Raw genomic sequence first — 135,857 nt, forward strand, 5'->3', positions numbered from 1 at the left:
CTTTCCGTGGAGTGCAGTGCACTCTTCACTGGGTCAAACAGAGAAGTCGGAAGGTGCCAGATCCAAGCTGTAGGGTGGATGAAGAAGAACAGTCGAATAAAGTTTTGTTTGCTCCTCTCGGGAGCGCAGACTTGTGTGAGGCCTCGCGTTGTCATGGAGAAGGAGAATTTCGTTTGTATTTTTGTGGAGAAGAACACATGTCCGGAGTCACAGCTATTCGATTATGCGGCCGGCCGGCAAGCGGGAGATCGGACGTGTTTGAGAGGCCTTGTTGTGATGACGACAGACGTCTCACCCAACGACTCACCTTGATTTTGTTCACTGCCAGGTCTCCATAGACCTTGCACAACCGCCTCTGAATATCTGCGATGCACTGTTTTTCTACCAAAAGAAATTCACTGCGAGCTCTCTGCTTGAAACGCATCTCCGATACAGACATCATTTTGAAGGTTACGTACAGCACTGCCACCTACTGGAAGTTCATGCATCTATAGGGGCTGCAGCGGGAACATCCTGAGGTGTTACACAAATTGGCAGAAAGAATATGTATTGCATTTATTATTGAACGCTCCTCGAAAAAGGTGTCCAACGGGAAACGGAGGATTTTCAAATTAACGGCAAAATCTTGATGCTTAAGTTAGAAGATTTTAGTTACACAAAATCGAAGGTTAACATCTCCTATTTGATTTACATGGTCACTTACTGATATGCTAATATTGCAGCAGCCATAGGCTGAGGAATGGAAATCGTCTGTGGACTTGGACGTACAAATGCGATTAATCAGTCAGTACAACTTTATTATAAAACAAAACTGAGCTCTTCTTTATACTCAAGAAATACTATAAGGCAACAATAAAACTACAATAAAACAATAAACAAGAATAAAGGAACAACAATAAGCATAAAATAATAAGGTAACCACACGTGCTTAACTTCAGACACAGAAGAATTAAAAAAATAATAAAAGGAAGGACGTTTTAAGATATATGCTTCAGCTGTTGTATACACGTATTTACTTTATACAGTTTCGTACGATTGGTGACTCTTGGGCATGCAGGCGAATCTCAAAAGCTATAGATGCCAACATGTCCGACTATTTATTAGCAGACCTGGCAGTTACGAAATGTTCGTTAAATGTGGTAATGATCATTGTTGAAACTACTGTCAAGTTCTTGGGCACTTACATACTTAAGAAACAAAATTTCATTTGACACATAGAAATAAAGCCGTTTCGGATAACATGCTCGACATTGTGGGGGAGTGAAGATGAAATACAGAGAGACACGAGTGCAATTTATTTAAGTATAAGGAGGTGCAATTAATGTAGAAGTATAGAAAGGCTTACTCATGCTAAAATGGTTCACCCCTTCTGCAGCTGAATTTAGACATTGATATTGCAACAAAGTAGGTAACAGAAATGCTTAGAACAGTGACAAAATAAAACAGTTTTCTAAGATAACGTTGAGGTGGCAGTAATACAGGTCAGAAGAAAATATAATTGACGAGTAAAGTGTTATATCATCAGATAAGAAAGAAAAAGTAACGCAAATGTTCTTGACAGGATAAGATGTGAAAAACAGAATGTGATAAAAATGAAACTGGGACAGACAGGTTAAACACAAGATCTGCAAACGTGAAATCGTTCATGTAACTTGTAAGCCAGACAGTGCCAGATAATTCCTGTAAAGTAATCATCCACAGTAAGGTGCCTAAACTGAAAGGACCTGCTTCATAAATAGAACTTTATTTATTTCAATACTTTTCTTTGAATTAAAGAAAAGTTTAATTATTACATTTTAACCACAGTAATCAAGGATAAAAAGAACATCATTATGTTTTGAAAAGAAGAGCAAAGGGATAATGTTTCATAGAACGCCAAATACGTTAGTATTGAGTACGAGAATAGTCATTGATGTGAAACTGCGAATATAGAATTAAGAGTCATCCTAAAATGAAAGTACGGATTATAACAATGAAGCTGAGGAAGTCAGGAAGGAAATCAATATTGCAACAAGTAGGCGCTCACTTACACATTGATCACCCTACTGAATACGTGTTTTGTACAATTCATAGAAAAACTCTCTGTTGGACTTCCATATTTATCTGTAGTCAAAGAAAATAGTGTAATTTTATAATTCTAGAGATACTTTGATTTATTGAATTTTACATCCAGATACATGCTTTGCAAGGTCGTAAAATAAATATTTGTTCTTCTAGTCCACATCGTAAAAACACACTGAATAGACAGACTGATTTGGGTAAAAGCTTTATTTCCATATTTTAAATTTTACAGAACTTCCAAAACTCTACAAGTATCTATTATTTACGTGATCATCAAGCCATATAACCTCGAACCTTATGTACCATCGTAGGTACTGAGAAATTGGTGTTGTTATTGTCCGTGAGTAGTTATACAGAGATGGAGAGTGGAATACGATTAAATATCAAATTATCACATGTCAAACTATAACTCGTTAAATTAACATAGTGTTTATAACTTCACTTCATAATGAGATTTCATTAATATTCTGACAAATCTGCAATAATCTTTTGTACACATGATTCCTCTCCAGTTTAAAGAGAGATACCGTCGTTATCCGTGTAGTTCCTCTTCATGGCTAACTGAAGTCTGGAATCATCTCTTTCGGCGGCACCAATGCACGACGCCCTCAATTAGCCAAGACATCATGGCTACGAGCATCAACACAGTCAGTAGGTGAATACACAGTGGGTAGTCTCCTGTTTCGTCACGGACGTAACCTGAAAAATGGAAGAGGGGTAAAGAATACAATCACGACTCCACTTTCCTTAAACCAGTCACATCAGTGGGGAAAAAAGCTAACCATAAAGCCCAGCTATATAATTTTCACAATACGTTTACAGCGCAGCGAATTTATTTGATACCCGCCAAAACTTTACTGATGATTCTATCTTCATTTGAATGAAAATCTATTCTTTTTTTTCACAGAAAAAGTCGAAAAGTTAAAAAAATACATTAGTTACACATTTTTATGAACTTAAAATAAAAGCAAAGGAGAACTGGGGCTGACTGGTTGGATCTCTTCACATACGCAACTACCATCTTATCCAACATGCCCGATTTATACAGCTTTCAACAAATTCACCATTGGACACACAGCATCCCAACTTTCTTCAACTCTGACCTTATCGAAAGAAATATCTTGGATGTACAAACTGAAATTTGATTCCCCTCGCTCGCATCATTCGTGCAACGTTCGATGTTTGAAAATTTTTTTCGGTTCACGCCATACCCAGTTACTAATGTCCAAAGAGTGGGTGCGCCTATAGATAAGCTGCTTAGAGTTCCTCAATTGCTTCTAAATTTTTATGGCCGAAAACGATGTAGAACTATACGGGCTTTGTCTCATTTGCCAATATATACTACTACACTAATATATTTGTTCCAGAAGTGCATCGTTCGTCTAGTACACAGTGGTTGTGCATTCACAAGGTGCGTGCAATAGATCCCTTGCTAGCGGTAGGACATTGTTTCGGAAATCAGTTAATACGAATGCCGGTCTGTGAACACTGAATAAATGAAGTTTGGTTGTATTATATGAACTTACCTGCAACACTAACAAGTAACTTACAAGTGTTAGGGTAATGAGTTTGTAAGACTTTAGAAACTTTTATGGTTTTATCTCCCAAAAATCGCACTATCGCACTGCATGTCATAGTTGTTTGCTTATTTAAGAAGCAGGCTCGGTTTCTGAATTAATATAGGTTTCTTCACATGATCGTGACTTCTGACTCAAGTTTAACTGTTGCGAGTTATGGTGATCGCATTTTTACACTCACGGACAGTGAAAATTGGCAACGTATCACACGATGAACAATAATGATGCTCTATATGCAATAATTACTCTGCCACAACACAGGTAACGAATGGTCAGTCATATATGCTGGTACAAAAGGAACAAAGGTTAGACACTTTCAGCCACACTCAACAGCGGCAAATTGGCTCTCACAAAACAACAATATTGGTGTCACAGGAAACGATTGATTTTTCTCCTCATTCAGCAACACTATTTAGTCTCGGGCTTATGGTCACAAGTTTTTAATATTTACTAAAATATTTAAAAGTATCACAGAAGTTAAAAGTGTCACCAAGGAATGCTCACAAGTTTCATAGTATCATAACGGCCAGGTAATGCTTTCGGAAGTTACATCAGCAGTTACTAAGTTATTTCCGTCAGACTTACGACGTTTTACAGGTTTTAGTGACAGATTAGTTTTTGTTTTCCTTTGTCCTAACGTGGCGGACTGTGCTCTAAATTCAGCAAAATCAAGTGACATTCGAGACAATCAGACCACATATTAATAGAAATTTCCAACCTCTCTGTTGCTTTCATTTTTAAATATGTCGTCTATAACAAACAACAGTTAAGAAAATGACACTGCAGATCATCATGTTAAGTATGACACGGCGTTAACATAATTCGCTAAATCATTCTACGCAAATGCTTATAAGCAATTGCTTAGGGTGTAGGCCACCCTCAAACTGTTTCCCACAACTAGCTTTCTCCTGAGACTTACAGTCGTATGTCGTAGTTAGTCATTAGATAACGTTAAATTTGGCTCTATAGTTCTTACGACATTGGAATAATGGGTGGAGTATGTTACTGAAATCATCAAAAGTAACGTACAAGTATTTGTTTTGGGAGTGGAAACATACCATGCTATTTGCTACACGTAATTTAGCAAAAGGTAATATTTTATTGATACCAATCTCGAATCCTGTTGAGTCACAAAGTTTCATCTCCAACCGACAACTGGTAGGCGGGCTTTACGGAGGAGAAGAAGATTAGGTTTGACATCCCGTCGACAACGAGGTCATTAGAGACAGAGCACATGTTGGGATTAGGGAAGGCTGGAGAAGGAATGCGACCGTGCCCTTCAGAAGGAATCAACACGGCATTTGTTTTCAGCGATAGAGGGAGATCGCGGATAACCGAAAGCAGGATGTCGGGCGCGAGTTTGAACCATCATCCTCCCGAAAGGAAGTCCAGTGTGCTAACCAGTGCGTTACCCGCTCGTTGCGATCTTTACGGCTGAAGCTACAAAATAAAAAATAGCATACATGTCGATTAATCTCCAGCATTTCCATTTTTTTCTAAAAGAAACTTATTGGAAGAAACAGCATCAATAGTTAATATTTTTTTAAATAACATTTTTTTAAAATTTGTCGTTAAAAATGCACACATTTTCTGTAAAAGAGAAGCGTTTGTACTGACCAGAACTGAAACGAGACATGATGTTAGCGAACATTATTTTCTCCTCGTAAGGACTTTGGCAGTATTGTGTAATATCTACACTTTTCATCCTTGACGTACTGAAGTGATTGTTTCTCAGTTCATCTTTTGTGGGAATGCCCTAATCTTCTATTTCTGCATATCACAACCGTCTTCCAAATCTTACCACTTTCGTGATGAGAATCTTCGTTTCGTATTGAACTTTCTTTGTTGAGGAATTCGCCGTTGATGAAATACCTCCTGAAGAAATTTTTCTACCAAAAGTTACAAAAGACGAGAATTTGAGTTTATAAAAGAAGACTATCACTTTGAATCAGACTGTACCTCTTCGACTGTTTTTTATTCTCCTTCATGTTCATCTTCTTCTGCTCCTATAATACTGCCATCATATTTGTCTTATCTACTGCTGCAACATCATGACAATACAAGCTTAGCATAAATGATTCATCGTGATTCAAAGCACTGCATATTTACAGTATTCGATGAACGAATACGGACGATAAATGAAAAGAAGTTTCTGGTACATTCTACCAATTTTAGATGTGCGCACCCTTGGTCACCCGGCACACATCCGAACGCTGATACAGTCCCTTTCATACGTTCACAAACAGTTTTATTCTAGAACAGCAGTTGTCTTCATGGGGGTACATAAACTTTGCTTTTAATATAACCCCACAGGAAGAAAGCACATGGCGTGATATCCGCCGACCTGTGAAACATGGCAAAACAGAAGAACATCACCTCAGAACAGAGCGCCGCATCCATCGATGCGGCAGTTGCCAGCTAAGGAAGGCGCGAAAAATTGTGCTCTTGTGAGATGGAGCCCCATCCTGCTGCAAGATGAAAATCAGGCAGTGAGAAATCAGTTCTGGCAACACCCACACCTGCAATATGTCCACCGAGCGAGGTAGCGCAGTGGTTAGCGCACTGGACTCGCATTCGAGAGGACGACTCTTCAATGCCGCGTCCGGCCATGATGATTTAGGTTTTGCGTGATTTCCCTAAATCGCTCCAGACAAATGCCGTGATGGTTCGTTTGAAAGGGCACGGCCGACTTCCTCTCCATCCTTCCCTAATCCGATGAGAACGATGACTTTGCTGTTAGCTTTCCTCCCCCAAACAACCCAACGCCAACCCTGCAACATGTCCTGCTACACAGAGCCTGTCGTCGTCTGCTCGACGAAGTAAAGAGGCCATAAGCCTTTTTCTTGGATATGTCGTAGCGTGGCAAGAGGCTCAGTTGGCAGGTGAGTCAGTATTATCCCTATAGGACCACATACGTTGATTAGCATTAGTGTTAAATATTTTTGTTGTAAGTAACACATTTAAACTGTACACTCGATGCTCTGTTTCTATTCTGTTTCAAAACGAGGAAACTCACTATAACTTGCAGTCCGCAACATCTTCGATGTCGCCGTCAATGACCGTGAGCTGGCCGCTGTTGCCCTTCGCGCAAAGTCCATCATATATGAAAAGATCCTATCGTCGCCTGTTATCGCTTTTCGACTGATATCAAATGAATGAATGAAAATAATCGTTCAAATGTTTTGTAATACGGGAGAGCTATGTTGGAAATACAAAAACACGATGTTGAAATCAGATCTTGTTTGAACTTGATAATAAGTATATCTGTGTTAGTATATGAATTCTGATGTGCAAATATACACTACTGGCCATTAAAATTGCTACACAAAGAAGAAATGCAGAAGATAAACGGGTATTCATTAAACAAATATATTATACTAGAACTGACATGTGATTACATTTTCAAGCAATTTGGGTGCATAGATCCTGAGAAATCAGTACCCAGAACAACCGCCACTGGCCGTAATAACGGCTTTGATACGCCTGGGCATTGAGTCAATCAGAGCTTGGATGGCGTGTACAGATACAGCTGCCCATGCAGCTTCAACACAATGCCACTGTTTATCAAGAGTAGTGACTGGCGTGTTGTGACGAGCTAGTTGTTCGGCCACCATTGATCAGACGTTTTCAATTGGTGAGAGATCTAAGGAATGTGCTGGCCAGGGCAGCAGTCGAACATTTTCTGTCTCCAAGTCGTGCATTATCCTGCTGAAATGTAGGGTTTCGCAGGGATCGAATGAAGGGTAGAGCCACGGGTCGTAACACATCTGAAATATAACGTGCCGTCAATGCGAACAAGAGGTGACCGAGAAGTGTAACCAATGGCATCCCATACCATCACGCCGGGTGATACGCCAGGATGGCGATGACGGATACACGTTTCCAATGTGCGTTCACCGCGGTGTCGCCAAACACGGATGCGACCACCATGATGTTGTAAACAGAAACTGGATTCATCCGAAAAAAAATGCCGTTTTGCCATTCGAGCACCCAGGTTCGTCGTTGAGTGCACCATCGCAGGCGCTCCTGTTTGTGACGCAGTGTCAAGGGTAACCGCAGCCATGGGCTCCGAGCTGATAGTCCACGCTGCGGCAAGCGTCGTCGAACTATTCGTGCCGATGGTTGTTGTCTTGCAACGTCCCCATCTGTTTACTCAAGGATTGAGTAGTGGCTGAACGATCCGTTACAGCCATGCGGATAAGACGCCTGTCATCTCGACTGCTAGTGATACGAGGCCGCTGTTTCCGGCACGGCGTTCCGTATTACCCTCCAGAACTCACCGATTCCATATTCTGCTAACAGTCATTGGATCTCTACCAATGCGAGCAACAATGTTGCGATACGATAAACTGCAATCGCGACAGGCTACAATCCGGCCTTTATCAAAGTCGGAACCGTGAAGTTACTCATTTGTCCTTAGGATAATTTAGGTTAAGTAGTGTGTAAACGAAGGGACTGATGACCCTATCAGTCAATTCCCATAAGATTTCACATACATTTGAACATTTTGAACAACGTGTCACCAGGCAATTCCGGTCAACTGCTGCTTTTGTATGAGAAATCGGTTGGAAACTTTCCTCATGTTCTAAACATTCATGGTGGTGTCTCTTTGTTCTATGTCGTGTCTCCCTACCACTTTCGCGCACCGACGCTCTGAGCGTGTTTTTTAGGGAATTGGCTAGTTTGAACCTGGGACCTGTTGCTGGTAAGGAGACCCCAGACCACACATGACATGTAGAATTCAGAAGAGTTCAGTAAGACTAGCGATGATATAACCAAATACTAAATGATCTCAGCGTCACCTCCACTGCACTCCGTGTAAAAGGATCTTAATACTCACTAAAATTAGTGGAAGGGGTTCAAGGCTTTCATATTTTTAGTTAGCTGGTAAAATAACGTCGAAAAAGCAGTTAAGTTTACCATTGGAAATTTTATTCTAATCACAAAACATCGTTTATAAATTGCACTATTGATAAAAGGAAATGTTTTAATACAGGATGTTAAAAACCAACTGCGTTCAACAAAAATGTGAACCGAATATTCCCTAATGGGTTTCCAAGTTCTACAATTGATCGAAGGATGACCTATGGCCATATCACATCTATAATCTAGGTTTAATTTAAGTTTCACAAAAGAGAATACTATCAAAATGTTCTACAGTGACCCTCAATTATCTTTAATTACTTATCTAACTTGTCGTAAATTACAGTGGCTGATATGGCTTCTCAATAACTATATAAAAGAGAAATCTTCGCGTTTCAGATCTGTTCTTCAAGTGGCAAATGTGAACACCATGAGTTTTAATTAACGATCGTCACTAGTATTACTCAAAAAAGGGGGTGTAACAGATGAGACTGTTGCAGTTCTGAGTGAAGCCTTATGCACTCAAAAATGCGGCATCGCGTGCGTTCATTACCTTGTCGGTGTTTAGGCAGCGTCAGGGAAGCGGCGAGGAGCACAGCTCCGCTCACCTCACCATCTCGGAAGCAACTCTTCTAACATCTCCTTACTACAATTTACCGAAGTTGGTTTAAAAAAACTATCTGGCTGTGTTTTCATCTGACCAATCAGGGTCTCAATGTTAACCTTAAGCTCCGCCTAGAAAAGTTCTGTCTATCCAATGAGAAACGTTATACTTTTCGTGGTGGGGCAATGTTTTTAAAGTTTGCAACGTAACAGAGACGTGAAGAAGTCTCACGCTAAAACCTGCAGCTGGTGTCGTCCTTTTAGCGTTATCGTGAGATCTATAGTGTTTTTCTGGAGGGCTCTAGCTTTTAACATGAGCTGAGGGGTGGTCCTTGACGTAACGGAGACGCGAAAAAGTCTCATGCTAAAAGGTGCGGGTGGTGAGCCCTAGTGGTTAGCTGGCGACGTGGGTGTCCAGTCCGTCCTTTATCGTAGGGCCTTCTAGCTTAACACAGTTCTGCTCTCGGCTTCTGTTCTCCTTTCTCCCCTCGGAACTGCGTCGGTCTCACGATGGGAAGGTACAACATGCATTTAGGCATTCTTGTGTTAGTCTGTGGTATTCCATTTGCTCACTTGTTACTCGTATTACTTTGGTTAATTTAATGTCACGATTTATTCGGAGGTCTGTGACATACTAATGAATTTGCTTATCATGTCAGTGTTTTCATGGAAGGTGTTGGATTTGCCTGACACCTTACAATGTCAGCAAGTTGTACGTGTCGCCACCAGCGCCAACCTTGTGTGAATGCTCTGAAAAGCTAATCATTTGCATATCGCAGCACCTTCTTCCTGTAGTTTAAATTTCGCGTCTGTAGCACGTCATCTTTGTGGTGTAACAATTTTAATGGCCAGTAATGTACCTCGTTAACTGTGAAAGTTGACGTGTTTCTCGGTCAAGAATGCTGATATATTGGAGTAAGATAGTGTACGAACGTTTTTAGTCTGTCGTCATCATGTGATTATTGATTTGAGGATCGAATTTTATTGATGATTTTTGGAGGATCATTCAATATTAAAGTGAGGTATCGATCGATATACTGGGAGTTACCGGCAGAGATGTTATGCAATTGCTGCAATTTGGGGAAAGCGAAGGAGTTTTATAAATGTTTGATAAGCCAATAACTGGATCTTCGTCTCTCTCAACATCCGAACTTGTAGAAACTTAATGTAAGCACTCCTTTGACTTAATTCAATTTTCGTTGTGGCAACCCACTGGAAAAAAAGAGCCTGGTAAGGTAAAAATTTAGTACTTCCCACACGTAATCGAAAGTGTTGATTACTGTAGCACATATAGGTGTCATAACCTATTTAAAAAGGAGCGTGGCGCCACAATGTAACAGAACACATTCACTTTTGGCGAATCCCTTTCCAACTCCACACGGACATCCGGCACTTCAGTGTACCACACTCTCAGACTGTGACGATTCACGTTTTCCGTCGAATGGAAAGTCGCCTCGACGATGAATATCGATGTTCTTGAAAAGTCATGAACATCTTCCTTAGCTCGCTGCATTCGGGTACAAAACCCAATCCATGTGATTCTTAATCTTGGTGAGTGTGTCTGTCTCCTCATGTATTACCCGTGTTTGTTCGATGTATACGTGTCAATAAACATTGCTTACAAACCCGATAAATCATTTAGGCTACCGGTAACCCTGTGTAACGATAGTGACACACTCAGGAAGAGCTACAGACGATTAGAAATAATTTCATGTAAGCCTTACAGTTTTCAGTACTAGGGCTCAGAAAATTTATCCCTTGACTCATGACCACGAAATCATGGTTGGGTGTATTAATTTCATATGATGAGACAAACCAGGCTTGTTGCTACATTCTGGTAAGAAAAACACCTTTACCTCTTAAGGAGTTCTTCTCCCACTGAGATAACTGAAACTGAACTTGAAGGAGAGGCGTATGATGAACGTGGAGACTGCGTTTGATATCCATCTAATTTGACTTACAGCTACTGGCATCCGAAACGATTCCCTGTTCTTCAGAATGCCGCTCCAAAATGCTCCATTGCTCTCTCTCTTTTGTTATGATGTGGAGAGTTGGTGTTCCACCAATCTTTGTGGTAGAACGGGAGACATCCGGCTCTTCCTGACGAATTCTGTCCATTTTTCCTGTAAATTACGTGGCAGTAAGGGGAGCGGGGGGGGGGGGGGGGCATACAACAGATCACAGATCAGGACTAAACAATTTTTATTAATTTGTGCAGGGGCCATTTAGTCTGTCTGTACTCTATATCGATTCCTATCACAAGTAAATACTTGAATTTTGTCCGTTATGCTCTACTTATTCAGTTTTCCTCTTCTTTTGAAGACACTGAGGTTTCAAGGAGGGACAGAAGTTGTGCAGAAATATTTAAAAGAAATTTTCGCCGTTTGACTGTGGATCTGTATTCACATTTATTTCACGCAATAAATATAGCTATTCTCAAGGGCGATGTGGAATTTCAGTAGATGTTATTCCGACTATAAAATTAAAAAGTAAGTACCATCCTATTGGTCACATGACAAACGTGTTGTAGATTACCAACAACGAAGAGCATGTGTACTGTTTCATAAGGCACGAGTCCGCCGCGGTAGTTGAGTGGTCAGCGTGACGGATTGCCGTCCTCCGGGACCGGGTTCGATTTTCTCCGCTCAGGGACTGGGTGTTGTGCTGTCTTCATCATCATTTCATCCCCATCCAGCGCGCAGGTCGCCCAATGTGGCATCGAATGTAGTAAGACCTGCACCAAGGCGGTCGTACCTACCCCGCAAGGGGCTCCCGGCCAGTGACGCCCAACGCTCATTTCTTTTCCGTAAGACAGGAGAAAAGTATTCGTAAAATATCTAAAGCAGCATAGTCACAGTGAAACCCATGTCCATTTCACTACTCCTCAAGTCTTGAGCATCAAGTAGGAATTATGTAATATGACTATTATCTAAAATACAACGCATAATGTCAGAACTGACTAAGCCTGCATCCGGTGCGCTCGCACACACCACACATAATGATCGTGATCAGGTCAAATATCTCACGAAATAAGCGTCAAACGAAAAAACTACAACGAATGAAACTTGTCTAGCGTCAAGGGCAATACCTGATTGTGCTATGGTTGGCCCACTAGATGGCGCTATAATAGGTCAAATGGAACCTCCATTCTTTATTACATGTTCGTGTAGTACGTAAAGAAATATGAATGTTTTAGTTGGGCCACTTTTTTCGCAGTGTGTGCCTGTGTGGGTGTGTGTGTGTGTGTGTGTGTGTGTGTGTGTGTGTGTGTGTGTGTGTGTATGTGTGTATGTGTGTGCGTGCGTGCGTGTGTGTGTACGTGAATATGTGCATGTGGCTGCACGCATTCGTGTGTGTGATGATGATTTCCTTACCTATGGCAGGTCCGACAGTGAGTAGCAGGATGCCGCAGGAGACCATGTTGAAGCCTATTCCGGCCGGCAGTTTGTGCTCGGGGCACACCTCGGCCACGCACAGGTTTGTGTTGATCATGGCGGCGCCTCGGGAGAAACCAGACAGAACGTTCCATATGCACAGAGCCACCATGCCAGAAGACGTGGCTATCACTGCGGGAAAGGAGAGTAGCCAATAACAAAGAGAAGTCAATGGCAGTAGTGCATGAAAGCGACGTTCCACCTGGTACAGTAGCAGAAGTTGTGTATTAAAGTACCACCTGGCCCGCATTATAAGATCACATGTGTCGGTTGCCAAAATACAGTTGCAGGGCAATGAAATAGACGATTGACTAAAAAAAAAAAAAAGTGATGTCAGAAAATTCGGAAAACCTAGATTGCGGGATCAGCTGAGTTTTGCTTTGCAACCCCCCTCCAATGCAACAATGCAAGGTAGCACTTGTGTTACCAGCACTTAAATTGAAGCAGCCAGTCAGTATGAACCTCAGAATTACCATCTCGTCCACCTATGTCAAAAGGCATCCGACTGACCTGGGTTGTGTAAAGCAGCTTGATGTCCAGCAGTATCCAAACAATGTGAATTGCATAGATTAGTGTCGCGTTGATAATTATGCGAACTACCGGAACTATATTCCGATGTATCCTGCAAACCGAATGGTATAATTTGCTGCCACGTTCAAAAGTATCCAAGTGACCGAAATTAATAATTTACCGCCATGTTGAAAACCATTACTTGGCCCCAAGTTCAAAACTGTATGAACATCTTGAACTGCGTAAATTTGTACCAGGACCAAAAGTATCAAAATCTGAATAGCGTAAACTAACACAGTCTTCAGAACTATCCACCTGAATAACTTTTGTAAACTGGCGCCGTGTTCAGAAATATGTAAATGACCTAAAACATGTATATCAGTACATGTTTCAGTGGTATCCGAATTAACTAAATTGCATAAACGAAATAGTCAATCGACATCTTTGGAATGATAATTATCACTTTATGTTGGTTGCAGTATTTTTCTGAAATTACAAAAATTTCTCCAGAAAAGAAAGATTCTTCAAAACATGGTGAACTGATTCAAAGTACACCCTTATCATGTATCTAGGCACAAATATTCTATTTAAATTCTTGCAACCAAGAAAATCTAGTCAATTCAGCAATTAACACTCTTTATATTACATTACTACTCTACTACACAACAAAAATCAGTAAGTGAAATATAATTAAAAGGAAATACTATGGACAAGTAATGCAAATTTCCATTTTGAAGGCAGGGAAAATATTAACGGAATAAAAAAATCTCAGTTCGTTTGCAAATATTACATGTTCCGTGATAGATGACCTGCTTGTATTTCAAGGAAGAATATGGTGTATGATGAATGAAGTGCAGCTTACCTGTTTTATGTAACTGGTTCTAGGAAAATACAGAACTGAATCGCCAAAAAACTGTGTAATTAGAGAATTAACAGTATCTTCCAAATAGGTTTCATACATTATACACCCCTTAAATACGTAGAACTCGTAAATTTGTAAATGCTTCACGGAACATAACCTACGTCTCACACTAAGTAAAACAGTAGAAGCTGACAGAAACTGCTTAAATCAGTTTCAAGTGCACTTTACTCCGCGTGATTCTAAAATCAGTCACTAGAGTGAAACAACATCGAGGATATGTAACGTGACCGTAGGTACACTTTCCTCCAGGTACAACATTCATCCCTATAATTATTTTGTTGCCTTTATCTTACGATGAAGTATGAAAGAAGGTACTGAAATAAAAAATTCAAAGTAGACGGCATGCATTATGTATCTATATGTGCCGAAGGAAACATCATATCATCATCATCGCCATCATCATCATTATCATGGGCGATATTGTATACTACAGTATACAGACACTAAAGAAATCTGCCTCAAACAAAATACTTCCTACTGTGGTGTCACTTCCCATTTTTGCCCTTTTCTATCATATTCATGTTGTTTCCCTAGATATGGACATATACCTATAACCCTCGCAACCTTACAACCTTCGCTCTTTCCCTCTGTATTCTTCTAAAAAAAATCTGAGGTCTCTCATTTCTTTGTTATCCTTAAACTCTTTTTATTTATCTCTATCAATACATCAAGATACCTAATAGCTTTGAAATCGACTCTATGACTTTCCTTCATTGTCCATATTTCTGTAGGATAAGACTAACTGACGTGTGACACTTTTGACTTTTAGGTACCTTCTGTATTCCAGATTTGGCTTCTTAGGCTTTTAATAATTGTACCGGTTTTCTACTTCTACTACCATCTTTTTGTTGCTGTCACCTTCCTCAGTCACACTGCCTACCTACTTGAACCTCTTTATATTCTCCTAGTGCCTCTCCAATGCAACATTGTCTTACCAGGCAAAAAACCAAGTCATTCTGATTAGTTACCTGGCCAAAGTGTCAAAGGTGGTCCCATTTGTGCTATCCCTACAAGAAAGGTACATTATTCGACAGAAACGACTATTCTTGCTGGTTACTTCGCTTGAATTAAGAGTTAAAGAGAGACGAGAGATAAAAAAATTCAAAAAAATTACATGCACCTCAAACCACTATCATTTGCCGAAAATCTCTTTCTGCCGTTCTTCATTCACGAAATAAATGTGGTCCCACTTATAGATGATCTTCCCAGAATACGAGCACACACACAAGACACCTTCAGTAATATGACAATGTTGCCGAAATTTCGCTGCTTACGGTCGGAATTGTTTAGCACGATATACCTTTAGGACTCAGTAGTTACTCTCGGTTCCATGACACTATCTTGATCTCACAAGATACAATGTTTGATTTCGTCAGATATTTCTGTGAAAGAAATCTTAGTAGAATTTCAAAAGTAATGTACATTTGTTGTTAATGTTTTTAGCAAAGCCTGGGTCGCTGACCTGAGCGGGTGAGGCTACAGAAGACAGTACCAATGAAGAACGTGAGGCGTGGCTTGACTTTGAGGCGGTCAGTGAAGGAAGGCAGGGTGAGCCTGGCGACGAGGTCGCCGGCAGCCATCATGGTGAGGCAGAGCGCCGTGTCGGACATGGAGAGGCGCAGGTGGCGCTGCAGGTACAAGGGCAGCAGCAGCGAGAAGTTGATGGCCGCCGTGATGGTGCACGCCGAGCCGAACATCACGTTCAGGTACACATGGTTGCGCAGCAGGTCCAGGTCCATGAAGGCGATCACCCGACGCCACACTGGTTCGGGCTCTGAGAAGTCGAAGACCAAATTTGACTTAAGATTCGATATTATTCTACCACAAAATCGCAAGCATTGTTTCAAAATGCTAAAAGTTTAGTTCAGTATTCGTAAGAGTTTAAGATGAATTGGTGCCAGGACTACGAGGAAAAGAAGGTCAATGAAAACACCAGAAGAAATGAGTGAATTGGGTACTGGTAGGGCGTTTAGGTTAAAAATAGAGAAATTGGAAAGTATCTGCCATTATCTGGCTGACTCATTTGCTGTAGATTAATTTTTTCCAACGCTTAAGATTAATTTCGCCAGCTGATTCGGTATCAGAACGAGAATACATAAAATATAACTCAAAGAACTGCAATCCAACAAGTAGCTAACACATTATCCTGCGCCTTCCTTGCTTCCTTCTTGTGAAGAATGGGGCGGAGGAGGTTCGCTTGCTTCGGATTAGTTGATTGATCATTACAATGCCAAATGCATGTTACTAACACCACTGCATGAGAGATTACTTCCCCATTATCACAGTATGTTCAGTAGAACTGTATCTGCTGTTTCTGTGGGTGATTCCTGGATACAATATTCTTCTCTTCGAGTCCTCAGTACCTTGCAGACCACTCGTATGTGCCTCGGAATACAGATGCTGGCTACAGCGAAGCTGAACTAAGTGAGGGGGAGGATATATAATTTGAAGTCCCACGCCACGCTTTCCTGTCTGTATGTGCAGCAAATATCAAGAACTGCTGTAGGAATTTTTATATGGTTTTCAGTAACAATGGACTTATACATTGGAAGGTTTGTATATTTGATTCATTTGTTGCTGTATGAGACAAATTGTCCCGCTGTATATACTTACATGGGAAGTGTGTAATCCGACATGTAGAAACTTGAGCTCAATTTTTTTTATACAAGAAGTAACACCGAAAGAAACCCAGTGTCAAAATTTTAGTTGCTAAGACTCACTGCAAATATTTTTTTTTTTTAAAGTTGAGAATTGGCAAATATGTAGCTTACGAGGCGTTTGCAGCAATGTACACCCCTGCTATAGCTGAGTTCAAAAGAGCGTAGCCTTGGTTGACGGCAGAATTCTAAACAGATAACAAGGAACAACGCGATCGTAACATCTGACAGTTTCTCTGCCATAATATTTTAGCAGTTACTACACTACTGGCCATTAAAAGTGCTACACCAACAAGAAATGCACATGACAAACGGGTATTCATTGGACAAATATACCTTGTACTAGAACTAACATATGATTACATTTCCACGTAATTTAGGTGCATAGATCTTGAGAAATCAGTACACAGAACAACCACCTCTGGATGCAATAACGGCCTTGATACACCTGGGCATTGAGTCAAACACAGCTTGGGTGGCGTGTACAGGTATAGCTGCCCAACCAGCTTCAACACGATACCACAGTTCATCAAGAGTAGTGACTGACATATTGTGACGAGCTAGTTGCTAGGCCACCATTGACCAGACGGTTTCAATTGGTGAGAGATCTGGAGAATGTGCTGGCCAGGGCAGCAGTCGAACATTTACTGTATCCGGAAACGCCTGTACAGGACCTGCAACATCCGGTCATGCATTATCCTGCTGAAATGCAGGGTTTCGCAGGGATCGAGAGAAGGGTAGAGCCACGGGACATAACACATCTGAAATGTAACTTCCACGGTTCAAAGTGCCATCTATGCGAACAAGAGGTGACCGAGACGTGTAACCAATGGCACCCCATACCATCACGCCCAGTGATACGCCAGTATGACGATGACGAATACAAGCTTCCAATGTGTGTTCACCGTGGTGTCGCCAAACACAGATGTGACCGTCATGATGCTGTAAAGAGAACCTGGATTCATCCGAAAAAATGACGTTTTGCCATTCGTGCACCCAGGTTCGTCGTTGCGTACACCATTTCAGGCGCTCCTGTCTGTGATGCAGTGTCAAAGGTAACCACAGCCATCATTTCTGAGCTGATAGTCCATGCTGCTGCAAACGTTGTCGAACTGTTAGTGCAGATGGTTGTTGTCTTGCAACGTGCCCATCTGTTGACTCAAGGATCGAGTAGTAGCTGAACGATCCGTTACAGCCATGCGGATAAGATGCCTGTCATCTCGACTGCTAGTGATACGAGGCCGCTGTATCCGGCATGGCGTTCCGTATTGCCCTCCTGAACCCACCGATTCCACATTTTGCTAACAGTCATTGGATCTCGAGCAGCAATGTCGCGATACGATAAACCGGAATCGCGATAGACTACAATCCGACCTTTATCAAAGTCGGAAACGTGATGGTACGCATTTCTCCTCCTTACACGTGGCATCACAACAACGTTTCCCAGGCAACGCCGGTCAACTGCTGTTTGTGTATGAGAAAGCGGTTGGAAACTTTCCTCATGTCAGCACGTTGTAGGTGGCGCCATCGGCGGCAACCTTGTTTGAATGCTCTGAAAAACTAATCAATTGCATATCACTGCATCTTCTACCTTGTAACTTCCCCACAGAATAAAATAAATATAAATAATATTCACATTTAGTGTAACCTCCCAACAGTAAAAGTTCCAAATCCTTCCAACAGATTATTATTCCGTAGCCTAGGAATAATAAAAATTTGGTTCACTGATAACCATTTAATAATTGACTGTGAATTTGAACTGGTAAATTTTGGACGTCAGCAGTGATGCGTCATGGTCCTGAAAAATCATACTGAATAAAATGAAAAATCTTACCTCAATGAAGTCACCGGATAACGCATATATATCTGCTCCTATAATAAATATTTTTGACACAGCCGAGTGCAATGCTGGCCGATTGATTTGTCAAGTATAAAAGGAAACAACTGATTTTTCTTTTCAATAATCAGGATGACCAAGGATTGCAGAAATCAGTAATTTCTTTAAATTGAAATGAATGATTGTCAAAAGTTACTTTTTATCAGAAAGATTATTATTAAGAGTTTCTTTAGACACATTTACATGGGACTTGATATAAGAATACTACATATGCGCGACGTTGCTTTTACCTTATACTACAACTCTCAGGCTCCGCCATCGCTCCACCACGATCGGCCCCGCCAACACGAAACTCCAGACAGCTAGCTACAACTACTATATCTGCTACACATTTCCTACTGCATACAACACTGCTCTATGGGCTGAGATTCTCTTGCAGCTTACATATCGCAGGCAGCGCGTGAGCAACCCACCGAAATTACATTCCTCGAGGGCGCTAGCAACAAATTCTTTAATCATGGACCTCTTACAACCAGTCGGTAAAATTTCGTGTCTGTAGCACGTCATCTTCGTGGTGTAGCAATTTTACTGGCCAGTAGTGTATTCACTTGAATTTGCATCTCATTTAACTGATACAATAATTAACATTTGCTTTAGCGGTATCACTAGGTGATAACAAAAGAGATAAAACTGAATTAATTTTCTTAGTGTATTTTCATATATGCTGGTTAACAGCATTTGTCTTTAGGCAGATTTAAGAGTTTCACAACCATGTAAAATCCAGTTAGCTTTCAACCTTGTGAATGCATACACTGATCAGGCATAACATAATGACCATCGAACCACCATCGATATGAACCCATCCAGGCGATAGCAGCGTTACATGGCGTGGAGTGACTGTTAGTCAGACACAAGCACAGTGCATTTAGTATCGGTGAGAGTGCTGTCGCCGGCCAGTGTGACGAGTGGATCTAGGCGCTACAGTCTGGAACCTCGCGACCGCTACGGTCGCAGGTTCGAATCCTGCCTCGGGAATGGATGTGTGTCATGTCCTTAGGTTAGTTAGGTTTAAGTAGTTCTACGTTTTAGAGGACTGATGACCTCAGAAGTTAAGTTCCATAGAGCTCAGAGCCATTTGAACCATTTGAAGAGTGCTGCCCGTGTGTAGAATGGGGAAGGCACGCGACCTACCTGAGTCTGGACGAGGGCTGATTCTGACGGCCCAGAGGTTCGGCAGTAGCATTTCAGAAACTGCACCACTTGTCAGGTATTCGAGAAGTGCTGTGGTGTATTCAACACGCGGCGAAACCAAGGTGAAACCAGATCCAGATATCGTGTGCTGGACGGCCACGCCTCATTAAAATTGTCACACGTCTAGGCTAGGCAGCCTGGTAAAACAGGACTGGCGGTGAACTGTGGCGGAACTAATATCAGACTTTAATGTTGAGCATAGTAGGAGTGTGTCTGAACAAGCAAGTACATCGAACGCTCCTAAGCAGGCATCCGCAATCGACGACACATTGTAAGTAGGCTGTTTAGGATTTTATGTTGGTAACGCCATGTAGCGCTCTGTATGAAAATCACTGACTGTGCTGTGTGCAGTCTGTGGCTGGTTTGCATTGTTGAAGTATTTGCTATTGTAGTGTTGGGCAGTTGGATGTGAGCAGCGCGTAGCGTTGCGCAGATGGAGGTGAGCCGCCAGCAGTGGTGATTGTGGGGAGAGAGATGGCGAAGTTTTGAGAGCGTATGATCTGGACGTGTGTCCATCAGAAAGAGTAAATTTGTAATACTGTATATCATGAACTGACATATATATGATGACTCTTGAATATTATTAAGGTAAATATATTGTTTGTTCTCTATGAAAATATTTCATTTATGAAATTTCCCCTTAGAAAAATTAATGAATAACTGTGCTGGTAAACCCCCTTACGTTATTTGATTTTCAAACGGCTGAGCAAAACTGAACGTACTCAGACATTTATCTCTTTACTTATTCTGATCATCACTAAACTGACACAGAATATTTTTGCGCTACGCAGTCTGACTTTCAATAATCCCTACAAAAGAATGGCCGTGAGTAACAATAACCTATACCTTTCATGCATCACTTACCTCACAAAAATCTTCGTTATTCGAACTACTGCAATACAGCGATCGCCACTACTGCCAGCTAAATAAAAGATTCAAACTACTGAAGTCACTAACTACTGTTAGGCCTAGTTCGCAAATGAAAGATTTTGATAGAGAACATACAACGTATTTACCTTGTCGTTTATCGACTAACAAAGTCATCAGAAGACCAAAACAAGCTGAAAAACGATTTAGAAAAGATATTCGAATGGTGCGAAAAGTGGCAGTTGACCCTAAATAACGAAAAGTGTGAGGTCATCCACATGAGTACTAGAAGGAACTCATTAATCTTCGGTTACACGATAAATCAATCTAATCTAATAGCCGTAAATTCAACTAAATACCTAGGTATTTCAATTACGAACAACTTAAATTGGGAAGAATACATAGGAAATGTAATGGGGAAGGCTAACCAAAGGCTGCCTTTTATTGGCGGGACACGTAGAAAATGTAACAGATCTACTAAGAAGACTGTTTACACTACGCTTTTGGAATACTGCTGCGCGGTGTGGCATCTTTACTAAGTAGGACTGACGAAGTACATCGAAAAAGTTCAAAGAAAGGCAGCACGTTTTTCATTATCTGGAAATTTGAGAGAGAGTGTCACAGAAATGATACGGGATTTGGTCTGGAAATCATTAGAAGAAAGGCGTTTCTCGTTGCGACGGAATCTTCTCACGAAATTCCAATCACCAACTTTCTCCTCCGAATGCGAAAATATTTTGTTGACACGGACCTACATAGGGCGGAACGATCACCACGATAAAATAAGCAGCGCCGGATTAGCCGAGCGGTCTATTGCTGCAGTCATGGACTGGGCGGCTAATCCTGGCGGAGGTTCGAGTCCTCCCTCGGGCATGGGTGTGTGTGTTTCTCCTTAGGATAATTAGGTTAAGTAGAGTGTAAGCTTAGGGACTGATGAATTTAGCAGTTAAGTCCCATAAGACTTCACACACATTTGAACTTTTTTTATAAATAAAATAAGGGAAATCAGAGCTCGTACGGAAATATATAGGTGTTCATTCTTTACGCACGCTATACGAGATTGGAATAATAGAGAATTGTGAAGGTAGTTCAATGAACCCTCTGCCAGGAACTTAAATGTGATTTGCAGAGTATCCATGTAGATGTAGATGTACTGTTCCCAGAATGGCTGCAGCTGACAAGATGTTCTCTGCGACAGCTCATGGAACTGCAATGACCGAATGAGACTGGATGCTCAAGAAAGTTCTAGTAATTCGCAGGAATCTGTTCGTCGGTACTCACTCTGTCGAACTGAACTCGTGTCCTCTTCGCTAGTTGTGGGCCGACGCTTGCTGTAATGGACAGGCACGGCTTCGTTCACGTCTCCCAGTTCGGAGTTGGCTAGCGACGTCACGGAGGTGAAATGCCTCGGCTGCCGGAGCTTAGTGCGATCCACATCCACTGTAGCGCAGTCCGTGGATCCGTCCGGCTCGCCCTTGAGAGGCTTGAACTCGCTGGCGACGGGTCGGCGCTCGGCGTGCCACTCCAGCGGGTGGAAGAGGAGGCTGCCCGCGGGTCCGTGCATGGCCGCGGCTCCCAGAACCATCATGGTGCCGGTGAAGCCGTAGTTCTCCAGCAGGAAACGCACCACGTGCGGCATCGCCATCTGGCCCATATTTCCACCCGACATGTACATGCCGACGGCACGACCTCGTGCCTTCAAGAAGTACGTTTTCACTGCTATGAAGCCGGAGGGAGCGACCAGCCCAAAGCCGAGACCTGTCCAAAGTGAGCTGAACGTAAGTACGTTTCCTGAACCCTTTAGTCCCTCCAGTATCAAAAAGGAACATAATTTAGAAAATGTTTATATAATTAACGCTCATTATCGTAGTAAGCAAAGCATACAAGAAGTCAGTAGTAAAACTCTCAATTATTTTAAGTTGGTCGTTTCACTTTGGAATATAATTTTAAAATTTATTTCTCAAAACTAATATTATCATAGCAAGCAAAGACTGTGAGATGAAATTTTCACAAAGTAAACAATCAGTATGTTTCAAGGGGGTGGTTTCACTTTAGAACCTCTAGGATAGACAGTTCTGAACTACCCATCATTTCATGTTACACATTTGAAAGCCTATTCTTCTTTTGCACAGACATAATTCCACATCTGGAAGGTACCGTGAACATATAATGCTTAAAAACGTTATAGTCCAAAATAACAAGCAAAAGTTGTTCTAAATTTTAAATAAATTGTGTGCCAAAACTATATATTGCCCCAGTGGTTTCATATCGAAACTACTCATAAGACCAGTAGTCCATAATTAATATTACAATAGCTTTAGACATACTTGGCAACGGCCTTATCACAGTGGACACACCGGTTCCCGTCAGACCACCGAAATTAAGCGCTGTCGGTTGGGTGACCATCCGGGCCGCCATGCGCTGTTGGCATTTTTCGGGGTAGGAGTCAGCCCCGTGATGCCGACTGGGGAGCTATTCGACTGAATAGCGGCGGCTCCGGTCAAAGAAAACCATCATAACGACCGGGAGGACGGTGTGCTGACCACATGCTCCTCCTATCCGCATCCTCAGCCTAGGATGACACGGCAGTCGGATGGTCCCGATTGGCCACTTGTGGCCTGAAGACGGAGTGATTTTTTTTTTTAGACATCATCTCCTAAAATCATGTGGCACATTCTCTGCGCCGACCCTATAAATATCTGCCACAATGCATTACATTCGTAGAAGTACATCAGCGTACCACTAGATGTCTTTCTACTGCAACAGCGTCGGTGATTTCATGTTAAAGGTACCGGTACTTCAACAAAAAACGAAATGGAAGTTTCAAGTGAAAACCACTGGTACACAAAGGGTAAACAATATAGCTGCATCAGGAGATGGAACTAACTAATATTGATTCATTCTGCTTGCCATAAAAGATTTCATGAAAGCCTGCAAATACAAAATCAGACATGTTCAGCATAAACAATTCAGTTGTTGGAAAAGAGCAAGAATTATATAAGAGGCAGACTAGTACAGAAAAAGATGGCATTCATCGGTAAAAGTAGTCTATCGTCTGTAAATAAGGGCTTCAGTTTATATTAACAATAAAATTATAAAACCATCGTATCTGTCTGTTTGTGTATTTGGATACGCTGATCCAAAAATTAATTGATGAATTTTTGTGGGTCTTTTGCACGTACTGTGAGAGCAATTTGGAACAGCGCATATGCTTTATTTCATCAAAACTGGGTTGCGAAACCAGATATCGTGGTTGAAAATTTTATCTAAAACCATGATGTCTGTCTATTTGTCTGTTTGAACACGCCAATTTCCAAGAGTACTACTCGAATTTTCATGGTGTTTTCACAGTTAACGGGAGCTTAGCTTGAGCCAACATACAGGCTTTACTTAATCAAAATCGGATTACGCAAAGAACATATGGTAATTTATTGTTTTATATACGTGAATGTGTGTTTGTCTGTGCATTTTCGCGCCTAGCGGCTGAAACGATTTTGATAAAATTTATTATGGATGTAACTTGAACACCGAGGAAGAACATAGGCTACTTAAGAAAGCAGTATAACGTATTTATTGATTTGTAGAATATTACTCGAATTAGGGAAATACAGTTAACCTTTGGAAAAGCTATTTGTTCTTCCGCTTTTGAACTTCATCATATTTGTGAAAATGCTTTTGTTGATTGGTATGCTCTACACAGTACGTTCCAACATAATGTATACAATGCTTATATGTCCTCAATATGTTTTACCCATACTTCCATTCTATAATGTAATATGCGCGGAAAGTGAATAGTTAAAAGTGTGAAGTAGAAGACAAAACACTGAACATAAATTACATTAAAAATTATTAAATTTTTTACGTATTGTAACGTTGTACAATGCATAGCTACTTCACTGGCACACTATATAGATGCGCGTACCTGGTAAGACCCCTTCACATATATTGATCGGCAGCAACATGGTATACATACCATGTCATCATGTTTGCCGGTAGTGCTAAGCTTACTTGAAAATACAGACATGCGAGAGCAGCTGACGTTATTGCACGTACAATAGCTTACTTGCTTACCATCACTCGTCCTAAGAGAACTACTCATATGGAAGCATAGCTGCGAGTATTAGATAGACACAGATAATTTCAAACCGTTAGGAAACCCTCCTACATTTTCGCTATTCAGCTGCAAAGCTTCAGCATCGGAAATGATTATTTAATTTAACTTAATTTATTATTTCTTTACTACAAACTCCATTCGCAACACATTTTGGCCCAGTGACATGGTGCATTGTTATCCATAAAAATTCCACCTTGTCCAGGAACAGCAAGTCCATGAATGGCCATAAATGGTCTCCAAATTGACCGCATGTAACCATTTCCAGTCAATGAACGATTCACTTGGGCCAGAGGACAGAGGCTATGCAACAACAACTCACACCATTATGGAGCCACCACCAGCTTGCTCAGTGCCTTGTTGACAACTTGGGTCCGTGGGTTCGTAGCGTCTGCACCACACATGAACCTTACCATCAGCTCTCACCAACCGAAATCGGAGTTCATCTGACGAGGACACGGTTTTCCAGTCGTCTTGTGTCAAACCGACCTGGTTACGAGCCCAAGAGAGGCGCGGCAGGCGATGTCGTGCTGTTAGCATAGCCACTGGCGCAGCTTGTCTGCTGCTATAGCGAATTAACGCCGAACGTCGCCTCACTGTACTAACGGATACTTCTGTGGTACGTCCCACATTGATTTTTGTGGTTGTTTCACGCTATGTTGACTGAAAACTCTAAACAGACGACGCTGCACTCGGTCGTTAAGTGAAGGCCGTCGGCCACAGCCACCGCGTAGTCCGTGGTGAGAGGCAATGCTTGAAATTTGGTGCTCTCGGCACACTTTTGACACTTGGAATACTGAACTCCCTAAAGACTTCAGAAATGGAATGTACCGTGCGTCTGGCTGCAACTACCATTCCGCGTGCAACTTCGTTAATTAGTCGTGCGGCTGCAATCACTTCGGAAACAATTTTACATGAGTCACCTAAGTATAAATCACAGCTCCGCCAATGCACTGCCGTTTTGCACCTTGTCTTCGCTGTAACACAGCCATATTTACACTTTTCATATTACGCATATGGTCATGTTTATAGCGTAACGAGGCGTTTTCCCTACATAGAGCGCTTATAGAAGAGTCCGAAAGGAGCAAAATAAACTGAGAAGGCGTTTAATGGAGGTTTGCAGTTGGTTGCAAAAACTGACGTGAGTTATTCACAGAGGAATGGAAGGACTATTCCACTGTGATCATTGTACACTACTGGCCATTAAAATTGCTAAACCACGAAACTGACGTGCCCCAGACGCGAAATTTAACCGACAGGAAGAAGATGCTGTGATATGAAAATGATTAGTTTTTCAGAGTACTCACACAAGGCTGGCGCCGGTGGCGACACCTACAACGTGCTGACATGAGGAAAGTTTCCAACCGATTTCTCATACACAAACAGCAGTTGACCGGCGTTGCCTAGTGAAACGTTGTTGTGATGCCTCGTGTAAGAAGGAGAGATGCGTACCATCACGTTTCCGATTTTGATAAAGGTCGGATTGTAGCCTATCGCGATTGCGGTTTATCTTATCGCGACATTGCTGCTTGCGTTAGTCGAGATCCAATGACTGTTAGCAGAAGATGGAATCGGTAGGTTCAGGAGGGTAATACGGAACGCCGTGCTGGATCCCAACGGCCTCGTATCACTAGCAGTCGAGATGACAGGAATATTATCCGCATGGCTGTAACGGATCGTGCAGCCACGTCTCGATCCATGAGTCAACAGATGGTGACGTTTGCAAGACAACAACGATCTGCACGAAAACTTCGACGACGTTTGCTGCAGCATGGACTATCAGCTCGGAGACCATGGTCCCGGTTACCCTTAACGTTGCATCACAGACAGGAGTGCCTGCGATGATGTACTCAACGACGAACCTGGGTGCACGAATTTTGTCGCATGAATCCAGTTTTTGTTTACAGCATCATGATTGTTGCATCCGTGTTTGGCGACACCGCCGTGAACGCACATTGGAAGCGTGCATTCGTCACCACCATACTGGCGTATCACCCAGCGTGATGGTATGGGGTGCCATTGGTTACGGGTCTCGGTCACCTTTTGTTGGCATTGGTTGCACTTCGAACAGTGGACGTTAGATTTCAAATGTGTTGCGACCCGTGGCTCTACCCTTCATTCGATCCCTGCGGAACCCTACATTTCAGCAGGATAATGCACGACCACGTATTGCAGGTCCTTCACGGGCCTTTCTGGATACAGAAAGTGTTCGACTGTTGCCCTTGCCTGCACATTCTCCAGATCTTTCACCAATTGATAATGTCTGGTCAATAGTGGCCGAGCAACTGGCTCGTCACAATACGCCAGTCACTACTCTTGATGAACTGTGGCATCGTGTTGAAATTTCATGGACAGCTGTGCTCTGTACACACCATCCAAGTTCTGTTTGACTCAATGCCCAGGCATATCAAGGTCGTTATTACGGCCAAATGTGGTTGTTTTGGGCACAGGTTTCTCAGGATCTATGTATCCAAATTGCGTGAAATCGTAATCACATCTCAGTTCTAGTAAAATATAATTGTCCAATGAATACCCGTTTATCATCTGCATTTCTTCTTGGTGTAGCAATTTTAATGGTCAATAGTGTAATTAGAAATGTTGTGGTATAATGAGGATTAGATGAGTAGATTTAGTAACTGACATGTTGTTACCGAGCAGAATTGAGGAAAAAGAAATTTATGATATGTTGTATAGTACACCTGAGGCAAGGTATAGAAGTAAATTTGGTACAGGAGCAAAGTTCAAAAAAATGTGAAATCTTATGGGACTTAACTGCTAAGGTCATCAGTCCCTAAGCTTACACACTACTTAATCTAAGTTATGCTAAGGACCCATGCCCGAGGGAGGGCTCGAACCTCCGCCGGGACCAGCCGCACAGCCCATGACTGCAACGCCTGAGACCGCTCGGCAAGGAGCGAAGTGTGTGGGTTAAAAATTGTAGAAAAAGGTCGAGACTCGATTGCAGTGTGCAGGTTCTATTGGACGAATGTATCAGTAGTTATGCACAGATGAAGACTTGTACAGGATATACTAACCTGGAAAGCAGCATCAAACCAGCTGAAAGTAACATACTCACTTCACTGTCAATCCAAGACGGAATAGAACATCGCTTAGACTTGAGCCAAAAGATCTCACTTCTGAGAAAGATCATCGATCTAATAAATACGCATGTAATACTCAAAGCCCCTTATCGCTCTTATAATACTCTGTAAGCTTCGAATCTTAAAAATCTGCAAACTAATGCCAGTCTCAGAATGTCACATTGCTACCAAGAACGCATTAATAAAAGGAAATGGTACCGAGGACATGAAGCTTAGGCCAGTAACAATCGGAAAACACTAATGTGGCCCATTGAGTCATCGTTCAACCTGTTTCCAATAACAGATAGGTCACATATATCGCAGACTATAAAAATGAAAACTAAATTGGGACGTGGAAGTGTCTTGGTGACGGAACATGTCGGTCAAATTGCAGCAGGAATTTTGTAGAGACGTAATCATCCATAGGTATTCAGCTGCAGTACTCACGTCATGGCTTACGCAAATAAAAGATGTTATCATTTAGTTTAATTTATTAATTTGCTTGTCGTCTACTGAACATGTGGTTGAAGCTAAACATTGTCCCTTGCACTTTATTCACCAAATGCATCATCATCAATGACTATCAGTAGCTTTAGAGGGTAAATTCCACTGCATTCATTTAGAATCATCTTTAAGAAAACAGACTACTCTACTGTGTGACAAATTACATAAAACTGCTGTTACTAATACATCTCGCAAGTGTATTTCAAATTTTTGACGGAGAAATGTATTCCAGTTACATGTCAAAATAAATGTGGAGTAACATGTGAACGACTAATAGTGATCCAACACACTAAACCCTCGTAGATGATGGTTTTACTTTAATAGTCATACTTAACTGAGAGTAGTAAGATGAAAATCAAACATCTCTTTCGATATCAAATGAAGTGATTAACAGAAATTACAGGATAGAGCAGGCAAACAGGAGAATGCAAACCTCAAACAAACACACACACACACACACACACACACACACACACACACACACACACACCACTGACGGAGAGAGAGGAGGGGATGAGGGGAGGAGGAGAGAGGGAGAGAGAGAGAGAGAGAGAGAGAAAGAGAGAGAGAGAGAGAGAGAGAACAGAAAGAAGTAAAGAGAATGTTAAGTAAATAGAGAAAGAAAAGTTGCATTCAAAGATCAGCAACATAAGAAGGGATACAGAACTGATGATAATATTGACAGAAAATTTACCATTCTTCCTCACAGAGACTCTACAACAAACAGAAGGCACGGTAGGCCAATATGAAAGAGATATCGGACCAAATTGATCTTATCTACAACTCTCAGAGATTAAAAATTTCTAATAATGAAGCAGTTTGTACTGTTGTGGATTTTTTAAAAAAAGCCTATGATTCAGCTTGCCACAAATCTTTTTCCTAATTCTAAAAGAACGAAGCCTTTACTTGGAAACCACTGTATTTATCAGTGAAACACTACATGGCACAAAATGAAAGGTAAATTTCAGTGGGATTAATTTTGAAATTAAAAGAGGAGCAAGCAAAGGCAGACTCTCTCCATTATTTTTCAGCAGAATCTTAGAGAAAGTAGTCCAAGCGCTGGAGAAACTAAAATTAGAGATTAGAATCAACGAACGAATCGAATAATGAAATTATATTAACTCATAGACTGCTTGTCTTTTGAAAAAAGATGTGGAGATCCTACGTGAAGACATTCAATCAACACAAAACCAAATAGAAATTACTAAAGAAACAGCAAAAGAGTATGTCTCAGTTTATTATTACGAGGACTGAATAAAAAGTAATGTGAATATTTTAATAAATGAATCGCAGAAGTAATCCTTTGATTGTGATAACAAGAATAAGAAGAAGAAGAAGAAGAAGAAGAAAGAAAGAAGGAAAGGAGAGTGTGGCACGAAGGGATTAACGGGAAAAATCCAACTGCAAAGAACGAGAATAATCGTGGAAGAAGCATTTTGAAAAAGTTGGTAAGTCGAATCACTGACCTATGAAGATGCTGTAGGTGATAATGATGTGGATGAACGAATTGGCAAAACTGGTGAGAAGGAGCCCAGAGACTATTAGACAGCCCCCGCTGAAAGCCACTTGACGTATAGTGAATTTCTTCAGAAGCGGCCCCGTGAGAAGACCTGAAAAAGACGTACACAGTTACATTTAGAAATTTGTGGACAAGAAGCATTCATGATCTCTCATTAAGTGACGGCAGACGTAAACTTCGATGACTAATATCTTATTAACTTGTGGAAATAGTTTCGTTGATAACATTTGCTTAACGATTTTGCTGAGTTGCGACACAGCCATGCGTACGAACCTCGCCATCTATGCGGCAATAGACGGGGCCAACTGTCGGCTCGCAAGTGCATCGGGGGCCACACGGCAGTGGAGCGGCACTCGACTTTTATAGTCTAATATTCATGGTGGTGTCTGTTTGTTCTAAGTCGTGTCTCCCTACCACTTTCACGCAACGACGCTCTGAGCGTGTTTTTTAGGGAATTGACTAGTTTGAACCTGGCACATGTTGCTGCTAAGGAGACGCCAGACCACACATGACATGTAGAATTCAGAAGAGTTCAGTGAGACTAGCGATGATATAACCAAATACTTAATGATTTCAGCGTCAGCTCCACTGCACTCCCCGTAAAATAATCTTAATAGCCGGCCTCGGTGGTCTCGCGGTTCTAGGCGCTCAGTCCGGAACCGCGCGACTGCTACGGTCGCAGGTTCGAATCCTGCCTCGGGCATGGATGTGTGTGTGATGTCCTTAGGCTAGTTAGGTTTAATAGTTCTAAGTTCTAGGCGACTGATGACCACAGATGTTAAGTCGCATAGTGCTCAGAGCCATTTGAACCATTTTTAATCGTAATACTAACAAAATTTAGTGGAAGGGGTTAAAGGCTTTCCTATTTTTAGTTAGCTGGTAAAATAACGTCGAAAAAGCAGTTAAGTTTACCACTGGAAATTTTATTCTACTCACAAAACATTGTTTATAAATTGCACTATTGATGAAAGGAAATGTTTTAATACAGGATGGTAAAAAGCAACTGCGTTCAACAAAAATGTGAACGAATATTCCCTGAATGAGTTTCCAAGTTCTACAATCGATCGAAGGATGACCTATGCCATATCACATCTATAATCTAGGTATAATTTAAGTTTCACAAAAGAGAAAACTATCAAAATGTTCTACAGTGACCCTCAATTATCTTAAATTACTTATCTAACTTGTCGTAAATTACAGTGGCTGATGTGGCTTCTCAATAGCTATGTAGCAGAAAATTCATCGCGTTTCAGATTTTTACTTCAAGTGGCAAATGTGAACAAAAAATGGCTCTGAGCACTATGGGACTTAACATCTATGGTCATCAGTTCCATAGAACTTCTTAAACCTAATTAACCTAAGGACATCACACAACACCCATCCATCACGAGGCAGAGAAAATCCCTGACCCCGCCGGAAATCGAACGCGGGAACCCAGGTGTGGGAAGCGAGAACGCTACCGTACGACCAAATGTGAACACCATGAGCTTTAATTTACGATCGACATTAGTATTACGCTACAAGGGGGTGTAACAGATAAGACTTCTGCAGTTCTGACTTAATCCTTAAGCACTCAAAAATGCGACATCGCGTGCATTCATTACCTTGTTGGTGTTTAGGTAGCGTCAGGGTGGCAGCGGGCAGCACAGCTCCGCTCACCTCGCCATCTCGGAAGCAACTCCTAATAACTTCTCCTTACTACCATTTACCGAAGTTGGTTTTTCAAAAAAAACTCTCTGGCTGTGTTTTCATCTGACCAATCAGAGTCTCAGTGTTAACCTTCAGCTCCGCCTACAAAAATTCTGTCTATCCAGTGAGAAACGTTATACTTTTCGTGGTGGGGCAATGTTTTTAAAGTCTGCAATGTAACAGAGACGCGAAAAAGAGGCATGCTAAAACTTGCAGCTGGTGTGGTCCTTTTAGCGTTATTGTAAGATCTATACTGTTCTTCTGGAGGGCTCTATCTTTTAACATGGGATGGGAGGTGGTCCTTATGTAACAGAGACGTGAAAAAGTCTCACGCTAAAACTTGCAGGTGGTGTGGCCTTTTTTGTGTTATCGTAAGATCCATACTGTTTTTCTGCAGGGCTCTAGCTTTTAACATGGGCTGGGGGGTGGTCCTTGACGTAACAGAAATGCAAAAAAGTCTCTTGCAGCTGGCATTGTCCTAGTGGTTAGCTGGCACCGTGGGTGTCCAGTCCGTCCCTTATCGTAGGGCCTTCTAGCTTAACACGGTTCTGCTCTCGGGTTCTGTTCTCGTTTCTCCCCTCGGAACTGCATCTGTCTCACGGTGGGAAGGTATGACATGCATTTAGGCATTCTCGTGTTAGTGTGTCGTATTCCATTTGCTCACTCGTTACTCCTATTACTTTGGTTAATTTAATGTCACGATTTATTCGGAGGTATGTGACATACTACTGGATTTGCTTAACATGTCAGGGTTTTCACGGAAGATGTTCTATTTGCCTGACACCTTACAATAGGGATGGGCTAAGCTACAGGTTACAAATAACAACATAAAGAGTTCGAACTATGGGGTAGCCACAACTGTATAAGTCCATTTTTGTAAAATGAAAAAAAACCGCACAACAGTTCTTAAAGCCACAATCTTTTATTGTGCACACGACCAGCTTCGGAACACTTGAAGTTCCATCATTTGGTGTAAAAAGCAAAATCACTTAATCATGTAAGGTGATCGACACCCCACTGTTGTCATGGAACAAAGGTTCCGGGTCAAAAGGATAAAAGGGGTATAAAATCCATATAAACCGCTTCCTCGTGCTTCACGACCGGGAACACAAGCAGGACGCTGTGGGGTTTCTTCATTTTACAAAATGGAGTTATACAGTTGTGGCTGTAACATGTTACAGCGTTATAGTTAAACCAGGTAAAATGTTCCAGAAACCTGTTAATTATTTAAAAACTTTCTTGGAGGCTGTGAAGCATGCTGTAACCTGCGGAACACCAAAGCAGAAGTATTGATACCTAACAAAGACTCTCTTTGACCACAAATAACACAGACGGTACCAAAGTGAACACAAGCGAACGCGCAATAGCGAACGAGAATGCTCTCTGGTGAAAATGCTTGGAGCTTGGTGTTCGGCCGTGCGCGGGTCACATTCGAAAGCGTTCGCTTGTGATCCGCTGGTTGTAGATTTTAGAGCCAAGGTGGTTCGCATCTTCTCCGCTTCGGCACTACCTTCGACTATAGACATAGTGTACTCGCTTTGCTGCAGTGTGTCATTTTCCCGAGCAAAATATTGTTGGTTTTATTTGTTGTAAGTGTTCCTTGTGTTGGTTGGAAGCGTACTTCTGTTGATAGAAAAGTGTAGATTCCACAGGTGCTTGTAGGATTCTAAAGATCCACTGTATAAGATATTCAACAAAATATTTATGCTTGGCAAGATAATTCTGGTAGCATCAACAGGGGAAGTTATGGAGGAAATGAACTCATTGCTATCTTGTAGGCGTGATGGGGTAAACAACGTACAAAATCTGAAATGGGTGCATTTTAAAAATAAAAATGCAATTAGTTTGCCTTCAAACCTCTGTGGTATGATATACTCTTCCTCCACGTCCACATCTATGGATACTACAACATCTATGTCCATTTTCGTGTACCTCTTTGTTTCACATAATACCTATAAGAGAAATAAATGTCATCAAAATAAATAGATAACGTAGATCAATGTAAAATAAAAATGGAGGAAAGACCTGATCATTCTCGTGGCTTACATTCAACGTATCTGTCTTATCGTCACAGTTTAGCTACCTTCTTACGAAATTTAAATATTGGAACAGAATAAATGAAAATTGTTTTTCCTCCAATAAAGATGTGGCTGGACGTCGGTATATTTTTACCTTACATTACTCATTTACCTTCATAAATTCCTCAAGTGTTCCGCACATGACACTAATTATTTGGGAAGAGTTGCGATTGATATACGAAATAGATATTTGAGGCTACCTTATCACCTGTTGCTAAGAATCGTAGCGTTATTGTTATCCTCTCTACTGCTGGTATGGATCGTCTACAATTTGTATCTTGCTTTGAAATCTTCGGTTCACTTGCAGCTAGGAAAAGGCGAAAATAGTCCATCGAGATGCGGCTATAGTTCTAGAGTAAAGCAAGCCGTGATTGCAAAATGCAAATCACTAATCAGGGCAAACCTCCATGTCTTTCACGCCTGCACAAAAATTCAGACGCTCTCACTTTTCTGTGTTTACATTGTTTTGCTTCCATGACCAACAAACAGCGTGCCTCCTATTCAAAATAAATCATGTTGTATGTGTATTTTCTCCATTCCGCTGTGCTGAATATAAGTTCAGCAACTTAGTATCACGGCAACGTTTTTGCACCAAAAATCAAAGCACATTGTATACTTTCTCTTGCGTTCGCTCTAGTGTGAATGCTTATTCGCTGGTACGAATCAACGATGGCGCCAGAGAGTGAACCTCCTGCACAATGATTGCGAATCTGCATTCGCTTGTTTTCACTCGTGTTCGCTTCGACGTAAAGGGCGCTTACAAGTGATGAACGTTATCTGTCGGTGACAGTGCATTTCATAACATGTACCTCACAGTCGTTCTGAAACAAAATGTTTGATCACAGATATGGAGATGTTGAACAGTGCAAGTTTATCACATTCCTCTCTTACAGATAAATATGCAGAAAAGAACGCACAACACACTTTTTGCTATAACGTGTCACCGATTCCGCGTTGGAACAGTGGCACTGCTTGTCCAGTGGAAGCACTTCGCATTCGTCATTTACTATTACCTAGAGAACGAATGTATTCCAGCCACTAGCTGCATCCTCCCAGGGTGACGTATTAATGAATAACGCCAGGGGCGTGGAAAGGGTTGACAGAACGTTGAGAAGGAACGAATACGTTACAGGCACGCGAATAGCACCGTGACCGCACAGAGCTATCTGTGCATAAAAAGTTGCGAGATGGAACTCTAAAGCTATCTACTACAGCAACAACGTACCAATAGAATTATTTTTGTTTGAAATTACTGAAATTTTAGTAGCATGAAGAGAAACATTCTAGTAAAATGTAAATAATTTTCTCATTCTTATTCAGAAACAAGGTGAACATCGAAATTCGTTTTTCTTCAGATGAACCCCAAAATATTAAAAATTTACCATAAAATATTAAAAATTTAACAGGGTCCCGAGTGGAACGTATTAATTGATTAATAAGTGAGACTCACTAACGGTATTACTTTAACAGTTTCGTTAATAATTCCACACCCTACCATGTTCGCAGTTCATAAATCTCTTCGCACACCATTACTGCTAAACAAACTCGATCCTGCTCTTTAGTAGACTATGCGCAAACTGCTAATAAGGCTTTGTTACGGTGGCTGACTTTTGTTTTGTTATGGCTCTGGAAGTATTCATCTTAGATACTCACGCCTGACAATCTAGCGTAAAATGGAATTGCGCATGATCGCAAGGTAAGTGGCCCCACTTATTTAAGTGTAAACAGTTGGATACTACACTCTGACTCTGTGATTAACGCTCCATACTTGATTATAATTAGGTGAAACCATTACGCAGGGTAACGTATGGTGTCAAAACACACAAGTCAAACCATTTAGTTCGAAATCGGCGCACCTAATGTAAGAGAACGTACTGGACACTCATCACTCAGATGTAGAATCTGTGACAGTAGCGGAATGTAGACTTGCATCAGAATACCATTGCAGAAGTTTCAGATGTGGTATTTGTGGAAGGTTAAAGGAAAATAATGGCAGACAGACGTTCAAGGATATGGCAAATTGGTGCGACATACTTCTGTGAAGCATGCACTCTGTCCTACTTACGTCATCACAGTTCACAAAACAAAGGTATGTTAGGTAAATTGCTACAGTACAAGCACAAATAATGGATTGAGAACTAATGAATACTACGTGCAATTGACATACAGTGGCATGAGAAAAGTTCAATGGACATTCGGTAGCAAATACACTTGACTATCGCTCAAGAGGACTTACCTACAGGGACAAACATGTGACATCATCATACTCCTTCCCTCTCCCAAAATACACCTCCGATTCCATCCTCTTCACACCAGCCTTCTTGTGCCTCATATCGCCCTTTCACTTTACCTTCCCGTGACCTCTCCCACTGATGACGGCTCTTACTAGCAATTGCTTAATGTATGAAAAATTGTCGCTAATACAGGTATGGATCACAAGAAAAACACTGAGATATGCAGCTCAATATATTATGAAAGACTTTGAACATTGCCATAAAACAAAGAGTAAGAAAGAGAGAGAGAGAGGGATACTCGGCGGTATGGCGGGAACTGTAAATTGAAAACGTTCATTTAAGAATACTTTTACATTAAAGGAATTTTATGGCATTTTTTCCCAGTCGTATAATAGACGTTGACTTCTGGAGTCGCACTAGTACTTGGCTTTGAGCCGCACCACATGTTCTAAAGCCTACAAATCTATGGCGATATGGGCTGGCTCTTAAAATAGTAATCCTATAGCTGTTTGAAAATTCAAACATTCAGACGTTGCAAAAGGCTCCAAAGGAAAATGTGTTCAACAGTCAGTTAGTTCGTCTGACGTTAAGTATTGTTGTTTGTTTGCATCAAACCAAGTTAAATGTTAATCGGTAATATGCAATACAATATCATACTGCCCTACTGCTTAGCACTGAAACAAATATTTAATTGGTGTTTTACGTTATCGAGACACGTTATATCTAGAACAAGGCTATATCTGAAACAGAACTTCGATTGCAGTTGCAGTAGGTACTTTGACTTGTTACAAATTGGATATTATCTACATCTACATGGATACGCTGCAAATCACATTTGAGTGAATGGCAGAGGGTTCATCGAACAACCTTCACAATTCTCTATTATTTTAGTCTTGTATAGCGCGTATTTACTCGAATCTAAGCAAAACTCTTTACCCGGTTTTTGTAAACCAAAAAACCGCCTGTGGCTTAGAATCGAGTGCAAAGTAAGCGGAAGTTCTGAAAAACGTTGGTAGGAGCCGCCACAACTATCTTCTGCCGTTGAATATATGTAGCGCTACACAGGCATGCTTTGCAGGCACAAAGACAAATACTGGCGCCAAAACCTCTGCGTCAGTAAATAAATTAAAAGGAAAGGTAGAAGAATGTAAACATTGTGCCAAGTATTCTTTCGTGTTTGCTGCTATCTCATGTAAATCCTGGCTGCCTACTAAACTACTAAACTAGAGTGAGACAACAGCAAACGCGGAATAATATACATATCATGTCATATTTATATTCGTATTATTCTTATGATGAATAGTGATACAGGCTGAAATAAAGCTCGGGATCAGAATAGATTTTCAAACCTAAGATGACTAATTTATGTGCAGAATGTAATGTACTAAAGAGGCGTCTGCAAAGATTTTCAAACGGAGAAAAATTTTCGCTAAACTCTCTTTCAGAACATCTTCTATCATACGCAGTCTATTATTTGGTTCTTGTTGATCATTATCAAAGAAAGCAGCAGTGTAAGTAACAACAAACAGCAGTCTCTTGTCATTGTTTCGCTTATGAGAAAAATTCCTCTCTTTTATATATATATTGTAAGCGGCGGTTGCGCGCACAAAATCAAACCATGCCGCGAGGGGCGACAGGTCGTAAACACTCACTATCAGAATACGACAAACAATGCATGACACAGTACAATAATGCAGTTTCAGCTTAGAGTGACGTAAACACCTATGACCATAAGGACAGCACTTATCAGATCAAAGCAAAATAAGCAATCGATTCAAACCAGGCTAACCACGTGGAAAAGGAAGGGTACCCGTACAAATCAGGACAGAGCGCCTGACACATAGCAATGGCTACTTGGTAAAGCTTAACTGTTAAGCTTACGACTCGAACCAAACTACTGTAGCTTTATCTTCATCCATTCGTCCTAAGTTGTGTCTCATGTTACAATGGACCAACTTTGTTTCGATTTGGAGGTGCGGTCTAAAACTTTTCTCTCCCCTAGAATTTCGAGTCTCAAATTTGAGGTGCGGCTTAGATTCCGGAAATTTATTTTTCCTTGATTTCAAGTCTTATTCTTCAGGTGCGCCTTAGATTTAGAAAGCAGTGAGGGCCTTAGGTTGAGAAATTTAAGAACAATGTTGGACGGACTGATAGAATTAGCTGCTCCTTTACGTGATCTCTGAAAGAGGGAAACAAGTAAAAAGAGCTGTAGAGTATTTCAGTCATTGCAGAAAAATCTTGACCCTTACACTAAGGCTCTGTTTTATTTGATAAATTTCAAATCTGTGCCTCCGTTAAAACCCAATAAATACAAATCATTCCTACAGGGCAGTTTTAGACGAGTCTTTCCGCCAGTTTATAATCAAGATTGTTAGCTACTCAGTCTGCTTACCGTGAAATGAATCAAGATTTGCAAAACAGTAATATGTATAATAATCTCGTCTGTCACATAACAATTTTAAGTCCATATGAATGGTCTGAGAAGCTAGGTACGACGTAAGAAGAAGGGAGTATAATTCATCTCCGAGGAGCATCCCTTGCACTGGTACACTCTGGAGCAGAATACTGTGCACCAGTTTGGCTCCGAAGCGCCCACGTAGAGCAAGTAGACGTCCAAATGAACTCAGTTATGAGAGTAATTAGTGGTACAGTCCGGTCTGCACCTACTTGCTGGCTTTCAGTGCTTTCAAACATCTGTCCACCAGGCCACCGTTGAAAGACTGCTCTTTACAACCTCTGTCAGCAAGTTTCTGGCAACAACTTCATCCCTCTTCTAGACGATTTGCTCTCACAGCACAGGAAACACCTCAAATCTACAAGACCAGAATATGAAATGGGAGTCCAAATGCTATCCACAGGATTCGACCAGGACGGAAACGTGAATGGCAAGCTACAAGAACCCGAAACCACGAACTTGTAGGCAACCCAACAGTTCCAGTTCCAGACTTCCACCAACCATGGGAGGCGTGGGTGCAGTTAAACAGACATCGGACTGAAGAGGGTAGGTGCAAATACAGCAAGCACGAGTGCGGCTCTTCATGCTCCTCGTGTACTGCCTGCCAGCTTTCTCACAAGGTTCACTCGTGTTTGTGTCTTCTTGGCCAAGTTGGAAAGATGTCTTTTGTATGTTAAAGTTCAGTCCCGAGAGACTCCCAGGTATTTTGGCCTTTCGTTGTATCTAACAGTGCCAAGCGCCAACTGTGGACTGATCTTTGCTGATGAAAGGTGATTAGAGAGGTGGAACAGGCTTACCTTGGTTTTAGAAACATTTGGTCTCAGCCGCTATGTCTCAAAATACTCATAAGGTTTAGTAAGGCTGTTAATTCGGGAAATTGCTATATTAACAGCTAAGTGTGAACTCTCGTTTAGCTCCATAAATGAAACTATAATCCCTTTAAGAAATGCCTTTTGGTGGATCTTATGATTGATACGATTTTCATGAATGTAACGGCAACTATGCTTTTTCCACTCGACCCACTGCCGTAGGTGAAATCCTGGAAACATCACTTCGAGCCTTCTGGAAATATTGAAGGACAAGGTGAGTACCGCAAGTTTAATTTTGCATCTAAAGCACTGGTGGGAACACTGCAGTATGTGATTACTAATATAAAATGGCCTTACGGTTTTTATTACATGATGGATTTCGGAAATGCCTCCCCTATCTTCAGATGCACCTGAAGCACATATATAATCGATGTTAGGTATTATTTTCCCAATCACAATTACATGCCAATCGAAAGTAATCATGCAACATTCGCATACATGACGCCTCTTTGAAATGACACCTTACTGCTGGGCAACAGACAACCATAATGATAAATCACCGTGAGTTTCATAGACGTTTTGGATGTTCAAGGTTTTCTTCGGTAACGTAAGACGAGTCAAGAATCTGGTTAATCTGGTAGCCTCATGACATCAAAACAGTGCATCATTTCCGCAGGCAGAAATTTTAGTTGTAATCCCTTTCAATACAGTGCAGCAGGCACAGTACTCTCATACAGTCTGTGTAAATAGTGATCAATGTTCGCCTCTGACTTCACACTCACCAAATTGTAATTGTTCCATGTCCGTAATAAGTTGGAATTTTACATTACATTTACGGGTTGGATCCAGTTCGTAAGTTTTGAGACAGATTGCGCGAAAAATTTCAACGGCCTCGGCCAGTAATTCAAATTCTGTTATAACGGCTCTATCAATCGTCAAGTTTCTGAACGTTTCAGTTGACGGCGACTGTTCAGCCAACAAAACCGATTCTTCAGTAGCATACTCATCTGGAATCAAATCTTTCTTGTTGTTAAAATTAAACTGTTCTTTGGCGCGGAATTTTTTCTTGTTATTCTTAGTTCACACACTTTCCAAAAGAATACGGCATAAACTTCATGAAGTTACAAACCGAAGTTTTGTGTAGCAGTGATGTTAGACTGTGATACCTTGAGTAAACGAATTATACTTCTTCATGTTTGTCGCAATCACAGAAACATGGACTAGATTTATTTCGAACCTTCTGTTATGCTCAGTTTCTTTGACATATTCACGTAGTTTCGTAATTAGGAAATGAACATCGTAATTCCTTACATTATGAAACACAACAAGCATTGTAAAATTAGGTCCGTGATTTAACTTACAGTAAGAATGTGCAGTTCCTTGGAAACTTCCAGCAACATGTTAATGATCTCTCTGTTTAAAATTAGTTTGCTTCCAGCATTCCTTGCAGATACTGCTAAATTTCTGGTTTTCGTAACGCTACAGCCTCTTTGAGCCTAGTATTCACAACTTTGTTTCGTATCAAAAAAAAATTTATGCATTCGGCGACCGGATAAAGTTGTGTGTTAAACAACTTTCCAATTCAATTAGCACCCTGTTGTAAAGCCTAGTGGTCTAGCAGTAGGACATGTGCCAGGAAACAGGGAGGTTGAGGGATTGAATACCGATCGGCTCATTGGGATTTTCAGTCTGCTATTAATCTAGCTTCTGCCTCTCAACGATTTGAGGAGTGTCAAGAACGATACGTGCCTTTCCCCAGTTGGATAACCGCGTTGATTTAGGAATACACAACCTGCTGAAGTCATGTCCAATTGAAAGAATTGCACCTGGTCATCAAGCCATACGCTACTATTTACACCCAAAAACAAACAAAAAAATGGCTCAGAGCACTATGGGACTCAACCTCTGAGGTCATCAGTCCCCTAGAACTTAGAACTACTTAAGCCTAACTAACCTAAAAACATCACACACATCCATGCCCGAGGCAGGATTCGAGCCAGCGACCGTAGCGGTCGCGCGGTTCCAGACTGTAGCGCCTAGAACCGCACGGCCACTTCGGCCGGCCGCGCGGGATTAGCCGAGCGGTCTAGGGAGCTGCAATCATGGACTGTGCGGCTGGTCCGGCGGAGGTTCGAGTCCTCCCTCGGGCATGGGTGTGTGTGACTATAGTCACGATACTGTTTTCTAGTTTGACTTGCACAAAATCAAATAGATGTGCTCATAGTTCATTTGAAAGACGATGAGGAGTATTGTTACTACAAGGATGAGGAATATTGTTATTACAAGGAAGTCTTAGCTTTTATTTAAATGGATTAGATCAGAAGATTACCCAGGCCATTATTTGAAAACGAATAACTTGCTATTGGCCGATGTCTTTGAAAAATTCAGCATACTCTGTCCAAAACCGCTTGAACTGGATTTGACTTCAGCTGGTTTAGCGTGGAATGCTTTGCTAAAAATTATTAAACTGAAACTGCAGTATTTTGTGACGTAGAAAAATTACAGTTTGGTGAGTGTGGCATCAAAGGTGTTATGTTTTACTGTTTGCATAGGCATTCTGCTGAAAACAACAGAGCGCAGCTTAACAGCTACTATAATGAAAATAACAGCCGATCATATTTTATATACCTCGACATTAATAGTGTCTACAGCTAGACAATGAAGGAGCACATACTACTTTCTAATTCTGCGTGGCTGTCTGCAAAAAGGAGGTCAGTTTCGATGTAATGAGTATACACTCCTGGAAATAGAAAAAAGAACACATTGACACCGGTGTGTCAGACCCACCATACTTGCTCCGGACACTGCGAAAGGGCTGTACAAGCAATGATCACACGCACGGCACAGCGGACACACCAGGAACCGCGGTGTTGGCCATCGAATGGCGCTAGCTGCGCAGCATTTGTGCACCGCCGCCGTCAGTGTCAGCCAGTTTGCCGTGGCATTCGGAGCTCCATCGCAGTCTTTAACACTGGTAGCATGCCGCGACAGCGTGGACGTGAACCGTATGCACGCCAAGACCGTAGGATCCTACGCAGTGCCGTAGGGGACCGCACCGCCACTTCCCAGCAAATTAGGGACACTGTTGCTCCTGGGGTATCGGCGAGGACCATTCGCAACCGTCTCCATGAAGCTGGGCTACGGTCCCGCACACCGTTAGGCCGTCTTCCGCTCACGCCCCAACATCGTGCAGCCCGCCTCCAGTAGTGTCCCGACAGGCGTGAATGGAGGGAGGAATGGAGACGTGTCGTCTTCAGCGATGAGAGTCGCTTCTGCCTTGGTGCCAATGATGGTCGTATGCGTGTTTGGCGCCGTGCAGATGAGCGCCACAATCAGGACTGCATACGACCGAGGCACACAGGGCCAACACCCGGCATCATGGTGTGGGGAGCGATCTCCTACACTGGCCGTACACCTCTGATGATCGTCGAGGGGACACTGAATAGTGCACGGTACATCCAAACCGTCATCGAACCCATCGTTCTACCATTCCTAGACCGGCCATGGAACTTGCTGTTCCAACAGGACAATGCACGTCCGCATGCATCCCGTGCCACCCAACGTGCTCTAGAAGGTGTAAGTCAACTACCCTGGCCAGCAAGATCTCCGGATCTGTCCCCCATTGAGCATGTTTGGGACTGGATGAAGCTTCGTCTCACGCGGTCTGCACGTCCAGCACGAACGCTGGTCCAACTGAGGCGCCAGGTGGAAATGGCATGGCAAGCCGTTCCACAGGACTACATCCAGCATCTCTACGATCGTCTCCATGGAAGAATAGCAGCCTGCATTGCTGCGAAAAGTGGATATACACTGTACTAGTGCCGACATTGTGCATGCTCTGTTGCCTGTGTCTATGTGCCTGTAGTTCTGTCAGTGTGATCATGTGATGTATCTGACCCCAGGAATGTGTCAATAAAGTTTCCCCTTTCAGGGATAATGAATTCAAGGTGTTCTTATTTCAATTTCCAGGAGTGTATTAGGGATGACTCAGACGTAGATTACATTATAGAAGTATACCGCGAGTATCCTAAAAATTTCCATGAATTTCACTCTACCATTATGCCAAAAAGAAATCAGAGTGTTCATAGACTTTTGAGGACGGGCAAAAATATTGTGAGTTATATCCTTGACGTAAGGTCTGGATGTAGTCTTTGACTATGACGCAAATAAAAAACAGTGTTTCTACAGCGAAAAACACTGCAAGTTACGCCCTTTACATAAATTTTGGTATACTTTTGAGCAACACACAGAAAAAAATTAAGAGCAATTGGATACTTTTGAGCAACCCGTAAAGTACTATGGAAAACTGCAAGTTACCTCCTGCAGGTTATTTTTTAGATAAATACGTGTCCATGTATTTATGCCACCAATATACGTAGGTAAGTTGAAACTTATGTAAGTACGTGGGACGAAAACATGGGAGCATTCAAATACTTCTGAGCACTTTCAAGATGGCTACACTGTGACTGACTTTTCATTTTAATTACCTCTAAAATATTAAGCCGTGACTAGTTGATTTTAATAGTACGCTGTGATTCACCAGAGAGGAGAGGAGGGCAGGTAGGAAAGAGCACCGGATACATGGCACAACTAGTGTAGTTCTGCCACCTCAATTTTTAATTTTCCATTCGGTAGTGTACTTAGTTTTAATATTACACACTATGGCCGTCTCGAAATTTTTTCATTTGGTCACCATTTACATCCTTCATTTGGTAAATTGCCCACCATCTAGCATCTTGGATTTTTAAATCTCTCACGATCCACCATCTTTATGTCACGTATTCATTGCCTCTGATGACGTGATTGCTCTTGGATATAGGCAACAATTGTTTTTCTCTCGGGCACTAGACCTATCGGAAGAGGTCCCAATAGTTCATTGGATATACTATTCAATGACATCATCACAAAATATGGGGAAGTTGGACAACTTTTTCACCAAGAACTCACTATAACGCATTGACACCATGGAATACAATATTCACTAGCAAGAGTCATTTATCAAAATATTACCTTTATTTATGTAGATAGAGAGTTTATGAAATTATATGATCGGTTTCTAGTTTTTTAGCAATCATCTTCAGATCATAAAATATGGTTACAGAGTGTAACCTGTTACATGTTGTGCATCGCAGTAGTGACTTGATCTAACTACAAATTACTTGATTGTACAAGATAGGTCGGAGCATACCCTGTAAGAATATTTTATAATCTGAAGACGACTGCTAGAACAATCGAAATGGGTCATATCTTTTTATGAAAACACGATCTGTACAAATACAGATATCATCGAAAGTGAAGTTTGCTTTTCCACATTACTGACCATGTCCAACAACGTGGATTAGTCAAATACCTTTAGACTGAAATTTCACATTTTCTCTTTTCATATATCGCCGTAGTATCGTCAGTCATGAGACTCAGCGAAACAGCTTTCCAAAATAATTTCTACCACTAAGTAACACTTGCAGCAGTGTTTGAAGCTGGTTGCACACTCACCAGAGAACTGCATCACTGCCATCATCGTGTTCATGATTACGGCAGCGCTCGTTGTGTTGAATCCTAGAGACAGCATCTTGTCTCCAAACAGTATGCTGAATATAGCGACCAGGCACTGACCAGTCATCTGGAAGAAAACATGAAATATCATCTGCTTCTGTACATGACACCAGTGTAGATAGCCCGAGTTTCTCAGATAATGACTTACAACGTTACAACAAGTAAGGACTATAGAGATGTAAATAGCAAGGGTAACTATTTGTGTGGGACAGTATTTTTCACTAGTATGAAAGCACTGTCATTAAAGGAAATTCAGACGTGACTTATGACTTACCGACATGAATATTTATAACCATTTCCCATCAGTTCTGTGCGTTCGCTGTTCCTGTCCATTTTATACCTTAGTATGTATTCTGTTATATAACGTTGCAACCGAAAGAATTCCTATATACAGTGACAATCAGTGATAACTTCACTGTTCCCGAAGTTGTTATCTTAAATAATCGTGAATATCAATCTATCAAGAGAAATGTTATATGGGTTACGGGTAATTTGGTTCAAATGGCTCTGAGCACTATGGGACTTAACATCTGTGGTCATCAGTCCCCTAGAACTTAGAACTACTTAAACCTAACTAACCTAAGGACATCACACAACACCCAGTCATCACGAGGCAGAGAAAATGCCTGACACAACCGGGAATCAAACCCGGGAACCCGGGCCTGGGAAGCGAGAACGCTACCGCACGACCACGAGCTGCGGACACGGGTAATTTGCGGCGTGCATATGGAAGATAAGGAGATGGACAATATGTAAGTCTATACTCATCCTTAGCACGACAGTGTATGGGGCAAAGGTAATGGTATATACCGTAATAGCGTTTCAGGATAACATGCCCGACAATTTATGTTTTCTTTACGATTCTTGGATGGAACGTGGAAAGATAGGATTCAGCTGTGTGTAAATCTAAATGTAATTAATTTTAAATGTAACGTTCATTGAGCGAGACGAATTTAAAGAGGCTAATCAGTAGCGGAGTTCATAACTCTTCTTCGAACGTTCTCTGTGACTACCGTAAGCGCATTTTGGCAGGGATCACAGGCCGCCCAACAACACTCAATATGCTTCTCACCTACGGTACACTAAGCGAATCCGAACCAGAAACGAAACTCACAGCTCTACTTCCAATAATCTCGGTCACTTATTTAAATACAGTTTCGGAAACATCACAGACTGTCGAACAGTATTTAAAAATTTATCGGGCGATTATGTAAGTGTACTCTTTCGTCCATGAATTACATTTGATGAGGATGTTTCTAATAAATTTGGGGGCCATACTAATAGACCTATGCCACCATTCAACCTTAATATTAAATCGATAATTTGAAGAAGGGACCAGTGCCAAAAATTCAATATTTCTTCTTTATCACCAGACGTTTGATAGAATATAGAGCCACACTGGGCGCTAACAAAAGAGAACGAAAACCACGGTGGCTTAATCGGACTTGGCCGTTGTGACCGAGCGGTTCCAGGCACTTCAGTCGAGAACCGCGCTGCTGCTATGGTCGCAAGTTCGAATCCTGCCTCGGGCATTGATGTATGTGATGTCCATAGGTTAGTTAGGCTTAATTAGTTCTAAGTCCAGGGGACTGATAACCTCAGATGATAAGTCCCATAGTGCTTAGAGCCATTTGAACCATTTGATCTTGGCAATATGTAGTTAGTTTGAAGAGGCGAACGTATCCGTTCTGAGTTCGTCTTCCCTCGACGCTGTGGTCGTGCAAACAGCTGATGTTCGTATCTGCTGTTCAGTTGCTTTAAACCTCTTCTTTACAATGCGTCAGAGAATTGTTCTGAGTTTAATCTCTGACGTATGAGTTTCGATATTACTCATTAAAGGTAAACTGGTAATAGTCACTGATGTAGTAACTGTTCTGGATGTTTTAAGACCGTGTTAGTTGGCGTTTCTAATATAATGTGATGTTTTCTAATGTATGCCCACTTTTCAATTGTTTCGTATTTAGGTTAGTGCTACAATTTCATCCACCTTTGAAAGTGATACAGTATAACCTCGTTAGCACGAAGTCGCTTAAGATGAACACGCCGTTAATGTGAAAAAGATATTGCCCCCGCCAAGAATCTTATGTGGAGTTTTATCGTTAACACGAATTTCGGTTAAGACGAATTACGAACTCTTTTTCAGTCCCTAGCGTAATTAAATTTCATTATAACACAAACTTCTCAGGCTACATTGTTGTGTTTTTAAGTGTTATTTTTTCAGAAATGAACGCAAAAAAGTAACTACAAAGTTAACTACCCACTGTTGAATCGTTTCTAACATATTCTACTTCGGCAGCTGCGATTATTTTCTCAATGGTCAGCGTGTACGGCACATTTAAATAAATTTAATAATCTGTGCATTAACATTTAGTAACGTATTCGATGCCAGGTGTTCTTTTAATCGTAGCCTAAACGAGTTAGAATACAGTATAAAAATCAACAAAGGGTAACACGCGAAACATTGCAAACAGGAAACAGACAACTCTATATATACAGGTAAAGCTTAAGACTATAGATGAGGTAGATCGTGGTACAAACAAAACAGCAATTGAAAAATAATTTGGAAATCCTAAATCTGCTTTATCTGTGATGATTAAGAATCGAGGAAAAATCATTAATGCTGCTGCATCAGTTTCCGGAAACAAATGTAGACGATTTGGTAGCGCTAAGTTAGAAGACAACGAGAAGTTACTGCTGGAATGGTTCAATCAGTTGCGTGCACATAACTTACCTTTAAGTTGCCTTATGTGTCAGTCAAAAGCAAATGAGACTGTCAAAAACGTATGCATCAGAGTCTTTAATTGTTGTGCCAGATGACTGTAACTGTTTCAAAAGAGACATTCATTTTTATCTGCACAAATTTGTGGTGAAGTAAACAAAGTTGCTGAAGAAAGTGTGAGCAGTTGGTCGCGTGACTTCGGCTAAGTAAGGGAAAAGCATGTCTCGTACCTTGTGTTCAATATAGACAAAACTGGACTTTCCTACATACTTAAAAATATCGCACCCTGAGGATAAAAGATGATAAATGTCATGGTGGAGCACGCACTAAAAAACGTGTAACTGTCGGTCTCGTATATACTGCGGACAGCAGTGAGAAGTTTCGTCATTCGATTATCGGCGAGTCCGTGAAACTGCGTTGTTTTAAACATATAAATATGGTCACCTTATCTTGCATCTGTTCTCACTACAAGAAAGCTTGGATCGACGACACATCATTCCGCAAGTGGCTTCTTCGTTTCAGCAGTGGAATGGTTGTGTTCTTCTTACATTGTACAGAAGTATTGCCAATAACGCACAGGATCTCATACTAACGAACATAAGGGTTCAGTTTTCCCCACAAAAACCGCGACAGCCTCCTTCAGCCCTTGGATCAAGGCATCATAATGAAGAGAAGCGGCTTGTAAGAGCTGCAATTGGTGCTGCTCAAAAGAATACTGCAACCCCGACTTGAAATCTACTTCAAGCAATAAAAACCATTGCAGCCACCTCGAATTCCGTGACGCCACGTCACATACAGAAGCGCTTTAACAGAGCCTGGAGAAACAGCAGCACTGATGATGTCCACGAGTTAGACGAAGCCACTTCACAAAATCAATGGACACTCCTGCAAAGCGTTACTCCAGGATTGTTTTTGAGGAATTCATTAGTGCTGACGACGGTGTTGCCGCATGTGCTTTTGTGGAATGTGATGTGAGAAAAGCTGTGAGAGCTGTGAGGATCATCGGAAGAACGTGAGGAGGAGGGGGATACAGATACCATTTAATCTACCCATCAGAAGATGTTTACAATCTTGGAGACTTTAAATGGTTCAAATGGCTCTGAGCACTATGGGACTTAACATGTGAGGTCATTAGTCCCCTACAACTTTAAGAACTACTGAAACCTAACTAACCTAAGGATATCATACAAATCCATGCCTGAGGCTGGATTCGAACCTGCGACCGTAGCGGTCGCGCGGTTTCATACTGTAGCGCCTAGAACCACTCGGCCACGCTGGCCGGCAGGAGAGTTTAAAACGATTTGCTTTAACATCCTGCATCACTACTGAGTTTACGGACGCAGTACTTGCAGTTGGTTGTGAAATTACAAGGTATTTTGGTTCCTTGAGCTTCAGCGAACCATGATTGAAATTTTTTTAAATAAAGTACTGAAATATGTGAGTACTTGTACCTTTACAGTCACTTTCGGTGTTATAAGCCTAAAGTAATGTAAAATGATTGATAGTGTAGTGTATTAATCATTATTGTTGTACTGTACATGAATAAATATTAAAATCTGTATTTCTCACTTAATACAAATTATTTAACACAAACTCTTGATTTTTCGGTCCCTCAGGATTCGTTTTAACGAGGGTATGTTGTGTTAACTCTACTGCAGCAATGAAGAAGAACTGCATCGTCTTCCAGAAACATAAATAATACTTATGAAGTGCAGCAAAACAAACGAATTTGTAGTGACGAGTATTCGAGTATTAGGACAAGTGTAACAATACCGTCTATGACAAACAATAGTGATGTTCGTCCCTCAAAATATAGACGTACTGAAAGGTTAAGTGTAGATCAGAAGGCACTTTCCTTGAAAACTTTGCTTCGTGTACGTTCTAAAAATGATCAGGACACATACTTAATGCGGCTAATGGACCGAAAATCGTCATTATGGAGGCGAGCTCAAAGAAAAACACCACCTAAACGCGATAGCATTTTTGTTTATCATGTAATGAAAGGCAATGAAAGCATGACTCTGTTTAAAAATGTACTTAGTATTGTGTATTGCATAAAGAATAAAGGAAACTTTCGATTAACGTCATTAGTAACCGCAAACCAGGTTTTCGCGAATAACAGAGCGAGTGTGGACCTCGCGGTTATGCAATATCGTACAACATTTGCTCTTTTATAGATGAACACATAACCAATACCCTGTTAAAGAAACGCACTGCAGCAATCAGAATATAAAGTACAGGGCTATTCTAAATGATGGACCCATTTTCAAAACTTCCTATTTATTGAAGTACAAATCCGAAATGAGCAAACTTTATATCAATGTAAAGAGGAAGTTAGAAAGATTTTTTTCATAATGTTCGATATCAATTTAATAAATGTAATAATTTGTAACTTGATTCCCTTTACAGTTCCGTCCACAAAGATAAATGGTCCATAAACCGTTGTACGGGATACGGCACAGAACACGATGATCTGCGGTGAGTCTCTTTCGCATTTCAGTGGTGAATGTGGATTTTCCAAATCCCATTTGCGAAGATAGTGTCTCCTGACTTTTCCACTAAAGTGGAATGTCGCTCATTGCTAAAAATTACACGCTGTACAAATGCGTTAACCTCCATCCTTGCTACCACATAAACACAAAATGCGAGACGCTACTCTTTGTCATTTTGGTTGTCAGCCTGCACAAGTTGTAACCGGGAGGGATTGTACAGAAAACGGCATTTCAGAACCTTCCATACAGTTAGTTGGGGTCCAGAATGAGATTTTCACTCTGCAGCGGAGTGTTCGCTGATACGAAACTTCCTGGCAGATTAAAACTGTGTGTCGGACCGAGACTCGAACTCGGGACCTTTGTCTTTCGCGGGCAACTGCTCTACCAACTGAGCTACCTGAGCACGACTCACGCCCCGTCCTCACAGCTTTACTTCTGCCAGTAGCTCGTCTCCTACCTTTCCAACTTAACAGAAGCTCTCCTGCGAACCTTGTAGAACTAGCACTCCTGAAAGAAAGGATACTGCGGAGACATGGCTTAGCCATAGCCCAGGGGATGTTTACAGAATGAGATTTTGACTCTGCAGCGGAATGTGCGCTGATATGAAAAAGAAAGTTTCAGTTGGTAGAGCACTTGCCCGCGAAAGGCAAAGGTCCCGAATTCGAGTCTCGGTCCGGCACACAGTTTTAATCTGCCAGGAAGTTTCAGTTAGTTGGGGTATTCCAAGTTCTCATCTGGCTCTATTGGTAGAGTTACTGAGACTGCGCACAAAACTTTCTTGAATTTGTCGGACATCATCCACTCACTTACGCGGTCGGCCTGTGCTTTTTCCTTTGCACACACTCGCAGTCTGCTTAAATCCATTGAACCAGAAGGCTAATGTTTTGCGATTTGGTGGTTGAACATCGAATTTGATACGAAATGCCCGTTGCACTACAATTTGCGACTCACTTTTTGCGAACTCAAGAACGCAGAGAGCCTTGTACTCCACAGTCGCCATCTCACTCACAACTGACAGTGAAACGTAATGACGGCCCTTTTGCCGCGCGAACTCTACCGGCCGCTTCTGAAACCATCACCGCCCGCCCGCCGCCGCCCCCCAAAAACTTTGAGAAACTTCTTCTTTCTCTTGGTATAAAGCTGGTTCATTTTGGATTTGTACTTGAATACATACGAATTTCTGAAAGTGGGTCCATCATTTAGAATAACACTGTATTTGAATGCTGAACTAAACATCTTTTGTAAAGCCTCTTTTGCAAACAAAAATACACACTAAGGCAGTATAATGTGACTTTTTTAACATATTACGGCTATAGATTTTTACGTCCTAAAATCTATATCTTTAGTACTTGTGAAGAACTAATTACAAAGATAAAAGTCTGAACGACAGTGTAAAGCGAGCTTCTGTCACCGAAAAGATCACTCATGTTCGTCAAGCTCGCAAGTTTTATAACGGAAAGAATTACACTATTGTTTGGGAAAAGTGAATCAACAGAACCGAGAGCTGTGATCACAATGAAATTCACTCCGCCGATTAGGGACATGACACTACACTTCCGCTTATCGTGGCGTGTTGCTGGCTATTGCTTCTGACTGTTTCACTTTTTACAAACAGTTGTATAAAACTTCTTTCTACCAATGATCCAAAGGTTCGAGCACTTGTTTGACTTCAGGCAAAACCTCCTTTTACCAAAATTCCCTCTTCAGAAAATCTGTCTGAGGAAAGCCTGGCTATATGTATTCAGCATACACAACATGAAAAGAGATTCTTTCCATTTCTATGTTTATTCCGAAGGAGAAGCTAAACGTGGACCTGAAGAAGTATATAGCAAGCTGTGGTTAAAAAATAAACGACTTTTCAGTGACGCCTGTGGGGGTTAAAACCTTAACACTCTAGTGCGGTTTCTCCTTCAGTTTGTTGCTGGAAGACGATTTATAAAGATTTATTGGTACTTGCCATTGCGAGGGCACTCTTTTCATCAATTTTGAGACAACGAAAAGAAAAAATCACACGAACAGACGAAGTTTACACAACAGTACGCTGATTCCCATGAAAGACAGGATTCAATGTTGTACAAAGTTTTAATGCCTAACTGATAATCAGTTTGAAGAAGGGAACAAATCCTATGTTTTTAATATAGTGACGAGTCCTTGAAGCCAATGCAGTTCATCCCTCCAAGGTACTGAGACAGTAGTTGATGTAAGGAATCTCATTTATGTATTTGGTTAAAACAAACTTGATTAAAATCAGGGGAGAGTGAGTTCTTCAGGTCAATCCAATTCATCTTTCCAAGGTACTGAGATAGTAGGTTTATGTGATGAATTTCATATACAATTAACATGAAGCACATTAAAAAATTACAAGCTCTAGTGATGGACTTTTGGAGAAGATCGGCAAGAATCTCTAGGAAAGAAAAGATAAGGAACACCGAAGTAATAAGGAGAATGGAAATGAAAGAAAGAATATCTGACGTAATGGATAGGAAGAAATTACAGTGGTACGGACATGCACGACGAATGGAGAAAACCAGAATACCAAAATTGATACTGGAGTGGGAACCGGAGCGGAGAAGAAGAAGAGGACGACCTATGACCACCTGGCTCCAAAATGTACAGCACACAATGAGGAGAATGGGCGCAGAGGAAGAGGACACACAGGATCGAAACACCTGGAGGAATATTTTGAGAATATAGTTTAAGAACGTTTATTGTTTGTATTGTAATTTCCAAGTAAATTATTATGTTGGAGATGACCCTCTGTAATGAGGAAAATCTGAAATAAAAATGATAACAAATTGGTTAAAACGATCTTGAATAAAATCAAGAGAGTGTTTTTCGTATTTCCCCACAAAAGGAGGTTTTCTATTTCTTCCTTTCTTCTAAGTACCGATTCGATTACTCTCAGATACTTTGCGGTTATGGCTGAGCGCAGTTACTAATAACTGATTGTGTAGTCAAACGACATACAGATTTTTTTTCCTTTCCTTATTTGTAGGTATTACGTTATTCTGGACGGGCGTGTTTTGTTTACTAGACGACGATGCATAACTGCACAAAAAGCTTTCTGGATGTCAAGAAACGTATAGATCCCAATTTGAGCTTACCTATAAGGAAATAGGAGTCTCGAATGAAAGAGATTAGAGGTAACACGTGCACGTGAGAAATTTTGCTGGTAAACTTTAAAAACCATGTATCCATAGATGTTTAACACATTATAATGAAGTGGGTGACGTCGAGAACCCAGATCCATGGGAAATGCCATCCAGGGTCAAGTGCCCGTGGTCGTAGAGTAACTGTGATCGGAACTTTTTATGGAAGTGCACTATCATGACAAGTGCATTAACATTTAGAAACGTATTCAATGCCAGGTGTTCTTTTAATCGTAGCCTAGTCGAGTTAGACTAGTGTATAAAAATCTACAGAGGGTAACACGCGAAACACGGCGAACAGGAAAAACGCAATTCTAAATATATATGTAAAGCTTAAGAATATAGATGAGGTAGACCGTGCTACAAAGAAAACAGCAATTGAAAAGCAGTTTGGAATTACCAAATCGGCTTTATCTGTGATGATTAAGAATCGAGGAAAAATCATTAATGCTGGTGCATCAGTTTCCGGAAACAAATGTAGACGATTCGGTAGCGCTAAGTTAGAAGACAACGAGAAGTTACTGCTGGTATGGTTCAATCACATGCGTGCATCTAACATACCTCTAAGTGCTGAATACGTGCACCAAAAAATTACTCGAATATCTTGTCAGAGATCAAATTAAATAAGGTTTTTCTTTTAATTTACTGTCTAGAAAAATGTGAAGCAGTAAATACTAACTTAATATTTATATTAATAGCAGTATTCATGTTATATCTATAATTATTATTAGTTAGGGTGAGACAGTTAGAGTTTTACGAAATAATCATGAGAAAAATCCAAACGAAATGTATATGTTTGAGTTTTTAACAACTTGGTAAGCAAACATGGCAAAAATTTCTAATCGTACTACTTTGAAATTTGAAGGTAGCAATTTATGAACTAGAAGATGTTAATTACATATAACAGAATACATTGTGAGGCGTAAAAATATGCAACAACAGTGCGTACGTTGATTGGAAACTGGTAATTAATTTCAGTTTTTGTTAATTTTATGTTACTGTAAGGTAATAGTTAAGTATGTTTGAATTTCGTTCGAATGCAGCCAGAATAGGAAACCTTCTGCAGATTCTCCATTAGCTTTAATAGATATTATTAGGAAGGCACTAGCCACTGTGGATCATGGGTGGAGGACAATATCGACTTTGATCATATTTTTGTCTATGACGTCCCCTCCTCCGTTCTCTTCCCGCAAACCATGCCCTCCCTCATCATTTCTCTCTCAATCTCACGTCTCCCCTTCTGCTGCATCACTTCTTAAGTCCCTATTTTATTTCTTAGAAACAGGATTGCAGAACTTGCTATGGCATGGAAAGCTAGTTATGTAAGTGTAGATCAGATACGGCTCAAATTCAAAGATACAGTATCGACAGCAATTGACAGCTTCAAACCGCATAATAAGAGACGGGACTGATCCAACATGGTACACTAAACACGTCAGAACACTGTTGCAGAAGCAACGAAAAAAGCATGCCAAATTCAGAAGAACGTAAAATCCCTTAGACTGGCTAAGTTTCACGGCAGCTTGAAATTTGGTGAGGAAGTCAATGCGAGATGCTTTTATTAGTTTCCACAATAAAACATTGTCTCAAAATTTGGTGGAAAACCTAAAGAGATTCTGGTCGTAAGTAAAGTACACCAGTGGCAAAAAACAGTCAATACCGTCACTGCACGATAGCGATGGAAATGTTAACGATGATGCCGTTACTAAAGCGGAGTTACTAAATACACTTTTCCGTAATTCCTTCACGAAAGGATACGAAGAAAATATTCCTGAATTCGAAACCAGAGCAGCTGTAACATGAGTTATATAAAAGTAGATACCTTAGGTGTTGCGAAGAAACTTAAATCACTTAAGAAAGGCAAGTCTTCCGGTCCAGGTGGTATACTGATCAGGTTCCTCTCAGAGTATGCAGACACAATAGCGCATTACTTAGCAATCATATACAACCGCTCACCTGAAGATAGGTCTGTTCTTAAGGACTGGAGAGTAGCACAGGTCATAGCAACATTCAAGAAAGGAAATAGGAGTAACCCATTGAATTACAGACCCATATCACTGACCTCAATTTGCCGTAGGATTTTGGAGCATATACTGTACTCCAACATAATGAATCACCTTGAAGAAAATGATTTATTGATACACAACCAACACGGATTAAGCAAATATGGTTCTTCTACAACGCAGCTAGCTCTGTATTCCCATGAAGTAATGAGTGCTGTGGACAAGGAATTTCAGATCGATTCCATATTCCTAGATTTCCAGAAGGCTTTTGGTACCGTTCCTCACAAGCGACTGTTAATCAAATTGCTTGCATATGGAGTATCGTCTCAGTTGTGTGACTGGATTCGTGATTCCTCTCAGAGAGGTCACAGTTCGTAGTGATAGACAGTGCATCATCAAATAGAACAGAAGTGATATCTGGCGTTCCGCAAGGTAGTGTCATGGGCCATCTGCTGTTCCTGATTTACATTAATGATCTAGGTGATAATCCGAGCAGCCCCCTTAGATTGTTTGCAGATGACGCTGTGCTTTACCGTCTAGTAAAATCATCAGACGATCAATTCCATTTACAAAATGATCTAGAGAGAATTTCTGTATGGTGCGAAAAGTGGCAATTGGCGCTAAACAAAGATAAGTGCAAGGTCATCTATATGGGTACTAAAAGTAATCCGATAAATTTTGGGTATACGATAAATCGCACAAATCTAAGGGATGTTAGTTCGACTAAATACATAGGAATTACAATTATGAGCAACTTAAACTGTAAATACCATATAGATAGAGTTGTGGGAAAGGTAAAACAAAGATTGCTCTCTTAGCAGAACACTTAGAAGATGCGACAAACCCACTAAAGAGACAGCCTACATTACACTTGTCCGTCCTCTGCTGGACTATTGCTGCGCGGTGTTGGATCCTTACCAGGTAGGATTGACGGAGGACATCGAGAAAGTGCAAAGAAGGGCAGCTCGTTTCGTGGTATCGCGCAATAGGGTTGAGAGTGTCAATGATATGATACGCCAGTTGGGGTGGCAGTCACTGAACCAAAGGCGTTTTCCTTTGCGGCTAATGTCTATTTATGACATTTCAATCATCAACTTTCTATTCTGAATGCGAAAATATTTTGTTGACACCCTCCTACGTAGGGAGAAATGATCATCAAAATATAATAAGAGAAATCAAAGCTCAAACAGAAAGATTTAGGTGTCCCTTTCTCCCACGCGCCATTAGAGAGTGGAATGGTAGAGACGTAGTATGAAAATTGTTGGATGAACTCTCTGCCAGACACTTAAGTGTGAATTGCAGAGTAATCATGTAGATGATGTAGTTATAGATGTAGATGGTAACTCGTCCAACGAGTCATCGCCAACGTTAGTTCGTTTTTAGTACATGGGGGGAAGGGGGGAGGGGAGATACAGATGTAAAACATTTTACTACGAGCAATTCTGAGTGAATATAATTGGCTGTTCTGCTAGATTTTGTCCTTTCGATAAATCTGTTGTGAACAGTGTGTACCTAAGCATATGTATGTTGACAATGTGAGTGTCACAAACAGGTAGTAGGATTATTTCGTATTTTGACGTTCGGTGGAAAGTAGGTTTAGTATTTAGTCGTGTCGACAGCTAAACCGATATTCTATTTTATTGCTTGAAACTGGTGTTGTATCTGGAAGTGAATTTCAGATGTTTGTGAGAAAAATGTAAAACTGTTTATTTAATTAATATTTACTACAGCCAATATATAACAAGTAAAACAGGCTGAATTTTGATCATTGTGTTGTCTACGATGTAGGCAGCATATGTTGTTGCAAATACTGTTCATTAAACTGTGTGTACAGATGTTGATCTATGATCGTATGACATTTTTAGAAACGTTTCAGGATTGATACCACTGCATCGACCAACATTTCAGGTAGAAGATGGCAATGCGTAATGTTCTACGTCAGTAATGTAATAGGTGTTGTTGAATGGCTAATATAGCTTTTTATATCGCAGGAGAACTTTTGTGAAGTTTAGAAGGTTGGAGATGAGCTACTGGCGGAAGTAAATCTGTGGGCACAGATCGTGAGTCGTATTTCTCCCGTTCCGGCACACAATTTCAATCTGCCAGGAAGATACATATTTGCGCACACTCCACTGAAGAGCGAAAATTTCATTCTGGATATTTTTTGTTTGTTTCGGTCGTAGGTCTACTTGAGGTTAACATTTGTTCTTATATACCTGGTAAACATAATTAAAGTAGCGACAGAGGAACAATAGTTGCTTATACTACCAATAGTATTGCGGACGGTCACGCTTTTATCATCCCTGACCTAAACAAATGCAAGAAATAAATCATCCAGTTCTTTAGCACAAGAAACGTATTAAAATTAAACAACAGTGTTCTCAAGATCATGTAGCTCAATATCACTTTTTGTAACTATAACCTTTGTAACATTTCTCCAGAAGCACATAAAACTAGTTCAGAAGCACAGAGGTCTTGGTTAGGTAATGAAATTACGAAGCAGAATGCAAAAAATTTGAAGTAAGCAGAAAACTCTAGAATTTGCACTTGCAGATAGCAAAAAGGTTACAATCCAGTGGTGCACGTTAAATAAAACAGAACAGACAACTCAGAAAACAGAATAAAGAAAAAACAAAAGAAAAAACCAAATTCATTGTCCTCATGTGAAGTGTGCTGAAGGAGAACTATTTCATACACACATCCATATAGTCAAGACATATGACACACACATTTTACCCGGGAACAATCAATATCACTCACGCATTAATGTATGAAGTTGAAAAAAATAGAGCAGAATATTAAATATTGCATTAAGAAGAATAAATTAACAAATGCTGTGGGAGAGGAAAAGTAGATAATGTAGCACAAGAATGAAAATATAATTGAGATTTAACCAGGAAACTGACAGAAAACAAGTAAATGGCATCATCAAAAACAAGTAAACTCATAAAACAAAGAAAGATAGTAAGAAAGCACTTGCGCTTATGTCTTCACAGAAAGAAAAGTAAGAAGTTGAGGAATGGCTACAAACGAAAGTAATACTCTAATACTCATAAGCATACAGGGATATATGGATAAACCAACAGAGCTATTTAAAAAAATGTTGAAGTACATCCTCTCAGAATCACTCATAGTATAATGTTTCACCTTTTATCCAGCTCCCCCAGGGTATGGATAACGAACTAACATGGGGATGGCGTGATGACAATATCCGATGCCATGCAGATAATATGCAATTCCCAGTACCACTGGACGAGGATGATATTGTCTTCACCCATCCACGCCGTAAGAAGTTCTTCAATCCCGTTTCCAAGATATAAAATATCAAACGAATAATTTTTTTCAAACAGAAGTTTTCAATAATCTGTACGTTACGCCACAGAGATTCCGCGCACAAGCAGTGTGATCTTTGGTTGTCAGTATACTGTCGTTGCCTGTGCAGCATTCGCGAGTGATGAGTGACAGAGTCTGGTTTTGTTCGCGATCCTTAGCGGTCTGGGAATAACTTGCAGAAGAAGGAGATGCAATCATAGAGGATGTTGATTTTTGGAAATAAGTTTTAGTATAGACTGATTTCAGAAATGTGAAGATATTCAGGTAACGTTATCGCTGCATTGCTTGCTCCTGCTTCATTTATGATAAGTTTGAGATAGGTAAAGTTTCGGTGTGATTTTTCATTGTTGATTCAATACGGTTAGTTTTATTTTCGAGGCGGGATAATTGCTCACGAATTAGTTGCTCACATGGCTTGTACCACCCATAAGATATTTTAGAAGGGGGGAGGGGGAGGGCAAACCTATGGATATGAAGTAGTATGAAGTACTTTTAATATTTGAGAAGACAAATATCGACTTGTAAGTAACCATTAAAAAAACTCAGTTTGGACCCTGTTAAAAATTTTCGAAATACCAATTTTTAATTCATTTTCTTGAAAGAAAAAACACCTGATTGCAGTATATTTTCCTAATCCGTGAGAGCCAGGGGGCGGGGAAAGGAGGGGGTACACGGCCTCCATTGCCTCTGGGTACGGGTGAGTTTTAGATTCACCACTCCTACACCATTTCATTAACGAATTACATGACAGAGCTATCTTTTTACTAGAAATGAATTTTTTAACGATTGTTGCAAATGTTGAAAATCATTTTCATAATTTAGATTTGAAATGTTAGTCATTTTATACCATTCTGTAGGTTCAACTTTTCGCCATAAACTTACCAAATTTATTTTGTAATTCAGTGCCACGAAAGTTTATTAGGGCCACTTCAACATCACTGTTAGGACGCAATAAAATTATTTACCTTTAAGCATTGCATTATACCTCCTTTAGAATACAATTTTTGGTTTTATCATTATTTTTAATAGAAGTTAACTGGAAATAGTAACACAGTTTCATATAAATTTGGCTATTTTTTTCATACGATGAAATTTACGTAACCACGCCATTTGCATTATTCGGTTGAAAGAACGTTCACACTACAATACATACCCACATGAAAGTTAAGGATACAAAACGAACCAAAGAATCGTAAAATATTTCCTTTCGTCTTACTGTAGGTGCGTAAAGACTCATAGAAAATTATTTAAGTATTTGCTGCATCAAATCACTGCCAAAATTTGTCCCCGTGTGATACACGGAGTTATGAAGCATAGGATATGAGATGTAATAGAAGCAGCTATTACAGAGAGAACACGCTCTATGTTATAGATTCTGAACATCCTTCATAAAAACCCTATTAATTAGATAAATACGAAATGTCACAGCCATGATTGATGGGTTATTACATTCCCATTAAACGCTTGCTTATAAATTAATTGTCGCGGTTGGTTCAGATCCCTGCACACAAATACTTGCAGAATTTTAAATGGGTAACATTTGTTCGATTATTGTCAGTGAAGGGCAACATGCCTTAATGCAAGCAATTACATAACAGTAATCCTCGTCATGAGTGACGAGTCATGGTTTCACTTGTCTGGGTGCATAAATTGCCAAATCAACCGGTATTGGTAGACAGAAAATCCACACGCCATTCTTTGAGATGACAGCTAACTGTGACCTCTGTTTGAGAATCGTGGAGGGGTTTATTTTAATTTGATGGAATGTGAGTGTCAGTTATGTTAAGGGCCGGTTTGAAGTGCCACACCCTGTACGATAGCCCCTGCGCTGTCTGCGCCATGCACCGCACTGGACTGTTTTTAAGGAGATAATTATGCGTTAGAAATTTAGAACCGTAGCTAATAGTACTATTTAGTATGGTTGCGTACGAGAGTGTAATATTTTCAAATCATGTGAAGTAATAGGCCAACGAGATAACAGCAGTGTGTATTTTCGATAATTTTGAAGAAAAGATAATAATTCTAGTTTAAGCAACAGTTGGACCTCCAGACTATTTCTTTGACAATTATTCATTTCGAGCCGAATTTGTTTAGTGTCTGGATTAGTGCTGTGTTTGTGACCCTATTTTGCTTTGCTTTAAATAATTTTGAGATCTGCCGCAATCTGCCTTTACAGTGCGTTTGTCTACAATTCATTCAAAGCATTTCTGTAAACCATTCATTCGTGTTTCACCTCTTAACACTTTCAGATACTTCGGTGTGTTCAATCTCTCTCATTCCAAGTCGCAGTGTTTGCTTTCCAGTTTTCGATGGTAAGAACAATGTGCACTAGTGGCCATTAAAATTACTACACCAAGAATAAATGCAGATGATAAACGGGTATTCATTGCACAAATATATTATACTAGAACTGACATATGATTAGATTTTCACGCAATTTGGGTGCATAGATCCTGAGAAATCAGTACCCAGAACAACCACCCCTGACCGTAATAACGGCCCTGTATGCGCCTGGGTATTGAGTCAATCAGAGCTTGGATGGCGTGTACAGGTACAGCTGCCCATGCAGCTTCAACACGATACCACAGTTCATTAAGAGTACTGACTGGCGTACTGTGACGAGTTAGTTGCTCGGCTACCATTGACCAGACGTTTTTACTTAGTGAGAGATATGGAGAATGTGCTGGCCAGGACAGCAGTCGAACATTTGTTGTATCCAGAAAGGCCCGTACTGGACCTGCAACATGTGATTGTGCGCTATCCTGCTGAAATGTAGGGTTTCGCAGGGATCGAATTAAGGGTAGAGCCACGGGTCGTAACACATCTGAAAGGCAACGTCCACTGTTCAAAGTGCCGTCACTGTGAACAAGAGGTGACAGAGACGTGTAACCAATGGCACCCCATACCATCAAGTTGGGTGATACGCCAGTATGGCGATGACGAATACACGCTTCCAATGTGCGTTCACTACGATGTCGCCAAACACGGATGCGACCATCATGATGCTGTAAACAGAACCTGGATTCATCCGAAAAAATGACGTTTTGCCATTCGTGCACCCAGATTCGTAGTTGAAAACACCATCGCAGGCGCTCCTGTCTGTGATGCAGCGTCAAGGGTAATTGCAGCCATGGTCTCTGAGCTGAGAGTCCATGATGCTGCAAACGTCGTCGAACTGTTCGTGCAGATGTTTGTTGTCTTACAAACGTCCCCATCTGTTGACTCATGGATGGAGACGTGGCTGCACGATCCGTTACAGCCATGCGGATAAGATGTCTGTCATCTCGACTGGTAGTGATACGAGACCGTTGGGATCTAGCACGGCGTTCCGTATTACCCTCCTGAAAGCACCGATTCCATATTCTGATAGCAGTCATTGAATATCGACCAACGCGAGCAGCAATGTGGTGATTCTATAAACCGCAACCGCTATAGGCTACAGTCCGACCTTTATCAAAGTCGGAAACGTGATGGTACGCATTTCTCCTCCTTACACGAGGCATCAGAACAACGTTTCACCAGGCAATACCGGTCAACTGCTGTTTGTGTATGAGAAATCGGTTGGAAACTTTCCTCATGTCAGCACGTTGTAGGTGCCGCCACCGGCAATTTTAATGGCCAGTAGTGTAAATCAGTGACAGAGTCATACGGAACGTTTTGCGAAATTTTGCACACTCCAGAGATATAAACAAAATAAGTTTATAATAAAACAGAATTCGCTTTTCAACGTGAACTGTAACAGTTTACTGTAAGTTAAGAGACAAATAGTACAAGGCACCACGTGTGACATCAGAAGACTGTCGTTTGTGCCTGCCGATTATTCGAGCGATGTTAAAAACTTGTAACAGCAGCTACCTTTCTTGTGTGAGTGAGATAATGATTCAAAGGTGAAAGTATATAGCACCTGATACGGCTTAAATTAGTCAACTGACTTTTTGCAGGCATGTCATCCAACCGATCAGGTCTCGGAAGGTAAAAAGGTACAGCACGACCGCTATGTCATCCTCAGCCGATAGGCGTCTCGCGATGCGGTTACGTAGGGCATGTGGTCAACACACCACTCTCCCGACCATTGTCAGTTTTCGTTACCGGCGACGCTATTTCTCAGTCAAGTAGCTCCTCAATGGTCTTCACAAGGGCTGAGTGCTCACCACTTGCCAAGAGACCCAGACGGTCTCCATTTATACCATTTTTCGCTGCTGATGTATAACCCTGTACCTGTCTGACAGGATATCCGTGTCTTCATTACATTTCACTTCACTGACGTCCGCTGTATGTAGATGAAGCCTTAGCATTTCTTTTTCAGTTTTCCTGGTTTCCCTTCTGACATTCCATGCCCCGACTCCTAAAATGTTATCCTTTTGTTAGTTATTTGGTCTTTTTCTCATGATCACCTCCCCCATGGCAGTCCCCTCCCATGTATCCGAATGGGGGACTAGTCGGGAATCTTTTGCCAATGGAGAGATCATCATAACAATTTTTCAGCTACAGGCCACAAGTCCTTTAATACAGTGATTTCCATTGCCATCTGCGTCATCATGTCTTGGGTCATTGTTGATTCTTCCGCCTTTTAGGGGTCGTTTCCCTCTCTGACCGCTCCTCCGCCTTCTTTGACAAGGCTTTTGGCAGAGTGAGGGTGACTTCTTATGCCGAAAATCTTCGGCCGCCATTGCTGATGATTTGTATCCAGAATTTAAGCGTGGATGGGGAGAGAGAGAGAGGGCGGGGGGGGGGGGGAGGGGGGGACTCCGAACTCGTGACCGAAGCAGCCATTTTGATTACTAATAAAGGACGCTATTCTCTGACCATGGCACACGTGGCAGAAAAGCTTGCTGTGTGTGCTATAGTCTTGCTTAACGTCAAATGGAAAAGTAACTGAAACGGATAAAGGTAACACAATTGGGAATATCAGAACACTTAAACATTTCACTGCACTGTAACATCGGTAAATGTGGTTCCAGATATGGGCACATATTTCTTGACGGCTTTCTGATAAAATGCTTGTGGTAAAAGGATTGTAACTTTTTAAGTATCAGTTCAGTAATTTTAACGTTAACATATCGAAGTTGGTGTATTGCGCCTGAACTCACTCATACTTGGATGCATCGCCTAACGACACACATCACCTTCAGGTTTGCGAATGGAAATTTTTTACTACGTGGGAGGATAGAGGAGCAGCGAATTTCAGAGTCAAGTCACAATACCCCAGTGAGCTTTTCATGCGTGCTGTTGCAGTGATTGATCATTATGAAGGAAATAGGCAAAAACAAGAGACGGAAACTAACTCCCATTATCATATCCCATAATATAGTACAAGTTTAATCGATGCGTTAAGAGTAACGAAAATACTAAACAAATTTAAACTGTTATTAATTATGGTTTACTGAATAATAGCTTATAGCAGGAAAGTCAAACTTTTGGCCTTCCTTCAGAAGGAAGGGAGCCTTCCCTGTATGTTTGTGTGTGTGTGTCTGTGCCTGTGTGTGTGTGTGTGTGTGTGTGTGTGTGTGTGTGTGTGTGTGTAAATAAATTAGTGTTACTCCTTAATTATCAGAATTAAAGAATCTTTCATAGTTGTCCCTTACAGACCTTGCCATGCAGTCTTGAAGTAAATCTATTTACTTTGATAGATGTCCAGCAGGTACAGCACATTGAGTTAAAAACTTACGTTGGAGAGCGCTGCCCCTAAAACAATCATCCAGCCCCACCCTCCATCGGGTGGAACTAGTTCATATTCCACAGTCGCAATTCCCGTCATCGCTGCATCTAAAACAAAAGAAGAAAAATATTCATCAAACATTCCTAGGGGAGGAAATAGGTGGTTGAGCTCTGACTTGCTGAAATATCTGTTGCAATCATTTGCATCCATTCTTCGCTAATCATTATGAAGTGGTAGAGAGCGCTATTCATTACATCCTGTTTTAAAATCTGTTGTTGTTCCACTTGCGGATGTAGTATGACAACAGTTACTTATAGGTATGCTCTACAACATCAGTCAACTGCGCGTATTAAAACCAGTAGTCTTTGCACCAGAGCTACATCCTAAAGAGTTTTCAGATTTGCTGTTCAAGACCGATTGTGTACATGTTTTAGTCTTTCACTGGAAGGTAGTTATAGATTATTAAAAAGAGGTAAAGAATCTCTGATATCTGTAACAAAGCAATGACGTCTTTTAATAGGTGGAATAATATAATTTCATAGTTGATTATCGATTATTAGAGCAAAACCGATCGCGACCACTAGCAACAGAATCTTTGATGCTAAACTAATTTGACCATACGTAAACCCTATAGTTTTACACGTAAGACATGTTTATAACAATAGCACAGATGGCTACTTGATTCTGTAGACACCATATAATCCTTCTAAAATGGTATTTTAGGTTTTATGTGGAACTGAATTTATCGAAAGTTTAAACCTGGCGTGGGCGGATAAATAAGATAGTGCAATGTCTGAGTTGTTCAGAAGAAAGACGCACAATGGCCCTTCAGGCATGCATGCATGCATGTCAGAAGCAAGAATCGCTGCGGTGACTACAGCCGTTATGAAATACATTATATGTATTTGCGAATACGAACAACCACCAGCTATATAAGGGAATAACGACAATGGAAATTTGTACAGGGCTGGGACCCGAACCTTGATTTCCAGCTTTACATGCACGAATGTTCAAAGGAAAATTTCATCCATCTTTTTAACAACACAGGCACTGCAATATCGTACAAATCAAATTTGTTATTGCACTGAGCATTCTTTTCACTGGTGCTACTACACTCCTGGAAATTGAAATAAGAACACCGTGAATTCATTGTCCCAGGAAGGGGAAACTTTATTGACTCATTCCTGGGGTCAGATACATCATATGATCACACTGACAGAACCACAGGCACATAGACACAGGCAACAGAGCATGCACAATGTCGGCACTAGTACAGTGTATATCCACCTTTCCCAGCAATGCAGGCTGCTATTCTCCCATGGAGACGATCGTAGAGATGCTGGATGTAGTCCTGTGGAACGGCTTGCCATGCCATTTCCACCTGGCGCCTCAGTTGGACCAGCGTTCGTGCTGGACGTGCAGACCGCGTGAGACGACGCTTCATCCAGTCCCAAACATGCTCAATAGGGGACAGATCCGGAGATCTTGCTGGCCAGGGTAGTTGACTTACACCTTCTAGAGCACGTTGGGTGGCACGGGATACATGCGGACGTGCATTGTCCTGTTGGAACAGCAAGTTCCCTTGCCGGTCTAAGAATGGTAGAACGATGGGTTCGATGACGGTTTGGATGTACCGTGCACTATTCAGTGTCCCTTCGACGATCACCAGAGGTGTACGACCAGTGTAGGAGATCGCTCCCCACACCATGATGCCGGGTGTTGGCCCTGTGTGCCTCGGTCGTATGCAGTCCTGCACGGCGCCAAACACGCATACGACCATCATTGGCACCAAGGCAGAAGCGACTCTCATCGCTGAAGACGACACGTCTCCATTCGTCCCTCCGTTCACGCCTGTCGCGACACCACTGGAGGCGGGCTGCACGATTTTGGGGCGTGAGCGGAAGACGGCCTAACGGTGTGCGGGACCGTAGCCCAGCTTCATGGAGACGGTTGCGAATGGTCCTCGCCGATACCCCAGGAGCAACAGTGTCCCTAATTTGCTGGGAAGTGGCGATGCGGTCCCGTACGGCACTGCGTAGGATCCTACGGTCTTGGCGTGCATCCGTGCGTCGCTGCGGTCCGGTGCCAGGTCGACGGGCACGTGCACCTTCCGCCCACCACTGGCGACAACATCGATGTACTGTGGAGACCTCACGTCCCACGTGTTGAGCAATTCGGTGGTACGTCCACCCAGCCTCCCGCATGCCCACTATACGCCATCGCTCAAAGTCCGTCAACTGCACATACGGTTTACGTCCACGCTGTCGCGGCATGCTACCAGTGTCAAAGACTGCGATGGAGCTCCGTATGCCACGGCAAACTGGCTGACACTGACGGCGGCGGTGCACAAATTCTGCGCAGCTAGCGCCATTCGACGGCCAACACCGCGGTTCCTGGTGTGTCCGCTGTGCCGTGCGTGTGATCATTGCTTGTACAACCGTCTCGCAATGTCTGGAGCAAGTATGGTGGGTTTGACTCACCGGTGTCAATGTGTTCTTTTTTCCATTTCCAGGAGTGTATTTTAAGCATGAATTTTTTTAAAATGATGAGTGTTCAAAACCCATTTGTACTGACGACTCAACCCAGCCCTGTCATTTTCCTGTTCCACTATACTACCGAATATAAACATCAATGTTATGACTTCTTTTCGGAAGGTGTTTATATGAAGGGTACCGTTATACGGAAGTGAGACGTGGACGATAAACGGTTCGGACAAGAAGAGAATAGAAGATTTCCGAATGCGGATTGTTGAATATTAGGTTGTTAAATTGGACAATTAGCGAGGAGGCGCTGAATGGAATAGTTGACAAATGAAATATGTGGTCTAAAGGACTCATTCTGAGGCATGAGAGAATTTGGCATCTGTAACAAGTATCGATGGGCGGTGGGATTTAAATCCTAGACCAGAGGTCACCAAACTACGGCCCGCGGGGCAACACCGCGAACACCATCAAACCGGCCCGCGGTAATGGGCCAGACATGCGAGGTCTCCGGCCCGTCGTATTTTATTTTTTTATTACTTTCGAACCTTGCTTATCGAGCACATCCCATAACGAATGATGAACACAACGACCAAAAAAAAGAAAGAAACTAACCTGCTTAACGAACATTACTTCGCATAAAGAATCTGTTTAGTTCTATTTTTTCAGTCTTGAATAATCATTTAAAAAAAAACTTCCTGGCTTATACGTCTTGGAACATTGCTTAGGAACAACTGCAAATAACACAGGTTGGTGAAACATGTCATGTACATAAAAGCATTTAGGCAAATAAACGAATCAAAAGATTCCAAGTTAAACAGCAGATTTAAATTTAACATAATATAAAAAGTGGGGATATCATAGCATTTGTTAATGGTTGAGATACAATTACAGACATGAGTACACCGTGATATTGATGTATATGGCTGTAATCCTGGTGCAATAAATCTTATTTACATGTTATAGTAGTGACATCTTATTTATATGACGTAAAGATGACATAGTAATGTTAACAACTGAGTCAGCTACCACATATGAAAGCCATCTTAGGCAATTTATAGCACTGGTAAGTAAACATTACAAATATGGATTGTTATACGATTATATCACTTGTTATGTATTTCACTGTTATTGTCTAACCTGCTTTCAGAAAACACTTCATAATGTCACTTTGAAGCCTAAATCATGATTGTGTAAGTGTAAATGTAACACTGTAAATAAACATCAGCCTAATGGCGGTACTTACTTTAAAGAAATATATTATGACTGTGTCCCGCATTATGAGAAATTATATATTATTTACTTGTACCAATGTAACTGAAATGAATTAAGCCCACAGCTCCAGATCAAACAAAAAACAGTTCACTCCGTAATGCCTACTTGCAGTGCCACTCAATATCAGCTCGTAAAGAATGGCAGCAGTGGTAAGCGCCACAAAAACCTCAGAACTGTACCGCGAAGTTCCCAGCGGCACTGGGGTATCAGGCCACAAGAAAAGTTAGACAAACTGCAGCTAGGCCGCGGCTCTTGCAGCTTGGTAGAAAAGCCAGTGTGGCCGTTAGGCTCAAATGTTTGGAGACCCCTCTTCGAGACAGTAGAGGGAGGTTAACACTAGAACACAGTAAGTAGGATCAAATGGTTGAAGATTTCAGTAGTTGTGCAGAAGTGAAGATACTTGCACAGGATAGCCTAGTGTTGAAACCAGCATGTAACCATTCTTCGAACTAGAAATCACAACTACAATAACGTTCGATTCTGTGTCAGTATTTCTAGCCACTTTGCGGGCAAAATGACGCTGTCAAGTAGACAGTATTGCAGAGTAGGCCAAACAAGTATATTGAAACTAGCCAGTTGCCAGTGATTTTGACCAACTTTCCATCTAGCAACCAAGCTTGTTTCGATTAACAACTGCCTGCCTGAAATTTCATGCTTAGTTTTCCAAGTAGTTCCTGATGTTTTTGTGCCTCAAATTTATCGTACTCTGCCACTTAGATACGCAACGACAGCATCTACGCTACTGGCCATTAAATTTGCTACATCGAGAAGAAACGCAGATGATAAACGGGTATCCATTGCACAACTATACTATACTAGAACTGACATGTGATTACATTTTCACGCAAATTGGGTGCATACATCCGGAGAAATCAGTACCGAGAACAACCACCTCTGGCCGTAATAACGGCCTTGATACGCATGGGCATTGAGTCAAACAGAGCTTGGATGGCGTGTACAGGTAGAGCTGCCCATGCAGCTTCAACACCATACATAGTTCATCAAGAGCAGTTGGGTTGGTTTGGGTTGTTGTGGGGCAGGAGGCTAGGCAGCGAGGTCATCGGTCTCATCGGATTAGGGAAGGAAGAGAAACGAAGTCGGCGGTATCCTTTCAAAGGAACCATCCCGGCATTTGCCTCGAGCGATTTAGGGAAATCACGGAAAACCTAAATCAGTATGGCCGGACGCGCGATTGAACCACCGTCCTCCAGAATGCATCAAGAGTAGTGACTGGCGTATTGTGACGAGCCAGTTGCTCGGCCACCATTGACCAGACATTTTCAATTGGTGAGAGATCTGGAGAATGTGCTTGCCAGGGCAGCAGTCGAACATTTACTCTATCCATAAAGGCCCGTACACAACCTGCAACATGCGATAGTGCACTATCCTGATGAAATATAGGGTTTCGCAGGGATCGAATAAAGGGCGGAGCCACGGGTCATAACAAATCTGAAATATAACGTCCACTGTTCAAAGTGCGCCAATGCGAACAATAGCTGACCGAGACGTGTAACCGATGGCACCCCATACAATCACGCCGGGTGCTACGCCAGTATGGCGATGACGAATACACGCTTCCAATGTGCGTTCACCGCGATGTCCCCAAACACGGATGTGACCATAATGATGTTGTAAACAGAACCTGGATTCATCCGAAAAAAATGACGTTTTGCCATTCGTGCACCCAGGTTCGTTGTTGAGTACACCATCGCAGGCGCTCCTGCCTGTGATGCAGCGCCAAGGATAACCGCAGGCATGGTCTCCGAGCTGATAGTCTATGCTGCTGCAAACGTCGTCGAACTGTACGTTCAGATGGTTGTTGTCTTGCAAACGTCCCAATCTGTTGATTCAGGGATCCGTTACAGTCATGCGGATAGGATGCCTGTCATCTCGACTGGTAGTGATACGAGGCAGTTGGGAACCAGCATGGCGTTCCGTATTACCCTCCTGTACCCACCGATTCCATATTCTGCTAACAGTTATTGGATCTCGACCAACGGGAGCAGCAATGTCGCGATACGATAAACCGCAATCACGATAGGCTAGAATCCGACCTTTATCAAATTCGGAAACGTGATGGTACGCGTTGCTCCTCCTTACACGAGGCATCACAACAACGTTTCACCAGGCAACTCCGGTCAGCTGCTGTTTGTGTATGAGCAATCGGTTGGAAACTTTCCTCATGTCAGCACGCTGTAGGTGTCGCCACCAGCGCCAACTTTGTGTGAATGTTCTGAAAAGCTCATCATTTGCATATCACAGCATCTTCTTCCTGTCGATTAAATTTCGCGTCTGTAGCACGTCTTCTTCCTGGTGTAGCAATTTTAATGGCCAGTAGTGTAATATTATTCCGGATTCTATAAGCTCCAGAAGAAGAGAGTTTTACAATGATCAAAAGAGCACTTCACCACCCACATGTCTTGGAATGCGTTTTATTATTATTATTATTATTATTATTATTATTATTATGTGAATCTCTTTCCCAATAGTTGTGAACAGGACAACGCTTACTGTGTGTACTGTCCAGTGTGTCGACATGCCTTGAGACGTTCTTTCAAGCTTAGATCGAACACACATTCTCAACATAGTACAAGAAGGGTCGTCTGCACGCAAAGTTGCCCGACGAATTGGCGAACACCACGTCACATCATATCTCGAACGTTAATCTGAGACACATGACGCTAGGGAAGAACATATTTGTTAGCTGCCTACAAAAGACAGTATGTGCAGGGAAGCACTGCGAGAAATGCATGCTTGAACATAAGTGCAGATACTAGGCAAGACTGCACATTGCGCTGTTTTATTCGGACATGTGTGGCACCTATGCTGTGTCTTAAACACTTTGCAAGTTTCAGCCAGGGTCAGAACAGTTTTCCGTGTACTTCTGGATCCGTTAGGTCGGAGTCAAATTAATTTGTACTTGGCGAAATAGTCGTTGCTCTTATGGTGGTTGCTTCTGTAACCAAGCTGCCCGAAGTGTTCGGTGATTCAAGAGGCACCGTAATCAAAGATTTCTACCGCATACAGGGAGAGCGGATAAACATAATTTGCTACGTCACAACGCGAACAAATATGTGTGTTCAGTGATAGCGATAGAGTACCTCTGAATAGTATTGTTTTCAAAAAATAAGAGGACGACAGCTGCAGAAGTCACCGCAGAAATGTGTGTTCCTCTCGCTAATCTTGTCAGCAACAAAATAATTTAAAAAAATATTCAAATGTGTGCGAAATCTTATGGGACTTAGCTGCTAAGGCAATCAGTCCCTAAGCCTACACACTACTTAACATAAAATATCCTAAGGACAAACACACACACCAATGCCCGAGGGAGGACTCGAACCTCCGCCAAGACCAGACGCCCAGTCCATGACTGTAGTGCCCCAGACGGCTCGGCTAATCCCGCGCGGCCGAACAATTCCTCTCAGCGCCCATTCCGCTGTAGACTGAAAATCTCATTCGGGAAACATCCTCCAGGCTGTGGCTAAGCCATGTCACCGCCGTATTCTTTCTTCCGTGAGTGCTAGTTCCGAAAGGTTCACAGGAGAGCTTCTGTTAAGTCTGGAAGGTAGGAGACGAGATATTGGCGGAAGTAAAGCTGCGAGGACGGGGCTTGAATCGTGCTTCGGTAGCTCTGTTGGTAGAGCACTTGCCCTTGAAAGGGAAAGGTCCCGAATTCGAGTGTCGGTCCGGCACACAGTTTTAATCTGCCAGGAAGTTTCATATCCCCACACACTCAACTGCATAGTGAAAATTTCATTTTGGAATATGAGGGAAGGGACTCAGAGAGAACTGGAATCCTAAACCAGTTATTAGTGATACTGAATTACGAAACAGGAAAACGTGGTGCCCAGAAGCCCTAAATCGGGAACTATGGACCAGTGAAAGAATGTCACTTGGTCGAATGTGTCTTGTTTCTCACGGTCTCAATCTTCTGGCCGAGTATACGTTCCAAGATTGAAACATTGTTGGGGATCAGTGATGATTTGGGCAGCCATATGTGAATATTCGATTAGTCGCACGGTTACTCTGCATAATTTACCGCCCACGTTTATGTGACCATTTTGGTTGATCAGTTCCATCCCTTGGTATAATGTTTGTTCCCCAATGATGCAGCTGTGTTCCGGGACGACAGGGCCCCCATTCAGACAGCTAGTATCATTTGCAAGTAGGCTGCAAGTAGGTTATTTAGGAAGTAGGCTGTTTAGCTTTTTATGTTGGTAATACCACGTAGTGCTGTGTATGAAAATCTCTGACTGCGCTGTGTGCAGTCTGTGGCTGGTTGGACTCATTGTTGGAATATTCGCTAGTCTAGTGTTGGGCTGTTAGATGTGAACAGCGGGCAGCGTTGGGCAGTTGGAGGTGAGCCGCCATCGGTGGTGGATGTGGAGAGAGAGAGATGCCAGAGTTTTGAGGGGTTACTGTAAGGTGACGATCTGGACGCGTGTACACCAGAAAAAGGAAATTTGTAAGGATGGATGTCATGAATTGATAGATATATAGGGTACGTCCAAACTTTCAGGAAACATTCCTCACACACAAATAAAGAAAAGATGTTATGCGGACATGTGTCCGGAAACGCTTAATTTCCATGTTACAGCTCATTTTAGTTTCGTCAGTATGTACTGTGTTTCCTCGATTCACTGCCAGTTGGCCCAATTGAAGGAAGGTAATGTTGTCTTCGGTGCTTGTGTTGACATGCGACTCATTGGTCTTCAGTACTAGCATCAAGCACATCAGTACGTAGCATCTACAGGTTAGTGTTCATAAAAACGTGGTTTTGCAGTCAGTGCAACGTTTACAAATGCGGAGTTGGCAGATGACCATTTGATGTATGGATTAGCACGGGGCAACAGCCGTGGCGAAGTACGTTGGTGGTTACTGTTTAACGTCCCGTCGACAACGAGGTCATTAGAGACGGAGCGCAAGCTCGGTTTAGGGGAGGATTGGTAAGGAAATCGGTTGTGCCCTTCCAAAGGAACCATCCCGGCATTTGCCTGAAACGATTTAGGGAAATCTTGGAAAACCTAAATCAGGATGGCCGGAGACAGGATTGAACCGTCGTCCTCCCGAATGCGAGTCCATTGTGCTAACCACTGCGCCACCTCGCTCTGTTGAAAAGTTTATATCGAGACAGATTTCCAGAACGAAGGCGTCCCCACAGGAAGACGTTCGAAGCAATCGATTGGCGTCTTAGAGAGCACGGAAACTTGCAGCCTATGACTCGCGACTGGGGAAGACCTAGAACGACGAGGACACCTGCAATGGACGAGGTAGTTCTTCGTGCAGTTGACGATAACCCTAATGTCGGAGTCAGAGGCGTTGCTGCTGTACAAGGTAACGTTAACCACGTCACTGAATGGAGAGTGCTACGGGAGAACCAGTCGTTTCCGTAACATGTATAGCGTGTGCAGGCGCTATCAGCAGCTGATTGGCCTCCACGGGTTCACTTCTACGAATGGTTCATCCAACAATGTGCCAATCCTCAATTCAGTGCAAATGTTCTCCTTACGGATGAGGCTTCATTCCAACGTGATCAAATTGTAAATTTTGACAATCAACATGTATGGGCTGACGAGAATCGGCACGGAATTGTGCAACCACGTCATCAACACAGATTTTCTGTGAACGTTTGGGCAGGCATTGTTGGTAATATCTTGATTGGGCACCATGTTCTTCCACCTACGCTCAATGGAGCACGTTATCATCATTTCATACGGGATACTCTGCCTGTGCTGCTAGAACATGTGCCTTTACAAGTACGACACAACATGTGGTTCATGCACGATGGAGCTCCTGCACTTTTCAGTCGAAATGTTCGTACGCTGCTCAACAACAGATTCGGTGACCGATGGATTGGTAGAGGCGGACCAATTCCATGGCGCTCTCCTGACCTCAACCCTCTTGACTTTCATTTATGGGGGCATTTGAAAGCTCTTGTCCACGCAACCCCGGTACCAAATATAGAGACTCTTCGTGCTCGTATTATGGACGGCTGTGATACAATACGACATTCACCAGGGCTGCATCAGTGCATCAGTGATTCCATGCGACGGAGGGTGGATGCATGTATCCTCGCTAACGGAGGACATGTTGAACATTTCCTGTAACAAAGCGTTTGAAGTCACGCTGGTAATTCTGTTGTTGTTCCATGATTAATGTGATTTGAAGAGAAGTAATAAAATGATCTCTAACATGGAAAGTAAGCGTTTGCGGACACATGTCCACATAACATATTTTCTTTCTTTGCGGCTGAGGAATGTTTCCTGAAAGTTTGGCTGTACCTTTTTGTAACACCCTGTATATATGATGACTTTTGAACATTATTAATGTAAATACAATGTTTGTTCTCCATCAAAATCTTTTATTTACTAAGTATGCCTATCAAATAAAGTAAGAGTTTTTCCAACACTGTCATTCATAATTTTTAAAGGGGGCGTTTCACTTTCAGGACTGATTATGCGAGCATGGGGTGAATTGTCGCCAGCGCCCTGGGCACCACAGTCATTAGACCTCTGTACTGACTCGCTTATCTGGTCTACTTTGGAGAGAAGAGTGCGTCATAGCTATCCACTTCCATCATCTTTACCTGAACGTGCCACCATTTTGCAGGAAAAATGGTATAAGATTCTGTTGAAAACCATACAAAACGTCTATTTAACCATTCAGTGACGAAGCTGTTTTGTAAGCAAACTAGTTCACTAGACCGTATTAAGTATGATAATTTGATGTATTTTTGTCCACGCCCTGTAGGTAACTCGAGGACACTGTAACATAACTTGTGCTCTGTCGTTTTGGAGAAAAATGGGAGGACTGTGTGGATGGAATCGTGTCCACATGACCAATACTACCATTGTGGCCCCCACTTAGAACACGAGTAGGGCATAGCAACATCCATACATAAAATGTGGGCAATGAAGTGCCTTGAGTGGAACCTGAATCAGTGGTGTCCAGTAATTATCACCAACGAAAGTGGGATATGATGACGCCTGATGATCGTTGTAGATTAGTGTAATGGCGGACACATACCAATGCGTGTTTCAAGCATTCAGTCTCATGGATTCAAAGGGGAGGTGGGACACCCATGTTTTGGGCCAGTAACATGTACTGATGTCGAACTTCTCGTATCACTGTCGAGATTACTTTGAAAGCTGAGTAGTACCCAGAAAGATCCTTCAACCTACTGTTGAGCACAGAAGTCAACAATCTGGCAAAAACTTCGTCTATCAAAACGAGCGCTGCGCGTCGAACTCGAAAACAGATTTCTACAGGTATGCTAGTCTTCAGATGAACTTCGTCGTGCGTCGTGCGAACCCTCCTTCCAGAATGAACGAACTAAGAAGGGCCGCCGCCGTCGACGGGTGGGACGTTTAGATTTCCGCCATATTGTACACAGCATCCTAAGGAGTAACCTAGTATGTAACACGCACAAATCATGAGAAGTATCAACACGGCATTGTTACTGTTTCACAATAATGGACATTACAACAAAGTTTGTTATTTTGTTGTAGACACCAGCACTTCTTATATTTCACCGTCACCTGTTATCAAATGTTCTCATACGATGAAGGAGATCATTTCGTTCTATGGATGAAAATGTGCGATAAAAGCTGAAGGTGTGTTTAATAGATGTGGAAACGTATAAACACGTAGAATCAAACAACAAAACACCCATTGATGCACGATAAGACAGAAAACGTTTGAATACAAACGAGTTTCGGAAGTAACGTAATTTCAGAATTAACTAGAGGTCTACAGAAGAGAAGCGTATGTATCGAAAAATTTTTTGGTACATAGGAAAGGAAATACATTGCCTTTTGTAAAAGGCAGAGTTTAAAAACGCAAACTTTAATATTTATTCGTGAAGTACGTCAGATGTCCAGAGAAAATAATTTTGGATTAGATTTTAAATTTGCTTATCAGCTGTAGATAACCACTGGATTGACAGCAAAAACGTGACATTGAAATTGGTGAGGAAGATTTCGGTGAAAGAAACTGAGTTTTTAAATAGGAGATTGAGATTTATTTTTAAAGGAAAGTTTGTAATGGATATGTATTATCAGTTCTGAGTTACGGCGATCAAGACTAACACGAAAAGCGTTAGAAGTTAAGCAATGGAGAGTTACATGTTGGAAAATACTAGGAGCGTCGGACAACAAATAACTGCATCAGGAAAGAGACTGTGGTGAATGATATTGTTACGAATGTAATAAAAATCATGTGTATGGAATATGTAACCAAGAAAATTGTTCTTTGGTGGGATCTAAGAGATGAAAAAAGTATGGCGGAAACTGAGTAAACGAAATTGTAAAGCATGCAGGAAAAACATAACTGCGTGAAATCAGTAAATCGCGGAGAAGTTTGGAGCAACCAGTTGACCTACAATAATTGCGAAATGGCTGCCGGTCGTGGTGATTGTGCTCTAAACAGTCTCATAATAGCGTGGGTAAATCTCACTGCAAACCGTTGTGGCAGGCTGTCTCTTACACGTGCTCTCAGACTTATCATTCAGGTGTTATTCAAGGCATATAACGAACGTCTCTTGTTGGTGGTCAGTCACCGGTAGCATACAACTGCGATTACAGATAGTGATAAATACGTAATACCAACTTCAGAGAATCGAACTGCAGTGAGGTCTGCGCATCGGTGTTGTCCATCAGCTGTCAAGTACGCATTACACCAAAAGCTACTGCTGAGAATATGCGTATTGTTTCTATCCAATCCCACATTGATGACAAACTTTTCTACACAGTAAGTTTTCCTTCATTTCCACTGTTCGTTTTAGGCATAGCAATTTTCACAGCGATTGTCTACAGCAGATGTCTCGTTAAATGTAGGAAAGAACTACTATTGATAAATCTTAATATCTTCAAACACTATCAGCGTTTTGGCAGATTGCTCTTCTACTTCTACCTATTTTTCTGTCCTACTTGGCACGTGCAAAACACACTTTGGGATCATTTTAGCTGCCGGTGACGTAGAGACTGGTGAAAGAAACAGAAGGTTCCTATAGTCAATGCGATCAGAGTTCTCGAATAGAACGGCTAGCCACAAGCTAGTAATTGACCGCCAACAAGTCAGGGAGCAATACGGATCGAAAACCGTAATCAGAGCCAAGGGGAACCCCATCAGTGGGGCGTAACAAAGACTTTAGGAAGTAGCGGGATTTTATGGACAAGCGTGGAGCCGTGGACACAGTGGATGGGCCCATGTGACACGTTAGAAGAGGAGAGGCACACTCTGCGGAAGGGGCTGCGGTATGAATCACAACCATCTCTGACCAATTTTCCATATCAACACTCGGAATGAACGAGAAATCCGAAACACTGTCATATATTAACAGATACTAAATTCATCATCTGCTTGCGATAAAGACGTATTTTATCTAATATGTTTTTCATAGTTTTTCAGTCGTTCGTTTACTCTAGCAGCGAAAATGAACACAAAAAGTGATATACGTATGTACAAACGCAGACAAGAAAATGCTTACAATTTCAGTGAAACTGGATGATATATTATCGCAGAGAAAGCACTCCCTCTGCAGACTACGAGTGGCCTACCGGGACCATCCGACCGTCAGGTCATCCTCAGTGGAGGATGCGTTTAGGAGGGGCGTGGGGTCAGCACACTGCTCTCCCGGCCGTTATGACGGTATTCTTGACCGAAGCCGCTACTATTCGGTCAAGTAGCTCCTCAATTGGCATCACGAGGCTGAGTGCACCCCGAAAAATGACAACAGCGCATGGTGGGACACCCATCCAAGTGCCGACCACGACCGACAGCACTTAACTTCGGCGATCTCACGGGAACCGGTGTATCCACTGCGGCAAGGCCGTTGCCTATTGAACAGAAAGAGCTTCACAAATTGAAGAAGTCAATAAGGCTTTCGTCCATTTCTGATCATTATGTAAGCAGTTATTTGGCTTGACGGTGAGTGATAGGGATATCGTCCTAAGAAGTATAGTGTCAAATTCTGTTCAACTGGCAATTCAGATCGGCAAAATCCCGAGCTGGTAGGAGGGCCCTGCCAATAAGGCTCCAAACATTCCCCATTGGAGACATATATGGCGATCTTTCTGGTCAAGGCAAGGTTTGGCAAGCACGAAGACAAGTAGTAGAAAATCTCGAAGTACGGAGGCGGGTACTATCGTGGTGAAACGTAAGCACAGGATGGTTTGCCGTGGAGAACAACAAAACGAGGCGACGAACGTCGTCGACTTACCGTTGTGCTGTAGGACTGTAGCGGATGACAACCAGATGGTCCTGTCATGAAATGAAATAGTATCCCAGCCCATAGCTCCTCGTTGGCTGACAAATGATGGGCGACAGTCTGGTTGGTAGTCCACCACTTTCGGGGAGTCTCCAGACACGTCTTTGTTGGTCGGCGGGGAATGGAATCTCGTTGACTTCAGTAGAATTGTCTTCAGTGATGAATATCGCTTCGAACTGAGCCTGACGACCAACGAAGATGTATCAGGGGACGGCAGAGGTATGTTGTTGTTGTGGTCTTCAGTCCAGAGACTAGTTTGATGCAGCTCTCCATGCTACTCTATACTGTGGAACGTTCTGCAGCTCCCAGTACCTACTGCAACCTTCATCCTTCTGAATCTGTTTAGTTTATTCATCTCTTGGTCTCCCTCTACGATTGTTACCCTCCACTCTGCCCTCCAATACTATCTGGTGATGCCTTGATACCTCAGAATATGCGCTACCAACCGATCCCTTCTTCTACTCAAGTTGTGCCACAAATTTCTCTTCCCTCCAGTTCTACTCACAACCTCCTCATTAGTGATCTACCCATCTAATATTCAGCACTCTTCTTTAGCACCACATTTCGAATGCTTCTGTTCCCTTCTTGTCTAAACTATTTACCGTACACATTTCACTTCCATACATGGTTACACTCCACACATATACTTTCAGAAACGACTTCCTGACACTTAAATCTATACTCGATGTTAACAAATTTCTATTCTTCAGAAACGCTTTCCTTGCCATTGCATTGCCACTCTGCATTGTATATCCTCTCTACTATGACCATCATCAGTTATTTTGCTCCCCAAATAGCAAAACTGATTTACTACCTTAAGTGTCCCATTTCCTAATCTAATTCCCGCAGTATCACCCGATTTAATTCGACTACATTGCATTATCCTCGTTTAGCTTTTGTTGATGTTCACCTTATATCCTCCTTTCAAGGCACTGTCCATTCCGTTCAGCAGCTTTTCCAAATCGTTTGCTATCTCTAACAGAATTACAATGTCACCGGCGAACTTCAAAGTTTTAATTTCTTCTCCATGGATTTCAATTCCTACTCCACATTTTTCTTTTGTTTCCTTTACTGCTTGCCCAAAATGCAGATTGAATAACAACCCTGTCTCACTCCCTCCCCAACCACTGCTTCCCTTTCATGCCTCTCGACTCTTACAACTGCCATCTTGTTTCTGTACAAATTGTAAATAGCCTTTCGCTCCTTGTATTTTACCCCTGCCACCTTCATAATTGCAAAGACAGTATTCCAGTCAACTTTATCAAAAGCTTTTTCTAAGTCTACAAATGCTAGAAACGTAGGTTTGCCTTTCCTTAATCTATTTTATAGATACGTCGTATGGTCAGTTTTGCCTCACGTGTTCCAACAGTTCTACGGAATCCCAACTGATCTTCCCCGAGGTCGGTTTCAACTACTTTTTCCATTCGTTTGTGAAGAATTCGCGTTAGTATTTGCAGCCGTGGCTTATTAAACTGACAGTTCGGTAATTTTCACAAATGTGAACACCTGCTTTCTTTGCGATTGGAATTATTATATTCTTCTTGATGTCTGAGGGTATTTCGCCTGTCTCATACATCTTGTTCACTAGATGGTAGAGTTTTGTTAGGCCTGGCTCTCCAAAGGTAGTCAGTAGTTCTAATGGAATGTTGTTTATTCCAAGGGCCTCGTTTCGACTTAGTTCTTTCAGTGCTCTGTCAAAATTTTTTACGCAGTCTCATATCTCCAATTTCATCTTCATCTACATTCTCTTCCATTTCTATACCATTGTCGTCAAGAAAATCGCCTTTTTATAGACTCTCTATATACTCCTTCCACCTTTCTGCTTTCCCTTCTTTGCTTAGAACTGGGTTTCCATCTGTGCTCTTGATGTTCATGCAAGTGGTTCTCTTTTCTCCAAAGACCTCATTAATTTTCCTGTAGGCAGGATATATCTTACCCCTAGTGATATGTACGTCTGCATCCTTACATTTGACCTGTAGCCAACCCTGCTTAGCCATTTTGCACTCCCTGTCAATCTAGTTTTTGAGACGTTTGTATTCCTTTTTTCCTGCTTCATTTACTGTATTTTTATATTTTCTCCTTTCATCAATTAAATTCAATATCTCTTCAGTTCCCCAAGGATTTATATTAGCCCTCGTCTTTTTACCTACTTGATCCTCTGCTATCTTCACTATTTTGTCTCTCAAAGCTACCCATTCTTCTTCTACTGCATTTCTTTCCCCCATTCTTGTCAATCGTTCTCTAATGCTCTCCCTGAAGCTCGCTACAACCTCTGGTTCTTTCAGGTTATCCAGGTCTCATCTTCTCACATTCCCACCGATTCCAGCACAGGTATACAAACATGAATTTTGCTCACCATACTGCCCAACAAAGTACAGCAGTCAGTAGCAATAATGTTTATTGGATATCCATATTTCGGTCAATGTGTGGTCTCCTGCAGTGCAATAAATGTAAGTGACTAAAATCTAGGTATGCAATATGTTGTGTTGCCAGAAGAGCCAACACCGTGTTACAACTGGAGGCCGAAATGCACGCGTTTTAGCTCACGCAGGCTGGCTTTAGGAGGGAAGAACTATACTGACGTGAGGTCTGAAACATGACAAGGGATTACAATTCAGAAAGCGGACGTAATTAGTATGATACTTAACTTTAATCCATTAATGACGAACGTCGCTCTTGACTGTACATGATTCACAATATTATCTGTTCAGGACACATAGTAACTGAATATGGCGCCTTGATAGGTCGTAGCAAATGACGTAGCTGAAGACTATGGTAAACTGTCGTCTCTGCAAATGAGAGCGTATGTAGGCAGTGAACCATCGCTAGCAAAGTCAGCTGTACAACTGGGGCGAATGCTAGGGAGTCTCTCTAGACCATGTGGCGGCGCTCGGTATGCAATCACTAATAGTGGCGACACGCGGGTCCGACGTATACTAACGGACCGCGGCCGATTTAAATGCTACCGCCTAGCAAGTGTGGTGTCTGGCGGTGACACCACACAATAAACATCACTATGACTGACTGTTGCACCCTTTTCTATTTGAAATGAATACTGTCGCTAACCACAACGGTGTCTCTATAGAATGAAGCATGATAAAACCAGGAGTGATGGTTTTTAGCGTAATTTTGTTTCATAGCAGGATGCCTTTGGTTGTTATTCGCAGTACCCTTAAAGCACAACGATAGGTCGAAGATATTCTACGTTCCGTTTTCTTCCCCTTCATCGCAGGTCATCATGGGCTTACATTTCACCAATAATGTCCACCCACACACGGCGAGAGTCTTTACTGGTTGTTTTCGTGCTTGCGAAACCATATCGTATCCAGTACTCTCGCCAGATCCCGCCCCGATTCACAACGCTTGAAGCTTCCAACCAGCATTTTCACGATCTATCGCGCCAGTTGGACGAATTTGGCATGATATCTCTTAGGAGGTCATCTAACAACTGCGTCAGTCAATGCCAAACCAAATAACTGCATGCATAATGGCCAAACGCGGGCCAACGCGTTACTGAGTTCCTCAATTTCGGAGCCTCTTTCTCTTGAATAAATCATCCAATTTCCCTGAATCTGCAATCATTTCTTTGCGTGTAGAAGTACGTCACGCCTGCCAGTTTGTTTCCCACTCGGGTGCGTGGTTTTTTGACACTAGAGTGTACTTTAACTGGGAGGTAAACTATCGTCATCTATCAGTCATGCTAATTTCACGAGATATATGTGGAAGGATATAATATGAGCTTCACTGTTCTTGCAATGAATACTCTTTGAATTTTATAAGCTAACAGCACTGTAATATGACATGCAACACTTGTGGCGCCTGCCACTGTGGGATGATGACCACTTGTGTGATTGTTTCCCACTTGCCAATCGAACCATTGACCTTAGATCTTCAGTGTCTCTTACATTAATCCAAGCCGGTAAGTGCCTCAGACTGCAGGCCAGTGCTCAAGCGTTGCTAGTACGAAATTATTTCATTCGTCGCTGATATACATTTGCTTAGGATACTGCCCTAGTGTCGAATGTGCATCCCCCTATAATTAGCTTTTTATAGCCGTACTACTCGTTCAAGTCGCGTAATCCTACACATATTATAGTTTTGTCTGCTTCTAGTTATTGTAAGTGATCAGTATTAACCGCAGTTATAAGGGGCAGTAAAATGAAAATGAGACAGATGTAAAAAAGTAAGTGAACTGTTTATTATTTCAAAAGTAATCTGCATAACTGTTAATGTCGTATATTTATCCCTCCGTAAGACAAGACGTTCAATGCCTTCATGGAAAAATGTTTGCGCTTACCTACTAAATCATAAATGTACACAGGCGTGCACCTCTTCATGCGAAGCTATTTGACTGCCACGAATGTCTTTGTTTAGGGTCCCAAAGTTATGGAAATCGCGGGGGAGAGATCGGGACAGTACAGAGAATGCGTAAGAGCATCCCAGCAGACCTTCTGCAATGTAATCAATACAATCTTGACAATGTGGGTGGGCATTAGCCTGCAACAGAATGATGCCTTCCGTCAACATTCCTGGGGCATATGACCTTGATGGCACGGTTCAGCTTTTGCAAAGACAGCACTTACCTCTGTGATTTAATTATGGCGTCGAGGTCCAGAAAGTCAATGAGAAGCAGGCCCTTGCAGTGAAAGAAAAAGATCATCATGACTTTCCCAGAGCTGCCGAGCCTATTGTTTCGACTGCGCTGCAAAATTTCCGCTGGAAGGCCTTCCTTAAGCATAATCCAATTTGTCCCGATTCCTCACTAAGAAATATTTATGTATTTTTAGAGTCCTGAAGAAAGACACTGGCTGCCGTCGGTTTGCAGCGGACTAAGAGTTGCTCACCTGGGTAGAATCGTGTTCGATAGGCCGCAGAAAATGTTTTTTCATTAAGAAATTGAACACCTCGTCTCATAGTGGGATAAATGTATTAACAAATATGGCAAATATTATTGAAATAACAAACATTCTACGAACTGTTTTCATTTGTCTAGTTTTCATTTGACCGCTCATAGAATAACGATAATAATTATTTCCAGTAGTTTAGGCACTGTTGTTTCATTTGTCTGAGCGATGGTCGACAGTGGCATGTATCGATCCTGTTCAGGGGGTCACAAAATACATCACAGTTTTTTGGCTTTATGGTTTCCTTGTGTACATCATCCGTGAAAAGTATGGAGGAGCTCCCAACTATATAATTTAGGTCGTTAAAATATATCTAGTTGTATAGCGTTACTGTAACACATCAAAGATCCTGTTATATGCTACAGTCAGATCTTTTTCGTGTGAGAATTGGATAGCGAGTAATAAAAACAGATTGACTTTGTTAGATGTTTCACACTAAATTTCCCTGTACTACAATAAAACTTACGTGCTCGCAATCATCAGTTTAGGAAACTGTACGAACAAATAGGACTTGAAGAAGAAAAATAAAGGGAGGCTATCAAGGTCGTTATACATGGTACATAAAGTCGGTTGGACGAGGAAGGAGAGAAGAAACTGGTCATGGCGTTGAAGAAACCATTCCAGATTCCGCTGTAATCACTGCGAGAAACTTTGTGAGATTTCAAACACTATTTTCCAGCTGACAGTAATAATACCCCCTAAAACTAGTACAGTGCAATAGCGTGTGGCCGTGATAGTGGTACAGACTAAGTATGACGGTTAAAGGTAAATATATGAGTTTAATGTCGGGAAGTGTGGTCTGACTAACGACAGAGTCAAAATCTGTAATGTAAGACAAGAAAAATTCTTCGCATCCAGTATCGTGTCTTTCTTCTGTGTCTTGAGCTGTAGCACAGATTTCAAGGGAAGACCATATAGTGCCTAGTGAAGGGAACAGCAAAAACGTTATAACTTCGACGGTAATTCGTTGCCATCTTACCTGGAAGTAAATTTACAGCTGGCTACATCAGTGTGGGATCTCGAGACGCCATTCCACTGTGATGACTGTGCTCACTCTGCTGCCTGAAGCAAAGTTCGCTGCGTGTTATCAACGCGGATTCCACTTGAAGTGACACGTTCGATAATTACCTTTGATCAGTGAGACTAATCGATAGTACGGTGAAATTTCACTGAGGACAGTACATACCGTTAATGTAAATTTATTTCACACTTGCTACAGACAGATTGCATGAAGTAGGCCTCGTAGTTTTTCCTCACTTTCAACGAGGACAGCGTGTAGCTGTATTCCTTCTTGTTTAGAAAGTGTACTGTGTCAGCCTATAAATTTAATTGAAATGTTTCCAGTTTACCTCTTTCGTAGGGGAGTGGAAGTTCTTCGCCAGCCCGTATCATTATGACAGTCGTTAGCGTTGGACACACCTTCACCGTTGAAGGTCGCATCTTCGGTGAACGACAAAATCGCAGCGCAACGAGTTTGCATGGTGCACACTCATAAAACTGCTCTCTAAATTCGAGACTGGGAGAAAATTCGAGCATGATAGGATGAATCTTCCTATGTCACAACAATGAAACTTTCCAACCCGTGGACTCTACAACGTCTTCACCCATTTCATGCTCTTTGAAAACATTCGTTTCACTCATACTGTTGAGTAACGACCAGCGTACGGGGATATGTCAGACGCCTTTTTGCATACCTTCACACACAGAGTTAATTAATTCGTTAAGTTTTCCACTGATCAATCTCACGGTAACCGTTATGATTTGGAACGTCTCCAATTCATAAGAAATACACACATGAATCAAGATTTTTTAAAGCTTAAAATTTGTATTACCTACCCCATTCCTCTAAATGTCATAGAATGCATATGATATACCTATAGATTCATTTATTCATATACAAGAATTCATCTACGGTATAGAAGGAGTTGTCAAGGAGATATCATTTCAATTTATTTTCGAGACTATTACTGTTATCTATCAGATATTTTATTTCATCTATTAATTTATAAAAAAAGTTTTACAGCAGCTTAATTTACCTCTTTCTGTGCCAAAGGTAGCTTAAGTAGAGGATAGTGCAAGTCTTTCTTTCTTCTGGTATTATAATCATGAATGTGACTATTGTTTTTAAACTGATCCATGCTGTTGAGAACAAATTTCATTACTGAGTGAATGTACTGTGAGGCTGTTGTAAGAATTCTTAACCCTTTAAACGGACGTCTCAAGATGTGCGAATATGAGCTACACATATTATTCTTCCCACTTTCTTTTGAGCAGTGAATACTTTCTGCCTAAATGTTGAGTTACCCCAAAATATTATTCAGTATAGCATCAGAGAATGAAAGTATGCAAAATATGTTAGACCGCCAGTTTCTGTATCCTCAAAATTAGGAATTATTCTGATTGCAAAAGTTGCTGAACCTAGTCGCTTTAGGAGATCCAAAATATGAATTTTACAATTAAGATTCTCTTCTATATATACACCCAAAAACTTAGTATGTTCTGTCCTGGATACTGACTTCTATTGGCGTGTTATTTTTATTGAAAAAAATGTACTCCTTGCGGTAGAAAATTGGATTTACTTTGTTTTTTCAACGTTTAGAGCAAGCCCATTCGCAGAAAACTAACCAATAACTTTTCCAAAGACATTATTTGTATCATTTTCTATTGGAGTTTCTTTCACTGGATTAATAGTGATGGTTGTATCATCAGCAAACAGTGTCAGTTTAGCTTCTTGTTTCAGATAAGAAGGGAGGTAATTCAAAAGTATCAACAACAGAAGGGGATCCACGATGGAACCCTGTACCTAACGTAATTTCACCCCAGTTAGATGTTCAGACAAGCGTACCCATTTCGTCACGTTTCACTATAGAATATAAGTTCAATAGGCAAAATACTAGACGCTGTACGCTATGGAGCGCTAGTATGATACAGGTATTGGGTGGACAGGTGAGTCTCCACAGCTGACGGAAGAGGTGACGGTGACGTGTTCTGTATGTGCCAACTTGTTGCATGGAACCAACACTATCAGACGGCTCGCGTGGAGATAAATTATAGAAGAAAGGACCTTCCGTGTTTGAAACTACCTATGAACGAAGTTAATTAACTGTCCAACTTGCCTTCAACGACATGGAACATGACGTAATAACAGTGGTCGTGAAGAGATTCCAACCAACGGGGAGTGGAGACGAGTGTCACATCTTAATGAAATCGGTTTCAAAACCGGCATGAATTGCTGTTCTCAATAAATGCAGGCCCATCGCAACCAATTTCGGGGCGACCATCAGCAAGAGAACTGTTTGCAACGGTAATTTGGACTCGGATACCCTGCATAAGACCAATGTTCATAGCGGCACTGAGGCTGAACGTTTGCAGTGCGCCAAGGAGCTATCTGAGGACGTTTAGCTTGGTTTGAAGACTCTCGATCTGGCCTCTCCTCCAATAGTACTAAACGCCTAGTGCACCGGGAGCTCAATGAGGCATTCAGCCGGCAGTCTGTGAAATGTTAGCACAGGTTGGATATGGTCCGACGACCTTTCGTTGATTTCTGTACCAAGACTTGGGTCCACCGATTCAGGTTACAGTCAACATGAACCAAAAATTTTATGTCGTCATTCGCGTTGGCCAAGTGTTCCTCTTTATTCCGTAGCGTGACTTACGAAAGGACATCATTTTTGTTGTTTTGTGCTAGTGAGTGATAGTAAGCCGGCGACAGAACGTACCGCAGCTGGACTAAACGCTCCTTACAAAGTAGCTATTGAAATGTATATGAGGAACTGAATATGAAGGTAGATCAACTGGATGATGGACTGAAACAGAAACTCGGAGACACACTAGTTGTAGAAACTGAAGCAAATGCACATCAAACAATCCCACCGTCACAGACTGTTCCATCCTTCGAATTAGGGCTATTTATGAAATATCGATATATCGATATTTTTCTTTAAGCGTATCCGTATATAGTCTTCACACTTTCCCCCAGTATATCGATATCAGAATAGCAGTATCGAATGCCGATATTTTTACTTTATTTTATATATTTTAACAATTTTGGTAAATGTTTGATATTTTAGCAAAACATAATTTTAATTTCACTGTGACAAGGAGTCCTACTACTTTTTGAATTTTCCTCGCGTCCAACCTTTCTCTTTGAGTGTGTGAAGCAAGTATATGTGGCACAAAGGAAGCCGGAATGCACTGGGGAGCGGAGGTGTGAATGGAATAACAATGTTTACGATGTGAAAAAATAGTACACCAGGAGCGTTAAAAAACCATTTTAATCCAGCTAGTGTGCTATTTCTTCACATGAGCATACTTTGAAAACAATTTCTGAAAATAATAAACTAAATGACAAGAGTGGTCTTTACGGTGGGGGGAGACGTTTGAAGGGAAATGCAGCCGTAATCGGCATTCGGTGCTATAATCTGTCCACCATAAGAATAAACCTGGCCTAAACAAACGCAAACGCAATGTTTGGTCAGAAACCGCAGCACACATACACTGGTGTTGTTACGCTCTTGGAAGCAGGTTCTACTTATGTATTAGATCTGTTATTACTAAGTTATTCGTACATTTACGTAGAAAACGTTTGAGTCAATTTACTAAAATGGTTAATATGGAAGGACTACAGAGCCCTCTACTCCTTTTGTTGAGGACGCCGTTGCCATGGATCTTAAAGCGTATATCAGGTGCCCTCTAGTTTGTGTAGCGAGGACGCCGTCGTCGTGGTAGCAGCTGGTGTGTTCGTATGGTGTTATCTTTGCCCTGACCACGGCGTCCGTTGCCGTGGTAGCGGTATGTCATGGCTCTTCATCCACAGATAAGTTGTCACTTATTTGAGGCTATGGATATATCGACAATCAAGGATTGTCGGATCGCGCACCCACGTCTCGATCCCTGAGTCAACAGATGGGGACTTTTGCAAGACAACAACCATATGCACGATGTAATGATCCCGATGGGAGGGAAAAGAAGTATGGAAGTATACGATACTAAGGATAAATTACGATTTTTCAGTAAATCAAACTCAAATTAGTTAAATTTCCTGTGGGTGTAATTATGATGCAACGTTTTTCAGTGTCAATAATATATAATATTTCGATCCAAGAGGGATTTAAAAAGGAAGGTACATTTATTTAAACTGTTTTAACACGAATATTTCATTAGGAACTGTTACGTTTTGCTCACATAGGCTTATTCAAAGTGTCAACATACGTGACGACGAAATTGCTTGTTATAAAATTTGTCCAGGAAAACCTGATTATTCACTATACTTAGTATGAAAAACATGTAAGTTTAATAATACTTTTGTACTGTATACTCACGTAATTAACAGATTTGCACTTTTTAACCCCAATATTATGCAAAGGAGAAAGGTCATATTCAACACTTTGTAATCCAGCTATTTCACTTGGTTGAACTTGCAATTATTTGTAAAATGCACCTTTATGGTTTTAATCTAAACACCTGAGCACCAGAATCATTTGTAACTATTTCATGTAAATAATTCATTTAATAACAATTTAATTGGCTCTAAAAACAGATAATTTGTTGATATCTTTGGAAGGTTATAAATACGAGCACTGTCAAAGACTGGCAGGCAGTTGGCTCAGTGTAGTTGTGAAAGTCACGTCGGTCAGTGTTTTTAGTGCCGGCTAATTCCATTGTATGTAAACATATGTGGATCGCAGAACCAAAGAGGTTGATGCACAAGATATAACTGTTTTGTCAGATATGCCATTTAAACTTCACGTGTGTTTTTTAAAGAGGAATAAAAACGTGTGATGACTTTTATAAAACTACCAGATGTCTCCAGCCTTACCTTTATTTTTTAAATCCGGACCTCTTATAAATATATAAACAAAAGTGAAGAGCAATAAACTTTACCTTTGAAGCAGTATTATTTAGCGTTGTGACGACCACCCTGTGAACATATTTGAAATGCTTTGGTGAGAAGTTATGTTCTTTCAAGAGTTCAGTCTCTTGTTGGGCTGACGAATGGTCGCGAGTTAATTTTGATAAATCGTTTACATATGCTGGGCGGCCTATAGGTAACATGCCTCAACCTAAAGTGGCACCATCCTTACTGACTACAAAAGAAGAAATACAAGACAACCTCCTCTACCGAAAAAGCGGACAATTTTCTGGGACTGTGATGGCGTCATTCTCCTGGATGTGATGCCAAGAGGGTCAACCATCAAATCAAAGGCCTATGTGAAGATTCAAGAATCGTTTCTGTCCTGTTAGATCAGACCAGAATCCAGCAGAAATATATCTCCAATAGTGGATGCCCACACATACGTCTCAGAACCCGGAAACGCATCGCCCAATTGGGTTAGACATCACTGCCATATCCACCCTACAGTCCAGACCTGGCACCCTCTGACTATCATCTCTTTGGGACGCTTAAAGATTCTCTACGGGGAACACACATTGAAGATGACGAGAGTGTCAGTCAAGCAGTGAAAACATGGATATGCCTACAATGACAACTGCTTTAATGAGCAGGGAATGCATGCTCTTCCACAAATTTGGCGTACGGCCATAGAACGTGATGGACACTACGTAGAAAAATAGGACATGTACAAGATATGTTGATGTATATTACCACCAAATTATGACTCTTAACAATAAAAATGTTCTGAGAAAAAAATGTGGGGCATTACTTTTCGAACGACTCTCGTAATATCATTAGGAGCAGAAAATGATAATAACGGGAGTAGGATTCGTCATGAACAGAAAGGAAGGGTGGAGGGTGTGTTACTGTGAATAGTTCAGTGAAAGGGTTGTTCTCGTCAGAATCGGCAGCAAAACCAACCACGAAAATGATAGTTCAGGTAGGGTGTACGATGACTTCGCAAGCAGAAGATGAAGATCGAAAGAGAGTATATGAGGATATTGAACAGGCAATTTAGTATACAAATGGAACCGAAAATTTAATAATCACAGGAGACTGCAATGTGGTAGTAGATGAAGGAATAGAAGAAAAGATTACGAGAAAATAAGTTCTTGGTAGAAGGAATGAGAGAGGAGAAAGATTATTTAGGACTGCAGTACTCTGTTCAAGAATCACAAGAGGAGGAGGTATATTTGGAAAACACCAGGAATTACAAGAAGATTTCAGTTCGATTACATCACTTTAAGGCAGACACTCAGAAAACTGATATCGAAAACAGATACTGAAGAGGGGCAGATACTGACTCAAATCACAATTTAGTAATGACAAACGGTAGGCTCAAGTTTAAAAGAATAGTCAGGAAGAATGAATGCGCAAGGAAGTGGGATATGGAAGTATTAACGAGTGAAGAGTTAAGCTTGAAGCCCCTTGACAATATATTGTAGTAAGCATTTCAGTTGAAGAGGAATGGATATCTCTAGAAAGGGCAATTACGAATGCTAGAAAGAAAAATATAGGTACAAAATTTGTAACTGCGAAGAAACGACGAGTAATAAAAGAAATATTTCAGATGGTCGATAAAAGGAGGAGTTTTAAAAATAGTTAGGGAAGTTCAAGAATCTGGAAATACAAGTCACTTACGAATAACCTAAACAGCAAGACCAGGGAAGCTAAGGCGAAATGAATAAATGAAAAAGGTGAAGAAATCGAAAAGGAAATGGTTATCGAAAGGACTGACTCAGCGTACAGAAAAGTCAAAACAACCTTCGGTAAAATTACAAGCAAGGTCGGGAACATTGCAATGGGAATTCTACTGTTGGAGGAGAAAGCAGATGGATGGCAAGAGTACGAGGGGGGGGGGGGGGGGGGTGGAGTTTTCTGATGAATGGAGACAGGAAGAGATAGGGGTAGAAAGGGAAGAGACTGGAGATCCATTATTAGAATCCGATTTAAAAAGACTTTCGGACGACTTAACACGAATTAACACAGAAGAGATAGATAACTGCCCATGAGAATTTCTAAAATAGTTGGTGGAAGGGGCAAAAGAAAGGACTCCTCACATTTGCATATAGAATGTACGAGACTAGAAATTTACCTTTGCACTTTCATAAAAATATCATCCACAAAATTCCGAAGATAGCCACAGCCGACAAGTGTGAAAATTATCGTACAGTTAACTTAACAGCTCATGCATTACTGCTACTGTGAAAAATGATAAACAGAAGAATGGAAAAGAAAATTGTGGATGTACCAGATGATGATTACTTCCGCTTTAGGAAAATTAAGGCACCCGAGAGGCAGTTATCATGTTGGGGTTGATAATGGCTGCAAGACTGATGAAACGTTAAGGTCATTCATCGGATTTACGCACCTGGAAAAACGGTTGGACAATGTTAAATGGTGCAAGATGTTAAAAATTCGGAGAAAAATAGGGGTAAACGTTTTGGTAAAACGGATAATATACAATGTGTACAATAGCAAGAAGGAAACACTAAGACTGGAAGGCGAAGAACCATGTTATGTCATTAAAATGGGTGTAGTCTTTTGCACACACTATTTAGTCTGTACATCGAGGTTTTAATGAAGGAAATGAAACAAAATTTGAAGAATCAGATTAAAATTAAAAGTTGTAAGAATATCCGTGAAAAGATTCGCTAATGACATAGATATACTCAGTGAAGGAGAATTACAGGATCTGCTGAATGGAATGAGCAGTCTAATGAGTACTGTCTGTGGGATGAGGGAAATCAAAGAAAGACGGAAGGTGGCACAAATGAGAACAGCGTGACACTTATTATTAGAACTGATGTTCACGATGTAGACTATGTTAAGGAATTATGCTGTCAAGGCATCAAAATAACCCATCATGAAAGGACCAAGGAGAGTCGGGGTACACTGATTCCGCCCTGGGGGGGGGGGGGGGGGGGGGGGTACGGGGTGACGGCAGGAATGGCTTCCGGCCATCCCTAACACTGACGCCGCCAAATCCGTTGTATCCACGTCGACCCTGCGATCGTTGCGGGACTATGGCCTAAGCCATTAACAATTGCAACTCCATACTTTCTTAATGGCTAATACTATGGAGAAGGTTAGTATTTGCTACCAATCTACACTACAAGTATACTGAGAAGCTATGACCTCTACAGCGTTATTTTTTTCCTGTATTGTTATTTTTAAACCTGTTTACAGGCAGGCCAGCAGCAGCATACTACGCCGCTCTTTGGCCAGAGAGAAACACAAAAGAGACAAATGAAGACAATGAGAGAAAAACATGGTGGACATATAAATGGAGACAAACACTGTTTAAAATACATGGAGCCAGTCACGGGCGTAGAGTCCAAGATAAAATTTGTTAAGACACTTGGACACATACATAGACGAAAGTTGTCACTCGTGAACGTAGGGGCACAAAACGAATAACACCTAACCATTTAAGCACAAACGACCCCACACACAGAAACACGGGATGTTGATCTCTGGCACGCGAATGTTCACTGAGTGTGTACGAGTCCGGGGACCTGCCAAGAGAGGAGGAGGGGGTGTGGGTGTGGGAGAGGGAGAGGGGAGAGCAGAGATGCCATGGGCAGGGGAGATAGGGGGAATGGAGGAATGGAGAGAGGAAGCCCGGGGGAAGAGGGGTGGAGGAAGGGGGATGGGGGAAAAAGAACACAAGGGAGTAGGGTGTCTAAAGGACAGGACACCGGAAGTGGGAGGGGGAAGATCAGAGTTGATAGGAGGGGTAGATGGTGGGGAGGAGGACATCATCAGGGAGGGGGAGGGTGAGGGTGAAGATATTGAGACCGAGTGGGATGTGGGAATACAGGCACAGCATCGGGCAGGGGTGGGAGAGGATGGGCGAGACAAGCGGGTGAGGAGGATCGAGTTTATGGGTGGTGTACAGGATCTGTATCCTTTCAAGGAAAAGGAGGAGGTGGGGGAACGGCATGAGATTGTACAGGACCCTCGTGGGGGAGGGGAGCATTATTTGTGTGCCAGCAGATCTTATAAACCTACAGCATTGGCCTGACCACCGAGCTAATCCCAGTGGGCGTACTCCTGGCTCTGGACTGACCCAATTACTTCACGTCGCTGCTGTCCCAACCATATTAATGGTTGCTAATTACCGTCTACATTGTATTCTAAAGCTACTAGAGACTAAAACCCCAGATCACGTTAGAAACAGATTGACCGTCCTTACGGCGGAACAGGCAACCGTAAAATTAGTTTTCCCGTCGATCAATAGATGTCGCAGGCGATGCTACAATGCTAACTGACCTGTACATGTCGCGGAACTGGCAACGCTGTATCTTCGGTGACGTGAATGACGCTGATTTGCGTTCGGCTAGAGCGCTGCGCGCGAAATGCATTCGTCACATTGCTGACTGTAGCTCATGATCGGCTGTGGTTTCTCATGACTTTTCAATCGAAGAATGTTGATAAGCTTTTGTAATTCTACAAACTAAGTTTATTCCTACTCTAGAGATATTTCTCACAATAATATGCGAAACGAAATAAATGAAAAGTAACACACAAACATTTCTCGCGTGTTACTGTTTAAATGCAGACTGTATTGCAGTCGCATAGGTTTTACACTCGCCTTCCATGCCATCTATTTCCTCTTTGTTATACAGCTCTTCTGATAAGGCTTATGAAAATCTTCTCAACGTCTTTGAAATATAAACAGTTAATCTACTGATAAATATTGCACTTAGCAGCGGATTTCGCGTCCTGACATTACTGACATAATTATTTATTTTGCGTAGAGTATCTATAGGGATTAGATGAGCTATAACGACAATATATTTTTCACTTTGAGACTGTACATAAGTTTAAGAAACAGATTTTCCATCCTTTCTAAGTATTTCTGTAAGCTTTCTTAAGTACACTCCTGGAAATTGAAATAAGAACACCGTGAATTCATTGTTACTGGAAGGGGAAACTTTATTGACACATCCCGGGGGTCAGATACATCACATGATCACCCTGACAGAACAACAGGCACATAGACACAGGCAACAGAGAATGCACAATGTCGGCACTAGTACAGTGTATATCCACCTTTCGCAGCAATGCAGGCTGCTATTCTCCCATGGAGACGATCGTAGAGATGCTGGATGTAGTCCTGTGGAACGGCTTGCGGTGCCATTTCCACCTGGCGCCTCAGTTGGACCAGCGTTCGTGCTGGACGTGCAGACCGCGTGAGACGACGCTTCATCCAGTCCCAAACATGCTCAATGGGGGACAGATCCGGAGATCTTGCTGGCCAGGGTAGTTGTCTTACACCTTCTAGAGCACGTTGGGTGGCACAGGATACATGCGGACGTGCATTGTCCTGTTGGAACAGCAAGTACCCTTGCCGGTATAGGAATGGTAGAACGATGGGTTCGATGACGATCACCAGAGGTGTACGGCCAGTGTAGGAGATCGCTCCCCACACCATGATGCCGGGTGTTGGCCCTGTGTGCCTCGGTCGCATGCAGTCCTGATTGTGGCGCTCACCTGCACGGCGCCAAACACGCATACGACCATCATTGGCACCAAGGCAGAAGCGACTCTCATCGCTGAAGACGACACGTCTCAATTCGTCCCTCCATTCACGCCTGCCGCGACACCTCTGGAGGCGGGCTGCACGATGTTGGGGCGTGAGCGGAAGACCGCCTAACGGTGTGCGGGACCGTAGCCCAGCTTCATGGAGACGGTTGCGAATGGTCCTAACCGATACCCCAGGAGCAACAGTGTCCCTATTTTGCTGGGAAGTGGCGGTGCGGTCCCCTATGGCACTGCGTAGGATCCTACGGTCTTGGCGTGCATCCGTGCGTCGCTGCGGTCCGGTCCCAGGTCGACGAGCACGTGCACCTTCCGCCGACCACTGGCGACAACATCGATGTACTGTGGAGACCTCACGCCCTACATGTTGAGCAATTCGGTGGTACGTCCACCCGGCCTCCCGCATGCCCACTATACGCCCTCGCTCAAAGTCCGTCAACTGCACATACGGTTCACGTCCACGCTGTCGCGGCATGCTACCAGTGTTATAGACTGCGATGGAGCTCCGTATGCCACGGCAAACTGGCTGACACTGACGGCGGCGGTGCACAAATGCTGAGCAGCTAGCGCCATTCGACGGCCAACACCGCGGTTCCTGGTGTGTCCGCTGTGCCGTGCGTGTGATCATTGCTCGCACAGCCCTCTGGCAGTGTCCAGAGCAAGTATGGTGGGTCTGACACACCGGTGTCAATGTGTTCTGTTTTCCATTTCCAGGAGTGTATAATCACATTCGCATATGATTACTGTTAGTTGTAAACGAATATAATTTCATTTACGCACTAGACAACGATATCTTTGAAAAAAATAAATATTCTGAAACTTTAAATATCGTGAGTAAAAAACAAATTCTGTGATGGTAAACATCTGAACTTTGCGGTCAGCACAGTTACTATTGTTAAAAGCAGTACTGTTTTCTCAGATTTAACACATTATTTCTTTCTAGTTAAACGCAGTAGAGTGATCAAGGAAAGGCAACGAAACTTATTTGTGCAGCCTAGCGGAGAATCTTTATTTGGTGCTTAAATACAATATGAATAAACTACAAATTCTTTTTATAATTTTCAGTTTTGAGACAGTTCTACTACATTTTTAGTTCTGGGTTTGTCCACCTACTCCTTCCACAGTTGACATACCCGCAGGCCCTCGGCAAGACGACTCGATCCACTACCATCGGTACATCAGAAACAGCTGTACTTTACAGACTCCAAATGGTGGAGAGCTGCACGCTTTCGGACGATGTTGCCACATATGTCACAGAACGGGGTGCCATCTAGTGGTTGGTGCCACAAGTAAGGGTGTGACGCTGTTGCCGCCTGGTGGCCGTTCCCTGACAAGGGTTGCCTGCTAGACCAAGCGATCGGGCAATCTGTTTCTTTCGTGATCTGGGCTAAAACTCTAAGTGCTATTGCTAGTCCGGTATTTGTGACACAGCTATCACCATCCCCACCCCCGATCCAGGAGCGCGGCGGATCTCAGCCATAACAGCGATCGTCCATTCCACGGTACTCTTGTGAGATGTATATTAGCGGTAGTAGAATTGTTAGGCACTCAGCCTCAAATGCCTGCTCTCTGTAGTTCCTCAGAGGTGTAGTTGTCTCTCCTCCAGAGTTCCCCATTTGCGTTCATGACGCATCTCCATAATACTCGCGTTATGACTGAATCCACTGGTCACAAATACAGCAGCATGCTATGAGCTGGTTCAGTGTTTTTCTGTACTCGGACTTGGTGGCGATCCCATAAACTCGAGCACGACGCAAGAATGGATCGCAAAGGTGTTCAATACGCACTCTCCTTTGTAGATGAGCTAAACTGTGGTGGGCGTACTGTAAGACCTTCGGTACACACACCATCAGATTATTTGACTTGTCGCTCTAACGAAGTAGGTGAGTGTTAGCAATATGTCTCATGGTCTTATCGTGGCGTGTTTATCTTCTGCCGTTAGGTCAGACGATAGAAATGCCATTTGCCCGCTTAGAGTAGCAGATTGACGGTGACCCACTTTAATGAGAACTTGATTAATTTTCACATACATTTATTAAAATAATAACAAGCATAAAATTACTTAACTTGACTCTGGATGCTATTTATAATTGAAAATCTGAAGTTCCTTTGGTCTTGGTACGTTAATCTTATTCACACATATCCATGACACTTGACAAAATGTCTATACATTTATCTTCATGGCTATGTACAGGAATATGATAATCTTATTAGGCGCAGACTCAAACTTGACTACAAACTAACGCAGACTAATGTAGACTGATGCAGACTAACTAGTTTTAGGTCTGTACACTCGTTATAATACCTTGTGCTTTCAGGTATCATTGTGCGAGTGTGATCTGAGAGGAGAAAAGGTTCTACATTAGCAACAATCTCAGTGGCTGCGTTACATATTAATACGCAGATCGGCAGAAGCAGAATTTGGTCCGTCTCTAAGACAGCGCCATCTCGTAGTGCGGAGACAGATGAGCGCTGCGCCTGCGCTGTTGTTCTTAGCGGGGCGCGCTCTGTTGGAAAAGTTGTGTACCCGCTGACTACGTGGAACTATCTACACAAAATAAACTTTCCTAAAACTTTACCATCAAACCGAAGTTGACCATTCACCGCTCACCACTCACTGCTACCATCCTTACGCGCTCGCACCATTTCACACCACTTCACAACGTGACACCTAGATATTTAATTTAATTAAAGCAGCACACTACAAATATTGCTTTTACATGAAACAGAAATTCTCTCTGATTCATCCTGTATTCTTCTACTGTCACTCGACGATACTTCCTTGTGCACTATGGTGCTCTCAGCAAACAGTAGCATATTCCTGCTCACTCTACACGTTAGATGATTTGTAAACAGTATATAGAAAACAAGCACTCCGCCATCAGGCCACAAGTGGCCCATCGGACCATCCGACCGCCGTGTCATGCTCAGCTGAGGATGCAAATAGGAGGGGCGTGTGGCCAGCACACCACTCTCCCGATCGTTAGGATCTTTTTCTTTGGCCAGAGCCGCTACTATTCGGTCGAGTAGGTCGTCAATTGGCATCACGAGGCTGAGTGCACCCCGAAAAATGGCAGCAGCGCATGGTGGCCCGGATGGTCACCCATCCAAGTGCCGGAAACGCCCAACAGTGCTTCACTTCAGTTATCTGACGGGAACCGGTGTATCCACTGCAGCAAGGCCGTTGCCTATATAGAAAAGAAGGCCAGCCCTATAACTGTGCCCTTGGCCCTCCTGTGTCTGATGAACACTCGCTGCCGTGTTCTATTACTTAACACGTCTTCCAGCCTTTTACATATCTGGGAATCTAATCCGTGCGCTTGGATCTTCGTCAACAATCTCCGCGGTGGTTTGGGGGGGGGGGGGGGGGGGGGGCTGTGCTAAACACTTTCCAGAAACACAGTAAAATGGAATCTGTTTCGCTTCATCTATGGATCGCACGATAACGATAGAGAAGAGGGCAAGCTGAGTTCCGCACGAGCAGTGCTTTCTAATTCCATGCTGATTTGTGGACAGAGGCTTTCCTGCCTCAAACAAATTGATTATATTACGCCTTAGCACACGTTGAAGAATACTGCAGCATACCAGTGTTAAAGATACGGGTCTGTAAATTGTTGAGGTCCATTCTTCTGCCCTTCTTGCATACAAGCGTCACCTACGCTTTTCTCTAGTCAACTGGGAGTTTTCGTTGGGCGAGAGAATCGCGATAAATGAAAAATAAATAAGGAGCCTATGCCGTAGAGATATCTGTTTAAAGACGAAATGGGATTCCTTTCGGTCTGGGCGGCTTATTCTTTTTCAACTCTTTGACTTGCTTGTCTACCCCAGGGATTCCTATTTCTATTTTCTCCACACGAAAGTTTGTGCGATGGCCAAGCTAAATTTAAAACTTCAGCTTTCGTTTTGTTGTTATCTATTGCCATATCTGACTGTTCGACGAGTTACGGGATAGAAGTCTTATACCCGGTTAGTGATTTTCCTTAGGACCAGAACTCGGCTCCCCGGCAAGATCCTTCATTAAGGTATTACAGAGGAAGTTGTTGTACGCTTCACGCATCGATCTTTTTATAGACGCATAAATTTCTACAAATGTCTGCCTGTCGACATTTCCTCGTTCTCTTTTGTCCCTAGGGTGCAACAAACTCTTGTCTGTCGCATCATTTTCCGAATTCGGTTTTTAAGCTGCAGTAGATCTTTTCCGCCCGTAACCCACTTACAAGGCACACATTTCTCCGGAACGAGCTTTACAATCAGTTTAAACCTTACTGGTAACTCCTTAACGTTCGTTATACTGGAACAAAATGATGCCCACTCATTGCCTAACTAGGATGGCAACAACTGCTTTTCTGCCATTTCCAGCATAAATACTTTCTTGGCCATATTAATGAGTTTATTGACTGTAGTAATCAGCGTCGCTACAGTAATATCATGATCGCTAATCCCGTCTCTATACTGACAATGTTGATGGGGACAGATCCATTTGTAGGTACAAGGTCTACAATATTTCCATTTTGTGTTGGTTGTTGAACTAGTTGCTCAAGACTTTTTCGGAAACGTGTACAAAACACTTCACAAGACTGTTTGTATGCACCATGTGCAGTGAATTCATAGATGTCCCAGGCTATACTCGGTAGGTTAAAGTCGGCCTTAACTAATATTGCATGATAGGGTTACACCCGCGCTACTGAGCTTTGACTTCCTTTGAACGATTCTACAACTGTTACGGCGGAATCTAGTGGCCAGTAGAAACACTCGTAGGGTATCTTGAGTTCATCTACGCCGGTTACTCATGTCCAGATAATTTCAGAGTTAGACTTAATTTCAATAGAGACAATATTCTTGTCCACTGCAACGAACACGCCCCCGTCTATGGCGTCTTTCTGTTATACGTTCCAGGCATCGTTAAACATTTCGGAGCTTTCTACTTCGGTTTTCATCCAGCTTTCGGTTTCGAGAATGATTTGAGCGCAAGAACTTTCCTGGGGGAGGGGGGGGGGGGCATATACACAACTTAACCACATCCAAATATGTTCAATGTTTCATATTCTCTTAAAATTTGCGCAGCATCACGTTAGAGTAAAAACTCCATCTTTCAAACTTTGGAACTACATTTATCATCTAATAAGTTTGAATCCTGCTATCGATGTGTGTCTTACATAATGGCGTTCTGGTTTACTGTTCGTAGAATAAGGCAGAGGCGGGCAGGCAGGCAGGAAATAAGCAAAGGCGAAGTGGAAAGTGCTGCTACCATCAACCTATTCATCTGGGATGGAATTGAGGAGTAGATGGGTGAGACGAAATTTGCTATTTAGTTATTAATTCCTGCTGCTTGCGAGAGTTCTGTCTCTTGTGCCCGTCTCCAGAGCCATTTAAAATTGTTTCCACTGTTTCTTTGTTTGCAGTGGTCCACATGCGAAATTTTATTTAATTTAACTTTATTTTTTTTATTGTAGAATCCGAGTAAGATGAAGAGTGGAACCGGATCTCTTTTTGTTGACAATGAAAATAAACTTTCTTTCTCTTTTGCAAATATGGAAGGAACATTTCCGCCAGTTCCTTAACGCTCTAACTTGTGCAAGAGTACTCGTACATAGTGAAGTCAACACAATCAAATGATTTTTCTTTAATGAATAAAACCTGATCTAAACCTTTCATGTAGCCCTATATCGGGCCAACAGAACATCTTTTATTTTCCTTTCAACTCCTTTTTGGAGCCAAATTGCGAATCTCTAATGCATATCATGTGTTACTATTGCCTCGTACGCTGCCCCCCCCCCTCCCCCAAAAGCTTCGATAACATTCATACAAGGGTATTTATGTGTGAACATGTACATCGTATTAGTCTCTAACTTTAACAGGTCCCTACACTGGGATGTATTTTGATATTCTCTCCGAATAGCTGAATTCCAAGTTAATTCATGTCTGTAAGTCCTTGTCTTCAATACGACACCCTTCACTATTTTCAGTGTTATTATGTGTGCTATACGATCTGACAGACAACTCATAAGCTAACTACTCACATTGTCCGCCTCGATTAGAGCACAATATAATTATGGAAATGTTTTCCACTGTCGTATCTGCTTGTCATTAAACTTCTATATACGTTATGTTATAGCGACGGATTCGTCGAATCCCTCCAGAACGAGCGTAGTCGCATGGTGAGTGTATTTACCGGAACGTTTGCTCTATCCTGCGCTCGCTCGTTTCTTTCTGTTCCACATGGTAACTAGGAGTTGCTCGCCGAGATTTCAAAGTACGGTTATGGATGGAGATCTTCACTGTGGAACGTGTGCGTGTTACTTTTGAAAACTTACTGCTTTCCACAGCCTTCGTGGTCGAGTGTTGGCACATTTCTTACTTCTACTGCTTTGGTTTGTGGATGCAGCCAAGGACCGGAGTAGAAGGATAATGTGAGCACCTTTTATTGTGTGTGACAAAAGCATTCTTAGTGTTCTGGGAAACACTTGTTTTTTGAGCGATGCTTTGTCATTCAGATTTAATTTTTGTTCTTGTGCGTTGTGCTGTCTAACTTAGATTAGTTACCGTCGTATTGGTCTGAATCCTCAATACGGATCAGCATTCCGAATTAGTAGCGTATCCCTGAGCTACTTTAAACCTACTTGTAAAAGTAAATATTTTGTTTGAAAAGCTTTTACTGTCTGGTGCAGTCATGGCTGACCGTTAAGAAATTTATACACTCCTGGATATTGAAATAAGAACACCGTGAATTCATTGTCCCAGGAAGGGGAAACTTTATTGACACATTCCTAGGGTCAGATACATCACATGATCACACTGGCAGAACCACAGGCACATAGACACAAGCAACAGAGCATGCACAATGTCGGCACTGGTACAGTGTATATCCACCTTTCGCAGCAATGCAGGCTGCTATTCTCCCATGGAGACGATCGTAGAGATGCTGGATGTAGTCCTGTGGAACGGCTTGCCATGCCTTTCCACCTGGCGCCTCAGTTGGACAAGCGTTCGTGCTGGACGTGCAGACAGCGTGAGCCGACGCTTCATCCAGTCCTAAACATGCTCAATGGGGGACAGATCCGGAGATATTGCTGGCCAGGGTAGTTGACTTACACCTTCTAGACGACGTTGGGTGGCACGGGATACATGCGGACGTGCATTGTCCTCTTGGAACAGCAAGTTCCCTTGCCGGTCTAGGAATGGTAGAAAGATGGGTTCGATGACGGTTTGGATGTACCGTGCACTATTCAGTGTCCCCTCGACGATCACCAGAGGTGTACGGCCAGTGTAGGAGATCGCTCCCGACACCATGATGCCGGGTGTTGGCCCTGTGTGCCTGTGTGCCGTCCTGATTGTGGCGCTCACCTGCACGGCGCCAAACACGCATACGACCATCATTGGCACCAAGGCAGAAGCGACTCTCATCGCTGAAGACGACACGTCTCCATTCGTCCCTCCATTCACGCCTGTCGCGACAGCACTGGAGGCGGGCTGCACGATGTTGGGGCGTGAGCGGAAGACGGCCTAACGGTGTGCGGGACCGTAGCCCAGCTTCATGGAGACGGTTGCGAATGGTCCTCACCGATACCCCAGGAGCAACAGTGTCCCTAATTTGCTGGGAAGTGGCGGTGCGGTCCCCTACGGCACTGCGTAGGATCCTACGGTCTTGGCGTGCATCCGTGCGTCGCTGCGGTCCGGTCCCAGGTCAACGGGCACGTGCACCTTCCGCCGACCTCTGGCAACAACATCGATGTACTGTGGAGACCTCATGCCCCACGTGTTGAGCAATTCGGCGGTACGTCCACCCGGCCTCCCGCATGCCCACTATACGCCCTCGCTCAAATTCCGTCAACTGCACATACGGTTCACGTCCACGCTGTCGCGGCATGCTACCAGTGTTAAAGACTGCGATGGAGCTCCGTATGCCACGGCAAACTGGCTGACACTGACGGCGGCGGTGCACAAATGCTGCGCAGCTAGCGCCATTCGACACGGCCAACACCGCGGTTCCTGGTGTGTCCGCTGTGCCGTGCGTGTGATCATTGCTTGTACAGCCGTCTCGCAGTGTCCGCAGCAAGTATGGTGGGTCTGTCACACCGGTGTCAATGTGTTCTTTTTTCCATTTCCAGGAGTGTATTTATTAAACTGCGTTTTTCTTTTTAACGATCCATCTGTTGAAACTGCTTTTTAAGTGTCTGACTCCTTTCAAACAGTTATGGGTTAAACTGCCACAATTATTTTCAAGATTGCTGAACCAAAAAACTTAAAAAGTTATATTGTTGACAGCTAAAATCTGAGAGGACCTTACGAGATCAATCGGCGCCCGATCTGCAGTTCGTTTCAGTTGTTATCTTGTAGCTACGTGCTTCTAAATATTACCCTGTGCGTGTTTCAGAGTACATAATCTGAGCTGAATAAAGAAACCGAGCGATGTCTGGACTAAGCTCATCCTGCTGACTTTCCAAAGCATTCATGAGTGTACGTCATGTATAATTCCCAAAAGACGTAAATGGGTTAAAGTCCAAACGAAAGCAAAATCTCCAAGATTGCCGATCTTTTACACAAGCTCGAAATTTAGCGCGGACATCAATGCGAGATGCTTATAATAGCGTCCACAACGAAACTTTGTTTCGGAACTTGGCAGAAAATCCAAAGAGATTCCGACCGTAAATAAAGTATGATAGCGGCAAGAAACAGTCAATGCCTTCTCGGCGCGATAGCAATGGAAATACCATCGACGACAGTGCAGCAAAAGCAGAGTTACTAAACACAGCATGTCGAAATTCCTTCACCAAAGAAGAAGTGAATATTCCAGAATTGGAACCAACAACAGCTGCGAAAGTGATCTTCGGAGTAGTCAAGCAACTTAAATCACTTAATAAAAGCAAGTCTTCTGGTTCAGACTGTGCACCAATTAGGTTCCTTTCAGAGTGTGCTGATAGAACATCTCCATACTTAACAATCATTTGCAACCACTCGCTCGAAGAAAGATCCGTACCCAAAGACTGGAAAGTTGCACAGCTCACACCAATATTGAAGTAAGTTAGTATGAGTAATCCACTAAATAACAGGCCCATATCATTAACGTCGATATACAGCAGTATTTTGGAACATACACTATTCGTTCAAATGCATCCGGACACCCCAAAAAACATGTTTTTCATATTACGTGCATTGTGCTGCCACCTACTGCCACGTACTCCATATCAGCGACCTCAGTAGTCATTAGGGATCGTGAGAGATCAGAACGGGGCGCTCCGCGCAACTCGCGGACTTCGAACGTGGTCAGGTGATTACAGGCAGCTGTGTCATTCGTTTGTACACGAGATTTCCACACTCCTAAACATCCCTAGGTCCACTGTTTCTGATGTGATAGGGAAGAGGAAACATGAAGGGACACATACAGTACAAAAGCATACAGGCCAACTTCGTCTGTTGACTGACAGAGACCGCCGATAGTTGAAGAGGGTTGTAATGTGTAGTAGGCAGGCATCTAAGTGGATCATCACACAGGAATTCCAAGCTGCATCAGGACCCACTAAAAGTACTATTACAGTTAGGCAGCTGGTGAGAAAACTTGGATTTCATCGTCGAGTGGCTGTTCATAAACCATACATCACCCCGATAAATTCCAAACGACGCCTTTTTTGGTGTAAGCAGCGTAAAGATTCGACGATTGAAAAATGGAAAGACGTTGTGTGGAGTGACGAATCACGGTACACAATGTGGCGATCCGATGGCAGGGTGTGGGTATGGCGAACGCCCGGTGAACGGCATCTGCCAGCGCGTGTAGTGCCAACAGTAAAATTCGGAGGCAGTGGTGTTATGGTGTGGTCGTGTTTTTCATGGAGAAGGCTTGCACCCGTTATTGTTTTGCGTGGCACTACCACAGCACAGGCCTTCATTGATGTTTTAAGCACCTTTTTGCTGCCCACTGTTGAAGTGCAATTCGTTGATGGCGATTGCATCTTTCAACAAGATCAAGCACCTGTTCATAATGCACGGCCTGTGGCGGAGTGGTTACACGACAATAACATCCCTCTAATGGACTCGCTGCACAGAGTCCTGGCCTGAATCCTATAGAACACCTTTGGGGGGTTTTGGAACGCCGACTTCGTGCTAAACCTCACCGACCGACATCGATACCTCTCCTCAGTGCAGCATGCCGTGAAGAATGGGCTACCAATCCCCAAGAAACCTTCCACCACCTGGTTGAACGTATCCATGCGAGAGTGGAAGCTGTCATCAAGGCTAAGGGAGGGCCAACGCGAAACTGAATTCCAGCATTGCCGATGGAGGGCGCCACAAACTTGCAAGTGATTTTCAGCTATGTGTTCGGATACTTTTGACCACATAGTGCATATAGCGTTTGAACATTATGAATCGCCTCGAAGAGTATGGTCTATTGACGGATTTAGAAATCATCGTTCTTGTGATACAACTAGGTCGCTTAAATTGCGTGTTTATGGAATATGGTCTCACTAACATGACTGGATTCGTGATTCGCTGAAAGATAGGTCACAGTTCGTCATCGAGTAAAAGAGTAGTGATAATTGGCATTCCCGAAATAGTTTTACAGTCCCTCTACTGTCCCTTATGTATATCAAGGATTTAGGAGACAATATGAGTAGCCGTCATTGGTTGTTTGTAGATGATGCTGTCGTTTATTGTCTAATAAACTCATCAGAAGACCAAAACAAATTGCAAAACGATTTAGAAAAGATATCTGAATGGTGCGAAAATTGGCAATTAATGCTAATTAGTGAAACGTGTGAGGTCATCAACATGAGTTCTAGAAGAAAACTGTCAAACTTCGGTTACACGATAAATCAGTCTAATCTAAGGGCCGTAAACTCAGCTAAGTAGCCAGGAATTACACTTACGAACAATTTAAATTAGGAAGAACACAAAGAAAAATGTTGTTAGGAAGGCAAAAACAAATACTGCGTTTTATTGGCAGAACACTTAGAAAATGTGACAAATCTACTAAAGAAACTGCCTACACTACGCTTGTACGTCCTGTTTCGTAATACTGCTGCGCGATGTGGGATCCTTACCAGAGAGGATTAACAGAGAACATCTATAACGTTTAAAGAAGAGCTGCACGTTTTGTATTATCGGAAAAAAGAGGGGAGAGTGACGAGGGCATGATTCAGGTTTTGGAATGCACATCATTGATACAAAGGCGTTTTCCGTTGCGGCGGAAACATCTCACGAAATTACAAGTGTCAACTTTCTCCATCGAATGCGAAAATATTTTCTTGTAACTTAATTACATGGAAAGAAACGACCATCATAGTAAAATAAGGGAAATCAGAGCTCCCGCAAGCCGTCCTGAGAGTCGAATAATAGAGAATTATTGTAAAGGTGGTTCGATAAGCCTTCTGCTAAGCACTGAAGCGTGATTTTCGGAGTATCAGTACAGATGTAAAAGTAGATGTAGATAACACTTTCCACAAGAACTATATGCCACCATTAACAAACAAGGCGCTTACAGTAAATAATGTCAGCTTACAGAAACAAAAAAAACTCTAGAAAAAAAATTCTGAGATACTTCTATCATTACTCATGGCAAATTTTCCGCATGATAATCATTCTCAAAAGACACTTTAAAAATCTCCATTCGATCATAGAATCAACATCAGATCGCACAAATATTCTTTCCGAGGCAACTTAAACAGTTAATTCCGTCTTTGCGCGGAGTTGCACTTCACACTCTAATTTGCTTTTTGCCACCTCGAAAACCGTCGTAGACTGCCATGGATTAACACATCACACCAGTACGTCATCGGAAGCAATTTTTCAACAAAGTGTTCCGTCTTTACATGAGAGCAGATTGTGCACACGGATTCATGTATTACCTGCTCGGAAACGTATCGTGATCTAGTGGTGAACTATCTTGGCAGTTTGACGACTGCCCTGTCAGGGCGTGTTTGTGATTGCTCCATCCTTCACATCAATAAGCATTTAACGGTAACTATGATCAGTAATTAGCGTTTCCTGGTGATCTGAGTGATATTGAAGTTATTATTAACAATTTTTCTGTGCAAGTAGCGTTATCAGCACGGTTGAAGCTGTATATTAGTATTCGCTACTTGGGGCCCAGCGTTGTAGGTGAATCCCTATGGTCTCTCTCTGCTCCGGTGCGATAAGGCTTTTTCTCGCTCTATGTGACCAACTGGCGCGTCGTTCAGCGAGTCTGACTTGTGACCCTACTTCCTCACTAGCCTCCCGTAACCCAATCTTCCTATACTGTGCATTAAAAACATAACAACACAAATGTAATAAACGTGGGAGGGATGTGGCATAAACGCCACAACCTCATGTCAGTTCCTGATTATTAACCAAATGCATTTGTTTTCATATCCTTGAATTGAGATTTAATACTGATAATTAACTCATCTGCCGAAAAAAAGAAATCTTTCGTAATACATGTAAATTCTGTCATTATCAACTCTCACACTGTTTATCAGTAAAATGTTTAAAAGATTCATTAGTAACTTTGAGATCGCTCTTCCATTATCTTCACAGAAATTCAGTTGTTCTTTATTGTAAATACTGCTTAAATGCAGCTGAAGCGAATAAATGTTGTAAAAAATCTGTCTTCATTCTGGGTGTGTTGAGTTCAGCACCTTAGCATTCCCACATGTATGCTGTCATTTTAATGCTATTGCTTTCTGTCTACAAGATCGGAAACAAAATTTTGTATAGCACTGTACGACTCAGGTTGATTCAGTAACCATCCTTTTTCAAGAGTATCAGTAAAAAAGTTAAAATGAGGTCAATGAACAATGTTAACTTGATGTTGCAGGAACCACCCACTTGCACTCAACCTCCAGAAATGTCTCAGTTTAGCCAGTGAGTCCGTAGAGGATGGCACAAGAGGCCTACAGTATGACTGGTCGTGTTTTTACATCCACGTTTTGCGGAGGTTAGTTAACACAATCCGTTGTTGGACTATCTTAACGAGTCGTCGTGTGAGATTCTTTCTATGTTTTCTACGTTGTGTCCCTTGCAGAATGAGCATTGTTTGCAAAGTGCAAGTGCTATTCTACTTCGTGTGATTATAAATAATGCACCGGGTACCTATATTATTGGAAATAACGTTCAAAACTGATGCCATTATGATGTACTTACTTATTTACTGAACATATTAACTTCATAATATCGTAAAATTAATAATTAGTAATTGAAAACTAACCATTTCCTGAGAGCATGGCATTACAACAAAACTAGATCGGAAGGCGTCCTAGCCGGCCGCTGTGGAAGAGCGGGTCTAGGCGCTTTAGTCTGGAACCGCGTTGTTGCTGCGGTCGCAGGCCCGGATCTTGCTTCGGGCATGTATGTCCTTAGTTTAGTTAATTTTAAGTAGTTCTAAGTGTAGAGGACTGATGACCTCAGAAGTTAAATCCCATAGTGCTCAGAGCCATTTTAGACATTTGAACAACATAGGTTTTCGAGTTCCTCGCATATCCTGCAAGAAAAAATGGGGGTTCCCATTTGAAATTTTAAAGTTGCCTCCCGCCCCATCCCAGGGGGCTGGGATGGCGGACTAATTTTAGCACCAGCAGATGTCCCCTTCGGCGGGCCGCTGTGCTCGAGCGATTCTAGGCGCTTCAGTCCAAAACCTCGCTGCTGTGGCGGTTGCAGGTTCGAATCTTGCCTCGGGCATAGATGTGTGTGATGTCCTTTGGTTAGTTAGGTTTAAGAAGTTCTAAGTGTAGGGGATAGATGACCGCAGATGTTAAATCCCATAGTGCTTAGAGCCATTTGAATCATTTTTGTCCCCTTCGAAAATAATCAGCTTTGGATTCTACACATTTTTTTCGTGTGAAGCTTATTTTTCTGGTTGTTGTGGTTTGTCAACTTAAAATTTACACCCTGTATAGTGTCCTTGTGAATGTGGTAGCGTTTAAAAACGTTAAACTCTTCGCACTGTTCCTAAGCGTTGTGCAGAACATTCGTGACATATCAGACAAAGGGAATTTGACAAGTCGGCCTGGCTGAACATTATCTAGACACTGGGCATAAAATACTGCTTGAAAACCGAGAGTTTTGGCTCAAACGGCATGATGGTTCAAATGGCTCTGAGCACTGTGGGACTCAACTGCTGTGGTCATTAGTGCCCTAGAACTTAGAACTACTTAAACCTAACTAACCTAAGGGCATCACACACATCCATGCCCGAGGCAGGATTCGAACCTGCGACCGTGGCAGTCGCACGGTTCCAAACTGCGCGCCTAGAACCGCGAGACCACCGCGACCGGCAAACGGCGTCGTATTGGGATTCTGTTATAAAAGAAGCGGCCCAAATAAGACTCAACAGCAAGTTTTAATAGATATCAGGGGTACGCACTCAGTAGGCCATGGGGACGGGCTCTGGACATTGAGCGAAAGCAAAGACGTAGGCTTGACGCTTGCAGGGAGGCAGGAGCGGAAGTTTCAAACGTGGCGACGGCCACTCGCGGCATGTGACGTCACTCGGTGCCGCGACGGGATTGAGCCGCTAATAACTTTTCCAGCTTGCCTTCTGCGCACCTATGACTCCGGCTTCTCTCTGGAAGGTCCCAGACACTGACATTGCATCTATATGCGCAGAACACCCTGCCAGCCGTGGCAGTCATTGAGAAGGCAATGGCATAGACAGCTATCGGAAGCTAGAGCGCTTTATTTGAAGCGCCATGGCTTGCAAACCAAGAAGATTTTACTAGAGCATGACATTGCGAAAGCATTCCAGGACTTACAGTGAGATCAAAAAGCAGTCGTATAGTTGTAATTTTTTAAAAAAAATCTAAGTACCGGTATATGTCTCGTGAAAGGAAGGGAACATAAAACGTGAACATCCAGTCATATGCAACGAACCTTGGTAAGTTATTTTTATGGGTGGACAAGGAAATAAATACATCCATAGCGAAAACAACTTTGAGAAAATGGAGAATTTATTCAAAGGCTCCTTCAAAAAGTATTCGTCCATTCATATTTTTTTAAATTTACAATGTGAAAATATGATTTCAGTTACGAAAATTAATATTTAGTGGAGTTTCCCTTTGCAGCTATTACTGCTTCTAGTCGTCTGGGCATCGACTTGACCAAGTTTGCCTTCAGAGAGGCTGGAATTTTGTCCCATTCGTCTTGAAGTGCTTCTTTTAAGTCTCTCTAGTTAGAAATGTGTCTTATCCTGACGCTATCCTCCAGTACTTTCCTAAGAATTAATCTCTGGGCTCTCAGGAGTGGTGTTAAGTTGTTTTGGGGTATTATACAGGAGCCACAGCCTTCTATTTAGAGCCGTATATAATTTCCTTGGAGACCTAATTTTTCGGCGCTAGGATTCAGATTGTCCTCTAATATATATATATATATATATATATATATATATATATATATATATATATATATATATATATATATATGGTGATTCATTTTACCTTCTACGAAATGTAATTTTCCAACACCTGCAGCACTCATACAGCACAGCGCCACACCATCAGGGAGTATTCGTCTAGCTGCATATCTTTTAGAAAACAAAGTCTGTGTAAGATGAACCGTTAATCCTTGGCACATTCTTCTTACGCCACACCATTCGCCTGCCATCCTACCCGAATAGGTTATATTTACTCTCATCAGAAAATATTACTCTATTCCAGAAGTCTTCCTTTTTGGATCTATGATGACGTTTCTTTCGATTCTGTTCTCTGACCCTAAAATTTCTTGCGCGCTACCCGGCTCTGATACCCATACGTTTTGAAAGTATTTCTGATTGTATTGGCACATGCTTTCTTTCCTCTAGACTCTAACTCCTCAGCCAACTTAGGAACGCTGATTTTAGGTTTCTTCTTCGTTTCCCTCATGATAAATATCACGCCAGCATCAGTCAAACTGTGAGGGCTTCCGGTACGTGGTTGGTTTCTTAATGAATCTATAATCGACTGAACCGTCGATCTAGGTCTATCGACTACTTTACCAATCTCTTAAGAAGGTTTGTATTCATTATGTAAGCGCAGAATAAGTTTCCTTTCGATCAGCGTCGTCTCAGTACCCTTACGGCCCATAGCGCTAATTGCCTTCTATCGGTGCCTTTCAGAACAGGCCGAGCACAGCTGACACTAACGTGTGTCGTGGGTCAGCGCTATAGTTTAATTTCGTCATGTTCAGATGGTGGACGAATACCTTATGAACTAGCTCTTGTATTACATTTTCTATTTTGTTAATCTTGCTGTCGATTTGGATGTATTTCTTTCCTTGCTTTTCAACAAAAGGGGCTTACCAAGGTACTTCTTACATGACTGGCTCTTTAGAATTTGTATACATTTCTTTTCATGTTACACAGACTTTGTTTTCTAAAAGATATGCACCGAGCGAGGTGACGCAGTGGTTAGCACACTGGACTCGTATTCGGGAGGACGACGGTTCAATCCCGTCTCCGGCCATCCTGATTTAGGTTTTCCGTGATTTCCCTAAATCGTTTCAGGCAAATGCCGGGATGGTTCCTTTGAAAGGGCACGGCCGATTTCCTTCCCAATCCTTCCCTAACCCGAGCTTGCGCTCCGTCTCTAATGACCTCGTTGTCGACGGGAAGTTAAACACTACCCACCACCACCACTAAAAGATATGCAGCTAGTCGAATACTTTTTGGACTCACTGTATAACTTTAGATATACTAATCATCTCCTTAATATCATCGCTAGAAAAAGAAAAAAAAAACACGTCACAATTTCCTGTAATGACGTAGCACAATCTCCGAGCTCACTGTGGTTTGAACATTGTAAGTTGCTGCTACAATGCACTGTATTCGCAGAAGTGTATCAGGGCACCGTTAGATGTCTCTGTCTTGCAATAACATCGGCGGTTTCACGCGAAAGGCACTGGTACTTCAAACAACAAAATAATAAAATGTTTGTTTCAGGTGGAAACCACTGTATAAATCATTAGTATTCAGAGGGTTAAGCAGACATTTGCGGATCTCATACCGCCGCACTTACCCAGATTCCGGAGCGTGCGGTGTGATGGGTACCGTTGCCACAGCTACTGACCTCATCCAAGGTCTGCTACGGTGCCGGCGCGTTGCCAACTGGCCACTCAGCTGTTCTTAGACAGTTTTGCGCTGTAGACGGCGGTAGAGCACGGTTACTGTGTTACATGAGAAGCAACAAAGCTCTAAAAGTACTGGACACTCGTAGGGAAATGCGGCACTCTTTTAAAACACCATGAATTCCGACGAAATCTTGCGAGGCGAAGTAAACAACGCCATGCGCTAGCCGCCATATGCAACGCACTCATGCGTGCTTGGGAGCCATTTCGCGCGACAACAGTAGCGTCCACCGACACGGAATGCGGCCTCACATGGTTGCTGTTGACAGAAGTTCGTTCGTAATAATTACGTGCGGGTGAAAGTAACTACTCACGCGTTTAAAACGACATTTCAGTGCCTTCTAAATGTGAAACTCACTTAAGATGACGTACTGTATGCAACAGGTACACGAAAGTGCTAATTGTGTATTGCAGTTAAGATCGATCTATTAAAAACTTGTTCAATATAGAAGGATGGTGCCTCAGTTCTTCAGACAAGTTTGAATACAAAAATATTTAAATGGGGAGGCAGGAATATTATTGTGGACCTTATATCAGTCCCAAATCAAGTGTCTAAAGTGTTGTCCAATGATGGCAACTCTTGGTCAGATGTTGGTAAATAGTTTAACATTAATTTCAATAGATAACTGCAACTGTACGTGCAATTTGTTAATTACATTTCATTATTGTGTTCAGCTGACGCGTCTATTATTAATGTAAAATGATAACTGGATAAATAAACAACTAACAAAGGAAGCTATGCATTTAAGAGTAGGAAACCATTTATATCTCAACTCTACGCAAAACAGGAGAGAGTTAGGTAACTTAATTCGTTCTCAGAACGTATAAACGGCCTATTAACTTCGACGCGGAGTGTGTATAAGATGTGCCTCTAACTGGAGAAAGTTTTTCGTATTTTCCTTTCAAAATGACTCCATTTTTATAGACATTAGGTAAAAATCAGCGCAGGAGACTGAAAGTGACAGGCATCAATTTGCTTATTAAAACAGATGAATAAAGTTAATAATTAATAATATTGTAAGCTTTCATGACCTATATTTACTTTCCTCGTTACTTATTGCGGGCGTTGTTGGCGTTGTTCTCAGCCTTCCGTTTCGTTTCTTGCTGCAGCTAACTGTGGCAAAGGCCGTGAAGATGGCCTTTAAACGTTAAACAACACTGTAGTTGTTTGGTGGACGATTATTTTAGGGCTTTCAGTTTGGTTTATTTCCACAAGCAGTTCGACTAGTGAGTAATCATCGTATAAAAGTTGTGTCCGCATTAAAACTGAAACCCTTCGAGGCGCAGCTTAAAATTTTAACTCTTGTTTCCTTCAGTCGACAGCATCAATCCCATTTGCGATGTGGTTCGAATTATGCACGCAAAGGTCCGCCAACTGATGGCAAAAGCTCAAGTAAAACCATTCAGATAGATTTTTGCTAAAAAAGGTAATCTCAGAATCTCATAATACCTAATAAATAGTTTATACCAGTGGTTATTGTATTACTTTTAATTGTCATTCATTGTAATACTGTGTAACGGAACTGGCTCTGACGATATTAAACTTCAATCCTTGTTATTCCAGAGTCTTAGGTTAAAAAAAACATTATGGTGAGTAAACTACCGAATTTATAGCATGAGTAAGCCAAAGTATTTATCTCAGAACTATAATGAAATAACTTTTAAGCACCCGAGAACAGGAAAAGTCCGTTTTGATACCAGATACAGCAAAAGTTATGTTCACAACTAAAAAGCAAAACCCAAAAAATATTACAAATCGCAATCCTTGATAAAAGAACATAAGTAGATCGTAACATTGCCCCTAGATAATTAAAAATCTGAGTAAACTCACTCCAACGGTGCAATATAACGAGGGCCAGAAAGTAAACGTAAATTCCTGTCATCGTAACGTTGTCAGTTGCATCAGTTAGAAAATAAAATAATTTATACTGATTGGTCGGAGCCAGAAACCTGATGACGGGTCCCACAACTCGCGCAAGTTTCATAAAAAGCACCTTCCAAATACGTAAAATTCTCCCTCATTATTCAACACACACTTGCCGGTGCACATACACCAGAAAAACACGTAGAGGTGCATATAATGCCAAACAAATGAAAAACAGGCAAAGATTACAAATAATAGTGGTAGGGAACTATGTGGCTAACAGTTCGCCGCTGTATCTCTGAGGATGTCTCTCGCAGTCGGAGACGAAACGTCAGGGGAGAGTTTTGTACTTTGACCACGGCCTATCAGCCTGGAAGTTTTAAGTGAACTTACTTTTCGTGTCCGGAGCTTTATATCAAAGCCTTTCAGCCCAATGTCGGGCCAAGTCCAATGTTTCTCTCTTCTGAAGCCATAGTTCATCAAGGGTACACCTTGTAGGGCAGACGGAAGACTGTAGAAGGTGTTCCAAATCCTGAACTTCACCACAGTCACATTTGTTGTCTCCTTCGTCCTTAAAGCCCCAGTTGACTAGGTTTGCTTTAACTGGTGCTACGCCTGTTCTGATGCGGTTCAGTGTTCTCCAAATCTTCCAACTTGATGTACTGCCGCTGGGTATTTCTCGAGAGGCAGGGTAGTCTTTCGGAGGCTCGTTCAATTCACTAGTGAGAAATCTCTTGCGGGATTTAAGTCTGCTACGTCCACATGAAGAACCATGCAGCGGGTGGCGCTCGTCCAAAATCTGTTTAAATATTTCTGTATATTGGCAACTAGTTTCAACGTCGTAACAGCGTCATCTTCAGGCCCATACACTTGTTGATGTCAAGTGCGTGCGGATGATACTAGAAGTCAGTGAAGTGAAACTTCACACTAGTCACTAACCACCTTCCACACGGAGCACGTCCATATTCTCACCACTGACTTCTACTATCACCGCACGCAGTTGGAGATGACTTTTTTACAACGTTGAAACTAGTGGCCAAAATAAAATCGACACCTTAAATACAGCAGGAGGAATATATTCATTTTTAATATAAATATATATCATCTGACGTCCCACTGTCCTCCATTTCAACTATGGATGTACGTAGGATATAGATTTGTCTGCTACGTGTCAGGTTTACAGTTTTTAAACTATGCAGAATCACGGCAACTTGCCGGATATGGAAATGTATTTATGGTCTAAAGCGGGCGAAGACGCATTAGCTTATAAATGAAAAATACATAACATCAGTTTTTCGCCACTTACATCACATCAGCGAATACAACCTCGTGCATAAATTGTCAGCGTAGCTTTTAGCCTTTCATACGGTTTGAAGCTATCTGATATTTTCTTCACACAATGTTCATGGCAATATTAAGTCCATAAAGTATTCAGAATGTAGATGTTCGGCTCTACTTGGCATACGGTTCATTCCCACACGACTTCGACATGCTACTGTCTCTGCGCGTTCACGCGAACTCTCTCTTTCTCTCTCTCTCTCTCTCTCTCTCTCTCTCTCTCACACACACACACACACACACACACACACTTACTGTTCAACTCTCCGACTGTCGATTTAGCACTCGCTCTCTCCACCTGCTTTGGCAGTTCATTTTACTCATTTGGAAGTCTAAATGCACACCGTCTTTTATCTGACGCACTATCCAGATTACCATGCAATGAGCTGACGAAAGATGCATGCTGCATAGTTGGTGGCTCATCATTATTAATTACCTATTCGATTACGAACGTCTGACGCTCAACAGACTTAACGGTGGCTAACACTACAAACAGCATCAATTCAAATGCCATTAGCCCTATGTGTCTTTGAAATCAAGGAGTTCATCGTGTGCTTTCCCTTCTAGCTTAGAATAAACGGTGATTTAACGACGGAAAAGACATATGATACATCAGAAAATGATGACTTCTAAATCTAGTGCAGGTGTGGCTCTGTCAAGTGTGGACCCGGAAACAACCACATGACCAAAGGAGAAAGTGCCAGCTCAGAATTTTATACTCAGTAATGTTTGTTATATGATATGCAGTTCACTAGTTGTGATACCATCCTCTTGTGTTACTAACAGATTAATTTTTGCTATAATTTCATTCGCAATTTTTTGTGTGCCTTGCGAAATACCAAATAGACAATAATGATATAAAGCTACGGTCCCTAACTTTTGCTGGAAGTGTTTGCAATTCACAAGTTCGTATTTTCGCCAAGTGACGCTTAGCCGTCTGTGACGTATTAATTCGCTCAGCACTATCAAGATTACTTGCAGACAACAGAAACTCGTTAAATTAGGTGGTAGAATGATTTACGCAAGAGCTAAATATTATTTTCATTGTATTGCAGACTTTAATACAACATAGTCAATAAGCAAGTTCTCAATTTTTTCTCAGAGGGAATGTTCAGTACAATTTCATACTCTTCTTTGTAGAGCCCTTTCTTCTCCATGTAGTGATCGCTATTTGTATTCCACTGTCCTTCACATTTCCGTTAAATGTCCAAAAGTTTTTACCCATCTTTGTATCACCATTTAAACACATTTTTTCCCTGGTTTTCTGCTTGTCGAGTCAACAGTACTGAGTACTCTATGAGATTAAGCGATTACTCGCTGCCGTTCAAACAGCAGCGACAAAAAACGTCCCACGTGACCGGAGGAAATACTTTACGACGCAGTGTGTGCGCATAGGCTCCTAACACTTACGCGCAACTTAGTATTGTTAATATGAGACGAAATTGCCGTAAGGTCTTTCACCGCAGCCATTTGAGAGAGCGACCCGCTGTACACCCTCCGCTCCCCGCGACTTATCACGACGATTCAGGCACGTTTGACCCTTTCACACCTGGCGGTCTAGCAGCGCGGTTGCAAATGGCGGCGGTAAACAGTTTCCGCCTCGCCACGTTGTGCTGCGTTTGTCGATTGTTGCGCTTTGTGATTGTCAAATCCTGTGTATTTCTGTGTTGCCTTCTTCTCCCTCAGCCTGTTGCAGGTACACCTGGTCCTTCCATCGTTTTGCGGGTCTACCAATGCATGTTTCACCTTGCGGAGTATATCGCCAAAAATGTAGTGGTAATCTTGATTGGTCCTTTCGTAGTAGATGGGATATCCATTTTTGTCGGTATTCGTCAATCTTACCGATTATATCGAAAATATTTTATTCCTTCCTGATATCTGCATTTCTTTTGTTCTCTATCTTGGTGTTTCCTGCTACATACCCGAGGAATTTCATAAAGTTATGTCAGTACCAACATTACCATACGGAAGTGAAGATTGGGTAATGAAAAAGAAAGATAAAATAAAATTACAAGGCGATGAAATACCTCCTGTGTCGTTTTAAAGAATTTTGTGCACCTGCTGCGAAAGTTGCTTTCGACGTAGAAGTCTTTACCATTGAGACAGAATGTTGCCCTGTAATTTGCGATTCTGAAAATATGGATTGCAGCAATAAGCTCGAAGAACGTAATGCTAGGAACTCTGAAAATCCAATCGTTTCGTTGACGTCTGTACTTTCTCGTCAATAACAAAACAAAATGCAACGCTTCCTCGTGAGAACACAATTCGAAACTGATTCGCACAAGCAACAGACACCTCTCCCAATAATTGGTAATTTGTGGCAAGGTCTTATGGGACCAAACTGCTGAGGTTGTCGGTCCCTAAGCCTCCACACTACTTAATCTAACTTAAACTGACTTACGCTATGGACACAACACACACCCATGCCCGAAGGAGGACTCGAATATCCGATGGTGGGAGCCCCACAGACTGTGACAAAACTTCCTAGACCGCGGGGCTACCCCGCACGGCACACCTATCACTACAGAGCTGTAGCTGCGTTGTTCAGTCGCGTCAACGGCGATTCAACAGCGCGATAATAGCGTAGTTCCCACGATTGAACCTCACGTCTGACACGGCGCGAAACAGTTACCAGTGTGAAAGCACTGCACATTGGTAGGCAATTTAGTTATAGTCACGCAGTCTTTCCTGTAGATCCATTTTGCAGTCCTTCCTTTTGAAGGTATCACGTAACTCGTGTATCTTAGTTCACAGTTGGATTCTGACGATGAAAGAAACAAGCTGCTGCTGTTACACAATACTTCAAAACAGAACAAACAGAACAAATCAGAATAGAAAAGCTTATACATAAACCACAGAAATAATCGCTTTGATGTCTAGCTTTCTGATGCCAATTCATGAACTAGTTCTCTTTAGACCGTAGTTATTTCCTTGAGGTTCATGAGCTAGTGCGTAAATCTCTATTTCTTGAAGAGTGTAATACCCAAAAACAAAATGGAAGTGAACAAAAACTCCCTGTGTTTTTTAGATAAGTTTTAGTGGAATTGCTTATAATATAAAGATGTAAACAAGAGCCACAAAGGTTACTTTGCAAAATAAATTAGAGAAAGTGTTGTTACTATTCGCAGCTTGAGCATAAGATCCAGCAGTTGAACTTGAAGGTACGTCCATTGAGTCTGAAGAAGTGTCAAAGACGTGTCGCTGGCCTCCGACGAGTACAATGGATATGAAGCGCTTGCTTTTTAATACCGATGACCTTCGAGTTTTCGAGCTGGAGGATTGTGAATTCCTAGGGAAGATGCCTCAGTTCGCGAATTCGCTTCAAATATTTTACCTCAGAGGTAATTTTGACTTGTTGGTAGGATATTTTTAGTTGCTTGGTACATCGACATGAAGAAGTAGTGGAGTGATTCACTGGCAGATGTTCACGCTCAATCCCTCTTTCCTTTGCCCATTGATCTCTCTGCACAATGGAATGTTGTATAAGCTTGGAAACATCAAGTTTATTTATTTGGTTTGGTTGTCTTTTTACAACATCAGTGCTTGATTAAAGAGGACATGTCCAGTTCTGCAGTATGCGGCAGCTAAAAGAGAGAGGTAGCGGGAGGAATTTATGTGTATGTGGTAAATCCCTTTCTCTGCAAATATGTTTTGAATAAATTATGAATAATGTTCACCGACCTGCAGCCTCCTAGATGATGTTTCAATAAAAGCGTGCAAAACTTTAACAGGACATAGAGGATGCTCCAGTGCACTATTTGACGTAGTGAACCTGGGGTCGGAAAAACCAGCCGAAGGAGATAATAGGAACAAAATCACATTAATGTGTACTTTTCTGTTTAGACTAGTTACAGTTAACTTCAGATATCATCAGTGACATGAAGAACGTAACATCTGTACTGCGTCTTGCAAAATGTACTGAAGGTAAAGGACATCAACCTCAATGAAATCATGACATCGGTGAACAAGTTTCTGAAGCATCCTGAGAAGTATTCCTGGTGTTTCAAATGACATCACTGGCAACTTCTTCCATTTCTGTATTCATTCAGGCCTCATACACAAGTTACTTTAGATATGTCCATAGGTAATAATCAAGGGGATTCAGGTCAAGTGTCCTCGTAGCCCATGGAATAGGAACTCCCCTTTCAATCCACATCAACATCTTCTAATGAACCGCCAAGGGTATGTTCTCCTACAACTCAGTAGAACTCTTTGCATGAACCTAAAGTGCAGATGGCCTTTCAGATCGACAGTTAGCTGATATGAGTAGTGGGGCAACAAGGACACACCACACTGCCTCACTGCCCGATTATCCAAGAAGGTGAATCCAAGACCACTAACCTAAGAAAGTGGCACGATAGTGTTGGCGGGTAAAAGGTCACTTGGGGTACCTCCACTAACCTAAGAAAAATGCGGAAATATCTTGGCTGGTAAAAAGGTCCGACCACCACCTCTTCCTTGGAATTGGCAGGAAAAGGACTCAGTCTGTGCCCAGCTGCTGGAGAGAGGAAGTAATGGACTTTCATTTATTTTTTTCTGTGCGAAGTTAGAACAATTCATTTAAGGATGGATTTCACATAGCATACTTATTATGCTACTACAGGACACTTGCCCTAGCGTGCTTGGGGGTCACAGTAAATAGCCTACAGACCTGGAAACTACTTGTAAATCGCCGAAATAATGCAGTACACTGACGTGCAGACACAAAACCAACTCGTAAATAGTCAAACTAATGCATATATAACGCTCTGCAAACATGCTCACTAATAGTAAACTGTCAAAATAAAGCATTGCACAGCCCACAGACCTGCAAACTACTGGAAAATTACCGAAACAATACAGTACACTGATGCACAGACACGTTCATTCCACAGAAAAATGGCAAAATAATGCATCTATTATTCTGTGCAAACACCCTCACAACGCTTAAACAGCTGAAAATAATGCACAGCAGAAACACTCACTGCACATAAAAAAGCTTTCGATCTTTCGTTAAGAATTCGACTACGACATATCAGTGAACTGTTCTCTACGGAATTCCCAAGGCGCTCAAGCCATGGTGGTGTGCTCACGCCACTCCAATCCATCCCACATGCGATATGCCTGGCCGTGCACACGTGTTTATCTAGGCACCACTGCTGGCGTGAAGACGCGTAGCCCCGAGATATTTGCATAGTAGCTCGCCCCATGTCCATTGTCTGTTTAAAAAACAGCCAAGTCTCCCTCTGGACACTCATAGAAATCTTTAACCGTGATTCCCAGAATAAGACAGGGTGCAATCTCCCTAGCGATCCTAATGGGACAGCTCGTCTCGCATGCGAGATGCCTCTGGTTGCATGTATGTTTACCCAACCAACTTGACTGATGCATCACTGTGAGATGTTTCCCTAGTGACTGACCCATGCAGGTGCAGCTGAAAGGTTGTCAGTGTTATATTGACACCTCATGTCTATGTAAATAACAGCCAAGTCTCGCTCTGGATGTGCTATAGAAATCTTTTGTAATGCTTCCCAGAACAACACAGGATGCATTCTTCCTAGCGATCCTAATTGGACAGCCCGTTAATTACTTATCAGTCCCTTCTTGAAATTCGTAAAGTGTCGCAGAAATAGTTAATAGTCGCTTTTGTTGTTGTTGTAGAAGCTTTTGTGATGTCTCAGCTTGTCTGCATGGAAATTCGTGTCCTAACAAGACTTGTTCACGAAAATAGTCGAGAATAACACAACCTGCATTCTCCTTGATGTTCCTAATGATGCACTCCGTCCATCACATATTACCCTTCCCAGAAATCTTGATGTCCTGCTATGAACATACATCTCAAGAACAGTAAACTTCGCCTGGTTAAAAGCCTACATCACATCTGTGCATGCTCCTGAAAACACCAATGGTCATAAAAGCATTCTTATTATTTGGAAAGGGAGACGATGGTCGCTTCAAGCCCTTCCAGAAACAGTGACATTCCATAAAAGCTTCACGTTGGCTGTCCATTCAAATGAAGCTCTCTAACTGGTCGCCAGTATATATAAACCCACAACCAACGTTCATTGTCCTCAGTCTGCTGCTGTCTACTTTGTTGTGTGTACCTTCAGCTCTGTGTGTGCGTGTTTTTTCTGCTCCTAGATTAAGAGATGTAGCAGCAGCAACGATTCAGAGTGTAGCAACAAGAGGCATAGAGTTCTGGAGACAAGATTACCAAGTAAGTAAATAATTTTCGTGTGTATGTTAAATTCGCTTTATTAACTCCATCACTTCGTTATAATACAACTCCATGATTTTATCTTGAGAATGTGAGGAGAAACAAGAGTGGCCTGGACCGTGGTAGACTCCCGAAGTCCTGCCACCTCTGGTAGATTCACGGTCAGGATTGCCATGTGAGTAAAAATTTTCACTATAATTCGAGATTTAGGTACCATGTCTAAATTGTAAGACATTGTCAGAGGCAGATGTGGAATCTGATCACAATCTACTGTAGATTAAAAAGAAACAGCAGAAAGGTGGGAATTTAAGGATATGGGACCTGGATAAACTAAAAAAAAAACCTGAGGTTGTAGACAGTTACAGACAGAACATTATGGAACGAATGACGAGAACTGGGGATAGAAATACAGTAGAAGAAAAATGGGTCGATTTTAGAGACGAAATAGTGAGGGCAGTAGAAGACTATGTAGATAAAAGGACGAGAGTTAGTAGAAGTCCTTGGGCAACAGAAGAGATATTGAATCTAATTGATGAAAGGAGAAAATATAAAAATGCCGTAAAGAAAGCAGGCAAAAAGGAGTACAAACGTCTCAAAAATGAGATCCAAAGGGCACAATGGCTAAGCGCGGATGGCTAGCAGTCTAGATAATGCAAGGTTGTAGAGGTATATATCACTAGCGATAAGATAGATACTGCCTACAGGAAAATTAAAGAGACCTCTGGAGAAAAGAGAGCCACTTGTATGAGTATCAAGAGCTCAGTTCTAAGGAAAGCAGGGAAGGCAGGAAGGTGGAAGGGATATATAAAGAGTCCGTTCAAGGGGATTATTGTAGATAGGGAAGAAGATGAAGATGAATTGGGAGATATGATACTGCGTGAAGAGTTTGACAGAGCACTGTAAGACCTAACTCAAAACAAGGCCTCAGGAGTAGAGATCATTCCATTAGATTGTTTCGTACCAGTGCTTTTAACCGCTGCTGGTGCGGCGTCTGTCGTCCATAAGAAGCGCGTGTGCAGGGGCATAGTGAGGCGGTGTGGGCGTTCCGCACGGCCAGCTAAGCGACACGGCTCGGCCACTGCAGCCACATACGAATTCGCCCGGGGCACAGTCTGGACGAGCCTGTCTTAGATACTTTAAGTTTATGACTGAGCGCAGTTACTAATAACTGCGTAGTCAAACGTCATACAGACTTTTTCCTTTCCTTATTTGTAGCCATTACGTTGTTCTGTATCGGCGTGTTTTGTTTACTAGACAACGGTGCCTAACTGCACTAACTGCTTTCTGGAAGCCAAGAAATGTATAGATCCAAATTTGAGCATAACTGTGAGGAAATAGGAGTCTTGAATGAAAGAGATTAGAAGTGACACTTGCATGTGAAACATTTTGCTGGTAAACTTTAAAAACCATGTATCCATAGATGTTTAACACATTATAATGAAGTGGGTGACGTCCGGCTGACCGTCAACAGAAAACACTGGAAGGGAGAGTGGAAATCATAAGAAATGCACAATAAGAAGCAAACAGATTCAGACCTGTGACGACTTTACCAGACAACCAGTAGTACTAGAAAGGATACTGCCCGAAGAAATTTGGAGACTTCGCAGCATTGGAGCTTAAGTTAAACCTTTAATGAAACAATGAGCAACAACAGGGAAGCAAACATAAAACGCTTGAATAGGACGTTCCCAGGCGGGAAATGTGGAGGGAACATCAGCCACACATGGGTACCCAGAAGCATGGGAAATGTCAGGGTCAAGTGCCCTTTGTCGTAGAGTAACTGCGATCGGAACTTTTTATGGAATTGCACTGTCCTGACAAGTGCTGAATACGTGCACCAAAAAATTACTCGAATCTCTTGTCAGAGATCATATTAAATAAGTTTGTTCTTTGAATTTAATGTGCAGAAAAATGTTAAGCACTAAATACTAACTTAATATTTATATTAATAGCAGTATTCATGTTATAACTGTAATTATTATTAATTCGCATAAGGCATTTTGAGTTTTACGAAATAATCATGAGAAAAATCCAAAAGATATATTTATGTTTGTGTTTTTAACAACTTGGTAAGCAAGCATGGCAAAAATTTCTCGTCGTACTACTTTAAAATTTCAAGGTAGCAATTTATGAACTATGAAGGTTACTGTTGATGTTAATTACATATGAAGGAATACATTGTGAGGCGTAAAAATATGCAACAACAGTGTGTACGTAGATTGCAAAGTGGTAACTAATTTCAGTTTTCTTACTCTTACGTTACTGTCAAGTAATAGATTAATTATGTTTGAATTTCGTTCGGATGCACTGATGCCGCCAGAATAGGAAGCTTTCTGCAGCTTCTCAATTAGTTTTACTACATAATACTAGGAAGGTAATAGCCGATTTGGTCATGGGTAGAGGACAATATCGACTTTGATCACATTTGTCTATGACGTCTCCTCCTCTGTTCTACTCCCCCCAACCATGCCCCCCAGTGTTCATTCCTCCCTCTATCTCACGTCTCTCCTTCTCCTGCATCACTTCTCCAGTTCCTATTTTATTTCGTAGGTACAGGATTGCAGAATTTGCTATGGCATGGAAAACTAATCATGTAAGTGTAGATCAGATACGGCTCAAATTCAAAGATACAGTATCGACACCAATTCATAGGTTCGTACTGCATAAGTAAATAGGAGACGGGACTGATCCACCATGGTACACTAAACACGTCATAACACTGTTGCAGAAGCAACGGAAAAAGCATGCCAAATTCAGAAGAACGTAAAATCCCCAAGACTGGCTAAGTTTCACGGCAGGTTGAAATTTTGTGCGGAAGTCAATGCGAGATGCTTTTAATAGTTTCCACAATGAAACATTGTCTCAAAATATGGTAGAAAACCCAAAGAGATTCTGGTCCTATGTGAAGTACACCAGTGGCAAGAAACAGTCAATACCGTCAGTAGGCGATAGCGATGGAAATGTTACCGATGACGCCACCACTAAAGCGTAGTTATTAAATACAGTTTTCTGTAATTCCTTTACGAAAGAAGACGAAGAAAATATTCCAGAATTCGAAACCAGAACAGCTGTAGCAGGGGTGCCATAAAGGTAGATGTCTTAGGTGTTGCGAAAAAACTCAAATCACTTAAGAATGACAAGTCTTCCGGTGCAGATGGTATACCAATCAGGTTCCTTTCAGAGTATGCAGAGACAATAGCGCTTTTCCTAGCAATCATATACAATCGCTCACTTGAAGAAAGGTCTGTTCCTAAGGACTGGAAAGTAGCCCAGGTCACACCAATAATAAAGAAAGGAAATAGGAGTAACCCATTGAATTACAGACCCATATCACTGACCTCAATTTGCAGTAGGATTTTGAAGCATATACAATACTCAAACATTATGAATCACCTTAAAGAAAATGACTTATTGATACATATCAAACTCGGATTCAGAAAGTATCGTTCTTGTGCAACGCAGCTAGCTCTTTATTTCCATGAAGTAATGAGTACCGTCGACAAGGGATCTCAGGTCGATTCCATATTCCTAGATTTCCAGAATACTTCTGATACGGTTGCTCACAAGCGACTACTAATCAAATTGCGTGCACATGGAGTATCATCTCAGGTGTGTGACGGGATTCGTGATTTCCTCTCAGAGAGGTTACAGTTCGTAGTGATAGACGGTAATCCATCAAGTAGAACAAAAGTGATATCTGGCGTTCCGCAAGGTAGTGTCATAGGCCCTCTGGTGTTCCTGATTTACATAAATAATATAGGTGATAATTTGAGCAGCCCCCTGAGAGTGTTTACAGATGACGCTATAATTTACCGTCTAGCAAAATCATCTGACAATCAATTTCAATTACAAAATGATCTAGAGAGAATTTCTGAATGATGCGAAAAGTGGCAGTTGGCACTAAACAAAGAAAAGTGCGAGATCATCCACATGGATACTAAAAGAATTCCGATAAATTTTGGGTATACGATAAATCGCACAAATCTAAGGGCTGTCTATTCGACTAAATACCGAGGAATTACAATTACGAGCAACTTAAATTGGGAAGTCCTCATAGATAGTATTGTGGGGAAGACAACACAAAGACATCAAGAATGGCTTTGAGCACTATGGGACTTAACATCTGAGGTCATCAGTCCCCTGGAACTTAGAACTACTTCAAAGCGGTCGAGCGATTCCAGACTGAGGCGCCTAGAACCGCTCGGCCAATTCGGCCGGCAAACAAAGATTGCACATTTCTAGCAGAACACTGAGAGGATGCGACAAACCCACTAAAGAGGCAGCCTGCATTACACTTGTCCGTCACCTGCTGGAATAATGCTACCCGGCGTGGGATCCTTACCAGGAGGACATCGAAAGAGTGCAAAGAAGGGCAGCTCGTTTCGTGTTATCGCACAATAAGGGTGAGAGTGTCACTGATATGATATGCGAGTTGGGGTGGCAGTTACTGAAACAAAGGCCGTCTAGTATGTGGCGAGAGCTATTTACGAAACTTGAATCACCAACTTTCTCTTCCGAATGCGAAAATATTTGGTTGACACCCACCTACATAGGGGGAAATGATCATCATAACAAAGTATGAGAAATCAGAGCTAGAACGGAAAGATTTAGGTGTTCCTTTTTCCCACGCGCCATTCGAGAGTGGAATGGTAGAGAAGTAGCATGAAAATGGTTCGATGAACCCTCTGCCAAGCACTTTAGTGTGAATTGCAGAGTAACCATGTAGCTGTAGATGGTAAGTAACATCATTCTCGTCCAACGAGTCATAATCACAGTTAGTTCGTTCTCAGTACTTGAGGGAGGGGTGATACAAATGTAAAACATTATACTACGAGCAATTCTGAGTGAATATAATTGGCTGTTCTGCTAGATTTTCTGCTTTCGATATAGATGTTGTGAACAGCGTGTACCTATGCACATGTATGTTGACAATGTAGGCGGCCCAAACAGGTACTAGGATTATTTCGTATTTTGTCGTTCCGTGGAAAGGATGTTTAGTATTTAGCCGTGTCGACAGTTAAAATGATATTCTATTTTATTGCTTGAAACTGGTGCTATATCTGGAATTAAATTCAGATATTTGTGAGAAAATGTACAACTGTTTGTTTACTTAATATTTAGTACCGTTTCGTGATATTAAGGGAATATATAACAAGTAGAACACGCTGACTTATGATCATTGTGTTGTCTACGATGTGAGCAGAATATGTTGTTGCAAATACTGTTCAGCAAACTGTGGGTACAGAAATTAATGTAACATCGTATGACATTTTTAGAAACATGATAAATACTTGAAACCCTCACTGCCGACAGGTGTTGTTGATATAACTCGATGGGGACTGCTGAAAATGTGTTACCCGCCCGGGACTCGATCCCGGGACCTCCTACTTACATGGCAGACGCTCTACCCATCTGAGCCACCGAGGACACAGATAAATAGCGCGACTCCAGGGACTTCTCCTTTGCACGCTTCCCGTGAGACCCATCGACTGTCGGCAGCTGAGGGTTTCATGTAATTATGATTTATTCTAGAGAAAGCTGCACGCTCATCAATAGTATCTGTTCTTTCGAGAACAGTTACTGTCTTCATATATATAGTTAAAAGGCTACCCAGCCATTGACCTTCGTCTGTACGAATGCGCACAGGTTGCCCGAACTCTTACGGGAATCACCAAAGTAAGCGCGAGTAATGAGTACAAGGGCAAATGACTATTAGGTAAATTACGTATGTAGAATTGTGAAAAGTTGGTACTGTGGGTCTCACAGGAAGCGTGCAGGGGATAAGTCTCTGCAGTAGCGCTAGTCACCTGTGTCCTCGGTGGTTCAGATAGATAGAGCGTTTGCCATGTAAGCGGAAGATCCCGGGTCCGAGTCTCGGTCGGGGCGCACATTTTCAGCTCTCCCCATAGAGTTATATCAACAACATCTATCGGCAGCTGAGGATTTGAAGTAATTATCATTTATTCTAGAGAAGGCTGCATGCTCAGCAATAGCATATGTTCTTTCGAGAACAGTTACTGTCTTCATATACATTTTTAGAAACGTTTCAGTATTAATGCCATTGTATCAACCAATGTTTCAGGGAGGAGATGGCAATGCATAATGTTCTACATTAGTAACGTAATAGATATTGTCGAGTGGCTTATATAGCTTTGTATTTCGCAGGAGAGTTTTTGAGAAGTTTAGAATGTACGAGATGAGCTACTGGCGGAATTAATGCTGTGGGCACAGATCGTGAGTCGTACTTCTCCAGTTCCGGCACGCAGTTTTAATCTGCCAGGAAGATACGTGTTAGCGCACAGACCACTGAAGAGCGAAAATTTCACTCGGGAAGTTTTTTGTTTGTTTCGAACGTAGGTGTAGCTGAGGTTAACATTTGTTCTTATATAAATGGTAAACATAACTAAAGTAGCGACAGAGGAGGAATAGTTGCTTATACTACCAATATTATTGCTCTCTGTGGACGGTCACGCTTTTCTCATTCCTGACGTAAACAAATGCAAGGAAAAAAACATCCACTTGCTTAACACAAGAAACATTTTAAAATTAAATAAACGGTGTACTCAAGATCATGGCACTCGAATACACTTTTTGTAGTATTACTTTTGTAACATTTCTCCAGGAGCACATAAAAATTGTTCAGAAGCACAGAGATCTTGGTTAAATAATAAAATTATGAAGCAATATGCAAAAAATTATAACTACACAGGAAACCATAGAATTGGCACTTGCAGATAGCTAAAAGGTTACAGTCCAATGGCACATGTTAAATAAAACAGAACAGACAGAACAGACAGCTAAGAAAACAGAATAGACAAAAAAACAAAACAAAAAAACGAAATTCATTGTCGTCATGAGAAGAGTGCTAAAGGAGAACTATTTCATACACACATCCATACAGTCAAGACATATGACACACACATTTTACCCGAGAACAATCAATCTCACTCGCGCAGTAATGTATGAAGTTGAAAAAAAATTGAGAATGATATTAAATATTACATTAAAAAGAATAAATTAACAAATGCAAAGGAAAAGTACATAATGTAGCAAAAGAATGAAAATATAATTGAGATTTAATCAGGAAACTGATAGAAAACAAGTAAAGGGCATCATCAAAAACAAGGAAACTCATAAAAACAAAGAGAAATAGTAAGAAAGTATTAGCGCTAATGTAAACTCAGAAAGAAAACTAAATAATTGAGGAATGGCTACAAAAGAAAGTAATACGCTAATACTCATTAATATACCGGGGTATATGGATGAACCAGGAGAGCTATTAAAAAAAGAAGTTCATATTCTCAGAATCGCTCAGAGTATAATGTTTCATCTTTTTATCCAGCTCCCCCAGGGTACGGATAACGAACTATCGGGAGTTAGGTTTAAGTAGTTCTAAGTTCTAGGTGACTGATGACCTGAGATGTTAAGTCCCATAGTGCTCAGAGCCATTTGAACCATTTTAAACTAGTTACTAAAATACCATCCTCCCCAGAGCAATGGCCGCCGGCAGGTGAGTGGAAGCGTGACAGAATGTCAATCCTAAGAGCCCGGGTTCGATTCCCGGCTTGGTCGCAGATTTTCTCCACTCAGGGACTGTGTGTTGTGCTGTCCTCATCATCACCATTTCATCCCCATCGACGCACAAGTCGCCGAAGTGGCGTCAAATCGAAAGACTTGCACCTGGTGAACGGTCTACCCGACGAGATGCCCTGATCACACGACATAAATTCTATTGCAGAGGAATAGGGTAGCAAAAACACCATCTCAGGTGCAGAGAGTTTGCTGCGGGAACTGAAACACCTCAGAACTGTGGCTACCGAGAATGGCATATTAGGTGAGCTCTCCACTTCACCACAGCAATACAATCTGTGGAGACGGAAGCAGTCACTGCCTTTAAACCGTGCACTGGCGCACTATCGGGAAAAATGTGACGCGTACTGAAAAATCGCGGAGTAAAAACAGTCTTTTGTGCGCCCAACAACTCTGCTGTACAAAAATTAACGTTCATCATTCCAGCAGCAGGGGATAAGCGATTCTTCAGTTTCTTCTAGCACAATTATTGATCGAACAGTCCACAGTTGTACTACCGGTTCATAACATACAATGTGCGTAGTACTTAGGTGATCAGACATGGCGCTATCGTCAAATGCCCAGACGGACTGAGCACTTGAGTCGTCTTGCAAAGTTTGGTAGAGTTCCAACAGTGAAGCTAGTCTGACTGAATTAGTGAGTTTGATGGTAATTTGATTGTGTATTTACAATATCACTTTGGGTTCAAGGTACTTTCTGTGGGACTTATAATCTCTTACCGCCGTTCGACGGTGTTATTTCAGTCCTACGGGAGGCGCTGTTGGCTTCCTGTTACTGGAGAGTCTGGGTGCAAGTGTCTGTATCCAGTAGAGGTATTCGTTCAGGTCTGATGGTAGATAATTTTGATTTTGGTTAACCATGGTCACTGTCCGAGTTCTCTAATATTGTGAGGCGGCGGCATAGCGAAACCAGTCTCTTGGTTCAGTTGTTCGAACTGCTTGTAGGCCTGCGACAGCATTGCGATGTGTGACCAATCCCGTATACAGCTGACGGGCTAGGTCTTTTTTAGTAAAGACGTGTCAGTTTCCTTATCGAAAGTGGTGGTTCTAGTAAGAGGGGGAGCGTATAGGCGTCAGCGGACGACTTTGCTCTGTATACGTTGTAGGCTAGTCGTTCTTGTTTACTAATTGTTTCCAACGCCATGCAACCGTACATTACGCTGGTGTGGCCTGCCGAGGGAACGGCTAGGGGGGAAGGGATACAAGTCGGGTGTGCCCCCACAGGAGCTCACTTCGTCAGTGCACATGACGATGGCGACATGTCTAACCGCCGAAATATTGTGCCCATTGGACACAATGAACCGGCTGTACACTGGTGGACTGTTGAATCAAAGAGGGATATGTTTATTTTTTTCTCTCATTCCTACTCTTCTTCCTTCCCCCTCGGTTATTCTTTGTTCTGTTTCAAAAAAGTTTCCTTTAATTTCTGGAAGTGTGAACTATGTTCTGGACGTAGCGTCTTTTACTAGTAGTGGGTCTTGGGTTCGAATCCCGCCACTGTGTAACGTTCCCTGGCAGCACACACACTATTAATAAACTGAAATGACATTTAATTGTACTATGTACGCCGCTATGGAGCAATTCGTATGTGCTGTAATTGTTTAACAAAAAATATTATTAATTGTGTATAAAGGACGTTAGTTGTTATTGTAATATTTTCTGTAATAATATTCTCGATGTATTTATGATTGTAATATTTCTATACTCATAATGTAAATACGAAATATGTTAATATCTGCAATGAAAAAATGTAAAATATAGCCACAGATGAAAATAATGTTGTAAGATTACAAACAGCTACTTATGTCATCTATAATATTTCTTTAAAGAATTTTCAGCACTTTTAGGGATTATCGTTGGAGTTGTTGGGCTGTACCGCGACCGAAAGATTTGCCACGGCGGGACATTTAAAAAACTTTTGCGCTATAAAATTATCCAAACCCGTAAATCTGGAGCAGGTAAAATTAGCAGTGAATTAGGAAATATTTTTCTTTTACAGCGATTCTGAGGCTGACTGAATTTATTACTGGTTTTACATTTGTGCATTCATAGGAGGATAATTAACGTCGAAGTTGTTAATCTGTTGGTTCTTTCAATTTCTAAAGCAAATAACTTAAACGTATAGTGAAGTGTGTTTTGTCAATGATAATTAAACGTTCAGGTCGGCTTGGCAATATTTAACCATTTTATGCTAACAGAGACAGTCTTGTGTTCGATAGCTAACGCCGGGAAAGAATTCAGTAAATATAAGAAAAGAAAACCACTGCATTTAGAAGATGTGTGCCGAGGTCGAAATACGTGAAAAATTTAATTTAAATAATTTTCAAAGTCATATCAGTTAGTTTGAATTTATCAGCATGAGAGGGTTCCTTGAGTTCATGTAATTTTAAATGTGCTTAATTCTGTCTAAATGAAGTTTTATTACCACATGTAAAAAAAAAGGGTTCTACAACGAAGTTCGTACTGAAAGAGTAAATAACAAAAACATTTAAAGCCATTTCTTCCCCATTTTCATCCATTCATTTTACATAATAATTTTTTTTCTCATTAAAACTGGTTAAATGTTGAATAAAAATCATCAGCAAGAGTAGCCGAAAACTTTAGGGATAGTAAATCGACGTCGTTCAGCCAACGGCCCTAACAAAGAGGCCGGAGGAGCGGATAGATTTTCAGTACACTCTGTTACCCTTTGGGTGGAAAAAGACTCTAACAGGCGGAATGAACATGCACAAGGCAGTGGGAACCATTGCATTGAACAAACATAAAGTGTATCAGTATGACATGTGGACTGTAACTGAGAAAGTATCGTAACGATGTCTCCGTTGACAAAAGATTCCGAACTCTGGGAGGGGACTGCCAATGGGGAGGTGATTATGAGAAAAAGACAGAATGACCAACAAAAGGATAACGTCCTGCGAGTCGTCGCGTGGAATGTCGGAAGTTCTAACATGGAAGACAAGCTAGAAATCTGAAAACGGAAGTGCTGTGGCTCACTATATTCGTAGATATAGTAAGCATCGGTCAAGCCAAAAGGAAAGAAGGCAACCATTTGTGGTCAGACGAATATAGAATACGAGGGTCGTTCGATAAGTAATTTATTTATCTTTATTTCATTGACAGTACAGAGTAACCCACCGCCTTGAAATGTAAGGTGGGGCCGGATGCTTCGGAATCCAACCGCAAAACACTCCTCAATACTACAAGTTATTGGTATACAGCTGTTAACACATTTTTTAAATAATATAAAGAACATAGTATAAGAATAGTAATGCCCTACATTTTTTAAAGAAAAGGCCATTAATATAGGTCGACAAACGTCCATGTTAGTGCGTCATATTTGATGTTTGATCTGTGCGCCGATAAAGTTTCGAACCGTTATGGCAGATATCAGAGCTGTTGTACAACGTGAGAATGGCGCATAGATACGGCTCACATTATAAGCAGCGTGCGGTTATTGAATTCTTGTGGTGAACATCCATAAACGTTTGTGTGCAGTGTATGGCGATGGTGCAGTTGCCAGGAGTACAGTTGGGCGATGGGTAAAAAAAGTTACAGCTTCAGGAAATGCAGAAACAGAGCTCTATGATCAGCCACTCTCGGGACGTCCTGTCACAGCCACTGCTCCAGACATGCTGAATCGTGCGGAAAGCCGACCGGCGCGTCACAACTCGACAATTGGCTCCACAGTTGTCGGTCAGCATTGAAAGAGCGTCTGCAACGATCGACACTCTCGGATATTGAAAGAGGTGCTCACGATGTGTTACACGAATGCTCACTGCGGACCACAAGATTCAAAGAAGAGCCATTTCATCTGAATTTTGGAGCGTTTTGAGACCGATGGAGAGGCGTTCCTGTCACGGATGGTCGCTGGTGGGGGGGGGGGGGGGGGGGGGGAGGGGGGGCAAAGCTGGGTGCACAAATTTGCACTGGAAACAAAAAGGCAGTCCATGGAGTAGCACCATCTTCACCACAAAAGAAGAAATTCAATACAGCCATGGTCATGGTGGACAGTCTTCTGGGATTGCGATGGCGTCATTCTCGTGGATGTGATGCCAAGAGGGTCAACTATCAATTCAGAGGCATGCGTGGAGACTCAAGAACCGTTTCCGCCGCGTTCGAACGGACAAGAAAGCAGCAGTAATCTTGCTCCAAGACGATAATGGACGACCACAAATTAGTCTGAGAACCCAGAAACACATCGCCAAATTGGGCTGGACATCATTGCCTTGTCCACCCTACAGTCCGACCTGGCCCCCTCGGACTACTATCTCTTTGGGCCGCTTGAAGATTCTCCACGGGGAACACACATTGAAGATGACGAGAGTGTCAGTCATGCAGTGAAAACATGGATACACCTACAGGACAAGTGCTTCTACTAGCAGGGAATACCTGCTCTTCCTCAACGTTGGCGTACGGCCAAAGAACAAGATAAAGATTAAAAAATATGACATGGACAAGATATGTTGATGTATATTGCCACCAAACTCTGACTCAACAATAAAGATGTTCTGAGAGAAAAATGTGGGTCGTTACTTATCGAACGACCCTTGTAATATCATTAGGAGGAGAAGATGGTACAACGGGAGTAGAAATCGTGATTATCAGAACGGAAGGGCAGAGGGTGTGTTACTGTGAATAGTTCCTTGAAAGGGTTATTCTCATCAGAATCGGCAGCAAACCAACTCCAAAAACAATAGTTTAGGTGAGGTGTATGACGACGTCACAAGCAGAAGATGAAGAGCCAGAGAGAGTATATGAGGATATTGAACAGGCAATTTAGTACGCAAAGGGATAGAAAATTTAATAACCATGGGAGACTGGAATGCGGTAGTAGAGGAAGGAATATAAGAAAAGATTCGAGAGAATAAGTTCTTGATAGAAGGAATGAGAGAGGAGAAACATTATTCAGTACTGCAGTACTCTGTTCAAGAATCACAAGAGGAGGAGGTATATTTGGAAAACGCCGGGAGATACAGGAAGATTTCAATTAGATTACCTCACGCTAAGGCAAAAAACCGAAAACAGATATTGAACTGTAAGGCATATCCTGAAGCGGATGTAGACTCATATCACAATTTAGTAATGACGAACAGTAGGCTGAAGTTTAAAAGAATAGCCAGGAAGAATTAATGCGCAGGGAAGTGGGATACGGAAGTATTAACGAGTGAAGAGATAAGCTTGAAGCCCCTTGACAATATATTTCAGTAATCATTTCAGTTGAAGCGGAATGGATATCTCTAGAAAGGGCAATCATGAATGCTAGAAAGAAAAACGTAGGTACAAAAAATGTAACTGCAAAGAAACGACGAGTAATAAAAGAAATATTTCACAAGGTCGACAAACGAAGGAGGCAGAAAAACATTTAGGCAAGTTTAGGAAACTGGAAATACGAGTCACTTACGAATAGCCTAAATAGGAACTGCAAAATGACTAATTGGAAAATGTGAAGAATTCGAAAAAGAAATGGTTGTAGAAAGGACTGACTCAGCGAACACAAAAATCAAACAACCTTCGGTAAAATTAAAAGCAAGAGCGGGATCATTAAGAGTACAATGGGAATTCGACTGTTAAACTCAGAGGAGAGAGCGGATGGGTGGAAAGAGTACGAGAGGGAGGGGGGGGGGGGTGCGTTTTCTGATGACGTGAAATGAAGGGAAGAGATATGAGATCCATTATTAGAATCGGAATTAAAATGACTTGCGGATGGCTTAACGCCAAATGAGACAGGAGAGATAGATAATTGTCCATGAGAATTTATAAAATCGTTGGTGGAAGGGGCAAAAGAAACGACTCCTCACATTGGCATATAGAATGTACGAGACTAGAAATTTACCATCGCACTTTCGCAAAAATATCATCCACAAAATTCCGAATATAGCAAGAGCCGACAAGTGCAAAACTTATCGTACAATCAATTTAACAGCTGATGCAATATAGCTGCTGTGCAAAATGATATACAGAAGAATGGAAAACAAAATTGAGGGTGTGCCAGATGATGATTAGTTCCGCTGTAGGAAAGTTAAGACACCAGAGAGGCAGTTATCATGTTGAGGTTGATAATGGGAGCAAGACTGAAGAAAACTTAAGCACATTCATAGGAATAATGGTCCTGAAAAAAGGGTTAGACAATGTTAAATGGTGCAAGATCTTCGAAATTCGGAGAAAAATACAGGTGACGGATAATATACAATGTGTACTAGAGCAAAAAGGAAACACTAAGACTGGAAGGCCAAGAACGACGTTCTGTCATTAAAATGGGTGTAAGACGGGTGTAGTCTTTCGTACACACTATTCAGTCTGTACGTCGAAGTTTCAATGAAGGAGATGAAAGAAAATTTGAAGAACCGGATTAAAATTAAAAGTTGGAAGAATATTCGTGATAAGATTCCCTGATGACATAGCTATCCTTAGTGAAGGAGAATTACAGGTTCTGCTGAGTTGAATGAGCAGTCTAATGAGTACAGACTGTGGATTGAGGGAAATCAAAGAAAGATGGAAAGTAATGAGAAGTGGCTGAAATGAGAACAGCGTGACACTTAACATCAGAATTGATGTTCACGATGTAGGCGATGTTAAGTATTTCTGCTGCCTAGGGAGCAAATTAAACCATCATGGAAGGAGTAAGGAGGACATAAAAAGCAAACTAACACTGGCCGAAAGAGCAGTCCTGGCCAAGTGAAGTCTACTAGTATCAAACATAGGCCTTAATTTGAGGAAGGAATTTCTGCGAATCTACTACCATGTGCGAGAGTATCCGAACGACCTGAATTGTGATACGCCTGATTTGTTTGCAACCAACAGAACATAGCTGTCTAGCGGGTCCTCTAAACGCTTTGCGGTACAGTCCTTCGACTACACAAAATGGATAGCACGAGAGACCACTAGACAGCACTGTTCCTTAAGGCAATCAGTGCTATGTAACATCACACAATGATATTGCAGAAACTAGAAAAACACATAATTAGAGATGAGTTAGTCTCTAACGCCTGTATGGGTTACAATGATTTTCAAAAGCGTTACCATCACATTACAATCTGATGAAACTAACTGTGGTACATAAACTATGTAGCAACCCTTAAACAAAGTAAATGTTTGCATGAGCAAGATATTCTGAGACAATGTCTGGACTAATAAACGTCTAAGACAGTTCGAAGTATTTTTCCTCTGTATAAGGACTTCCCGCAACTGCTAAATGACCAGTGACGATTGGTTTTTACTGAAAGTGATCGTTAAAGGAACTGGTTAAAGAAAACGCGATAAACAGCGGTAAACGCTCTATAGAAATCGCAGTATTAATGGAGTATAATCAGTAACGTCACTGTAGTAATTATTCATGAAACATTATTTGCCCACATGGTTGAACTATAATTGATATGACGAAATTGTATGTTCTGGATCTGGACAGAAACCCAGCAGACGTAGTCACTACTAATTAAAATACACTTTCGCACCTGCCCGGGACTTGATC

The 135,857-nt window shown here is 41.9% G+C and overlaps 1 protein-coding gene across 4 annotated transcripts; it reads right to left on the reverse strand.

Moving 5' to 3' along the window:
• Positions 1 to 2,090: 2,090 nt before the first annotated feature.
• Positions 2,091 to 111,463, reverse strand: LOC126272614 (monocarboxylate transporter 2-like). Of its 4 annotated transcripts, none has more exons than XM_049975563.1 (8): positions 111,294 to 111,463; positions 63,979 to 64,076; positions 44,555 to 44,681; positions 29,744 to 29,887; positions 21,864 to 22,340; positions 15,463 to 15,744; positions 12,479 to 12,670; positions 2,091 to 2,760 (listed from the first exon to the last, which is right to left on the reverse strand). In XM_049975563.1, the coding sequence occupies exons 2-8, from the start codon at positions 64,066 to 64,068 to the stop codon at positions 2,636 to 2,638; spliced, it is 1,437 nt and encodes a 478-aa protein (XP_049831520.1). In that variant the 5' UTR covers positions 64,069 to 64,076; positions 111,294 to 111,463; the 3' UTR covers positions 2,091 to 2,635. The 4 variants fall into 4 exon arrangements, with proteins under 4 accessions (XP_049831520.1, XP_049831518.1, XP_049831519.1 ...); XM_049975561.1 differs by having other exon boundaries at positions 15,433 to 15,744; XM_049975562.1 differs by lacking the exon at positions 111,294 to 111,463 and adding an exon at positions 83,875 to 83,955 and having other exon boundaries at positions 15,433 to 15,744.
• Between the last annotated feature and the right edge of the window lie 24,394 nt (positions 111,464 to 135,857).

Source organism: Schistocerca gregaria, chromosome 5, assembly GCF_023897955.1.
Source record: "Schistocerca gregaria isolate iqSchGreg1 chromosome 5, iqSchGreg1.2, whole genome shotgun sequence".
NCBI classification, from domain to species: domain Eukaryota; kingdom Metazoa; phylum Arthropoda; class Insecta; order Orthoptera; family Acrididae; genus Schistocerca; species Schistocerca gregaria.

Coding starts and splice junctions, on each gene's coding strand:
- LOC126272614 (XM_049975561.1), bottom strand. CDS start 64,068: ATGACGGGAATTGCGACTGTGGAATATGAACTAGTTCCACCCGATGGA. Junction 44,682..63,978: donor TAGGGGCAGCGCTCTCCAAC/GTAAGTTTTTAA, acceptor GTTTTCTTCCAG/ATGACTGGTCAGTGCCTGGT. Junction 2,761..12,478: donor CACTGTCGGACCTGCCATAG/GTAAGGAAATCA, acceptor TCCATTTTTCAG/GTTACGTCCGTGACGAAACA.